At 44.5% G+C, this 144,179-nt stretch overlaps 2 protein-coding genes across 3 annotated transcripts in view; one reads left to right on the top strand and one right to left on the bottom strand.

The window, feature by feature from the left end:
• Positions 1 to 47,527, top strand: part of ZDHHC7 (zDHHC palmitoyltransferase 7) — a 49,679-nt gene extending 2,152 nt beyond the window's left edge. The window contains exons 2-8 of the mRNA XM_075939972.2: positions 10,391 to 10,472; positions 17,616 to 17,938; positions 24,420 to 24,544; positions 29,970 to 30,066; positions 35,065 to 35,146; positions 36,386 to 36,516; positions 45,252 to 47,527. Of these exons, the coding sequence (XP_075796087.1) occupies positions 17,633 to 17,938; positions 24,420 to 24,544; positions 29,970 to 30,066; positions 35,065 to 35,146; positions 36,386 to 36,516; positions 45,252 to 45,428 (918 nt within the window). The 5' untranslated portion in view covers positions 10,391 to 10,472; positions 17,616 to 17,632 and the 3' untranslated portion in view covers positions 45,429 to 47,527. The remainder of the gene's footprint in view (positions 1 to 10,390; positions 10,473 to 17,615; positions 17,939 to 24,419; positions 24,545 to 29,969; positions 30,067 to 35,064; positions 35,147 to 36,385; positions 36,517 to 45,251) is intronic.
• Positions 47,528 to 55,293: 7,766 nt separating this feature from the next.
• LOC102453378 (hepatocyte nuclear factor 4-beta-like) lies at positions 55,294 to 108,372 on the bottom strand. Of its 2 annotated transcripts, XM_089781524.1 has the most exons (11): positions 108,127 to 108,253; positions 101,743 to 101,827; positions 95,159 to 95,333; positions 91,809 to 91,903; positions 71,427 to 71,533; positions 69,166 to 69,321; positions 68,311 to 68,398; positions 66,375 to 66,527; positions 62,409 to 62,645; positions 61,013 to 61,126; positions 55,294 to 57,613 (listed from the first exon to the last, which is right to left on the bottom strand). In XM_089781524.1, exons 1-11 carry the CDS (start codon positions 108,196 to 108,198, stop codon positions 57,477 to 57,479), a joined length of 1,419 nt encoding a protein of 472 aa, XP_089637650.1. In that variant the 5' UTR covers positions 108,199 to 108,253; the 3' UTR covers positions 55,294 to 57,476. The 2 variants fall into 2 exon arrangements, with proteins under 2 accessions (XP_089637650.1, XP_006137416.1); XM_006137354.5 differs by lacking the exon at positions 101,743 to 101,827 and having other exon boundaries at positions 108,127 to 108,372.
• Between the last annotated feature and the right edge of the window lie 35,807 nt (positions 108,373 to 144,179).

Below are 144,179 nucleotides of genomic sequence, written 5' to 3'. Positions count from 1 at the left end.
CACCTTATTGTCTCAACTTGCTCATTTTGACTTTTATTTCAAATACTTTGTGCTATGTGAATTTGAATCAAATAGTTCTTACGTGTGGTTTATGAAGGCATTAATTCCCAAGGGGAATAAATTAATAGTCTGGCACAGCAGTTGAGATGCAGGTGAAGCATGGAAAAGAACCAACAGATTTTGCTTGTCTGGTGTGTTCTGAAAACAGAATGCTTGATGTTTTTTAATGAGTAATAATGACACTTGCTGCTATTACTACTACTAATAGATTAATACTGAAAATGGAGTAATTTGACATGCTTGTGAAAATAGTTCAACTTTTTGATCTTTGTTGTCTTGTTGAATCTTGAAAGGAAAGATCACTGATGGGTTAATAGACAGAAAAATGTGTTGCCAGCTTAGTGTTCCAAAGTACAGTCAGTCAATATGACAAACCACATTCAAATGATAAGCCCTTAGCTTATACGGGTAAACTTGTAAAAGATTTGGTATGTTAAAATTTGTAATTTAGGATTTTGACACACCAACTCAGTAGTAGTAAGTGGAATTTTTTTTTTCCTGGCCATTGCTGCAGAATTTAAGCTGCTGCCTTTTTAAAAATAGTTTCTAGCCCCCTGGAATGTGAATTGAGGAAGTCAAGTCTACCTGAATCTGATTTAAAAAAAAAGGTTTCTGAACAATCTTAAGACCTAAAGTCAACCACCAGTTTACAGCCCAGAGATGTAGCCTGCACTATGTTCTTTTGGGGGTAAATGCCTCTCTCTGTCTGCTCTGTACATTCTAATGTAACCCAATGACTTGAATCTAGGTTGGTGGATCTATGCAGAAGCAGATCTGCTATCCCCTCTGCCACATCCCTGCTGTGATTGAGGTCTTATGGAGGAAGTCTTATGCGTGGGGTTTCCAACTGTTCTGTCCCACCTATGGAAGAGTGGAGTAAAATTTTGTTACAAATGTGAACTGCCTTGTTTCAGTGAGTTATCAACTCTGGGTTTGTTTCTCAGATGCCGTACACCTTGGCTAGTACTTGTATCAAATGCTACCAAATCAGAAAGGTAACATACTACAGGTGTAAATGCTCTATAATAGGTGAAAGGTAGTGCAGAATTAAGCCCTGTGTCATAATCCTAGACTGCAATAAGTCTGGAATTTCAAGAGTTTCAGTCAATCCAAAGCCCTTGTTGATTGTGTGTACAGGCAGCGTGAGTACATCAGGTCTTCTGGTTAATATCTATTAGAGGATTTGACAATAGCATATCTAAACTCTGAAAAGATGTGGAAGGAGATAGACTCAATGAAACAATATTTTTAGGATTATGATGATTGCATCTCAATTATAGTAATGTAACTTGAAGATATATTTATAGAGATGCATTCTAAAACCCTGCATAAAAACAAGTAATCTCAGAGCTGTAATGTATATAATGAGGGCTGACAACTTTTTGAACATTTATTGGTAATTTTAGAAAAATTGTTTTAATAGAAGAAATTCTAGATAATTGTGTTAGTAAATAATATGCTTCCTTGGTAGTGAATTATATAGTTTAGTATTCTTTGTAAGGATGGACTGTTTCAGGTCCAGAAGCAGAAGGGAGAACATCATGGTGAGAAGGATACTGCTGTCAGTGGGTTTTTGTCATTTCTAAATTGAAAAAAATTCCATTAGTAGTACATTGTCTTTTTCTCTGTTGGACTGATAACTTCACAGCACAATCCCACTTAACTCTTTCTCTTACTTTTGTGGATACAGCTTCAAGATTTAAAAATAAGTTAAAGATGTAATGCTGTGAGATGCCGAACTACCTCAACTTTCATTGATTTCAGTAGCAGTTGAAATGTTTTGTGCACTACTGTGCAGAGCTGATGACCTAGCACAGAAGGACACAAAACCCTTCTGCTGGCCCAGCTAGCTCAACTGGTTAGTGCATGGTGCTAATAACACCAAAGTCGTGAGTCTAAACCCCCTGCTGGACTACACAGTGGGCTCAAGAAGGGGCTTGTCTTCCTTATAAATTTATGACTGGCGTGGAGAAAGTAAATAAGGAAAAGTTATGTACTTGTTCCCATAACTCAAGAATGTTATGTACTTGTTCCCATAACACAAGAGGCACCAAATGAGATTAATAGGTAACAGGCTTAAAACAAAAGTAAGTTTTTCTTCACACAATGCACAGTCAACCTGTGGAGCTACTTGCCAGAGGATATTGTAAAGACCAGGACTTGAACAGGATTCAAAAAAAAAATAGATACATTAATGGAGGATTAGTCAGGATGGGTAGGAATAGTGTCCCTAGCCTCTGTTTGTCAGAAGCTGGAAATGGGTGACTTGATTACCTGTTCTTTTTGTTCCCTCTGGGTGGGTATTGGCCACGGTTGGGGGGCAGGATAGATGGCCCTTTGGTCTGACCCAGCATGCCTCATTTTATGTTCGTTTTTTAACACTTTCATTTAGTACTTTATGTAAATGAAGATACGCTCCTTTGTTCTACATATGTTAAATAAGACAAGGAAAATTCAGTATGCCAGGAAAAATATTAGTGTAGAAAACAACTTAGTGGAGAAAATATTGATAAGGATAGGGAGAGATTTCCTGAAGTGGTTTAAATCACATGGGATTAAGAGGAGAGGGAGTACAAGACTAGATTAGGGGACAACAGGGAGGAAGGTATGTACCAGAGAGGTGGGAATGGACTCTAAATACACCAAAGGAATTGAGACCCAGATTCACAAGGGTATTTGGGATCCTAACTTCTAATGAAATAATTAAAAATGAGGAACCTAAACACTTTTTATGGCTACGGGCCTTAGAGAAGATTGGGAGGGAAAAAAAGTGTAGGGAAAAGAGAAGCAGAGAGAGAACTGAAAGATTTGTATAGGATGCTTTGCTGTGGGGAGTGGATAAAAAGGCAGGTGAGGGACTGAAAAAGTGGCGGGAAGCCAGAAAAGAGATTAAAGTAATTGGTGTTTCTAGCAATGTGCAAGCTGGGTGATACTTAGCTGTTGACAGGAACTTGGCCAAGGCTTTGCATATGGAATGAGAATAGGAAATAGATGGAGATGAGATGTCCATAGATTTAAAATTACATCTTAAACTTATCAAGGTAAATATAGACCTGTGAAAACTCAGCTTGGGGCTCTGTGTTTTACCTGTACATTTAGCAATACAAGCACACAATGAATTTTCCTATTGTTGGTTAAGAGGAAGAAACACTGAATTTTTATAGCTGTCTGGGGCAGGGACGCTGTCAGGACTCTGATTTTTAAGCTAATGGCAATTTGGCACTTTCTCTCTTTTTGCCCAGGCCAGTGCGTACTAGGGATATTAGTGTGTAATTGAATAGTTGTGTAACCGCATGAGATTTTAGTGGTTACACGGCTATTGAATAGTCGCTGGGTGTGGGGGTGGCAGCCAGTGCAGTCCAACTCCACTCCCAGGGAACCCCTAGCATCGGTTCCTGCCTGCTCCCCCCAACCCGCTACCTGTGTAGGAGGCAGCACGGGGTGGGGGAAAGCAGGTCCATGGAGCTGGCACGTGTGGAGAGCGTGCTTGAAAGCCAGCTCCCTGTGCATATTGGCTCCAACCTACCCCCTTCATACTGTATCAGAAGCAGTGGAGCAGGGATGGGGATTAGGCGGATCCTATGATAGAGGCAGCAAGGGGGTGCCTGTGATAGAGTTAGCAAGAGTGGGGGAATGTGTGTAGTAAGGACGTTAAAATTGGGTTATTTTAGTAATTGAGTTGTTGATAAAAATGTTATCAACTGCTCGATTACTTGATAAGGGAAGACAGCCCGGCTCAGTACCAGCTCATGCCGAGACCAAACTCTGCTACGGCTCTGCAATTTAAAACGCAGTAGGAGCAGGGGGGCAAGCTGCTGACAGGCAGCAGTGGAGGGTGGAGACGGTGCTGAGGGGGAACCAGCTTTTAAGAGGTTCCCGCTTCCTCCCCCTTGCTGCCTCTTGTATAGAGGCAGCAAAGGGGGGTGAGATGTGAGTAGTCAACTCAACTAGCTTATAGGGTAGTCAACTGATCGACTGCTCTCTTACGTCCATAGTGTGTAGTCAACAAGATTAACCAATAACATTGATGTCCCTAGTGTATACAGAACATCCCCAGTATAAGTTGGCCCAGTATACATCTGTTCCACACTAAAGTTGTTGATGCTTATAGGAACTGATGTGTTATAAGTACTCCCATTTCCTGCTTTTAAGTCGCGCGAAAAAACCCAACCAATTTGCGCAAATGGAAGTCTGCCACAGGAAGAAAATTCCCTGCTTTAAGTTGTTTCTCTATAAGTCCAAGATTTTTTGGAATGTATCTTGGATTTATAGCGAGGAAGGCCTGTACCTGAATCTTTGTTGTTTGTGAAAACAGACTGGGGACTAAAACATAAGAACGGCCATACTGGTTTAGACCAAAGGTTCATCTAGCCCAGTATCCTGTCTGCTGACAGTGGCCAATACTAGATGTCCCAGAGGGAGTGAACTCAACAGGTAATTGTCATGTGATCCCTCTCTGGTCATCCAGACAAACAGAGGCTAGGGACACCAATCCTACCCATCCTGGCTGGGGGAGGGATAGCTCAGTGGTTTGAGCATTGGCCTGCTAAAAACAGGGTTGTGAGTTTAATCCTTGAGGGGGGCCCACTTAGGGATCTGGGACAAATCTGTCAGGGATGGTCCTTGGTCCTGCAGTGAGGAAAGGGGACTGGACTTGATGACCTCTCAAGGTCCCTTCCAGTTCTATGAGATAGGTATATCTCCATTTATTTATTTGCCATTGATTACCATGGACCTAACCTCCATGAATGTATCTTGCTCTTTTTTGAGCCTTGTCAAAGTTCTAGTCTTCACGACATCCTACTACCCTACCTTCTATGTATTATAACTTGGGTTGTTTTTGCTGTTTGTTGTATTTTGTAGAATCAGTGTCAGTGTACTCAGTAGAAACCCCACATCCCTGCTGGTCAGATCCCTTTTACTACAGTTTCAGGTTGCAGTGTGGCATGTCTATGCGATGCCTTCATGTGCACCAGGAGAGACGCAAATTCTAATGCACACTCACCTGTCATGCATTAACTGTCCTTTGTGGGCCCTGCTGACATTCAGTAAAAGTTCCCTGGTGTATCTTAATGTAGTAGTGTTTTGAAATTGGACTACATTGCTTATACACAGTAAAAGTTCCTTAGTACATGTCAGAGTCCACGTAGGACAGGTAGTATGTGACACACTAGTGTACATTAGAATTTACACTTTTGCTTGTACAGACTAATGCACCATGGTAGACTAGTCCTCTGTCAAGGTCTTAACAGACTTCACTGAATCATTTCAGGGACAAAATATGATGTAGGAATTTACATTAAATGTAAGGCTAATTTTGTATTCTAAAGTTGTCAGGTTTGTTGGTGATAGGTGACATTTATAAATACCTTAAAATTGCGACAGTAAAAGGTCTGCTATTGGGAACATTTGGGGAATGGAGTGTGCTGTTAATCGAATACAATAAAATCAATTAAGTATAAAATAGTAAGCCCGTATTCACCACATCAGTAGTAGTAGAGTGCTGCAGAGTGGTTGATTTCTCGAAACACTTAGGTGTGTAAAGTAAAAACTTTCTGTACAGTAGGTTATCTTATGAGACTACATTCACTGTGAGCAGCACACAGTGTACAACCAGATCACTAAAAATACAATTAATGATAAAACTATGCTAATATAATTTAATCTTTGATTCAAAAGGCACTTCAGGATCGTTATCTACATCAATTATCATTATAGATGTAGAAGATTGGCTAAACTCTGTAATGACATGCGTCAACTGCTCTTTTGAACAAGCCCCTGATTTCAGTTTCCTTACTTGTCTTCTGCATAAAGCTAGGGTTCAGAATGTGCAATTGCATAACCTGTTGGGCAGTAACCTAGTCCCAGTTACTAGATTTGTATTGGGAGATATCAGAAATGCTGGTTAATTGAGCTTTCTTGTTGAGTGAGTGCTGGATAACCAGGCTTTTACTGTATATGTTTTGATAATTCTAGCTTCGTTTTGTGTAATTGTTCAGAGTTTTTGATGTTTCGGTGGCAATTTTAATGGGTTGCCAACATAAAAGCACGTGCAGTCATGTGATGAAGTTTTTAATGTTCTTGGTACAGCTGATATAGCCATTTTTAAAATCAGATAGTTGTAAAAGTGACATATAGCTGTTGCTTTTTTGGAAAGTTGGGGAGTGGGCAAGCATTCCTATTTTTAAAGATAAAAGGGAAAACTTCTAATGTTTCCTTACTTAAATGTATGTACCTGCTGTAGAATGAAACAATACAAAGTGGTGATAAGAGACTGGCAAAAGGGACTTTAGAATAGTTCTCTAAATTTTACCATAAAAGTGTACAGTCTCTTATCAAAATTCACCTCTTGGTCTCAGAGATGAGCATTTATATAAGGGTTACATGGGGAGTGGGAGAGTCCTTTTTGAAATTCAGTTATAGAAAACCAAGTTATTCTGTTATTGCTTATTCTGTTACCCAATATTCAAGGTCACACTGTATGTGGCGTAAATACTCAATAATAGGTGAGTCAAGTGCAGAACAGTATCTAGAGCAAGCCAGAGCTGACTTTGTTAATAAAGGGTCTTTCCTGGATCTTAGAGAGGCATAATGAAAAGTGACTTTTCCTTTTACTAAAGTAGACACTGATTCTGTCTCGGTAACTTAATCTCTCTGCACAGAGATTTTTATATGATTCTTTGAGCTTTGTCTCAGCCTGAGGATCAGGATCACATGTCTGCCATTGTGAAGGTGAATTTTTATCAGTGTCAGACAGTTGCTGTCTACTGTCCATACCTCCACTGGAATTATATGCAGTGCCGCGTTCCTTCAGGTATGAAATACTGCAGCACTTTGCCTTTGAAAGGTCAAAGTTTAATCTGTTACTTTCCGTTAACTAGAAGTCTGTTACTCCAGTCCTGTGCTTTGCAGGTAGCTTTGTTTTAAGACTCGGGTAGGCTTTACGTAAATCACTTTACAGCTTTACAGAATGACCTGCCAGAGCATTACTGTTGTGTTCGAATAGTGCTGCAGTCTTGTGGATTGCAGAGTGTGAGGGAGTAAAGGAGCTTTCCAGCAACTGCTTATATGTAAGGAAAGTGGAGACATGGCTCAATGCTGTTGGAAAGTCTTAAGCTTTTCAAGTAATTGGAATAGTCATTTGTGTAATAACACTTTTTTTGTAATTATTAATTTTAAATTAATCAGCAATATCTTTTTTTAAAGTAGCTTTTATTTTGTAATCCCTATTTAAGCAGCCTAGAAGTCACGTGACTTAATGTCACTGTTATTCCTGTGATCTGTCTGCAATTGGATTTGCAGAATTTCACTGAACAGTGGGATACAAATTATGTTGGGGGGGTATATTCCCAGTGGAAACAAGACTGCTAACCAAACTGGAATCAGGTGTTGATTCATTATTTGTGCAAATGGTTATGCATGGATCATACTGTGTATCTGTGGTGTTTTCTTGCACAAAACAAAGGTTTTTGAGGATTTTGGAGAAAACATTGATTGGACTAAAACTTAATTTTAGTGTAAGAGAACACAATTTCTTGAGCTGAAACAAAATACAGGACTATGTAGCACTTTAAAGACTAACAAGATGGTTTATTAGATGATGAGCTTTCGTGGGCCAGACCCACTTCCTCAGATCAAATAGTGGAAGAAAATAGTCACAGCCATATATACCGAAGGATACAATTAAAAAAAATGAACATATATGAAAAGGACAAATCACATTTCAGAACAGGAGGAGGATGCAGGGGGGGGGAGGGGAAGGAAGGTAAATGTCTGTGAGTTAATGATATTAGAGGTGGGGAAAGGTAGATGTCTGTGAGCTAATGGTATTAGAGGTGATAATTGGGGAAGCTATCTTTGTAATGGGTAAGGTAGTTGGGGTCTTTGTTCAGCCCCCCGCGGAGAGTGTCGAATTTTAGCCTGAATGACAGTTCAGGGGATTCCCTTTCTTGAGCTGTGTACTTCGAATGTGTAAATCTGTAGTCTTGGGCAAAGCTATGAGAACACTTAGCACTTTAGAAGATATTAAGTGCTTTCCAAACACTTATATTCCTCTTCCAATGACAGTATGCCAGGGGAGCAAGGGACCAAATTCTGGGATAGCAGAACAGATAGGCCAGGGAGATAATCTTTCTGCCCCCCTCCCCTTCCCCAGAAAGGACAAAATATTTTACAGTAGGGATGTTAACGGCTACCCAGTTAACCGCAACATCATCTCCCCCCTTCCCTGGCAGTTGTGAGGAGTAAGGAAAGCTGACAGGAGCACTTGCTGCTGTAGTGTGGACAGTGCCAAGCTCGACTTAAGGTAAACCAACTCCAGCTATGTAGAATACATATGTAGAATACATAGCTGGAGTTGAGGACCTTAAGCCGACCTTTCAGGTCTAGGGCAGACCTGACCTCAGACACATTACCTTACCTGTCTTCTCACCTTCACATTAATGAATATAAATATAAATTGTGAGAATTAATATAATAAAGATAAGAATAAGTACAGGTTGGACCTCCCAGATCTGGCACCTTTGGTACCTAACTGGTCCTGGATGAGGGATTTTGCCAAACTAAGGGAGGTCATTTTTGTACCCCTGCCACCGGCACTTCTGGCCGCTTGCCTCCCAGCTGGCTCCCCACCTCCTGCTGGCCCCGCTGCCCTGCCAATCTGCTGGGTAGCCATCACTGCCATGGCTTTGCTGGGCAGCCTGGTGCTGGGGCTCCAGGCACTGTGCGCACTGTGCTCTGGGACTCTGGACAGCCGCATGTGCTGGGGCTCCTTGGGCAACCACACGCCATGTCTTCCAGCCCTGCTGGGCAGCCCAGCTGCCTGTGCTGGGCGACTCCGCCATCAGCTTTCTGCAGGCAGTCCACTCTCCTGCCGGCCCCTCATGGATCCTCACTGCTGGCCCTCTGCCAAGACTCTCTGGTCCTGAAACATCCATGCCGGACCATGGATTTTACCAAAGCAGAGAGTCCTGATGAAGAGTTCAACCTGTATATAGGCACGACAAAAAAAATCCAGTAATCCCATATAGTTAGGCATCTGCTTACATTTCCGATTTTTAAAGAGATACACACATTTGTTAAGAAACCTGTCATTTCCTGTTTCTCTTGGAAATCCATCTGGCTCGTGTTTTCATTTTTAGGAGTACTAGGGGGTGGTGCCCCTTGTCTCTGGGGATAGGCAGGCCCAGCTCTCCCCTTTGGCCGCTGGAGAGGGCTTGGGTTGCGTCAGCCCCAGCTTCTCTCACCACTGGCCGCTGGGGAGGGGAGTGCTAGGGCTGCACCAGCCCTGGCATCTCAACTTCCCCCCGGCCTCTCTTTTTCCTTCTCCCCCCAGCCTCTCGGGATCTGAGCTACTCGAGGCTGTGGTGCGTCTCTGCCCAGGGCTCGATCCTGTGGTTCTACCCTGGCTCACTGAGAGAGGAGCAGAGGCCTTGCCTCCCATTGCTCTTCTCAAGCAGCTCCCAGCTGCATCACGAGGTGCCCAGGACCAAATGGGCAGAGGGAGGCTGTGAAGCAGCTGCCACACACGGAGTCAGGCTACCCTGCTTCCTGGCCTTCTGCTTCCCAGCCCCGCTGCTGCCCGCTCCAAAGCAGCCCAAGGCACCTCTGGACAGACAGCTCCCTACCTTTGCTCCGCAGCCTTGCTTCTCCACTGTGCCCAGGGGAGGCCACATGGCTCTTAGTACCATTGAGCATGGGGGAAGGCTGAGGGAGGGGACGTAGAATATTCATATTTCTACCGAGACTTATGAATCTGACGGCTCCAAATTAAATGATATAACTGCTATATCAGGAATCTTATAGTGGGTACTGTGGAGTAATCCTTGTTGTTGTAAGTCATGTTCAAACAAGACACATTCTCCTTTCTTTTCATGGCATGCTAAATGTGCTTACCTATAAGCCATAAATATGATGATTGGTACTTGGACCCAGTAGAGCTGAGTTAAGGATGCTATAGATATTTTTACTCAGCATCTCAGTTTTTTATTGTAAAGATTAACTATAAAAAGAACTATATTAAGGAAAGTGTGTCTCAAACTGGGCCAGTGGTGATCTGTAGTAGGGATATAAAATCCCATGTAATTAGTTAACTGGCTAAACATGGTTAAACATTGTTTAACCAGTTAACTGATTAAATGGAGGTTGGTGGGGTTTTCTATATATTGATTCCATGACCAATCAGTCCTAAAATTACTTAATAAATGATAGAGGTTTACATTCTATTCTAATTGTACTTCCAAAGTCCTTCGGTTATGGTAGATTATGCATACTTAAAACTGTTTCCCTGAAGCAACAGCTCAGTACTAACCAGTTCTTACTGTCTTTTCAGATTACATCAAATATGACCACGTGCATTTTAGAAGCCTGAAGGAAGGGCATGATGTCAGAATAACACACACAACATTTGTGAGGTATGTGGGTTTTTTGTGTTATGCTCAAACCTTATCTCAAGCTACATTTGTCTTTAATGCTGTGTTTTATTTGAGTTTTACAACTGTAACTTGAAAATGGAAGCTGAAGTAATTAAATTGATTCTTTGTAAGCTTTTATTCTCATTTTTCTTGAGGTGCAATGGGCTGGGCGAATCCTGCATTTGAATTCTTTTTTTGTATGTCTCTTTTTCTTTGATGTGTTTGGTTTTTATGCTGCTAAAGTCTTTGTTCCAGCCAAAAGATCTGTTTAAATTACATCTCATTTCTGCTGAGTCATCATGGCCATTTACATGTCCTTTGGAGTCTTTGAAGTTTGGTACTTAAATTTGTGTTCAACAAGTTCCAAAGTAGGATGCGTCTCTAAGTCATTTTTGATGGGTAAACTTCCTGACAGAATATATTATATTATCATTCTGCTGACATCTCACAAAGTTTGCTTTGATTTTAGTTCTTCCTACCATGTTTAGATTCAACTTCAAATCAGAAAGCTTTGCTCCTTGTAAATTACATGTTGTTTGCTTTGTAATATATTTCTTTGTAAAGATGCTTGAAAGGTGTATTTCCTTAAATAAACCTTGTACAGGTTGGATCTCCCTGGTCCGACACCTTCGGGACTGACCAGTCCCAGATAAGGGATTTTGGCATACCAGCGGCGGTCATATCTTGCCGCCCCGCTACCAGCTCCCTCCCTGGCTGGCTCTCCCCCCTCAGCTTCCTGCCATGCCATTCCCTGACCCCTTCGCCTGCCACTCTGGCCCTGCTGGACCACGGATGTTGCCAGACCAGCGCCTCTCAGTTTACAGAGGCTTCAATCTGTATAATCTTCTTGTTTTCCCAGGAAGTTGTTTTCTTAAATAACTTAAATCCCAGTTATCAGTCACATAGTCTACTTATGACTTCACTAGAACACCTGCCCAGTGTTGCCTTGGCTTTTCAGGGTAAGGGGCTGGCGGTGTGGGGGGCTCAGGATTCAGAGCAGGGCCTTGGAGATAGGGGGGCAGGACTGAGGGTGTGGGTGGGAGCAAGAGTGAGGATTGGGGGACAAGGGAAACAGGGATTCCTATCTGGCGAGGCTTTCTCTCCCCAGCCCCTTCTGTCTGCCAGGGGTCTTCTCTCTTCTCCCAGCCTTCCCCCTGGTGCTGCATCTGCTCTCTGTGTAATTCCTTTTCGTGTCTCTCCTCTCTCAGCCCCACTCTCTTACCATGTTATGGGAAACAGTCGCATTCTTGGCACAACCAAACCCTGACCTTTCTTTAAGTTAGGATAAGATGAAGCCGCATACCTCTTACCATTTAGGAGGAGTTCTTGAACAGACAGACTCAATAACAGATAGATGTGCACATTTCTAAAATATATAGGTAAATATTACGGCTGCCAAAGAGAGCTAAAAACTTGTTCTTGAGAAGTAATTTAGAGTTATCAAATAACTGATGCTAGTGGGCATACTTGTATGGAGCTGCATTATTAACTGCGTTTAAAAAATGGTTTCGTCTGGTAGCCAAAGGTGAAGTCATTTGGAATTGTCATTGAATATTAAATACTAGAAGGAAAAACCTTTCCTAACCAGATTAATTTAACTACGTATGATATGGGAGAAGTGAAGTTTGTTTTCCCAAGACTTTTTCTAGAATGCAGCTATCTTTACTGTCATTTGTAACTAGGAGGATTTTTAATGTATTGCATTCAAAGGAGAAGACTTTACAAAAGAGAATTTACTTGGCCAATAGTTTCTTGATTTACTACTGCTCTGATCTAAGAACACTTACCTTGATAGGATAAATTTAATTTAGACATTCCAATTTATAATCACTATGTTAATAGTGTCTGTCCTTGGACCAAGTGAGTCAAAGATCATTGAGCAGTCTGACACTAGGGTCAGAGAGGAAGTAGATAGAACACTTTAATTAGGATAGCTAAGAGTTAGTGATGTGTAGGCATCCTTCGATCCCGAGTTAGTGATAAAGACTAGAAAAATGAAGAGCATGTGAAAAATGCATATAGTTGTGTAACTTTCTCTGATAGCAACCCCAAGTGTGAATCTTTCATAAATTAATTGGTAAGTGTAGACAATGTAGAGTATCGTTTTGGATTAACAAAGCAGTAAATGTATTCAAGATTTTGAGGTATGACCTAAGTTGCAATAAAACCCAGAGGTCATAGGGAGGCTACCATTAGCACAGAAAAAATACTAGACATCTGCTCAGCTGTCTCAAATCAATATTGTGCTTTCAAATTTCTCTCCGGCATGGCCTTTCCTAGTTCAGAATCAATAGCAATTTTAGGACTGAGTGTACTTCTAGGGTTGCATGCTATTTTTGGAACTTTGTGTTCAGACTATAATCTGTCTCCTGTGTGTTGATAATACTTTGATTTTACCATTCCACCCAGCTAGTTACAGGTGACAGAGGAAAAAAAATTGTTTAAGAACTTTTAAGTTTTTGAATTTTTGTTTTCATTCTAAATTGGAATGAAAACAAACATTTCCAAAGGTTTTCACAAAACAGAGCTGTATCAAAGCATCCCTTTTCAGGTTGAAAAGGTCAGGTTGTTGGTATTTCTCTCCAGAAAGTTCACAATGGACTTGAGAAACCATCCTGTCACATTTCATCAGCAATATGACGAAGCAGGTTGTTGTAGCCTGATAGTTCATCAGAGACAACAGCCGTAGTCCATATAGATCAGGACTGAAAACAGGAAGCAACATTTTAATGGAAGGAGAAAAATCTTGTTTGGAAAATCAACAAGTCAAAAATACAGCCCATATAAAATCCTCATGTTTACCGTTAAGATTATGATGCAACCAGCAACTGAGGAAAATTAAAGTTGGTTTGCTATCCATCCTTGCTGTATGGTGTGAAAATATTCTAGTTTACAAAACAGTGTTTTGAAAGACAAAAATAGGAAATGTGAACAGCAGGCAGAATGTGTGTCTGCAAGATTAAATTGCTACTTAAATTGCTGAGCGTAATTTCCTACAGGGGTTTTTATTTGCCTGTTTATATCTCTTCATATGACTTGAATAGCCACTGGCCTGCTTGCTAACTTACCACCTGAACTGATCTGAATTACTACTGCGTGTCCTTACAGCAATTTTTTCTTGGAAACACTTTTTATACTGTGAGACTAAATCATCCCCTTCCCTGTTTCTTTCCTTCTTTACTAAGATAGCTGCTAAGATTTTTTTACACCAGAGTCCTATAGGTTTAACTAAATCAGTGCAACATTACATCTTTATTTATACTGGTGCCACGTGCATTTAGACAAGCTTCAACACGGAATCTGTCCCTGCTCCTATGTCAACAGTAATGGCTAAAATACTGTCGTCAGATGAAAACACTGTAGCCCTTCACATTCTGGAGCAGTCCATGCTCCCTCTGTAAATAATTTATCAGTACAGACTTAATCATTAATTTCTTTAGACTAAGAGCCTCTCCAAAGCACAAGCTAGAGGACTTGAAATAGCTTTCCTGAACTAGAAAATTGCAGAAAATAACTTGGAGGTCTTACAGGTCATTTAAATTTATTTTATTTCCCTTGGAATAACATTAAGCATACATGTAACTTCAATATTGCAGTCTCCTCTCCTGTTTCAGAAACTTGGTGTATTTCAAGGCATCAAGAAGGTAGCAATAAATGCACCTGTTTGACTGCTTATGGTAAACGACTATTCATTCCTAATGCCAATATGTCATAAAAGATCATGATGATCTATGCACAGGAAATAAATGAATAGAATTTGTTGTACTGCCACAGTTTTAACTATGTGCCTTATTTTATTTTATTCCATGAATAAGCAATGAAAACCTATTGGGTTCTAAAGTGATAGAAATGTAGCCGTGTTAGTCTGGTGTAGCTGAAACAAAAAACAGGACTGTGTAGCACTTTAAAGACTAACAAGATGGTTTAATAGGTGATGAGCTTTCGTGGGCCAGACCCACTTCCTCAGATCAGATAGTGGAAGAAAATTGTCACAACCATATATACCAAAGGATACAATTAAAAAAAATGAACACATATGAAAAGGACAAATCAAATTTCAGAACAGAGGGGGAGATGGGAGGAGGTAAATGTCTGTGAGCTAATGATATTAGAGGTAATAATTGGGGAAGCTATCGTTGTAATGGGTAAGATAATTAGCATTGTTATTCAAATTTGAGTGTAAAGTGTCGAATTTAAGCATGAATGACAGTTCAGAGGATTCTCTTTCAAGTGAAGTCTTAAAAGGTCTTTGAAACAGGATGCAGGTAATCAAGTCGTTGAGACAATGTCCTTTCTGGTTGAAATGGCAAGAAACTGTTTTTTCTTTGTGATCCTGTCTGATATCTGTTTCGTGGGCATTGATCCTTTGGCGAAGTGTCTGAGACGCTTATCCAATGTACATAGCAGATGGACACTTTCGGCACATGACTGCATAAATTATATTTCTGAATGCGCAGGAATACGTGTTCTTGATCTTATAACTCACTTGGTTGGGTCCAATAATGGTATCAGCAGAGTGAATATGTGGACAAAGCTGGCAACGGGATTTGTTGCAAGGGAAGGTACCAACAACCACAGGACATACCATACTAATACCAACCCTGGTACCTTCCCTTGCAACAAACCTCGTTGCCATATGTGTTCATTTTTTTAAAATTGTATCCTTTGGTATATATGGTTGTGACAATTTTCTTCCACTATTTGATCTGAGGAAGTGGGTCTGGCCCACGGAAGCTCATCACCTATTAAACCATCTTGTTAGTCCTTTAAAGTGCTACACAGTCCTGTTTATTGGGTTCTAAGGTCTTATCCTCTGCTTAGGAGATTGGCCTTTTCTGCTAGTCTGCAGTCACTTGGTTATGACTAAAAATAAATAGTTACTTAAAACTGCAAATCATTTTAAGTACAACACAAGATTGTAGGAGAATGTTGTCTTTTCTGTACTCCAAAGCAGGAGAATATGTATACCCAGGCTCAAACCATGAGACCTCACTTATGTTCCTGTAAGTTAACAATTGGGAAAGGAATGTGAAATTGACCAGAGACTCGTACAGCATCAGAGTAAAAAGGATATTCATATGAATTACCATCTGGATCAGAACAATGGTCTATTTAATCAACTATACTATTTAATCAGCAGTGGTCAGGAAGATATGAGGAAACCCTGAAATAGGAGATTTTGGAATTATCTGCTTATGGAGGAAATTTCTTCCTAATCACTTCAGTAAATCAGGTTTATACCCTGAAGTATGAGGGTTGATGTTCCTTTCAAGTTTTAGGGGTTTTACAGCTTAGTAATGTGCCACTAGGTACATTGTATATGTACATGAACGAGTTCATACTTCATTTACATTTGTAAGTTTTCTATATTGTGGTAAGTGCATCTCTCCCCAACCTGTTTCTCACTATTGGCACAGGATGGGAGGCAGCATTCTCTTCATGTTTAAAACCCTTATGAAAATTGTGGATTAAAGATTTCTCCTCTGTGACGGAGTGGGGATTTTGTCCATTTTTGCAGTCCACTGTGTTCACTCTGATTTTGTATTCACTGGTTCCTTTGTTGTTGCTTGATGTGATTCCTACTGTCCTGTGCTGCTCTGCAGTGACTCTGTGTATGCGTGGGCACTGCAGCTCTATCTGCATGGGGGGAGGGGGGAAGAGGGGAGGCTGGACATGACTCACTGTGGAAGTATGTCAGTCTCTCATGTCCTGAGGACCAGGTGACCGCAAATAACACCTTGGGCCTGGAAGCAGGACAAAGCAGGAGGCGGGGCTATGGCCCCCCCCCCCCCCCCCCCCCCCCCTTTCCCCATGGTGGATTGTACTGACTGCTCCTGGTTCCTGTAACAAGAAATCTGGGCTATGCTGTGTCCCTGTGAACCAATAAAACTGTTCTGCCTGCTGGCTGAGGGTCATATGCGGCTGCGAACGGCGGTGTAGGGCCCAGTGACTTCCCCACACTCCATGACACCCTCATCTCAAAGTTGCAATGATTCCAGAAAAATGAAATTGAAGTCAATATATTTGCCTTCCTTTTAAAATGTGTCAGATAAGGGAATTGGTATGTAAATTACTGGTACATGTTGAACCTCTCTAGTCTGGCACACTCTAGTCCAGCAGGATCCGTGGTCTGGCATGATTTTAGCTAGCCTGATATCTTACTTATCGTGGGTGTAGCCAAGTTTCTCATGGTCCCATAAAGTTTGTTTACAGACACCAGTCCTTGATCTCAGTGTTTTTGGCTGTTACTTAGCTCTAATCTACCCCTAAATGTCTTCTAAGATATTTGGTAATGCTGCTAGACAACATTGACCTCCCATGGTCCTGCAAATTCTCTGGTTCAGCACCTGTCAGGTCCCAAGGAGGTCAGAGTAGAGAGGTTACACCTGTATTTTTAAATGAAGGAAAAATACCTCACAGAAAACCAGCCTCTCAATTTTACACACACAACTGGTTTACAGACAGATTTTGCCACCAGAAAGTGAGACACATTTGGACATAAATATTCATTCTCAGTATTTCCCCTAATTTTCCATGCACTGTGTATTGTTTTAAAATAGATATCGTTTTTGATCTTGGGCCAGCATACTAAAATCAGCTCGTCCTCTTACTGTCCTTGTAGCATTCAAAATCTCAACTGCGGTCAGTTTTACTTGCAATTTAAAGGAATATTAAAGCTTTTTTTTATATTCATGTGAATTCAGAGGCTTCTGCCTGAATTTTTTTTCTCGAGTAGTGTGTGACTCATGCTGATTATACAAATCCCCTTATTCTTTTGTAAATTACATAAATAGCTGATTGAATAGACCAGAAGTGTGTATATTCTGTCTGCAGTATTGACTGTGAATGAGGAGTAATGGGACTTGCAAAATTACAGTACAGAAGTCTTACAGTCAGTGTAAATATTTTTAGAAATAGTAAGTTTTCAATAAACAGTTTTCAGAATTGCAGATAAGCACTTGTAAATCGTCCTCAATTACTTACAGAAACATTCCAGCTTGAAACAGTCATAGAAAGTTCATTATTTGTAATGAAAACCCCACGTAAGCCTTTGATTCTCTTTTCATATCATAACAATAAAAGTTGACAGCTATTTTTCATGGTTTGTTTGTACATAAACATAGTTTCTCCATCTTTCTTCAGGGCAAGTCCAGAAAACCATGCAGTCATCAGGGCACAGATTCCGTGACGTTGAGCACCATCCTCTCCTTGCTGAAAATGACAGCTATGATTCTTCTTCATCAGAAGCCGATATGGCAGACAGAGTATGGTTCATCCGTGATGGCTGCGGCATGGTCTGTGCTGTTATGACGTGGCTTCTAGTTGTCTATGCAGATTTCGTAGTGACTTTTGTCATGTTGCTGCCTTCCAAAGACTTTTGGTACTCTGTGATCAATGGTGTTCTTTTTAACTGTTTGGCAGTGCTAGCTCTGTCATCTCATCTGAGAACTATGCTAACTGATCCTGTAAGTATGATTATTTTCTTGAAACTGGGTCATTCTTTCATGTTTAGTCAGTTGCAGAGAATAAAGTGAGCAACTCTGAGTTCCCTTTTATAGATAGTCCATATTCTGCTGCTAGGATAATTTTTAGTTGCAAATTGGTGAAAATAGATTGAAGCAGAGGTTGGTCTCAGTCTTCAGCATTTTACTCTTTTATGGTGTCATAAACAAGTCTAGAACTAAGTGGAAAGCAGAGGAGAAACGGTTAAAAAGTGAAAAGGAAAGGAAGACAAATGGGAAATGTAGGGTCACTTAGTCAATATTCGCTATTCGAGTTCATTATAGAAGATCATTAAAATGCCTGTTTTGTTTTGCAACTTTTTACTGGTTCCTGAGCTATATTATCAAATCTAGATAATTTTATTAAAGTTGTTTTATTCCAGGTGATATGGTAAGAAAATTTTCTGCTTCATGAATAAAAAAGTGAAAGTTTTCAGAAGTATCTATGGAACTTTTGAAAACCTCACTCATCCTTAAGACTTGTTGCTAAAACTGATAGGTCAAACCCTGGTAAATTTTATTGTGTGTCAGTTAAAATGTGGAATAAATTGACCGCTGTAGAGGGGATATTTAAGTAGGACTAGGGCTCATTTGGCATTATAGTATTTTTCTCTCAATAAATCTGAGATTAAAATGTTATGAATATTTTTCTTGAGTAAATTAATTTAATCTGTCTGCTGATCTAATTATTAATGGTTTTAATAAGACTCAGCATAGCTTTACTTAATTTTTAATAGGAAACCTAGATAATATTTCTAAATGTATTGCTTCCTGGAAATCTGTAAATAGTATAATTTAGCTAAACAAAGTCAAGTCTCTAACAGCTTTACAATATAGAGAGTATATAAAGAGTACATAGCAAAATTGTAAAGTGACTTTGAGTATCTTGATATGAAAACTAAATTAAGCAGTTACATCTTCACAATTTTAAAATGGCATTTGATGTAGTTAAGTGGAATTTACTGGTAAATAAATCTGTTCCTTGCTACCTGAATGGTTCTGTAGGGTAAAAATTACAAATTGCCAGTTTTACTGCCATGCAAAATTTGAATTTGCATATGTGAATATATTTTAGAATACAATTCTGTCAACATGCACAGTAATAGCTTCTGACAGCCTAAATGGTGTATTTTCAGATATTGTTATAACAATATACCTATTTGCAATTCAATAATAGTTGTGCTCATGAATAGTTGTCTAAAATTATATTCCTCAATTTCTGGATTAACTCTTGTGTAGTGGGATAGGTTGTAAACTAGCATTTAAAATGTCATCCTTAGAAATAGTAGTGACAATCTTGCTATGAAAGCATTGATGCGTCTCAAAGGTGAGCTTGGTGGTGTCTCAGCTCCAGACTGAAGCCGGTGGGATTTTCAGTGTGTTCGGAAAAATCTCGCTGCTTAAATGCTAGAGTGTGTTGGATGAGTGGACTTAATCCAGAAGTGTTTAAATTGAGACTGTAATCTCCTCACTACTTCAGGTTTTTGCACCTTTTTGTCATTCATTATACAGTAAAACTCTGATGGTCCAGCATCTGATGGTCCGGCACTCCTGATGGTCCGGCACCAGCAGGAACCCGGAAGTGATCTGGGCAGCTGGACCATTGGATCTGCTCTGCCCCCAGCTTCCACGATTCAGCCGCTGCTAAAACTGGCCAGCGGCTGAATCGGGGAAGCCGGAGGCAGAGCAGCTGGAGTGCTGCCGGTAGGTCCCGTAGCGCTGCCCCTCGGTACTGCGGGACCAACCCGGCAGCACCCCAGCTATCCCCGATTCAGCTGCTGCTGATACTGATCAGTGGCTGACTTCAGGAAGTCAGCCAACCCGGCAGCCCCTCAGCTGCTCTACCCCAGGTGTCCTGATTCAGCCACTGCTGAAACTGACCAGCGGCTGACTCCAGGAAGCCGGGGGCAGAGCAGCTCTGCCCCGGGCTTCTTGGAGTCAGCCGCTGATCAGTATCAGTAGCAGCTGACTTGGGGACACCTGGGGCAGAGCAACTGGGGTGCTACCAGGTTAGTCCAGTAGCGCCGAGGAGCGGCGTTGTTGGACCAACCTGGCAGCACCCCAGCTGCTCTGCTGCAGGCGTCCGGGATTCAGCTACTGCTGAAACTGACCAGCAGCGGCTGAATCGGGGATGCCTGGGGCAGAGCTGGACTATCGGAAGGGGGTGCTATGAGGGGTCTGGGATGGCATCCCCCTCACCCCAGGCCCCTCATAGTCTCCCCTTCTGATAGTCTGGCATATTTGATAATCCGGCACCTCCTAGGTCCTAAAGGTGCCGGATTATCGGAAGTTTACTGTAGCAAGTATTCACTGCTTAGTTTTAAAATACATTTAATTTCCAAAATTCTGTTGCTAAGCATACTCAGTCTACAGTGGGGGGAGAAGAGGAGCCACTCCTAAGATGCTTCAAAAAGTGTTTTTTGAAGTTCATTAAAAGCTGATATTGCCTGAGTAGTTCTGAGTCTACACCATGAGTGGGGAACCTCAGGCCTGGGGGCCGGATGCAGCCTCTGGCTTGCCTGGATCTGACCCCTGAGGTTCATCTTTTCCCCCCAGCACTGGGGAGCCTATGCAGGAACTCCAGTTCCCTGCTGCCTCACTGGAGCACACAAAATCAACTAGGGAAATGTGGGGAATGTCTTTCTCCTTCTCAGTCGGAGGCCACGTCAGTGAGTTTTTTGGTTTGGGGTTTGTGGACTTTTTTCATTTGTGTGTGGCCCCCAATTGATTTTTTTCTGTGGGTCAGCCATTCCTGGCCTAGAAAAGGTTCCCCACCCCTGTTCTATGCCCAGTGATGAAAGATTCTTCCTCGAAGGCAATGACATGCATTAAACAAGGCCTTCTTGAAGAACCAGTTTTTGTGTTTGGTGGGTATTAAGCACTGATTACTAAAAACACCTCGAGATCAATATATTGTTTATAGACAGAGCATAGTATGTTTAACTTAATGAACTTTCCATATTACCAAAGAAAAGCTATGTAGTAGAAACTGTTGACTGTTAAATAAGAGTAAAGGAAATTAGAAAGTCTCTAAATTCATAAGTATGACATTGTATTTGAAGACAATGTATTTATTATTTTATAGCCACATGAATTTCATCAGAAGTAAACTGGTTACAGTTTTGGGATTATAAAAGTCATAATCTCAATGTTTGTAACTGGAATCAAGTATCATGCATGGTCTTTATTTGTGATTACTTGTTAATTTTGTAAAATGACAAAGACATAAGATCAAGGGCATTTTGATAATTACACTTATGAATGAATTAAATTAGTGGAAAAATGAAAAGATTTTATTGGTTTTTACAAATTTTAATCCCTCTAGAACTAAGAGCAGGGATAGGGTCCAGAGTGACCTAGATAGATTAGAGGCTTGGGCCAAAAGAAATCTGATGAGGTTCAACAAGGACAAGTGTAGAGTCCTGCACTTGGGACGGAAGACTCACAAGCATTGTTGCAGGCTGGGGACCGACTGCCTAAGTAGCAGTTCTGCAGAAAAGGATCTGGGGATTACAGTGGATGAGAAGCTGGATAGGAGTCAACAGTGTGACCTGGTAGCCAAGAAGGCTAATGGCATATTAGGTTGCATTAGGAAGAGCATTGCCAGGAGATCTAGAGAAGTGATTATTCCCCTTTATTTTGCTCTGGTGAGGCCACATCTGGAGTATTGTGTCCAGTTCTGGGCCCTCCCACTATAGAAAGGATGTGGACGAATTGGAGAGGGTCCAGCAGAAGGTGACCAAAATGATTAGTGGCCTGGAGCACATGACCTATGAGGAGAGACTGAGGGATTTGGGTCTGTTTAGTCTGCAGAAGTGAAGAGTGAAGGGGGATTTGATAGCAGCCTTCAACTTCCTGAAGGAAGGTTCCAAAGAGGATGGAGAAAGGCTGTTCACAGTAGTGACAGATGGCAGAACAAGGAGCAATGGTCTCAAGTTACAGTGGGGGAGGTCTAGGCTGGACATTAGGAAAAACTGTTTCCCTAGGAGGGTGTGAAGTGCTGGAATGAGTTACCTAGGGAGGGGGTGGAATCTCCATCCCTAGAGGTTTTTAAGTCTCGGCTTGACAAAGTCCTGGCTGGGTTGATTTAGTTGTGATTGGTCCTGCCTTGGGCAGGGGGGCTGGACTTGATGATGTCCTGAGGTCTCTTCCAGCTCTGTGATTCTATGATCATCGTTTAGGGTTTGTCTCCAACGTAGTGTTGGTTCTAGTTTGTCTAATTTTGAGCATGACCATCCTCATTCAACAATGCTTGAGCAGCAGATAGCTTTAGAGCCCCCTCTTCGTTACTATCTCTAGCATCAACGTTGCTGTGATGGGCCAGTTAAATCAAGGGTACAGAATCACTTAACTCAAGCTAGAGCTTTTGTTTGTAACATGGGTGGGTTAGGAGCAACACTAAATATACCCCGAGTTAATATTTCAGTGAAGATAAGCTGTAGAATGTGAAACACTGGGTTGTAGACATAGGTTGTCAAAATGTTCTGCTTCCGTGTTAATTCTCTCCAAGCGTATAGGAGGAAAATACCCATTCCTATGTTAAGATCTGGCAGAGCTCCTTGAATCATTTTAGTAATTCAAGGTCCTTTAGCTAGTTTGTGTAAGTGAGAATCACAAACGTTGCAAAGGCTGACGATAACACTCTACAAATACAACTACTTTTCTCGTGGTGCCCCTCCACCATCACCCAGAAAATCAGCTTTGCATTAGTGTTCTGAGTGCATTAAAAATAAGCAGATTTCCCATTTTTAGAATTTGGGGGAGGTGAGGAAGATATGCATGAGTGAATTTTTACCATGTAATGCCTTTCCCCTTGTCTCATTCAATGCCCATTTCCTTCATACAAATCCTTTTGATGGCATTCTAGCAATTTGACTACACCCTTAAAGGCAGGATAATTCAAAATAAAAGCTTTCAGACTGTTCCTGGTTTACTCTGGGCCTCCTTGTAACATCGATAGCTGATTGCCCTAGTTCTTGAGCTTCAGAATAGTTAACCTACTATATATACTCACAAGAAATCTTTTCAACTTTCAGCAGAGATTCTGACTGTAGTTTTGACATATGTAGGTAAAGATCATGGAGTCTATCCATGTTTGTGGTGGTTCAGTTGAAACTGAGCTTGGAGTAATGATGGTGGTTTGTCTGGAAGGCGTTCAGCCTTACGTTAGGCTTGTTTTGAGCAAACTGATTTTGGATATTGTGATGTGTGCCGGTGTATCTGTATATTTAAAAAAAAAAAAACACCTCTTTTCCTGTGGGACAACAGAGTGACGTCATCAAGTCACTCTGTCCCGCCTGCCTCCTCCCGCTCTCCTACCTTGCGCCCGACCTCGCTGCTTCTCCTCACCATTTGGAATTGCTCTTTTAAACCAAGCCCCAACTCCCCTTCCTTTCCCCCCTCCCCCCATGCCACAGCGCTTTCAATGCCAAGTAACGTGGCACAGTAGCCAGCAGATCCCGCATCGCAGTCGTGACAGGCTGGGGGGGAGGGTATGGTTCTCGGGACAGCAGCCCGGGGACAGGCACTAGCAGAGGGCCCTTGTGGGGCTCCCCTTCCAGGCTCGTGGGGAGCCGGAATGCGGAGCCTGACTGCTCGGAGTCCAGCTGCCCCCACGGGAGACTCCTCTCCATCCTAGCAGCTGCACTTACCGCAGCGACCTGTCGGCTCCTTTCCTTCTGCTCTCGATGGGCAGGTGGCCCTAGGTTCTGGGGGCAGAGCTGGGGTGGTGAGCAGCACAGGCAGGACTGCGTGGGGGAGAGGTCAAGATAGCGGCCCCTTGCACTACTACTTTCCCCAACTCAGCGTGCTGCGGTACCCTGGTGCGCCGTATGCAAGCAGCGCTACCTGCACCTCACTGCCCCCCCCATGCAGGGAGGACAGCATCCCTGTCCCTCCCCATCCGGGAGAGGGGAGTGTAAGGTTTGGGGGAGGAGAGAAAGGGTTTGTGGGGGTAGTGTAGACAGACAGACAGGTAGGGAGGGAGGGATCCTGGCACACGGAGAGAGGGAGAAAGGGTCCAGGCTGGTGAGGCAGGAGGAGGAGAAAGGAGGAGGACCTGGGCTGGTATGGTGGGGGAGAGAAGGGGCCAGGTTGGCGGTGGGGGGGAGGGGGAAAAATGCCTGGATTGGTGGGGGGGGAAGGAGGGAAGGAAAACCGGCCGGGGTGACTGCAGCCTCAGCCTGGTCCTCCCTGGTGGGAGGGGAGTTGGCGAGCACAGCAAGCAGAGGGGCACAGCCCCGTTGTGTATATGTGTGCGCGCGTGTGTGTGGGGGGGGGGTTAAATAAGGTCTTTATTAAAATGGGCTTAGTGCACAAAACATTTTACATTTAGTACACTCTGCATTAATGTTGAATAGTCAAATCTGTTCAGATCTGCTCCTAAAAAGTGCTCCCTTTCCCAATGTAAGATGTTTTCTTTTCTCCGTCCATTTTAAAAATTTAGGGGGCTGTACCCAAAGGAAATGCCACTAAAGAATACATGGAGAGTTTGCAACTGAAACCAGGGGAAGTGATCTACAAATGTCCAAAGTGCTGTAGTATCAAACCAGAACGTGCACATCATTGCAGGTATAGCATTATTTTCTGTAAAGGTTTGTTGAAAATGCAATTTAAAAAAATGTACAAAGGTGTTCATGAACATGGTCTGCAGGTAACTTGCTATAATAAAAGTTTTGTAGACTTTGTACTACAGAACAGTGTGTATTAGAGATGTAACCGTGCAACCATGTAAATAGGTAACTGATAAGCATGAGCTTATTTGTTACCCAAACTGCTACATGACCACACATGGCTCCCAGAGAGATGCCTGGCCTGGCCTGCCCCTCCCACCCCCCATGAGTAACTGTATAACCACTGACATTTTCAGTGGTTACAGTAACTTACACACATTTTTACATCCCTATTTTAGATGCAGTTGTCATGTTCAACCACTGAAAAGCTGAGCTTAAATATCTGTCTCTATGTAGCAGAGACTTGCAAATGTTTGTATACAGTGTGTGTGTTTATATACACAACTGCATAGGGGTAGTGTTTTTAATAGTTCCTCTCTATATAGAATAATGCATATCCAGCTGTGTAAGATATTAGCAGTTTCTGCTTAGCTGAAGGATGAAAATGAATTTTTGGAGCTCTAAAATGCAAATCATATGGAATTGACTGAAAAAAATCATCAGTTGATTTAAATTGTCTGTTTTGTCTCTCTAGCTGTCCTAAGGCTATGGTTGAGAAGGCACTGTTTGTTAGCAGTTTTCCATGGGGCTGAAATCTTGTTCTTACTTTAGATGTAAATTTTGATTTTGTGTATGGAGTAGGGAGGAAAAACTCCAAGTAAATATGTAGTCAGTGTTAAATTATCTAACCACAAGAGGAAAAGGATCTATTTATTTGAGACTTCACACACCTTCTTTACATGAAGTAGTCAGATGCCTTTTATTTTTAAACTTAACAAGGATGTGTCCTATTAGGAATGGTACTTGCGAGGAACAGGGCCTTTGATGCTTTCAATTTAAAATGGTTTTACTTTCCTGCACTTTGGCAAGCTCATGTCAGATGTTTCAGATAAACACAGGATTGTCTAGTCATTACATAGTAGAACAGGAGCCGAAGCATACATCTCCTAACTTTATTCCTAGAAATTTATGTCTCATGTTCATCTGTAACTGGCTTTTTATTAGACTTAATTTCTGCCTTTGCCTACCTCTTAAATAGACTAGCCAATTAGCCATTCATAAGACGGGATTTTCAGGTCTTTCCTCCACGTTGGTCTTCTCTCCTGAGCCTCCGGTCTCTCCTCAGTCTCTCTCTCTCCTCCTCCTACTGCCTTTCCCCCTCCCCCCCCCCCAGCTCTCTTCCGCCTCCTGCCTCTCTCTCTGTCTCTTTCTCTTCTTCCCCCCCACCCTCCCCCGCTTCTCACTTGGGGGAACCGTGGAGCCCAAACGGCCACTTGGGCTCCGCGCTCAGCGTGCTGCATGAGGAGCACGGAGCCCAAACAGTTGTTTGGGCTCCCCCGTGGTGACCCGGCTGAGTGGTGCAGAAGTCAGCCGAGTGTCGTGGAGGTAGGTGAAGGGGGGTGGGGCGACATACACGGCCGGGCCCTGCCCCCTGGCTGTGTACATCACCACCCCGCGCCCCTTCGCCTCCCGCCGTGGCGCTCAGCTGACTTCTGCGTCGCTCAGCCGGGCCGCCATGAGGGTGCAAGCGGTCGTTTGGGCCCTGCGCTCCCCATGCAGCACAGGGAGCGCGGGGCCCAAACAGCCGCTTGCACCGCTTGCTCCCCTGCGGTGGCCCAGCTGAGTGACACAGAAGTCAGCCGAGTGCCACAGAGGGAGGCGAAGGATGTGACTCAGGCAACAGCGCCACCCAAAGGGAACAGCCAGCATTTCAGCATTAGTCACAGACATTGGGCTATATTAAATAGATTGTAATGGTGAAGCACTTTTTAAACTTTTGATTGAAAGATACTGGTTCAGTCAGTATCTTGAGTATTCTGATGTCTGTTGGGACAAGATTTGAGTGTTTATATCCCAAAAATGCTATGGAAATATTGTGTAACGTTAAGGTTGAAAATTGAATTGCACAGATGAGGAAAACTAAACTTTCACAGTATCTGTAACTTTGGGTGGGTTATGTATGCATAGCTTTAACACTATAGAAGAATGAAAAGGCCCTTGTTACAAAGGCCCACCAATCTTACTTTGGGAATAACAACTGAGATTGTAATCACAAAATATAGAAAAGTTTCTAATGTTGCATTATTTTTCTAAATTTGGGTCTTTACTGAGTGTTTTCTACTTGGATTGCTTCCTTAGGATAGTTTTAAAATAAACATATCATAAGCATCTTTTGTTTTTACTAATCTCTGAATATATTTATTCATGATAGACCAGAACTATTCATTTAATACTGTTCAAGTTGAAGGGATGTTTTTTTCATATTCTACAAGAAAATCTGTAACTCTACAACTCACTTCAGAATAAATTAAAAAAAAGTAAGATATATATTACTTAAGTGGTCCATTTGGGGAAAGATAATGACAAATGTAGCAACTGTTTTATTTTTCACTGTAGAACGTAGAGATTATAGTTGGATTCTTCTGCAACCAACTTTGAGACATGTTGGTTGATAGCCTTTAAGTCAGCAGGGGGGCAATAACCAGCCCATGCAGTTCACCAAGGTTAGCCCCTGGTGGGCTGCCAGCAGTTTACCTGAACCTCCACATGTACAGCCGCTTAAAGCTCCCATTCACCACGGATTGCTGTTCCTGACCAATGGGAGCTACAGAAAGTGGTGCAGTTTGGGACATCACTTCCTGCAGTTCCCATTGGCCGGGAATGGTGATCCGCGGCAAATGTGAGCTTCAAACAACCATACCTGTGGAGGCGTAGGTAAATAAAGCACCAGGGGCTAACCCTAGTGAACTGCATCCAGCTTATTGCCCACCCTGCCTTTGGTGTTTTATAGTTTAACAAAGAGAGATGGTGTGAGATTTCTGGAATTGTTTCCAGAAAAGTCCAATAGCTGTAGACAAAGCCACACACAAAAAGCAGATTCAAATGACTGCTGAATATCCTGTTGATGCTGCTCCACCAGTGGTGAAAGATACTATGTGTGAATGTGTTGTATATCACGTCTCTCCTGATCAAATCTTTTGTAATTTAATGATATGGTTAGATTGTATTTCTGAGAAATGAGAGGGAATTGACAACTTTTAAATAAAGTTTAGACTGTTCTTTGAAACATTTTGATTGTGCACACACATTCACTATATTATTATGGAGCTGTGTGGGTTGTAAAACAGCTGTGAACATTTCTGGAGAGATGTGTGTCTTCTTGCAAATATTACGTCAACTTTTCTATATTCTGAACCAGACTTACAGTTTGGCTATCTGTAAACTGATCTAGGTACTCTCTGCCAAATATTCCTTTTGACTGGCTTTTACCTTGAATTTCGAAAAGATTGAAGCTCTACTTACATGATATACTCATATAGCTACAGGGTTAATATAAAATAATACACATGATTGGATGTACACTTTTATTCGTTTTGGAGCATGTCAATATTCATTTCAGTGGATATGAACCCAGCATAGTGGATAAAAATCCAGCCTTTACACTGTTAGAACATAAGAATGGCCATGCTGGGTCAGACCAAAGGTCCGTCTAGCCCAGTATCCTGTCTGCCAACAGTGGCCAGTGCCAGATGCCCCATAGGGAGTGAACGCAACACGTAATCATCATGTGATCCCTCTCCTGTCATTCATTTCCAGACAAACAGAGGCTAGGAACACCATTCCTACCCATCCTGGCTAATAGACATTGATGGACCTAGCCTACATGAATTTATCTAGCTCTTTTTTTTTAACCCTGTTAAAGTCCTAGCCTTCACCACGTCCTCTAGCAATGAGTTCTATGGTTGACTCTGAGTTGCATGAAGAAATACTTTCTTTTATTTGTTTTAAATCTGCTTACCTATTAATTTCATTTGGTGACCCCCTAGAACATGTGTTATGGAAAGATGTAAATAACTTGTCTTTACTTAATCTTTCCACACCAATCATGATTTTCTAGGCCTCTATCATATCCCCCCCCAGACTCCTGTTTGCTAAGCTGAAAAGTCCCAGTTTTGTTAATCTTTCCTTACATGGCAGCCATTCCAAACCCCATATCATTTTTGTAGCCCTTTTCTGAACTTTTCCCAATGCCAAGATACCTTTTTGAGATGAGGTGACCACATCTGCATGCAGTATTCAAGATTTAGGCATACCATGAATTTATTTAGAGCAGTGGTTCTCAGTGTGGTCCGTGACCATCCTGCTGGTGGGCCGTGGTCCCAGGGCTCGCCTTGCCCTCTACCCCCTGCAGCATGTGCTTCAGCTGTGGCCCCCCTCTACTGTGTATGGGAGGTTGTGCCTCATGGACAAAATTTAGCTTTCAGGGGAAAGAAGTGGCTCCGCATGCTATTGTTCCCCCTGCCCCTGGCTGGGGGAACGGCAGCACGGGAAACCATTCACCTGGAGGCTTTCCTTGCTGTTTCCATTGGCTGGAATCACAGCCAGTGGAAGCAGTGGGTGGCAGTGCCTGGCAGTAATCGGAAGCATGGAGCCAGGTAAGCGCACACCATCCCCTCATGCCCCAAACCCTGCACACCCATCCCCCTCACATGCTCCCTTCCACCCTGCTCTTGCATCCTCACCCCAGCTTACTCTTACAACCTACCTCCCACTTTCCAGCCTACTCCTTCACCCTACCTCACATCCAGAACCCCAACCCTCAGCTCACTTCTGCACCCTACCTCCCAGTCAGACCGTGCATGCCAAACCTCTCCTGCACCCATTTTGTCATTATGGGTGGTTGGCTGGTGGTCCATGGAAAGGTCTGCATTGAGCAGGGTGGGTGGCGGGCCAGAAAGTTTGAGCACCACTGGTATAGAGGCAATAAGATATTCTGTGTATTATTTTTATCCCTTTTTAAATGATTCCTAACATTCTGTTTGCTTTTTTGACTGCACATTGAGTGGATGTTTTCAGAGAACTATCTACAATGACTCCAAGATTTCTCTGTTGAGTGGTAATAGCTGATTTAGTGCCCATCATTTTGTATGTATCGTTTGGATTATGTTTCCCAATATGCATTATTTTACATTTATCAACATTAAAATTCATCTGCCATTTTGTGGCTCAGTCACCTAGTTTTGTGAGATACTTTTGAAGCTCTTCACAGTCTGCTTTGGATTTAACTATCTTGGGCAGTTCAGTATCCTCTGCAAATTTTGCCACATCACTGTTTATCCTATTCTCCGGATCATTTGCTCTTAAATGGTAAACCACATCTGACAAAACTAGTTAAGAGCTCTGCTTTTTCCCCTTCAGCTTTCATTAAACTCTGCATATTAATTTTTGGCTGAGACACACTACTTGTTCTTTCCTGCAGTGAAATTTTATTTTAGAAAAATAAAGTAAAAAGTGTCCATTTCTGTCTTCTTCCCTCCCCCAAGTATTTGCAAGCGATGTATTCGAAAGATGGATCATCACTGCCCCTGGGTGAATAATTGTGTAGGAGAGAAAAATCAGAGATTTTTCGTGCTGTTTACGGTGAGTACAAAGTACCAACAAATTCATATTGGCTAAATATGAAAATTATATTCATTATAGGTAGCAATTTTTCACATACCCCAGGATTAAATTATTTGCTGTTTAGCTAGACCCTTACTCCAAGGGGTATTCTGTGTCGTCCCCTCTCCTCATACCCTCTCCAAAAATCTGCACACAGTATTTTAAAATTCTGCATATTTGTCAAAATAATAAAATAATCTACCTGGTTTTGATTGTTTTGGTAATTTATTTTAAAATACTTGTTAACAAATATCACTCTAACAATATAGACAGCCAAAAAGAGTTAGGAAATAGATTCCTTACTAGGCATATTAAAACAGAATTTTGTATAATTATTAATTTAAACTACAATACAGAAACTTATTTCTAGCAAACTCAGAAGCAATGACAGAGGCCTGGGGGAATCCTGGGTAACAGAGGACCTGAGGGAGAGGGAAGTAATTGTTGGGAAGAGGTCTGGGAGTGAGCCTGGAGGTTTGTTGGGTGTGAGTCGGAGAAGTGTATAGAACAGGTTGGTCTTGTGTTTTGCTGGGGAGGAGTTAGGGAGCCTCCCCTGTATAGACTTTGGCTGACCCCTAGCCTCTCCCAGTCAGGCACATCTGCCTGCTCATGTTCCCCTGCTACCCCACTCCCATTCAACACCTGTTCCAATCTACCTCCTACCTCTTCTGAATCCCAGTTTGTGATTCCCCCAGTAGCCCCAGGTGCTCCATTCTGTCTGTATCCACCCACGTATCTCTTGCCACCTCATCTGTTCCTGCAGGCAGGGCAGTGCCCGCTATGAGAACCAAAGCTTCTGCTCTCTCGCTGTCAGCTGCTAACCGCTACACTGGGGAATAGATGAGCTGACTGTCTCTGTTTTGGTGCCAGAGAGGCCCCTGGCGTAACTGCAGAATCTCTCCAGCAGAATGTATTTTCTGCGAAGAAAAAGAAAATCTGAGACATATGTATTCTGTGCATTGTAGTGCAGAATTCCCTCAGGAGTACATACCCTGGATGTGAAGCATTGTACCATTTCACTGTTTGCAGTGTATTGTTTTATTACACAAAAAAGCATGTTACTGTTTTTTAAAGTGTGCAATTAAAAATATTCTGGGGGGAGAAGACTTGGATCAGGCCAATATAATATGCTGGTACCTGGCTCAAGCTGCAGTCTCATTCTGCAGCATCTCAATTTTCATTTTAAAAAAAGTCTGTGTAGTGGTAAAGAAAACCCATATGTGAACTGATTGTGATAGCTACATGAATCTGCAGTAAACCTTGAACAAGGAGAGGGTGTGTACCTTAGTCTTCAGAATTTACCAGGCGTGACTTCTGCTTTTGGTGCCAAGAGTGAGTGGTGTTTAGGAGGATGCACTTCTTTCCTTCCCTCAAGGAGGAGCCTGGGAGAACCCAATAGAGAATCTGAGCCCCACTGATGGGGAACGAAGTCCAAGGAACTAAAGAATTGTGATCAGAATGCACCTGAATTTGTGCATCTGTATACCAGGTTGAATAACAGCTCACATGGGCTGACCTTAGAAGAGTACCACTGCCTTTCTCCTAATTTCTCCCCTGCCTTCGAGAAGCTATTACAGATTGAACCTCTCTAGTCTGGGACTCTCTGGTCCAGCAACATCTGTGATCCAGCTGATTTTTAGCTAGCCCGATGTCCACTTATCCTGGTGTGGTCAGGTTTTCTCAAGTCACGTAAAGTTTTACAGCCACCTAGCTCTCAGCGTTCTGTGCTATTATTTAGCTCTAATTTACCCATAAATGTCTTCTAAGAGCCTAGTCAGCAGCGGAAGAGTTGGTAATCCTGCTAGACAATATTGACCTCCCATGGTTTGGCAAATTCTCTGGTTTAGCACTGGTGTGGTCCCGAGGGTGGCGGACTAGAGAGGTTCAACCTGTAGCAGGTATTAACCATGCTTATTTTAATCATGTTTGAGTCCAATGTTTCAATGACTTAAAATCCATTAGTTCTTTGAGTGCTTGCTCGTGTCCATTCCATGTTAGGTGTGCATGCATCACGTGCATCGTTGGCGGAGGCTTTCCCCTCAGTGGTGTGTGTTGGTCCCGATCTAGCACCCTCTGGAACTATGCAGTTGTGTGCCCATATAGGGATGCCACTGGCCCCACACTCTTCTGAGGTTCCTGTTTACTGCCTGAGATGGTTGCTGGAACAACTCCTATTCCTTCAGCATGATGTTCTTCTCAGTGGTTTCTTATTCTTCCATAGTTTGTCTAAAGTATAGTTGTAATGTATATATTGTAAATCGTGTTAGTGTAGGTAGTTAGAAGCCTAGTCTCCTTATGATTAAATGGCCCTCTGTGCCCTGGGCAGAGGCATGGGTACTCCCTAGGTTTCAAACCTCCTGTAGTAAGCCTGTGCCCATGAGCGCCTCACATTCCAGTTGTCTGAAGTGTTTAGAGAGACTTTCTAGACCCTTGGCACTTAACCATGGTCACTTCAAGAGGGTTCTTCATCAGTCTTAGGCTATATCTAGACTACAGGCTTCTTTCAGAAGAAGCTTTTCCAGAAGAGATCTTATGAAAAAACTTCCGAAAGAGAGCATCTACACAGCAAAAACTTTTTCTAAAGATAGCATCCATTCAGTCTGGATGCTATCTCACATTTAAGCTGTGATTACTATGGACAGAGTGGGCACCAGGGGATCTGTGCTTTTTCCTCTTTCCTCTTCTTTTGAAAGAACTCCCTTTTCTCTGTCCACGCATGTCTTTTTCTGAAAGAACTCTTTAGGGAAAAGGCATTCTTCCTTGTAGAAAGAGGTTTACCAATGTCAGAAAAACCCCTCTGTTCTTTCGATTTTTTTTTTTGAAAGAATGTGATTGCAGTGTGGACATAAGTGACGTTTTTTGTAGACCTACCCTGAGGTGGAGGACCTTCAGTACCCGTTCTATGTACCACCCATTCTCAGTACAGGTCCCCCCGATGACACTTAACCAAGATAACTTGATAGCATCTAGCCTACTGGTATCCTTGTGCACTTCTCTCCTTCCCACTAACGCTACTCATTTGCTTCTGAGAGGCGAGCTGCTGCTCCCACCCTGCTCTGCAGTGAACCCCAACTTTGGTACTACTGTCAGTGTAGACATTCAGGATGTGGCCCCCTTGGATGATGATGAGACTGAGGAAGAAAAGAATCTTCCCCACTCTCTTACAAGCCTTTTCCTCTTCCTCAGACGAGGCTGCCTTGGGACTGAATGTCTTGCTTGCACAGGGTGACTTCTGGGCCCATAAGCGTCTAAAGTGGATGGCAGCTATCCTGGGGCTGGAGATTGAGGAACTCCAGATATCATCCCACATCCTTGGTAACATGCTGGATGCAGGAGCACTTTCCAAGGTGGCTATGTCCATTAATAAGGCTGTAGTTGCTCCAGTGAGGACCCTGTGGAAAACCCCTTCTCTGTCCCCCCCCACCTCAAAGAGGGCTGAGAAGAAATATTATGCCAGCCAAGAGTATGAATATGTATACTCCTACCCTCTTCCGGTGTCCCTTATTGTATTAGCAGCAGACAAGGAAGGCATATGGGTGCTGTCTCCAAACAGAAGAATGCAAAGAAACTCGACACATTTGGGAAAAAGCTAATTTGACTGCTAGTCTCTGGCTACATATCTCAAACCCGCAAGCCCTGCTGGGGAGATACAACTACAACCTGTGGGACTTCTTGTCTAAGTTCAGAGACTCCGTACCTCAGGACTCAAGGCAGGAATTCTCTGCCCTCTTAGAGAAGGGTAAGAATGTTGCCAGGGCAACCTCTGTCCTGGAAGATTTCCTTCCTGGTAGCCATCACCTCAGTCAGAAGGTCTTTGAAATCAAGGGCCTCACATCAGAGCCTCACATCAGAGCCTCTGTATTCGGTGTTCTTCAAAGGCAAAATCCAACTGTGTCCCTACCTAGCCTTCTTGCCAAAGATGGTTTCACAGTCGCATAGCAACCAGGCTATTTTTCTGATGCTCTTCTTCAAAAGCTTCTCCAGAATTCAGAAGAGCAGCAATTTCACTGGTTGGCTGTTTTGTGCCCTCACTTTCTGTATCAGGAGAACGAAATTCTTTCATAAATCCATACATCTCTTTGTAGCAGAAAGGATGAAAGAACTTCCAGTGTCAGCCCAGAGGATTTCATCCTGGATAACCCTCTGTATTTGGGCACTCCAGTTAGGTGGATGTCCCACCTCTGGCTATGTTAATCAGGCTTCTTCAGCAGCATTCCATATGCAGCTTCCAGCCCAAGACATCTGAAGGGCCGCAACTTTGCTTATCGGTTCATGCCTTCACATCCCCCATCGCCATCACCTGACTAGCCTGGAGATGACACCAGGCTTGGAAGAGTAGTGTTGCAGTCAGCATGTCCCTGAACTCTGAGCCCTCATGCTGCTTGAGTCCTCTAACGTGGCATGGACATGATGAGCAAGCACTCACAGAAAAAAGTTACTAAACTTTCTGTAACTGTTCTTTGAGCTGTTTCTCACATGTCTGTTCAATAACCCTCCCTTGTACCTCTCTATCCAAGTTAATCAGTAAGAAAGAACTGAAAAGATGTGGGATTGCTGACACTTCTTGTACCCAGCTCAAGTGTGCAGCTCCAAAGGGTGCTAGATCCAGCTCAACTGATACCATTGGGGGACAAATCTCGTGCAACAGTGCACAGATTGCATGCACATATTTCACATAGAACGGATATGAGCAGGGCATCTCAAAGAACTTTTACAGCAAGGAAGTTAGTAACCATTTTTTTACATTTGTAATTGTAATGCCATCCAAAGAACGAATATATTTGTGTATGTTGTTGTACTTGCTGAGTGTCTCTGATTTGAACCTTGCTGGAGTTGGTTTTACTCCATTTTATCCAACCTTAAAATGATATTGCCCTCAAGCAGGTCATTTCCTAACATATAAACTGGTCGCAAGGAATGTCTGCTTTACTGACTGAATAAATGATCAAGATTAAGCACATTTCTGTTTATTTCCAGATGTATATAGCCCTAATATCAGCTCATGCACTCATTCTGTGTGGGTTTCAGTTTTTCTCTTGTGTCCGAGGACAGTGGACTGGTAAGCATGTGTTTTACTTCTACCACTCTAACCAAGCAGTGTTTATAAATAAATAAAAAAATCATAGAATTTGCACATTTCAATTGTTTAACATGAAGCTGCCATAAATATTCTCTTTCCTGCTCATGGCAGCCTATTTTCTTGCATGGTGCCCGGTATCTGAAAGATGAAACAACATAGAAATGAAGCATACAGTTTTAGTAGGCTAATTAACTGGGATGAGATGTGTTTATTTAAAGATTGGATTTTTTTTTAAAGATCTTTAGCTCAATTTGTTTTGGGTTTGCAGAAATTGCTGATCCTGGCCTCTGTTGGATTCTATGCTCATTGTCCCTTTTATCCTTAAAATTATGAATTGACGGACACTTGTCTTTCTGGCTGTTGCTTTGCCTTTCACTCCTTGCTCTCCCACATCCAACTGTTGCATCTTTTAACTACTGCAATGAAACGAGTGTGGAGAACACGATTTTTTCCTGCCCAGCAAATATATTTTGCTGAACACATGGTTGAATGTGCAAAGGCAGGGTGGTGGAATTTAGAGTATCTTTACTAATAGATTTTTTTTTTCACATGAAAATACTTTTCCTCTCAGCATCCCACTCCATTTCAGTGTAAAATCCCACACTGTGTCACACACTGCCCAAATCCTTCCTTGCGTAATCAGTGGGTGAGTGGGAGGATAAGACTTTGAGCAGCTCCAGATTTCAAGATACAGCTTAATTTTCTTTACACTATACAAGGCAAGCCAACCACATCTGCAAGGATGAAAAATCAGGTAGCTAGAACAGCCAACCAGGAGCAGAATGTGCTTCTGCATTTTTTTGTCATGTGCTGACTTCATGTCTAGCTGCCCCTTTCTTTGTCTGGTATTATGTGCAACCTGAGCTAAGGTTTTACAATGTGTCTCGCTCAGATGCTTAATGGCTCTCCTATTGGTGTCACCTTGTGGTCACTGCAGGGCAAGACATAACAGTGCAGTTGCAGTGTGGCATATGACAAGGCAGAACTGTAATCGCTTTCAAATTAGCATTTAATTCAACAATAAACTGAATTGTCTAGAGCTGTACAGCATCAGTGATGGAAAGGAAAATCTGGAGTTCAGCTTGATTCAGCAGCTGTAAAATACAAACATTTTATCCCTTTGCATTGAAGAGGAGTCAAGCTGTTCTGCAGTTGCTATTTTGCATGTGTTCTTTGGTGTGATTTTTTTTTTCATAACTAAGTTCATTCTTTTCACAGAATGCAGCGACTTCTCCCCGCCTGTAACTGTGATCCTGATGGTCTTTTTGTGCCTTGAGGGTTTTCTGTTTCTCACGTTCACTGCTGTTATGTTTGGCACCCAAATCCACTCAATATGCAATGATGAAACGGTAAATCCTACTCTGTACTTGGTGTAATAACTTTGAGACTTGACTACATATAATTTTAACTGATTATGATAGAGGGACTTTTATGAGGATGAAAATGCTCAAATCTTAAACACATTTATCTCTTACTTCCTTGCTACTGGGAAAATTAGAAATAATTGTTTTTGCTAACAAGCAGATGTTTTTAGTATTGACTTCCCTTACATGATGCAGTATAGCGAGACTTTCAGAAACTTTTAAAAAAAGTTGCATTATCTTTCAGTTGTATTAATGCTCCTAAATTACTTGGACACTTATGAAAATCCCACCCATAATTCTTAGATTGTCAACAAAAGTGCCTTGTTTCATTATAATGAAATACATTTAATCTGGTATTAGAAGTGTGTGGTCTTCTGCACTTTTTTACTGCACTAAAATAAGATATTGGTTAATATGTACTGTTAATCCATTTTCCTCATCAAATCCCAGTGTACACTAGGGATGTTAAAGGACTAGTCAACTAGTTGACTATCTGATAAGCAAATAAGGATAGTCAACTAGTCGCTTCCCCCCCTTTATCAGGGAAGAAGGAGGTACTTCAAAGCAGCAGCACCACACAGAGCTGCTGCGTGGAGCCTGGGGTCAGCTGTGGAGTCTCCAGCTGATCCCGGGCTCCCAAGTGGTGCTGCAACTTTGAAATGCCGCTGAGAGCCTGGGATCAGCTGGGGACTCCCAGCTGACCCCAGGCTCCGTTCGCATGCCAGCTTTGAAATGTACAAGAGTCCCCAGCATGGAAGCACCCGCATGGAGCCCGGAGTTAGTGAAACTTCCCACTGGGCCTGGGCTCCATGTGCCATTCCAACTTTGAAATGCACAAGAATGCATTTCAGAGGCAGAAACGCGGAGGTGCCTATTGAGTAGTCGATGGAAATTCCATAGACTACTTGACTAATACATTAATCGCTTGTTAACGTCCTTTGTGTAAACATTGGATGAATGTCATCCAATGTGAGTAATTGACTGAAGATATTAAGGGAGTTGAGTTCACAGTTCCAATCTGAATATTCTCTGTCGCTTTGCAAAGTTCACATTTAGAAATTGAATAGCTGTATAAAGGGAAAGCAAATGGTAAGTGTCAGTGGAAAGTGAGTCCTGTAAATGATCATTTAAAATGCATTTTGAAAGGTAGTCTGATTTGAGTTGAGATTCTTACTGTATCATTTTTGCCTAGATTCAAGTCTTTCATTAATTGCAATTAACAGGTTCTGATTAGCACAGATCCCTGGCATGCAGTGCAGCTAGTGTTCACTTAGCTTTTTGTGGTACTGAGTATTTTACTTCTCATCAAATATGGTTTCAGAAATGTATATTATATAAATATGCAATATATTCAGCAAGCTTTAAATTCTTTCATTGTGCTACATTCTCCACAGTTCAATGAGTCAATCTGATCTCTTCCTTAGACAGAAATGCTAATTTATTTCATACACACTGGTTTGGTGCCTGACTGTACTGCTGCACAGGGTCTGTCAATATCTTCTAGTTTAGACCCTACACACATTTCTCTGTTTGAAGGGGAACAGGAAACAGCCCTGTGGGATCCGTAGTGGAGAGGGCTGGATAGAGATTTCTTCAGATGATGTTGCTTGTCTTCCATTCATCATTAGAGATTTACTAGAGAGAAATGCAAGACATTTAATCCTTGCTGGTCTTGGCTAACAGCATCTTCGCTTGTACCCCTTAATGTTGAAGTGCTCTGTACTGCTATTAGACTCTCGGATGTAACCTTTTGACTGCCAGAATTTGAGTTGTTTATACTAATATTAGATTCATAGTATCGTAACTGTCCCCTTTTAAATCCAATTTTTTTTATCGGGATACTAGAAGATTTACTCAGTATTGCTTGGGTCCTTAACTCGAATAAGTTTTGTTTTTCTTATTGAAATCGTTCTGGTGTGGAGTTGGATATGAGGGGTTCAGTATGTAGGCTGCCCTGAGGGAGGCCAACCCCAGCCCTCTCTTACCTCAGCAGCTTGGGGCCAGTTGAGAAGCACCTGTCCATCCATGGCTGCTGCAGCTCCAGTGGACACAGCCAAAGGGAAGGGATCCATGGCCCCTGTCTAGACGGACGGACAGACAGGCTCTCTGAAATATATAGTAGATAGCTATCCCTTTCTTCTTTAAGAGATGTCCCCATGGGTGTTCCACATTAGGACGGTGCGCTGCCGCCGAGCCTTAGAGCGGAGATTTAAGAGCAGTGTCCCTGGGGTCACGCATGTGCAGGTATCATACATGTGTGAACCCTCCTCCCCTGCATCCCAACGCCCCTCAGTTCCTTCTCTACCACCTCTGGCAACAGATGGATTCAGCAGTGCTCCCTAGCTTCTTCGCGTCTTCATGATTAGCTCTATTTTAAAACCAGTTCAGTTATATTGTAGTAATTAGTTAGTTTAAAAAAAAAAAAACCTAGATGAGTATAAGGTTCTTTTCTCCCAGTTAACCCCTTCCTGACTGCTTTCATAGACATGCCTCGCTCCCAGGGGTTTAAGCGCTGCACCTCATGTAAAGAGCCTATCCCGATATCAGATGGACATTCACAGTGCGTCCGCTGCCTTGGAGACCAGCATATCTCCTAAAAAATGTCCTCATTGTGCAAAGTTAAAATTATGCGTGGGGAGAGACAGAGACCTCTGCCTTACTTGAAAACTCTCTCAGACCAGCTGCTGACCCGGGCCAACAGCCTGAGGAACATAAACAGCGGGGAACCAAAAAGCCTGCCAAAAAGCAAGCCTCCTCACTACCTCAGGGGGCTACAGCACCGAAACTGCCGTTTCCCTCATGACCGGTGGCAAGAGCGGCGGCGGCACTGCACCTCAGCACATATGATGCTCCAAGCGTCTCGAGAGCCATCAGCGCAGACAACAAGCGAGCGTGCACTAAATCATGCTCTGAGGCGTCAGGTGTCAAGTTACCGTCCTCATGAGCTGCAGCACCATCCGGCACTGATACAGTCTTGCCAGCGCAGCATAAGAGCACAGTGCCGACCATGTTAACAGTCCCTTCAGTCTCCACTGCAGAGATGCCTAATGTGGCGCTAGTTTCCTCAGCACCAAGACATGATTCAGTGTCTCGGATGGCTTCCATGCCTCCCACGACGGCACCGACAGTGCCAGCTGGGCATTACACCCAACACAGGGACTTATTAGTCTCCTTGACTTTTAACTCACTGTTTTTAGACCCTGAGCACTCTCCTGCTATGTTAGCATCACAGAGCTCATTGTCTCAGGAAAGATTTTCATCTGAAACTGACGAGGAATTCTCTAGAGAATTCTCCTTACACAGACCAGACTATTTACTCTTCCAGATTTGGGAATATACCTTCATATTATGGCAATCCCTGGGAACTGCCATCTGAGCCATATCCCCACTGGCAATACTGGGACAAATGGCAATATTATCAGAAACACCAGCAAGGCTGAAAACAGCAGAGTGCAATATTGCCCTGCTAAACAAATACAAGAAGGGGACCCACCCACAAAAGAGGGGGCAGCGTCTCTGGACCAAAAATGACCCTCTCCTTTCCCCCCCGCCCCCACAGTGGAGGGAGGGTCTCTGGCCTCAGATGATGCTGCACATTTCCAAGACCTTTTTAAACATGTAGCTGCTGAATTAAACATTCCTCTTCAGGAGGTTGTGGAAAATCAGCATGAGTTAACTGATCTATTTCACTCAGTAACACCGTCAAAAATAATACTGCCAATTAATCCAGCAATAATGGAACTGGTAAAGACGGCGTGGCAAACTCCAGCATCAATCTCTTCTACGACTAAGAGAACAGATAAGGAATATTATGTCCCACCCAAGGGATCTGAATTTCTTTTTACTCACAGAGTCCCTAATTCCCTTATAGTGGAGGCTGCACAACAAAAATCTAAGCAGCAACGGTATTGGTCCAGTCCATCAGACTGATAGCAAAAGGCTTGACGCATTTGGGTGCAAGATGTATACATCTTCTACTTTACAATTTTGCATTTCAAACTATGCAGCTTTATTAAGCAAATATGACTACAGAAATTACACCAAACTTAACAACTTCACCACAGATATTCCCAAGGCTGAGACAACAGTACAAAGCACTGGTATTGGAGGGTCACACGATTGCTAGAACAGCATTGCAAGCTGCATTAGATGCTTCTGATACGGCTGCATGATCTACAGCAACAGCAGTAGTAATGAGAAGGGCGTCATGGTTTAGCTCCACTCCGTTCCCCAGAGATTCAGTCTACAGTAGAAGATCTGCCTTTCAATGGTCAAAAGTTGTTTGCAGCTAAAACCAATGAAATTCTCCACTTCATGAAAGACTCCAGAGTAACGCTTCAGTCCTTTGAGATCCACAACCAGGCACCTAGAAGAAGGTAATATAGGTTTCAGCCCTACTTGAGACCTCGATATCCTCCATATGCACAACATTACAATAGACAAGACCAACAGAATAGAGACCGAGGCAGAACCCAACGACGATGTCCTTCCTCTGCCAACTCCCAACAGTCGCAGCAGTCCAATAAGCAAATTTGAACATCAGGTCGAGGGTCAGGAGAGCCTCTCTTCTATTCCAATGCCATTGATGCAAGCAAGCCTGTTCCATCCTCAACTGCTACCCTTCCTTAACAGCTGGCAATATATAACCTCTGACAGATGGATCCTACAGATAATTGAAAAAGGCTACTTTATTCCCTTTGTGTCCATACTCCCTTCCTGTTCCCTTTTCAGGGACCACTCTTGTGAGATTCTACTTCAACAAGAGGTAGAGGACCTTTTGCACATGGGGGCGATTGAGCCCAGTCCCCACACAATTTAGGGGGGGTTCTACTCATTACTTCTTGACAGAGAAAAGATTGAGAGGTTGGAGACCTCTCCTAGACCTTTGGGCCTTCAATAAACTTGTTCAAAAACAAAAATTCAAGATTGTAACGCTTGCCACACTCTTACCAGTGTTGGAACAGGATGATTGGTTCTCGTTCCTCGACTTGCAAGATGCATATTTTCACGTTGCCATCCACCCTGCTTTCAGATGTTTGTTTCATTTCATTGTAGATTCTCAACACTACCAATAGAAGGTGCTTCCATTTGGATTCTATGGCCCTGAGGCTCTTTTCAAAGGTTCTAGCGGTTGTCACAGCATATCTGAGAAAACAAAAGAGTTATCCTATTTCCTTACCTGGATGACTGCCTCTTCAAGTCGCTCTCACACAAAGATTCCTGCCGTACTGACAGTCACAAGACACCTACTCCGACACTTCAGCCTCCAGGTGAATGAAACCAAATCCATGCTCTCTCCTACACAAAATATACAATTTATAGGAGCATGCCTCGACTCAACAGTGACCCCTGCGTCCCTTACTATGGACCGCTTCTTAAAAAATGGTGGCCTTGGTAAACACCTTACAATCTAGCCGCCACACAACAGCACTTGAATGCCTTCGGTTGTTGGGACACATGGCAGCATGCAATTTCATCATCAGCAATGTGTGCCTGCACATGAGATGCTTACAGGGTTGGCTGGGACAGGTGTACAAATCCAGTGTCCGTCTGCTATCCAAATCCCTGTCCCTTCCAGGGATAGTAAAGGAATCCTTACACTGGTGTTTAAGTCCATGGAATCTTGTTCCAAAGTCCCCTTCCACCCACCAAACTTTGTTTCCATGACAACAGAAGCATCTCGTACAGGGTTCAGTGCCCACTTACAACATCATACATATCAGGGCCTGTGGTTCAAGAGCGACAAGGACTTGCACATAAATGTTCTGGAACTTCATGCAGTCAGGAATGCATGTGTCAAATTCCTCCCATTCATTGCCAACAGTCAGACTATATATAGACCATGTCGCAGCAATGTTTTATATAAACTGTCGGGGTGGAGCCCGATCTCGAGCTCTTTGCACAGAGGCCATAGCACTTTGTAACTGGTGCCTGAAATACAACATGGTTATTACTGAGTGCTCCTTCTGGGCATCCTGAATACAACAGCATGTACACTCATCAGAGCCCTCCCAACCGAACACAAGTGGCAAATGAACCCGCGCATGTTGGCGGGCATCATCCGCTTGTGAGGTCACCACACCATAGATCTGTTTGTTACGCAATACAACAAGAAATGTCCCCTATTCTGTTCCAGGGTGGGCATAGGCAAGGGATCAATGGGAGATGCATTCCTTAGTAGCTGGACATCCCACCTAATGTATGCATTTCCTCCCATACCCCTATTGAACAGGGTAGTCCAAAAGACAAGGAGGGACAAGGCCCATCTGATACTTATAGCTCCAACATGGCCATCCCAAACATGGTTCCCCTTTGTATGGCAATTATTTGCGCCTCACCAATCCACCTACCTTACAGCGATGATCTCCTTCATCCGGGACGCCGCACCACCCATCTGAACCTCCACTTGCTACACCTGAAGGCATGGCTCCTGTATGGTTCTCTGAACTAGAGCTGACTTGCTCACAAGTACAAATGGTCCTTCTATGCAGTAGGGCACAGAACACCCGTAAGACTTACCTTCAGAAATGGAAAAGATTCTCGATGTGTGTACGCCACCGGGTGGCTCCTTCAACATCCTCCTTGCCTACCATCCTCGACTACCTTCTGCACCTTAAACAAATGGGCCTCTCAATAAGTTCCATTAAAGTTTACCTTGCTGCTATTACTACCTTCCACTCTAAGATAGATGACTCATCCGTATTTGCTCATCCATTGACAAGAGGTTTCTTACGGGTCTGCAGACATCACTCTACCAACACAATCATGACCTGCATTTAGTATTGAATGTTCTAACGCGGCCGCCTTTCAAACCAATGGCTACCACCTCATTATTACACTTGTCTATGAAAACTGTTTTCCTTGTAGCCATTACCTCGACACAATGGGTGGGAGAGATCGCAGCCCTAATGGCAGATCCCCCTTACACCATCTTTATTATAGACAAGGTCACTTTACATACCCATCCCAAATTTCTCCCCAAGGTTCACTCCTCCTTCCGCCTCAGTCAGACAGTGCACCTTCCCATCTTCCCCAAACCACATGCCAATTTTTTCAAGATGAAAATGAACACATGACCTGTGCAGGGCACTCTCCTTTTACCTGCAATGAACTAAACCTTGTTGAACGTCTCCGAGACTATTTGTCTCAATAGCAAACCATAGTAAAGGCCAGGCTGCCCCATCACAGAGCCTCTCCTGCTGGATTTTGGATTGTATCAAGCAGTCAGAAGTGCTGCCTTCAGATAGCATAAGGGCACAGTCAGCCAGAGCTGTGGCTACCTCAATAGCATTCCTGTGCAAAGTACCCATAAGAGACATTCGCGCAGCTGTTACATGGTCCTCCAACCACACATTTGCAAAGCACTATGTGCTTACACAGGGACCTCTCTCCAACCTAAAACTAGCTAAAGTGGTTCTCTCCACTGCTTTTTTGCCAGATTCAAAGTCCCTACCTCCCTAAACAGAAATAGCTTTGTAGTCACCTAATGTGGAGCACCCACGGGGACACCTGTCTTAAAGAGAAGGTTACTCACATCAGTAGTAACTGATGATTTTCGAGATGTGTCCCCATGGATGCTCCACAACCCTCCCTTCTACTTTGGGATCCTGGCCTTCTCACAGCATCGTTCCGGGGTAGAAAAAGAACTGAGGAGCGGGCGGGGGGGGGGCGGAGAGAGGGATCGTGCATACATGATGCCTGCAACCTAAGATCACACGGCTGCCGGTGTGTGCATGCATAGCCCCAGGGGCACTGCTCTCAAATCTGCACTCTAAGGCTCGGTGGTGGCACACTGTCCTAATGTGGAGCACCCACGATGACACTCATCTCGAAGGATGTCAGTTACTATTGAGGTGAATAACCACCTCTTCTCCTCCCCTGCACCTTTCTCCACCCCTACCCCCGATGTCATTCTGTAGTATAGCTCTCCTACCTACCAGACCCTGTCTTTCCATTTTATGAGAAACAGTTGCATTCCAGGCACATCCCATTGTCCTGACACAACCAAACCCTTATCTTCCTTTAAGTTATTATAAGAGGAGGCTGCAGATCAAATTTGGTGGTTCTAGGTCTTACTGTTTAGGAGGAGTTCTTGGACTGATGGACAGACAGCCGCACATTCTTAAAATAGAGTTTTCTGTGTTAACCGGCATTGCCCCCAACCACAATACTGTCACATCTTCAGGTACACAGGCTTACCTGTGGTTTACCATGATTGACTTAATTTTTTTATTGAAGAAGTACTAATCATCTTTAATGCAAAATAGAAATGTGAGACCAACTGCCTCATGCTACAAAACTACCAATATTAAAAACTTGAGTTTTACTATTATTGTCCATTGGTTGATGGGACCCTCAGATAACGGGAATTTTTAAATAACCGGAACACCCTAATCCCCAACCATGCCAGATAATACAGGTTTTACTGTATATAATAAGATTCCATGTACCACTCAATTTGGCAAAGATTTGTAATCTTCTGTAACGACTATACGAGTGGATGTATCAAGTTTGTTTGTGTGTATATCATAATGCATATATAATTGAAGATCTTCGTAGTCTGAGTTATACTAATTAGAATTAACATTTCTTCAGCAAAATAATGTATGAGAGCGAAGTAGTATTAAAATTGGTGAAATCAAGGTTTCCTACTTATCCATTTAAATCAATCCACCCTGTTGGTTGTTAGGTGAATAACTATTTTTTAAATTTATGTGCAGGAGATTGAGAGGCTGAAAAGTGAAAAGCCAACATGGGAGAGGAGACTACGTTGGGAAGGGATGAAATCCGTCTTTGGGGGCCAACCTTCAGTCCTGTGGATCAATCCATTTGCAGGATTTCGAATCAGGCAACTTTTGCTGAGAGCAAAGAAAGGGGGACCTGAGTTTTCCGTGTGAGCCTAATTATACTTGAACTTGCAAGAATACTATATAAATATTTATTTGGGGCCAGAAATGGCAGTCTCTATATAATCTGTGACCAACTGAAACAAACAAGACATTTGCTTGTAGCAAGCAGAGTTTAATTGTCACAGACATCTCATTAACTTTCGGAAACATCAAACTGGATGCTGTAATGATTTTTCAGCAGGATAACAAAAGACAGGTGTGTAGCCACACTAAAGAAGCCAAAATGTTGTCATACTACTGTAACTTATTGTTTAATGGGATTAATTTTGCATTTTTGTTGAACCATTTATTTGATAAATGTTTTGGGAATTACTTGTGTGTTTTATAAAATTAGGAGCAGAGGTGCAGTTGTCAATCATGAGATCAAATAGCTATGTTGGAAGCCAATTTTAAATGCCACCAAGCCATTAGTAAATCCATTAGTTTTCAGGGAATAATGACTTATTCAGTCCTTTAATTTTATTAATATTTTCATTTGTCATGATAGTCAAAATTATACTGTTACGTCCCAAATCAGACATTCAACCCTTCCCTACTAATAATTAGACACTTGTGCATGTGGTCCCATAAACATGTCAGATGCACTCCTCCAGCCCTGCCAAATGTCTTCCGTGATTCATAATAGCATGTCTTGTATTTGGCAGTATTAATCTTAAATGGCATTTAGGTAAGTTCTAAATGTGCCGCAATCAAATATTTTTAGCTATGGGTCAAATTCTGCCCTGCAATACTTGTCTTCAATTCTCAGTGGACTTTAAAGGAACTCATGTAGGTATCTGAGGGACCAGTGACTAGATCCTCTTGTGGGGTTAAAAGGAATGTACTACAGATTGGTATAACTATGATCCAAAGAACAATCATTCTTGTAAGGTCCTGGGGCCCTTTTCCTCCCCCCCCCCCTTTTATAGATTTACACACATTCAGAAACTGGTAAACAGTTCACCCGTCACTTCAATAGGGCCATCACTGAAAGGCAGGAGACTTCCGTCTGAGTGAGAGAGACTTCCGTCTGAGTTAGGGAATGTAATCCCGAGCCTCCTTTGTGCAAGTACAAGAAATCTGAGTGTAAGATGGAAACTGTGTATTCAGCAATGGGAAAAGTTTGCCATTTCACCATTTTCCAACCAAAACTGCTTTAAAACTAAAGGAATGAGCAGGTAGAAATGTAATTGCTTTTTGTGGGCTGACAAATAACAGTAGTTCTAAGATGTGTTCATAGATCTGCAATTAATGAAACACAGTCTGCACATAATGAAACTGCTGAAAACCGCTATCTAAACACTACAGATAGAATTTTTGTATTTATTGTTACTTTATTCCCTTTGAATTATCCACAGCACAAAGGATAAAACAGGAGCCTTGACGCATAGCTTGAAACTGTGCCTGAAAAGTAAACAGCTCCCTGTTCTGGGACTTGCCTTAAACGTGTCCAGTTTTTGTTTTCACTTTGCCATTAGCATCAACCTTATTCCACCTCAAGTAGTGTGAGATGCTCCAGGGTCTCCCATTTAGTAAGTTTACACTCAGACTGAAAATATTCTTTCTAATTGTTTCTCCATTTCTGTGCATCTTTGTGGAATGTTAGTTCTTAATCATTACAGATGCTTCATCACGTTTATGTCCTAGTATGTCAGTTTATTAAGGGATCCATTGATATACCATGGTCCAATGAACACAAATGTGCAATACTACAGAAGATGTAGGCAGTGCTTAGGGAGTAGGTATGTAATATGGAGAATTGTCAGACGGACACATCCAATAAAGCCTCAGACAGATGAACAAAAATACATGTATCATGTAAGTGAGGGGTAAGTTGGGAGTTTGACAAGAATCTTTGAATATTCAGTTCAAAATCCTCCATAAATATTGGAGAAAAATGTGTCTGGCTTTTTCATGAGGCTTTTAGTACGTATATTGTTTAATAAAATATACTGATGGAAATCAGAAAATATCATTTAAAGCAGTTCAAACCTGTGACACTGTGTGTGCGCGTGTGTGTGAAATCAAGTTTACTTGGCTTTTCAAACCCTTGTTACGTTGTAACTTTTTAATGTAAAAATAAAGTAATGAATAAGTCTTAAAGTTAATTAACTTCCATTCCCAATCTCTGTCATTATCTTCACCTGTGCTTATTTAGACTGTAAGCTGCTTAAGTCAAGGACCATGTCTCCTTGCCTTTAGATTCAGAAATACACTTACTCAATTTCTTGGTGCATGAGCAAAATTTCATAGATTACAATTTACAAAACCAGAAGGGACCTGCTGTGATAATCCAGACTGTTCTCAGATGCACATTAAATAGCAACCCTTTGTCAATGCTGAAGGACATAATACATTTTAAGGGCATTCAATAAAATGACCAAACTTATTGCTCAGCTTCATGGCCACTCTCTGTTGGCAATCAATGAGAGAAGCTACTGCAGCTGGATGCTTTGGATTAATTAGTGTGTGTTGGGTATCAGCCACCTATTAAACAGTGGTTGTGCATGAATAGAGAATGAACTTCCCCCACCCCACCATGTCAGATGATCCTAAATGAATTCTTCCCTTCAGGAGATTTCATTTCCATAAAACATCACATCTTTTTGTTTTAAATGTTTAGATGTAAAAGATCACATAGTTGTGGTAATCCATACTTCTTGATAAAAATGTAGCCTTCCCTCTTCCTAGTCATGCACGATACAGAAGTAATGATGTAAGGTAAGTAATGGATGTGGGGGAGAGGGTTGTGTGAACTGGTCTTGGGGTACTTACGGAATGATACTTTGTGCATTTTTGTAAATTGTAAATCTGAGTCAAGATTGGTGCATATTCTCTTCTCACTTCAAAGTAAATGGGGTTGAAAAAGATGCTCACTGCTTATTCACTAGTGCTTTGTAACCTGTTTTAAAACCTCCTCTGGGATTAAAAATCCCATTGTTAATGACTTTCACACATTGGCATGTTGAAATACTGCTCATCTTAGCATACTTCCTTTCCACCAATCAGGCCGGGAAAGTAGGGAACCAAACTGCAGTTGACTTAACAGGCTAAAAACTAACTTTTCCCTTTCAGATGTTGCCAATTTTTTAGATTTCCCCCGAACAGAGAGTGAGGATTAGCTGTATCCTGGAATAGCAGGTGCCTGGGTTTCATCATTTCAGGCAGTAGCTGTAATTCTGAAATTGCCAAGAAGCTGTCTATAAGATGTTCTAGATGACCATCTGAAAACACCAGCATTAGAAGTAGGAATCTGTCTTATCCAAAGGAAGGGTAGAGGAAGAGGAGGGCAAGCCACTTGAAGGAAAAGAGATCAGGGTGCCTTTTGGTGGGCCTGGGAGGAACCAAATTGTTCTCTGCTGAGAGCCCCAATATATCTAGTGTCAGCTCTTTGCTTCTAGTGTATACAGGTTTTTACCTCTTTGTCTTCACTGGTAGTTGAATAACAAAGCTTTTGTCTTCAGGATCTTAACCCCCCTCCCCCAATGGCAAAAGCTTTGCCAGGGAATAAAGTATTAGTGTAAATAGTGTGTTGTGGGCCAGAGTCCACTCGGGCCAACAAAGCAAACACCATTCTTGGAAGGGTGGAATGTTCTTTGTCAGCAAAAGTACCCACAGTGTCTTAACTGACTTATAGGGTGTCTAGACTACAGGGTTTTGTCGACAAAAGTGGACTTTTGTCAACAAAACTATTCCTGCGTCCACACTGCCTTTGAGTTATGTCGACATAACGTCGACAAAACTCAGCAGTTTTGTTGACGTATGTAAACCTCATTCTACGAGTGTCAGCCGACGGTCAGGGCAGTGTGTGCGTGTGTGTTACACCCAAGTCTTCAACTGCTGAGACACAAAGTCTCGTTGCAGTGGGCAGCCTAGGAGGCTGGAGGGCACCCCGAAAAATAGTTTAATGTCTGTGACTTTACTGCTAGGACCGGGGTCCTGTCGCAGAGGGCAGCCAACAGGCTCTCAGAGGCCCCGAGTTATAAGAAGAGCTTATTACACCTTAGATTTCAGCTGCTAGAATTGGTAATTCCTTCGCAGCGGGCAGCCTTGGGGAAAGACTGAAAGGTGCCCCAGTGGATTTTTCCACCTGGGTGTGACACAAATCCAAACGCCCAACCTCTCCCTATATCTGTCCCTAATGACCGGCTGAAGTTCTTTTAAATTGTGCTTGGTTCTGTTACAGCAACTGAAGGAGTCAGGTTAAAGCTTAAACAGTTACTATTTTATTGTTACAGGGTAAACTTAGTTGTTAAATGCTACTGCTGTGTAACAGATAACACAGACACTACAAAGGACAGGACAGAAATTACACTAATAAGTCACTTACAGGTACCATGAAACCCTTTTGGTTCTCTGAGCTCTTATTAAATGCACGCAAAATAGACACATAGCAGGTATATATTCTCACCCCTGCGTTCCAGACTTGGCGTGGCCAGCGTCTTTCTCTCAATCCCTCGGGAAGAAGTAGGGCAAGGTTGGGCGTCCCACAGACCTCGGGAGACAATACCTGCCAGCAGGTATAGATGATTGGAGCTCAAATGGGGTGGGCTGCTGAACCTCTTTTTATACCCCTTGAGTCATGTAGGCTTCTTCCTGGTCTCAAGTGGCCAATTAGGAAAAATGGCTTTGAACACCAAGTTTCCCACGAAGGGTGCAAAGCATAATTCACACCTGGGAAAATGCAGACCATGGGCACCTCTGGTATGTGATGGGCGAAGATTCCTCTCCTGGGACAGTGCAGGCGTGTCAATTACTGGTACTAGCCATCAGGGACACGGGAGGCCCCGGGTCGTCAGCTAGCCCATTTACTGTCTGGTTTCTGTTTATGGTAGAGTCAGGGACAGGCAGCACACCTGCGTTCCCAGGGCATCAAAGGCTGACTGCCTTTCTCTTGCTCTCTGGGGGGGAGGAACAAGATGGGGTTCATGGAAAAACAAGATGGGGTTTGTGTCTGGCTACAACGAGGAATAACGCCTTTTGTTGACAGAGTTCTGTCGATAGAAGGCATTATTGCATCTACACTGTCCTTTGCGTCCACCCTGTTATGTTGACAAAGCGGCTTGCTTTGTTGACAGAACTGGATGTAGTCTAGACGCTCTTTGTCGACAGAAGTTTTGTCGACAGTATCTGACAAAACTTCTGTTGACAAAACCCTGTAGTATAGACGTACCCATAGTGACATAGCTATGTTGACGCAGACCAGAAGCTAAAAGCTGTGTAATGTAGACATACCCTTAACTAAAGAATACTTCAAACTTATCTTTTCAGTTTATACTGGAGGCCATTATTAAGGGAAGAATAAAAGTTGGAGGGTGAGGAGGCAAAAGTTAAGAGTGCAGGGAAGGGACTCTTACCTCCAGGTGTAAACCAAGCTACCATTTGATATTTTATCTCTAGGAAGAAGGCTGTAAAACCAGTACTAGTTAATACTTTAACTGGCTCCTTGAAGCATCACAAAATAGCCTTGTGCAAAACAAATTTTGAAAACCGTGGAGTGGCTTTAATGTGGCTATTCTAAAGGTTCCTTTTGATAGGTGGGCTATTTCAGTAAACTCTTGAAAAAAAGGAGCTATAGAAACCGCTTGCAAGGATTCTGCTTGGCATGCTTTTGTGTGGTTTTCAAAAGGACTTCTGCACCTCGACTGAGATAAACACCTGCTCTGCTAATCAGTAATAAAACCTTATTCAAAACAATGCAGCCTCTTTATACTAGCAGATTTAAGATTTGGTTTATTTGCAAAGCTGCAAAGACTCCCATCGCTCGATGCTTTCTTCTTTCATGGCAGCTTGTTTTAAAAAAAACCCAAAACCTACCTTAAATGCATTCATATAAACTTGGGCTAATGCTTTTTAGTGGGATTTTGCAGCACATTTTAATAATTTCTGATTTTTAGACCTTCATACACTTCAGCAGTTGAGGTGTGCTCACTTTTGTGTTCAGAGGAATGTCTACACTACAGCTGGGTGTGAGTCTCCTACTTCATTTAAACAGATTTGAGCTGGTGCACCAAAAATAGCAATGTAGGTGTTCTGGCTCGGACTTTCAAGCCTTGGAGGCTGGACTTGGGAGCTTGGGTTTAAATACTGACAATGCTATTTGTGATTCTCTGGCTCAAGCCCTCTAACATGCTTACAGAAGCTAGAAGGCTTGTTCCCAGCTGTAGTGTAGGTGTACCTAAGTCACCTCTCATCCTTCAGTTGAAATAGAAACTCGGTGTAGATCAAGGGTCACCAACCAGTAGATAAGGATCTACCAGTAGATCTTGGAGCCTCTAACAGGTGATCCTGACTGGTTTGGCCAGGAAGCCATCAAGCGCTGACACTTCAATTTCCCCTCCACCCACTGTCATGCTGCTCCTGCCCTCTGCCTTGGAGTTTCCCCTGGGAGCCTCCTGCTTGCTGGGCAGGATGTGGGAGGGAGAAGATTGTGGGGAGGGGTGCTGATGTCAGGGTGTCCCTTCCCCCACTCCTATACCCTATCTGCACACAGAGAGAAGGATGGAGAGAGATTGGCAATGCAAACCTCTGTCTCACACACACTGTGTGTATGTCTGTCATTCTCACACACACACTGTCCTTCCCTCTCAGCTCCCGACCCAACAGTACATGGGGGATTGTTACTACTTTTACTGCTTACAAAGTGGGTTATTTTTGGTGTTTGACTGGTCTGTGCATTTCATCATTTTCATTTACACTTAAATTTAATCCTTTGAGCAGTGAGTTCTAAAATGTTAAACCTGTCCTGGCTGAAGTACCGTATATACTCGAGTATAAGCCGACCCGAATATAAGCCGAGGCACCTAATTTTACCCCAAAGAACTGGCAAAAAATATTGACTCGAGTATAAGCCTAGGGTAGGAAATGAGGCAGCTACTGGTAAATGTAAAAAATGAAGATAGATACCAATAAAATTACATGAATATTTATTTCAAAGAAAAACAATAACCTAGCTCTGTAAGGGGGTCAACAAAAACAATATGGTTCTGCAGGCACGGCCACAGCTCAGCCCCTGCCCCGCAGCCCCCGCGTTCCGGCCCCCTCGCCTGCCAACGAGCCCCCTCTAAACGAGCCAGCGGGGGGGGGGAGAGGCTGTGAGAGACCAGAGCCGGGTGTCGATGGGCCAATGAGCCAGCGGGGCGGGGAGGCTGTGCGAGACCCGGGCCGGGCGTCGATGGGCCAATGAGCCAGCGGGGGGGGGGAGGCTGTGCGAGACCCGGGCCGGGCGTCGATGGGCCAGTGAGCCAGCGGGGGAGCGGGTGCTGGTGCTGGCTGGATTTTACGAGGGGAGGGGAGGGGAAGGGGAGCAGGGAGCGGCGGCTGGTCCTTGTGCACCTGCCCCAGAATCGGGCCCAAGCTCGTGATCAGGGCTCCCGGGCGCTTCCAGAACAGATGCCCACGGTGCCGAGTCGGCTCCTGGCCCAGCTGTTCCCGAGCTCAGCGCTGCACCTGAGCGTCATGGTGAACGGCCCCAAACGCCCTTCCTCCCATGCGGCAAGGGCCCATGGTGCCGGGCAGGCAGGGGCTGGGGGGCCAGGAGAGCCAGGAGGGCAGGGGCTGGGGGGCCGAGGGGGCAGGGACTGGGTGGGCCGGGAGGGCAGGGGCTCGGGGGGACAGGGGGGCTGAGAGGGTCAGGGGGGCAGGGGCCGGAAGGGCCAGGGGGCAGGGGCTGGGGGGCCGGAGCTCCGGGCTCACGCGTTTAGACCCGGCCGGCGGCAGAGACGCGCTGAGCCCGCCCGCGAGCAGGAGGCTGACTCGAGTATAAGCCGAGGGGGGCATTTTTCAGCACAAAAACTGTGCTGAAAAACTCAGCTTATACTCGAGTATATACGGTAATTATCTCTGTGGTAATTGCTGCTCCTGGAAGTGGCTGGCATGTCCCTGCAGCTACTGAAAGAGGCAGAGCAGGGGGTCCCCACATGCTGTCTTTGCCTCCAGACACCACTCCTGCAGCTCCCATTGATCAGTAATGGCCAGAAGAAGCTGTGGGCTCAGTGCCTGTAGATGAGGGGCAGTACATAGCACCATTGCTGTCCGTGCCAGCTGCTTTCAGGAGTGGGGCAATGCCCAGGCAGGAGTATGTCTGCCTTACCCCCACTGCTCCACTATCCCGAAGCCGTCTGTTCAACAGTGCCCAGCCAGAGCCTGCTTCCTGAATCCCTGTCCCAACCTTGAACCTCCTCTTGCACCCAACCTCCTGCCCCAGACGTTAGTCCCCCTGCACCCAAACTCCTTCCAGAGCTTGCACCCTGAAACTCCACCTGGACCCCTACCCTGGGCCAAGCTTGGAGCCCCTCCCACATTCCCAATCTCTTGGCCCAAGACCGGAGCCTGCATCCCAACCTCCTACCCCAGCCTGGTGAATGTGAGTGAGGATGGGGGAGAAAGGAGGATGGAGTGAGCAGGGTGAGGCCTTGGAGACGGGGTGGAGCGGGGGCAGGGCCAGGAAGGGGCAAGGGTATTTGGATTTGAGGCAGATCTTAGGTTGCACTTACATTGCAAAAGTGATCTTGTGGTTAAAAAGATTGGAGACCACTGCTGTAGATGGAGCTAGTCAATTTATGTCTCCTTTGCTGGTTTTGATATTTCGTATTCCTTTTCTGCAGCCTTGAACTACAGGTAAGGTGGATGATCGTTTGTACAAAGGCATCGTACTGTATCCTACGTGAAGTTGTCATGTATTCACTTAAGCACCTTCTCCATTTTGTGCCTAGGTGCCATCCTAGTTAGTGTCTCTATTCAAGGGCTGACAATTACCTCAGCAAAGAAGAATGTTCTAGAACTCTGCTCACTCAGAATATTCTTAATACATTTCCCGAATGCGGCCAATTTTGAAAGATAGGGCAGAAATTAAACACTGTAGATGGCGTCTCTCTAAGTGAACCCATGTACATATTCGTGGCTGTTTAGTCTGCATTCACATTTTTTCATTCTGTTGCCATGTGACTCAAGTGGCAATTCAACTTGCAAATTGAATATGGTGAATGAAAAGCTTTTTATTCTGAAGATGTCTTGGGCTGAAATTACTCTGTTCAGGGATGGCTTTCTGGTTAAGTTCTGCATTTCTTATAGAAATTAGTGCTTTTAGGAGCAGTCCTTTTAGCATCTTAGTACCAAAATAACAAAACATGGGTGGTCCTCACCACAGAGAGATGCACTGTCTAGCCATTAATATAAGGGAAAACTTACCATGTATAGATTTCAGTATTTTCCTTGGTTCTATAATACAGTATGAAATTAAAGTGTACTCAAACCTATACTTGGCATTTTCCACGTGCTTTGATCTATTCTGTAAAATACATAAATAAAACATTAAAGAGGTAACACTTTGCTTTCTAGTATATCTGTTTGATAAAGCAAGAGGCATAACGGCAGTCCCCGGGTAACATGGATCCGACTTACATCAGATCCCTACTTACAAACGGGGTGAGGCAACCCCGCTGCTTCCCCTCAGCAGACCAGGGAGACGCGAAGCTAGCGCTCCCCCCAGCAGACCAGGGAGAGGCGGAGCAGCTTTTCTCAGCGGACACCTCAGCTTGAGAATGAAGGACTGAGGGAAGTGAGGTGTGGGAGAATAAAACTGAGCTCTGGAGAAATGTTTGGCTAGAGTTTCCTCTACAATATGTACCAGTTCCGACTTACATACAAATTCAACTTAAGAACAAACCTACAGTCCCTATCTTGTACATAACCCGGGGACTGCCTGTACTGTCAACCTACTGAAAGGTCTCAAAATACACATTCTTGCATCTTTATTTAAAAAAGAAAATCCAGAAATCTAATACAGCAAATACTAGAACAACTTCCAGCAATATATTTTAATACACCTTAACAAATACATTCGTGATTTTCTTTGTCAGGGCTGCATCTGTGGGGGGCAGGAAAGATCAAAGAGTATTTCCTTTTGAAAAATAATTACAACCTTGAGTAGTGGGTGTTTCTGGCTGGTTTTTTGTTTTTTTTTACAAATAACACACTCTTAGTTATGAGTTGCTAACAGATTTAATGTGATACCTTGTTTAAATGTATTTACAAGATCAAAAATCAATATGTTGCTGTAGCAAAATATTCTTTTCACATAAAGTGCTAACTACACAATACTTAAAAGCGATAGCCTGGCTGTGTGGCTTTGTCCAGTTAAACAGGTTGGGATATATTACACAAATATCAGTTTGTTTTTCTAACCTTTATATGTTTAGGATGAAAATCTTCAGAAAAAGCATATGCTCAGGAAAATCAATGTAGAAACTTGAGCATCATGACATTAAAACGATTCACGAAAACAAAGCAAATCAGAATGTGGATCCTTTCCAGCTGAATTTTGTTTACTATGGTAATGTATAATCTTCAAAGAATGGAATTTACTCACTTGATAGATTTATATTTAGCTGCGTTGTTTGTGCAAATCCAGGTAGAGTACATGGGCACTAAGGAGAATGGAAGTATATAATGCTATGTTTGCACCCAATGCATCTTTCATATTGAAAGGTTGGTTGGTTAGGCTTGTTTGCTAGATTGGGGCTGTTAAAATCAAAATATTCTTCTAGTTTATTGGCATGTGCGCCAATTTCACAGTTTATGTTTGTGGAACAAAATGGTCACAACTGATATATTACAAATTAGGTTTGGAGCTGAAATTCAACCCTTAAGTGTGTCCCCTCTTTGGGCAGCACTAGGAAAGACACAAATCACAGAAGTGGGAGAAACAGCTGCTGTTGGAAGACAGCAATACTAATAATTTCATTCTTTCCAACTGAGGGCCCATTCCTTCAAAGGCATGTTAAAAGTTCAGGGAACTCTTGTCTGTGTAAAAACCAAAAGTGTTTGGGTTAGTTGTATTTAGTGTTCTGTTGATCAATTTAGGCAGCCAACTAAGGTGGTGTTTGGCTGCTATTCAAGAATGCTTATTGTATAATTTTATTCAGAGTACTTGAAGCTTGGCTAATTTAGGAATGACAAATTAAGTGCAGCAATGCCCAATGATGTAAAACATAGTTTGTTTTTTTTCAAAACACATAGTTCATTGACAGATCCAAGTGACAATCTTAAAACGTCACGAGACTTTCCATATCATGTAGATGAAGTTCTGCTGCAGCTTCATGTAGCAAAGATGCTTGCAGGTGCATAGTACAAGAACATATTTTGACAAGCTGATTTTGTTAATTCACTCTTCTAAGATGGTTCTTTATTAGCAGTTGCATCATTCTCAAGAATTACCTACAATATCAATATGATCAAATCTCCTGCCTATAGTTTCACAGCAACACATCAGATTTATAAAAGAAGTAATAGAAGTACAGCAATGCAATAGCTGGGTTCCAGATATATAAACACGTACTGGCTCCTGCATAGTACACAATGCTTACATTCGAATAAAGAACACTTTTACCCTTGATGTTTATCAACTATTGAGCTGTAACACCATTCTTGAAATGGTGACATTCCTAAGCATGGGTGAGTCTAAATTTAAGGTCTGGGACTGCAGCTTTCTGTGTTTGTACATAACAGCATCATAATCTTGTACAATACCAAGTCTGTGTGGCATAAGGAGGGTGTAGTCTCATAGATTATGAAGAGCACCTCCAATCTATGCTTCGGACAGGCTTTCTAGATTAAGCTTGAAGGACAGCAGGAGGGATGGGAGTGGACTACAACTTTTAAGAGAAACAGCCCACATGTTGCCAGTTTGAGGTCATTAGCTTGCCCATTAGCCATCAACAGTCGCTAATGAGATACTTATTTATATTTCTGTCGTCAAGGCCCCTCTGTGCTGGGTGGTATACAAACATGAAGTAAGGAGCTTGTAGTCTTGGTTCTTTTAAAATGAATAACAGCTTCAAGTCCAAGCTGTTCCAGTAAAGAGGATGATGACAGAGAACAGTGGTGCATCAGAGTCTAATGACGGTGCTATTTTAATCACTGACAAGTAAGAGGGTGTCATCATGCAATATCATTATAAGCAGTGCCAATTGCTGGGCATTGCCATGGTAGAAAGCAGGGCTGGTTAACTTTACACAGGGATGCTGGATATGGCTGTTGCCTTCTTTTGCTTGCCCCTTATAAAATCTCTTGCTTGGGTACGATGGTCTGGGGCAGTATTTTCACAATGGCCTCTGGCCCTGGTGTTGGGCCTAGTTTATAGTCTTCGCTTCCTGTGCTGGTGGAAGGAGAAGGAAGGGATGTGTCCGGAGATGCTGCAAGGGAGGAAAAATATAAACAAGGAATCAAAACTTATTGGGAGACCACTTTTTCTAATAGGCTATGTCTACCCTTGTGGCTTCTTGCACCAGAAATATGCAAATGAGGCTAAGTGTGGAATATCACTGAGCCTCATTTGCATACCTAATGAGCCGCCATTTTGCAGAAGAGGCTCTTGCTCCAGAAGGAGCTGTCTACACTGCCCCTTCTTACGCAAGAAAAACCCTCTTGCACAATGTCGTTACGCTGATTATTTTCAGGAATAATGGCATTGCACAAGAGGCGTTTTCTTGCACAATGTAGACAGCTCCTGCTGGCACAAGAGCCTCTTCTGCAAAAATGGCCGCTCATTAAGTATGCAAATGAGGCTCGGCAATATTCCACGCTTAGCCTCATTTGCATATTTCTGGCGCAAGAAGCCACGAGTGTAGAAATAGCCATAGTGTGGTGTCTGGTTAAAGGCACCAAAGTAGAGTCTCGAGAATCAAGCAGGTGGTATAGCTGCAAGTTCACAAACAGCCCTAAGTGCACATTAGTAGTGCAATTTCTTGCTGTCTTGCGCTATTTCTGAAATAACTAATAATGTGCTAGCTTGAAAAAACAACCCTCAACCGTTAAGGTGAATCCCTTTTTTCACAAAATGTTCCGTTTATTTATAAAATGTTCTGGTTTTGATCACTTTATTTAGGAAATGACTCTGTGGGTTTATCTACACTCTGGAGAAGATTGACCCTCCAAAGATCAATCTTCTAGCAGTTGATTTAGCAGGTCTAGTGTAGACCCTCCAAATGGAACACTGAGGGCAGCCCCTGCCAGCGTCCTGTACTCCTCATTCTGCAAGGAGTCAGGGAAGCCGATGGAAGCATGTGCTCCCGTCAGCCTCCCACAGTGTAGACGCTCCAACGGCTTGGTTTAAGGTAAGTCGACTCCAGCTGCAAATTTTGCATACCTTAAGCCAACCTGCCTGGTTTAGAGTAGTGTAAGGTAGTGGGGACTACGTAAATCCCTAAGTATCTGAGTCCCTCAGTCTTTAACATACCTCTGTAAGGTAGAGAAGTGCTAATAGTCTCCTTCGTAATCACCTGTTCTTTGGCAACCAACCTAAACAGGCTGCACAAGGGCGGTAAGGCCCATCATCCCCATTGCACAGATGGGGGAACTGAGGCCCTGAGAGACTTAAATGAGTTGTCCAGGGCTCCAGACACGATCTGAAGTTCTGAACCCAGCAAAACACTTAGAGGGCAGCAGCTGGTACAAAAAAATAGGCGTGAAGCCTGTTCTGCATACAAGTAGCTTCTTCCTCCTTCCACTTGGGGACTTGGTGGTGGTAGTGGGGTGGGCAACGTTATTAGGAGTTTCACTAAGCAGTGCACTACATTGTCTTCTAAATAATACTTGGGGAAAAATACATTCCTTCTTCCAAGTGCTGATCTCTTAGAGCAACGGTATCCACATTGTGTCTGTTGAACCATGGATAGGTTGCAGGGTGCTGACCGGTCATATGCTGCTGGCTCTCCTAGTTGTGCCCAGCTGTTAAATTGCATTGAAAATTGAGCTTAAACTACCTTAGGGACATTATTGCTAATTACTTTCTGTGCACCCATTTGCTGTAGTTGCTAAGAGACGGGATATGAGTGGAAGCGGTAGTTCATGTGAATGGGGAGAGCTGGTAGGCCACAATGTTTCTATTATGTTGCAGTCCATGCTATGGGAAAGAAATGTAAGGGGGCAGAATGAGAGCCATCAACAGCTACAGTGAATACCAACCTCAAGCAATTGTGAAAGGATTCATAAAATCAGTTGCCTAAGAATAGAGGGCTTTAAAAAAAAAAACACCAACCACAGTCAACAAAGGTTTACTGGAAGCTTTAAAGAGTCTACACCTGATGGAATTGTCTTTCCATGTAGATCTAATGGGATAATCTCTATTTTGTTGACAATTTTAATGTATGTGTAATAAAACAGCACTGGTTGCTGTATGCCCCACTTTCTGAATTTTTGCACTTCTAGCTTTGCGCATATAAAATAGTATTGCCAATGTGCTTGCTTTTTAGTAAGTGTTGTGTGTGTGTGTGTGTGTGTGTGTGTGTGTGTGTGTGTGTGTGTGTGTGTGTGTGTGTGTGTGTGTGTGTGTGGTTTTTTAAGTCCCTGTTCCTGGATTCAGCTTTTATTTATAAAAAGTAAGGTTTTTGCCCTATGATTGTGGAAGAAACCTGAGAATTGGGTGATGTAAAGGTGCAAATATAAAGAGTTTAGAATGTATTTATAAAGCACCATGATTTGGAGGGCAGGGCAAGAGGGGACTCCTGATTTTTGAATGCTTGGGGTTATTGGTTGTCGAGATGTGAAGAAATTCAGGAAAGCTTTGGAGAAGGTCTAGAGAAAGGCAATAAAAATGATGAAAGGTCTAGAAAACATGAGCTATGTGGGAAGATTGAAAGAATTGGGTTTGCTTAGTTTGGAAAAGAGAAGACTCAGAGGGAAGATGATAGCAGCTTTCAAGTACCTAAAAGAGTATTATAAAGAGGAGGGAGAAAAATTGTTCTTGATGACAGGGCAAGAAGCAATGGGTTTAAATTGCAGCATGGGAGGTCAGGGTAGCACTCAGTGCACAGTCAACCTGTGGAACTCCTTGCCAAAGGAAGTTGTGAAGACTAGGACTTTAATAGGGTTCAAAAAAGAGCTAGTTAAATTCATGGAGGTTAGATCCATCAATGCCTATTAGCCAGGATGGGTAGGAATGGTGTCCCTATCCTTTGTTTGGAAATGGATGACAGGAGAGGGATCACATGATGATTACCTGTTGTGTTCACTCCCTCTAGGGTATCTGGCATTGGCCACTGTCAGCAGACAGGATACTGAGCTAGATGGATCTTTAGTCTGACTCACTATGGCCATTTTTATGTTCTTATTTATTTATTTATTTTTGTATTGACTGGAATAAATTGCCTACTGGGGTTGTGGAATCTCTATCCCTGGAGAAAATTAAGAGCAGGTCAGACAGACGTCTGTTAGGGATGATCTAGATGGTGCTTGGTCCTGGCAGGGGACTGGACTTGTCCTCTCAAGGTCTCTTCCAATTCTGATATTCTATGATTCTTTTAAATAGGTGGACTTTCATAATAGAGGGCAGTGAGATGTAATACCCAATGCACCTTGGGCTTATTTCTGAAGTTCTCTTAAGTGGTAATTTTGCCTGGCTAAAAACAAAGGAAGGATACTGAGATTTGGACCAGCCTTTTGTTTCCTCTTGCAGGATCTGAGATACGTCGGGTCCCATTTAGCCCCCGAAAGTTGAAGTGCGATGGTTAAACAAAAACTAAGCATAGAGCCACAGCAGTTTCTTCCCTAATCCCCCCACACTGCCTGCCAGAAGGATAAGGATGGACACTTACGGTCTGGGACTGCGTGAATCACAGAACTCATGTTGGGTAAAACCATGTGTCCCGACAGAGGTTCCAGGCCGAGGTTAGAAGGCCCTGATTGGTACTGTACATCCAGAGAGGTTCCTGTGTAGGCAAGTGGAAAAGAAGTCACTCTTCTCATTGTTTTTCAACTAAAAACCAGCAGAAGCATTGCTGTGACCAGAGGTGTGTCCTATATTGTTACTGGGCATGGATGAATTGCTTGTAGGTGGAGTGAACGGAAGGATCACTGATTTCCTCCATCCCTGCACCCCTTCCTCCTGCTCTCCTCTCTCCTGCAGCACCCCAGCATTTCCAACTTTGCCTCTGCCTTATTCGCTACTTTAAAAGAACTTGATTTCTGCTGCTCCCAGCTCCAGCAGTTTGGCCATGCTGTTTGCAGCTGTTCTCAGTTCAACCCTGACGCTGTGTCTAGACTGCACCCCTTTTGCAGAAAAGGGATGCAGATTAGACACAGCACAATTGCAAATGAAGCGGGGATTTAAATCTTCCCCGCTTTATTTGCATAAACATGGCTGCCGCTTTTTTCCAGCTTGGGGCGTTGCCAGCAAAAAGCTTGGGGCGTTGCCGGCAAAAAGTGCCAGTCTAGACAGGGATCTTTCGGAAAATAAAGCCATTTCCGAAAGATCCCTTATTCCTCTTTAAAAAAAAAAAAAAAAAAGGAATAAGGGATCTTTCGGAAAAGGCTTTATTTTCCAAAAGATCCCCGTCTAGACCGGCGCTTTTTTTCTGGCAAAGCCCCGAGCCGGAAAAAAGCGGCAGCCATGTTCATACAAGTGAAACGGGGGAGATTTAAATCCCTGCTTCATTTGCAATTGTGATGTGTCTAAACTGCATCCCTTTTACAGAAAAGGGATGCAGTCTAGACACAGCCTGAATGTATTGTTCTCACATGGTTACAATTTACTTTTTGTATTAATACCCCGGGGGGTACCCTGGGAGGTGTGAGGGTCAGTCCATGCACTAAGGAATATCCATAGCTTAGTGTTTCTTAAGCAACAGAATTCAAAATGGCCACCTTAAAGGGGCAGGTGACCTTTTTTCTGAATAACTTCCCCTAGCCCTTTTTCCCTTGACTTTTTTTTTCCTCTTAACAAAAAATCCTTGGTGGTGTTCATAAAAAAAAAATTGTTTGGTGTTACTCGGTCTTAAGTTTAAGAAGCACTGCCGTAGCTCCATCCATGTCAGTGCACCCACGCCAATTTCCATCACCTGCTGCTCTGGCACCAAAGTGTCCTTGCTTCGATCCATCTGAACAGTGCCATCACTAAATGGCACGGACACTAGAGCTGTTGTTAAGGCTTTGAAATACCCACACTTTTCAAGGCATGCTGGTAAGAAAAAGATGGGCTGGATGGGTTTGTACCTCCCAGAAGCATTTCTTGCAGCAAGCTGTCAATCCTTGCCACTCCAAAAAGTTTCATGAACTGGACCTGCTCTATCATTTGCCAGGTGATGCTCTGGAGAGGCGGCAGGAGGAGGAGGATGTCGCTGAAGCGGCCCCGGGAGTCGTACTGCCGGTCATTGATGTAATCCTCCAGGTTGACCTGCACTTGGAATCGCATGTTCTTCACCTTCCCTGGCTCGTTCAGGCCTTTACAATCTGGGGGAGAGAGAGGGACAAACAATTGACACCCACCCACGCTCACACACTAGAACAGCTCTGCCAGTCAGCCAGGGCGAAGTGTGTCTCTAGTCTCCTTTAGACCTGAAGTTGGAATGTCTCCAGAGTAAGGTGATGAGTCCCCATTAACGTGTTTACATCCCACTGCCCAGAACAATGTCAAAAGGGAAGGGTAGGAGAATAGGAGTTTCTGAAGGCAGGATAATTAACAAGCAGGGGAGGGAGGAGGAGGATAACAAGCCGGAGGAGGCTAAGCCCATCCTACCTCAGGTCCTAGCTCGGAGCACACTCCGCCCCTGAGGCCCTGCTGTCACTCCCACTCTCCCCTGAAGCTCTCCGGGACTCAGCTCCCGCTAGGCCTACCATGAGCCAGGGCTGCCAGGGTCGGCCCGAGGGCGTTGGGCCCATACCTTAGGATGGCTGGTGGCCCAGTGCTGGGGCTGGCCAGGAGGTTGGGTGGCCAAGCAGCTGGGGCATCTCCAGGCATGGGGGAAGGGATGCTCAGGCAGACGGGGGCAGGACAAGTAGGGGTAGCTTCCCTGACACAGGGATTCACCCACCACCCCTATGAACAAGCAAAGGAAAAGGGGACAAATAGGAGCTTAACATTCTTTATGCCCCCAAAAGAAGGGGCTGGGTTTTTCAGGTGGGCTGAGGACCCATCCAGTGCCACTGTGAATACTCAGCCCTTTTGCAAAACCAGGCCACTGCTTCTGGGGCATGAATGTGGATGTCATTTGTCAAAATCCTGGCCAGGATTGTGAGGGCGGACCAAAGGACATTCCTTGGCATGTAAAGGCTTGTGGGGAAGTTGTTTGTGAAGGTGGAGCTGAGAAATTCCTGTTGCTTGACTGCATCGAATAAATATAGACTCCCCCACCAAATTTCCTCAGTTTGGTTCAGACTCTTGCTCCCATTCCCAAAACACTCCATGGCCCAGGCATGGGAAGTTTGCTGAAAGATTGCTTTAAAGCGCCAGGAAGAAGACTGCAGTTGGCATCTCCCCTCCTTTGGCACGATGGAACTCTCCACAATAAGCGTAATGCTCACCTGTGTGGGCAACACCACTCCGGGGTGGGGGGAGGGTGCACTGAGATTGTGGAATGACCTCCCACAGTAACTAAAGACCTTCCCACACTGCACCGCTGTCCATGTCAGCTGCAAGGCACATTGCTTTGACCTGCCTTGGCTCACATCAGAACAAAGCAGCAATTATATACATATATAAATATTTTTTAAAAGCGCTACCCTAAGACACCCCACTGTACGAGCTTCTTGCTCGGGCAAGACTGAGGGAACAAACGATGTGTGGTCAAACCGCTTCATGCAATGCTCAAAAGCACTTGGATCGTAGTGATGAGCTCCATCTAAAAACCTTTTCAGAGCCATAAAGGGAAATCGAGATTAGAAGTCTATACAAAGCAGTAGAAATAATTCTGAATGGATTTGGTGCGTGCTTCATGAGAGACCATCCTCTTCTCCTTGGGGAGTTTAGCTGTGAAAATTTCTATCATGCAAGGAGAAGATGCTCAGGGCACCTCAAACCACATACTGCCCTGCTGGACCAGGAAAGAGGCTTTGTATACTGTCAGTCATGAAGATGGTGCTTCTGCCTTAGCTTTTGCAGCGTACAGGTCTAGCTGTGATATGCTGCGTATTTCTATTATTTTAAATGGATTTTCTGTTCTGTTCCTAACGACCCTTTTCTTAGTCCGGATGGTTTTAAGCTGTTTGGAAATTTCACACGCAGTCTCAAAGAATTGAAGCAACATTGAGTGTTTAAGGAGAGGTAGGTAAGTCTGAGTGCCTGCACTTTATTTGGGAAATTCATGAAGAGTATAGACAATGAGTTTCCAAACTGGGGGGTGTGAAGAGATTCCGTGGGGCGGGGGGGGGGCTTGCTCAACAAATTTTGCTGTTGGGGAAGGAGGGAGGGGGGCCTGAGGGTTTTTCAAAAATCAAAAAGGGGGCGTGATGCCGAAAAGTTTGGGAACCACTGGTATAGACTAAGGAGTCCTCTCCCACTAGGGATGTTGCTTCGAAGCTGCAGCCCTCCACAGACCCAGGAAGTGGCAAAGGGCCGTGATGAGAAATGAGTTGAAGATACAGGTGAGGGCTAGCAGAAGAATGTGTCATTTGGCATTGGCCTCAGTTCAGTTTTCTTTAAAATGGGGATAAAAGCAGTTCTCGGACTCGTTTTGTTGTGAAGGGCTCAGGCAGGTCCATCAACAGGTGGAGCAAAAAAAGCAAGTGAGCTGGGGTGATTGAAAAAGGGTTTGGGGATCTGGCCAGTAACACAGTAGAGCTGGCTGGGGTGGGGGTACGTGGCACAGGGCTAAGATTTGACTGCCCCAGCCTTGCCCCTTCAACCTGAGGTGCCCCACCCCTTCTGGGAGGGAAGGCCTGATCTGAAGCCTGTCAAAATGAATAGGAGCCTGGCTTTGGATTAGGCGTCAAGCGAGGAAAATGAAAGCACCTTCCAGGGTCTGAGCGCGCATTACAAATGGCAGGCTCTTAAAAAAAAACCCCACATCACGCACTTTCTGGGCCACATTCTTCTGCTAGCCCTCACCTGTATCTTCATCCCCCCCTCACCTTGCCCAGGGGCCAAGCAAGTCTGACGACTCCTTTGGGTTCAGATACGATGGTAATGTGAGTAAAAACATGGGAGGAGGGGACAGAAAGAGCAAGGGATGGACAGTGCATAGCAGGGCGTTATAGTAAATGCACAGCTGTTCAGGACGGTGTAGACTAGGAAAGCAGCAAGTCTCTAAAATTTGAGGGCAAGCCATGCCTTTGATTTGCACACCTCTTCTCTTGTATGCTAGGGGGCCCCCTGTTATCCACTTCATTCATGCCCTTGCCCTGCATTCAGCAACTTTTGGTCAAATTGCTCAGCTCTAACAAGTGGTAAGACACTGGCCCAGAAAGTGCGTGATGTGGGTTTTTTTTAAGAGCCTGCCATTTGTAATGCGCGCTCAGACCCTGGAAGGTGCTTTCATTTTCCTCACTTGACGCCTAATCCAAAGCCAGGCTCCTATTCATTTTGACAGGCTTCAGATCAGGCCTTCCCTTCCCATTTCTTCCCCCCCCCCAAATCTTCTCTTTATTCCGTCCTTTTGTGCTCTCCAGCCAGGATCATGAGATGTTTGCAAGACCCATTGACGGACATCCTTTCTGAGGTCAAAAGAAGCTGGCAGGCAGTGAGCCATTTGTGTATTTAATGCTCCCTCCTGGCCCCTGGTTTGATCCCAATTCTGTGGCTTTGGTTAATTCACTGCAAAATTAAATCTAGGCAATGGATATCTGCCTCTTTTACCTGTCCTTCAGTGCATGGCTAAGCATCAGCCCTTTACAGCTGGGAACCAACTGAAAAACATAACTGCTGTCTGTGTGCTGTCAGTAGCTGAAATATCAGGGCTTGCAGGACTCCTAAACTTTGACCTAATTATAAAAACTATTGTATTTTCATTAATATTTACAAGCCTTGCAGTTATGCCTCTTAGGGAGATGACGGAGTAGAGCACCACAAAATGGCGGAGGATCAGCAGTCCTGACATTTTCAAGAAATGCCATTTTCAAGAAATGCATTTGTTCCCCAGACCAGACACCGCACTTCACCCACTCAGGTGCCCTTTTATTTCCATCAGGATTCTTCTCTTGGAATCCCATGATCTGCCACAGGCTTGGTAAATCTCAGAGGCTCACCTGGGTCAAAGAATATGATCGCTTTAAGGCAGGCATACTCGTTGTCATCGACTTGAATGTCACGTAAGGGTTTTACCAACTCATCCAGGATTCGCATAGCTACCCGAGCAATTTCCAGTTCTGGGCAGTGCATGGGAATGATGAAATCATTTCCTGAGGAGATGAAAAAAAATCCCTATTAGTCATTTATACCAGCTCTTCAGACATGGTACGTTCCCAAGTCACCCATTACACCAGCTCTTCAGACATGGTGCGTTCCCAAGTCACACATTACACCAGCTCTTCAGACATGGTACGTTCCCAAATCACCCATTTCTTCAGACACTGCCAGCCATCTTTTCAGCATGCAGCACATGATGGTGTGCACAATTTGCACGAGCAATTTCATGTTCAAATTGAGAATCTACCCAGGCAGATAGCAACTAGATGCATTTGTGTGTGTCATGACCCAACTTGCGCATATGGTTGCAGAAATTGTTCATGCAAATCAGGGTCTACCCTGGGTGTGCTGAATAACATCCTATTATACCTCTCAGCACCTGGCCACAAGAACGTTGTAATTGGTGTATAAATTTTTTGTAGACAGATTTCACCAATGTTTGGTCAACATGTTGGGTGTGTCTAAACTACATGGCTCCATCGATGGAGCCATGTAGATTAGGCTGATCGGCAAAGGGAAATGAAGCAGCGATTTAAATAATCACGGCTTCATTTGAATTTAAATGGCTGCCGCGCTGAGCCGACAAACAGCTGATCAGCTGTTTGTCGGCTCAGCGCGCTAGTCTGGACACTCCCGCACTGACCTGAAAGCCCTTTATCGACCTCCCCATTATGCCTTTGCCGAACAAACAAATCTACATGGCTCCGTCAATGGCGCTATGTAGTTTAGACATACCCGTTGAGTCCAACTTTCTACTTCCATCTACAGTGAATAATTCTGTGGGGTTTTTAGATGGTAGAAGGAAACAATGAAAAGGAAATATCTATTTAATATTAATTTGACCTAATTTCTTTTGAGTGTGTCTAACCGACTTGTCACCTTATTTTCTAGGCATCAGTATCTCAGAGGATGGTTGTCTACATTGCACAGTGACAGGGTGATGAGTAGACATACTTGTGTTGGCTGTAACTTAGCTAGCACGGGTAACAATAGCAGTTTGCATGTGGTGACACCTGTTAGCAAGCAAAGTACATGTCCAGGGCCCTTAGAGGGCTTGGAGTCTGGTTGCTAGCCTGTGCTGAAATGGGTACCACTTTGTCTATGCGACAGGTTGAACTTCTGTACTCCAGCACTCTCTGGTCCAGCAACCTCCGTGGTCTGGCATGATTTTAGTTAGCCATATGTCCACTTATCATGGGTGTGGCCAAGTTGTCTCATAAAGTTTGTTTACAGCCACCAGTTCTGGCTCTCATGGAGGTTTGATCACCCTTAATCCCATGGATTTTCCCTTGGGATGCAGAGATGAGGCCCTGAATTTAAGATGTGACCATTAGTCTTTAAGTGCCTAGATGGAGGACTAAATACTTAAAAATGGGCTCTTCGGTCTAGATGAGAAAGGTATATCATGATGCAATGACTAGACACTGAATTCAGATGGAAAATAAGGCACACATTTTTGAACAATGACAGGGATTAGCCATATATATATACAGTGTGACCATCAGAAAGTTTCCTAAGCTCTTTGGTCCACAAACAGATGTACAGGTGCTATGGAGAGAGGACTTTATATGTTTTTTAATTTTTTTGTATCCACCATGGCAGTGCAGCCACCTCAGGAGAAAAGTAGCAGCAATGTAACAGCATAAAGCCGAAGAGGTGAAATGTACTTTAGCTAGCTGAATGCAAGGGGAATTGCTGGTGGGCAAGGTACACAATCATTATCCAGCATGTAAATCTGCGCAAACTTCAAAGCCAGAACAAACTGTATTATTTTACCTAATAGAAGAAAATCTGTAAAGGGTAGTGACCGTTTAGCAACTCCCAGGAGTAGGTGTTCTCCTGCATGGGCTCTTAGCAAGGCAACCTGCAAAGTACATGGAAGAAACAGTGTTTTACGTTTCAACAGCAGATAGAGGAACAGTCAGATGAGTAACATTCTGCTCTCAGTAAAAGTCTGCAATGGCTCCACTGTAGTCGGTGAGATTACTGCTAGGGTAATTGAGAGCAAAATCGGACACTAACTTGACTATATCTTTTACTCTTTTGCTGTTGTAAGCATTACGTTTGCAAACATTAAAGCAAAACTCCTTTTGCAAAGCAAGAACAAAGGAGAACATGTGTATGTGATATTGCCCTGGAAACAGTGGCTATTGTATCCTACCAGCAAAGGGTGGTAGAAAAAAATACAACCTCTCTTCTGACCTGTCATTCCCCCTGCTGGCTTAGCTGATGGTATGCAATATTCTTCTTGGTTTTCAGGGGGTAGCAGTCATTTCAAATTAATTAGTAAGGACAAAAGTCTGGCCCTTTAAAATTCTCTCTCTCGTTCAAGGAATTTCTTTCTCTAATGATGAATTCTATTGAATAGCACCTGGTTGGATGTTAAAGGGCAGGAACAATGTGTTTATACGATCATAGAATCCTAGAACTAAACGGGACATCGAGAGGCCCTCAAGTCCAGTCCCCTGCCCTCATGGCAGGACCAAGCACCTTCTAGACCCTGTTAGGTGTTTATCTCACCCACTCTTAAAAATCTCCACTGATGGAAATCCCACGATCTCCCTAGGCAATTCGTTCTAGTGCTTAAATACGATAACTGGAAGGAGAGAGAGACACAAAGCCCCGTTTCACCTGGTCATCCAGTGGAAGCTCACAGAATGCTGGGATATATTTCGCCCATTCGACAAGGGCTAAAAGCTGCTGTTTCATGGACTCACACACATCGTTGATGGTTGCAACCTTTTTCATCGCAATATCAGCACTATGCACTGGACTTAGAGCCGAGTACTAAAAGAAAAACAAAGCAAAATGTGCGTGTGAAACAGGCTCAAGTGTTGCTTTGTTGAACAAAATGCCCAGTCAAATATAGTAGCATATAAGAACGGCCGTACTGGGTCAGACTAAAGGTCCATCTAGCCCAGTAGCCTGTCTACCGACAGCGGCCAGCACCAGGTGCCCCAGAGAGGGTGGACCAAAGACTAAGATCAAGTGATTTGTCTCCTGCCATCCATCTCCAACCTCTGACAAACAGAGGCCAGGGACACCATTTCTATCCCCTAACTTATAGCTTTTTATGGACCTAACCTCCATGAAATTATTTAGCTTCTCTTTAAAATCTGTTATAGTCCTAGCCTTCACAGCCTCCTCTGGCAAGGAGTTCCACAGGTTGACTACACGCTGTGTGAAGAACTTCTTTTTATTAGTTTTAAAACTGCTACCCATTGATGAGTGCTCCTCTGTCACCTTAGAAACAAACCACAATATATAGAATAATGAGCTTTCATGGGCAAAACCCACTTCCTCAGATTAATTGGAGTGGAAATAACAGAAATCAAGATCTATCCATCTATCAATAAACAGCAGAAGTTCCTGTCAATTGTAGGACCTGTATTAATGAGGCTAATTAAGTGGCCTGATACATAGCTTTTGATGTGGAAATGCAGATGTCAATGGCAAAATACATTGCTTAGATATCACTATGGGTTTATTGTTAACATGGGGTTTCTTTAAAGCCATGCTTGCAGTCTCCACCAGGTGGTGCCATGTCACAACAAAGGCATGGTAACTTGGACAGTTCATTGTCCCTGTGAGTTTTCAACCGACTCATCTGACTTTACAAACGGTTTTTCTTTCTGTTGATCAAAAAAGTGCAGGACGGGAGCAGCCTGCCAGTTATTTAAAATGGCAGAACCAAAGAAGCTGCTCACCCGGTCTCCCAAGCAGCAGCTTGTTATGAAATAACACCGTCCTCTCCCCCGCCCATGCACCAATCTCCCTACATCTTTCCAAAGCCCCATGGTTCAGGTGTGAATCTGCAAGCCAGGGTATGAATCTGTTGACCGTTTCGATAGCTTGCCACCCTGTAATGTCTCTTGAGTGTTGCACCACTGCTCACTAAATGTTCCATGGTGCCCTTGGATGAGCATGTGACCTCATTTTGTTCCCATACCCTAAAGTTCCAGGCACGCAAGCCCTAAAAGGCAATGCTTTCTGGTGTATGTTACAAATGCAGCCATTATTGAAGGAGAGAAAACATTTTTGTATCTAAAGAAAACCCATACCATACATCCAGATGTCAAGGACCATTTACATTGGAAATTAAAAGGATTCCCTAAGTCTTTTTGGTTTTTAAATCCAACTGCACTTTGGAGTGCCGGGTAAGGGAAGAGGAATGGATGATAATAGGAGCATTTGGTTGAAATCCCAGTTGATTACCTCTTTGCTCCTCAACAATGGTGACCCTAATAACGTTCTTACATTTGTAGATCTTGCATTTATGATGAGGGAGCCCTGCATTTTTTCCAAGTAATATACTGTGCCCACAGGAATTTCTTCATGCACCATCAAAATGCAGCCACCTCTTGGGTGCAACAAAGCAAATGAAGTGGACAACATGGCCATGCAGCAATTGGGAATAAGAAGCGAAGCAGGCTACCACATCCAACTGGCCCACCGGTGGGTAGAATTTAATTGCTCAGACCGAACTGTAGCCAGAACATGAATATTGCAATTCTCAAAGCAATTTAGGGGCTTCCCAATTTCAATGGACGTTAGGAGCATTTGTGGATCTGGCCCTACTTGCCCAATTCTTGCAAGAGGTGCTATGGGATCTTTATAAAGACTTCAGGTTACCAGGAATTCAGTTTTGTGTCTCATTTGAAAGATAGCTTCTACGTTAGCATGATACCCTGTAAAAGTAAGCTTGGGCACTACTCCATCTTGGACCCCAATAGAACATGAGCAAATCATTCCTATTGCTTCCTGTTGCAATGCGTTGTTCTATCCAAGTGCCATCTAAGGACGGAGTAGACCCTTCCCTGCTTAGTTGGACGCATTCACACCCCGAAGCAGTCATCCAACCTGCTAATGAGGGTTGTCGACGTGTTTCATACCTGCTGTGCCATTGCCTCTGCCTGGGTCAGTACCGTGATGGACAGGGAGCCATTGTCCTCATAGCTGCTCCTGCGAATGCTAATCCTGTCCCGTTCGTTCTGCACAGCTTGAGAGAGAGAAGAAAGGCCACATGATGAGTTGGAGATGCCTTTCCTGCCATCGCTGCTCCCCGTTATTTGCTCTCACAGGGAAGGCTGCAACTTGGTAGTCATTTTATGAATATAATTGTTGACCCTTTCAATGGCTTGTATTAATGAAGTAGAGAAAGAAGGTGGGTGAGCAAATTTTATTGGACCACTTTCCCACCCATAAATATTACCTCCCTTGCCTTGTGTGTCTAATATCCTGGGATCAACATGGCTGTCATAACACCGCCTGCAACATTTGAAATAGTTATTTTGATGTAGCAATTTTCTGATTACATAGCATAGAGGGGGAAGATTACTGGTCACAAGGGCTTCTCTGACTGCTCCAGTGTATCCTACCTGCAGGACATGACCAGCACAACGGGTCCTTCCATTTCAGGGCCTAATTCAGCAACTAAATCCACATAGGCAGAGACCCTTGTGATCATGTGGAGTAGTTCCAGTGGTTTGTAGTATTTGTGCTATGGTAGAACCTAGCAGCCCTGAGGTTGGATTCCCATTGAGCTAGGTGACCTATAGACACCGAGTAAGAGACAATCCCTGCCTTGAAGAGCTCTCACTCCAAATCGATGCTAGAAAATAGTTGAGGATGGGAGGGAAAATAGGGGAAATTGTGTCACCTCTTATATCTCAAGAACCAGGAATAGACTCTTGTAAACTGGGGCTCCATATTGTCTCCAAACTATCCCCAAAGTGTTTCACAAAGTCAGCTGTTTGTCTCTTTCACCAGCAGAAGCTGGTCCGAGAGAGGATATGACCTAACTCACCTTGTGTCTCTCGAACTGGAGCGGAAGCAGGCAGGAAATCAGAGCCAAGGAGAAAAGGTGAGGCTGAGAGTCAGCGACATGGAGAAATGCAGGCAAGCAGATGCCAACAGCTGTAGAAGAAGGTGCTTTTGATGTAAGAGTGATGAGACTATGGTGGGTTAGCAGAGCAGAGCAAGAGCAAGCTGGCAACGGTGCAGAGAGAGAGAAAGACTCATCCAATCCCTGGAAAGTCAATGGGAATTTTTTCATTGACTTCAGTGGTCTGTAGGGTCAGGATTTACATCCATCCGATGGGATGCAGCAACATCATAGAAAGTTTGACCCTCTGCGAAGAGAATTGTGAATGGGACCCTGAATTGAATAGGAAGCTGTTTGGGGGTTGTGTGATGTGGTCACGTGTCTCTGTGGCATCACCCTATTACCCCCCACACACCAGTGAGAGAAATGTTGTGTGGTGTTACTCTTGGTTCTGTTCTGTTCTACGCACACTGTCATCTACACTCTTTCCCTAAAACATCTGGGCTCCTTCCTGCCACGCATTAAGACATGTGACTACCTCTCTGCAACGTGCGTGAAGTGGAGTGTCTTGTTTTGGTAGCTGTTTCGTTGTTGTTGTAATACATGGTATTGTGTGTTTTGGTAGAGAAGGCAAGGGACAAAAACAGGTGCCTTGCACTTGAAGCAAAAAGCAGGGAGATCTGTGGTGGTCCTTAAAGAGTAGGAGGCCCAGGGCACCATTTCAGGAGGGTGTGTATGTGGGGGGGGGGGAGTACTTGCATTCTGTGCATGTCAGGTGTAAGAGGCATGCACAGAATACAAGGACTTTTGCCCTCACTCCCTGTTAATCCGGGGAATGGGATAAAAAACTCCCCACATGCTGGAGTGCCCGACTGCTGCTCCTCACTCTCTCGAAATAGCGCCCTTGACCTTGGCCATGTACCTCTAGTTGCAGAGGCAACAACAGCAGCAAGGTGTCTGTGTGTGTGTATGCTGGGGGAGTGCGGCGTCATGCTCCCAGAAGGTGAGAGGCTGGAGGCAGTCAGCCTGCCAACCCACCATCTGTACCACCTGGAGTGTGGTCCCTCCCTCCCCACCATGTGCAAGCACATGGCACAGTGCTCCAGCAGCAATTTAAAGGGCCCAGTAGCAACAGCAGTGATGGCCAGGAGCCCCTTTGAACCACTGGGCCCCGAGGCATCTGCCCCCTTTGCTCCTCCCCCCATCGGTGGGCCTGCTCATTGCACATGTGAACTGGAAAAGCCAGAAACTGTGCATCTGTATCAGGAGAGCACAGCAGCAACTGTACTGCATTTCCTGGTACTGGTGCTGGGTCTCTGGGATTTCCCAGTGATGGGGGCTGGGTCTGCGGAAAAGCAACAATCACTCCGCTAAAGTAACCCTGGACAGCAGACTTGTTCCTGATGCTAATCAGTCATTAGAAGAGATCCCTCCTAATCAGTGGACAACCTACCCCAAAAAGGATGCTGGCGCCCCGCTAAGGAAATCCATAAAGACGAGCTTCAAAATGTTGTTTGAAGGACACACGTGATTGTTGCAAAACCATTTCAAAGTGTCCCATTAATAACACCACCAGAACTCCCCTTTGGAAACATTCTTCCTCCTGCCCACTAGGGAAAAGAATTCCCAGGTCCCACATCCTCAGACGCTCCAGGAATTTGTTCAGACCCCTGAGAAAGTTTCTCAACTGAAAAACTCTCTCACCCTCTTTCTGGATATTCAAACAAGCCTGCTTTCCGCTGCTGGCTAAAATTGCACTGACCGTTCAGTTCGGGCTCTACCGCTCAGTCTGCTGCAAAAGAAAATGAAAGGAATGATACCCGGCTTTACAATCGAAAGCAGAAAGAAAATCCCACGTCCTGGCATGGGATTCTCTGGTTCATAGAGTTGTCTGCTAGCAGGAATGCCCCAGGTGGAATGCGCGAGCGGCGCCCCTGCCTCCACAGCCCTCAATGGCGTGACGTCATCATCGGGCACCCCCTTTAACGCGGCACCCTAAAGGACGGCCGAGTTGGCCTATACGCACAGGCTGCCCCTGTCTGCTAGTGTAGCCCACGCACCTTCTGGGTGTGGCGCATTGTCTCATCTGGTGGCACAGAGAAAATGAGTCTTCTCTACAGCCTTAGCTGAGAGTCAGCTGACTTTTAGCTCCTGCAGTAGAGGCTCTTGCACTAAGCTCCAGGGGTCCCAGGTTCGATTCCCCACTAGCAAGGTCTTGCAGCTTTGAGTCCCCACTGTTTAGCAGTAACCAAGCATCAAATTCTCTGAGGAGAGCACTTGACTACAGTGACAGCAGCCAAACACCACAGATGAATCTTGTCTGTGGATCCAAGAGCCATGCTCAGCGCACAGAGAAAGCCAAGTGTGTGCATGCGGGGTTGACATTTTGTCATCCCAGGTGAGTGCTCTAACTCACCACTGGCCTAGAGTCCGTGTCCTTTGCTCTGGCCTAGTGGATATGTAATTATTTATACAAAGAGAAATCGCTCCAATGGGAAAGCTTAAGTGACCTTGATGCTGTCACCCAATGGTTAGGATTCGTTTGGGGGATATAGAAGACCCCAGTTCAAGTCCTTGCAGATGAGAAACTTGGATTTAGGGCTCCCCTTTGCCATGTGACTTGGCAATTGTGGGGGTATTATGGTTTTTTCAAGAAAAATCTCAAAAGGGCTCTGTTTTGTTCCAGTGAGGAAGGAAACCAAATTCTAGAACCCCAGCATCTTTCATGTAATAAAATTCTTTCGGCCAGCCCTAGATCCAGTTTGCAAATTGCTATTCTTGTTTTCAAAGTTGATTCCAAAGGATAATTTGAGATCGTTTGCCCAACCAGGGGAAGCATCATTGAAATAAATGATTTGCAAATGCATTCTTTTTCCCACTGCTCAACTAGATTTAGCAACTCTTGACCCTGTAGCTTTGTCAAGCACCTCTGGGTGCAATTTCTTTGCAAGATACTCTGCAAAATACAGTGCTCCAATTGTATGGAGTTTGACTAGTGAATAAAAACCCAGCAAGTAAAAAAAAAAAAAAATTCTCCCCCTTCTTTGCAAACTGAAACTATGACAAAGGTCTGCTGTGAGCACAGAAAGCAGGTAAAGTGATAACAGAGCAACAAGTGGCTTTGCTGAGAATTACAGCCACCTTTAATTCTGGCATCAGCTTATCCTGCTGAACTCTGTTCACACACTGTGGATCTGATGCAACATCAATTGATCGGCACAATAATCATATTCAAGAAAGGATCCAGATCACCGCCTCTGCTAAAAGGTATGAACTGTCAGGACACTGCTAAGTCCAGTTCAGACCGTCAATCCATGGCTTATTAAAGCCCAACAAGCAGCAGGATTTAGCATGTAACAATAGTACAGTATATCTCTACCTCCGCCTACGTACATGTTTAAAATCAAAATTCCTTTTGGTTACATACAGGGGTGACTCAGATGGGCAGACTGGATTTGACTCTAGGTAGCAAGGGTTCTGCTGCAGTTCTTATTATAATACGCTAACACCCTCGGATGTGGCAAGTTGAAATCGTATATAGCTACATGTAAATATTTTGGGACAGGCTCTTTTTATCATATGTATTTACTGTGGCTAGCACAATACGGATCGTCTTAGAACTCCCAGAGGCTAGTGCAATGCACATATTAAATACAGGTTGAACCTCTCTCGTCCAGCGCCCTCGGGACCTAACTGATGCTGAGCCAAGAATTTGCCGAACCATGGGAGGTCAATACTCTCTAGCAGCATTGCCAACACTCCCACTGCTTACTGGGCTCTTAGAAGACATATAGGGATAAATTAGAGCTAAATAACAGCACAGAACACTGAGAGCCAGGGCTGGTGGCTGTAAACAAACTTTATGGGACTGTGGGGAAACTTGGCCATACACATGATAAATGGACATGCTAGCTAAAATCATGTTGGACTGCAGGTATTGCCGAACCACAGATTAGAGATTTAACCTGTACAGGCAGTCCCCGGGTTACGTACAAGATAAGGACTGTAGGTTTGTTCTTAAGTTGAATTTGTATGTAAGTCGGAACTCGTACATATTGTAGGGGAAACTCTAGCCAAACATTTCTCCAGAGCTCAGTTATATTCTCCCACACCTCACTTCCCTCAGTCATTTATTCTCAAGCTGAGGTGTCTGCTGAGAAAAGCCGCTCCGTGTCTCTCTGGTCTGCTGGGGGGGGGGGGAGTGCTAGCTTTGCGTCTCCCTGGTCTGCTGGGGGGAAGCAGCTAGTGCGGGGTTGCCTCACCCCGTTTGTAAGTAGGGATCCGATGTAAGTCGGATCCATGTAACCCGGGGACTGCCTGTAATAATATTGTATGCAGACATGGCCTCCTAATCATCCATTTAACCATCACCATGACAGAGACCAGTATTCTAAGGATAAGCACATGAATAAAAAGGCAGAAGACAGGAAGATGTTTCTTCAGACTGGGGGGAGACTTGTACTCTTCTATTTATTTTATTTGCTTTTTTTGTTTGTTTTTTATTTTTTTTAATGTTTCCAATGATTTTGCTTCAAAACCCCTCGTGGCCTTGAAGCACCAGATGGTGTTGGAACAGTTAACTGTAACTAAAATGCTATCTGGCTGGGAGGGTAGGACTGAACTACAACACCTTTCAAATCTATTTAGGGGCCTACCTCTCATTGGCCCCTTTGATGGTCTGGGCCATAGCAACCAAACATTATTACCCTCCGATGACTGTTGAGCATCCTGAGAGAAATGAATGTCGGGGGAAGGGTTTCTTCTTTTTAGGCAGATGAAAAATTGGAGCCCTTGCCAAGGAACTCAATGAAGTGACCAAAAGCTGAATAACCCTGGAGACTCGGCATCCTTGGAGGTGGCAAGGTCCATTTCAGGCCTAAAGTATCCGGCTGCCCATGATGTGCCAGGGCTGTAGAGAAGCCTTCAGTCTCCAGAGCACATTTCACTGACCGTAAATTCATTGTAAGGAAAATATCAGACTATGAAAAGAAACAGTAGCTGCTTCCAAACCCTTCTGGATGTGGAAGAGAGCAGAACTGACTGCCGTTAACTGTCATTTTCCTGCCGTGTCATGAGAACGGAGGTTCCAGCTCTCACCATCTTCTGACTGACAAGTAAAAGCTTGGGTACGTCTCGAAGGCTTAGACACAGGCCTTAAATTCAGCTGGAACCAGCCTGAGCCCTGGTAAATATTTTCAAACACGCAGGCACCTTGACATGTCCCATGGAACTAAGGCTATGAGCCCTGGTGCACCTAGCAGGGCTAAAATCCCAAGGGTTCAGGAGATACCTGGGGAGAATTTAAGCCATGTCCTGCATCATTTGTCATGGCCAAGAGAAGACTGGATACTAGGGAAGGCTGTAGATAGAACCACTGGCCTACCCTCCTGACCCAGCTGTATTAAGAGCTAACAAGGTGAAAAGGCCCAACCAGTGGCAAGATACAAATCTACTGTTCTCTTCTCTCTTCAGATAGACAGTATTTGGCTCTAGAGAATTTGGGTTTGGCACCATGCAGCTCGCTATGGATTCCAATGGGTGACACTACCGTGTCTGAGGTGTGGGGTACTCCTCGTCAGAGGGGAGGGGGCAATATAATTCACTGCATGATTTGCACATAAGAGGCACAGGACTATTGTGTAATGCTGAGGTACGATGCGTACACCTCCCTTCTCAGACCTGGGCCCCACAGTAACATGGACAGCACCTGACCTTTAAAAAGTAGTAATGCCAGTTTCTTTGATACAGATTGGACCTCCCTGGTCTGGCACCCTCAGGACCGGACCAGTCCCGGATGTGGGATTTTGCTGGACCAAGGGAGGTGATTTCTGGCCTTAATGCTACCATCCCCTGCAGTCCTGGACCAGCCACCGGCTTCCCAGATGGCTCCCCCCACTACCAGTTTCCCCTCTCCCCTCCCCCGCCCTGCTTAGCTGGGCAGCCCAGCTACCAGCGCACTGGGCTCCTGGCCCCACCAAGCAGCCCTGCTGCTGTGCGCTAGTCTACAGTCCTGCCAGGCAGCCCAGCTGCAGAGGATCCAGATTCCAGCCTCCACTAGGACTCTCTGGTCCTGGAACATCCATGGTCCTTCTGGACCACAGATGTTGCTCCATGCCCCTTCTGGACCACAGATGTTGCTCCATGCCCCTTCTGGACCACAGATGTTGCTAGACCAGAGAGTCCTGGTTTACAAAAGGTCAATCTATAGAGCTTTTTATCAGCGCTCTTTGCCATCTTTATCCTCACAGCTGCATGGGAAAGGCAGGAGACATTATTATCCCCATCTTACAGATGAGAGAGTTGCATGCCCCATGCTCACACAGGACACCCATGGGAGAGCCGAGGAATGATCCCAAGTCTCCCACATCCTATGCCAATGCCCAACTGCTGGGCCATCTTTGCCCCTTAAAAAGCAACTCTATTCCACCACGGAAGCTTGGAGCCCTTTCTGCACCGCCCTGGGCTGTTCTTATCTGAAGGCAGATCTGAGAAGATCAGATGCTTCAAAGCATGACTGGTGGCGGCACCTAGGACCTTTAGCAATGGAGCAGACTGGCTTTCTGCTAGGTGCTGTGCAAACGGAGCCTCAGGATAGCCCCCACCCCAGAGAGCTTGCAATCTAAGTAGTCAGTAAAATCTACCCTGCTCTTGTTACCTGCAAGTTAGCAGAGTGAGCAGTGTTTAAGGCTTGATCTTTCAATAGAATGGCTTGAATGGCAGTGTTTGCAGGATTGTTCCCTTAGTTTACCACCCAGGGAAGCTGGTACCATAGTTCTAATTTTATTGTAGCTGTTAGAGCCCTACACTTAGGTTATATACTACATGTTATTTCCCTTTCACAGGTGTAGCAGGAAAGGTCATGACTAATTGCAGCGTGCATAGGGGGAAATTTGCCATCCACAGCCTTGGAAAGCCAGTCACGAAATCAGCTAGACTCAAACCTTGCTGAGTTTTACACAATAGGTAAGGAATTTTGTGCAGAAATCAAACCTGGGTCTTGATCCTGGAACTCAGAGCTGCCTGGGTGAGTCAGTTATGTTGAATGGGCTGTTTCACGTGAGTACGGGTTTCACAAGTCGAGGAATAGGCTGTGTTACCAAACCCCACCCCTCCATTTTATAAGGGTCTCATAAAGCAAAATAAAGTCATTAATAATCCCATGATGATCCAATCCCTTTAAAAGAATTGAATTGTTCTTTATCTCACACAAGTTTCTAATATAGCTTTTATGGCACATATTTCAGTACTTCCCTCGTGCCCTGATAAGGTGTCTCTTGTATTGTAAGTGGATGGTACTGAATGACTTTCTCAAGGTAATTTTGGTGTTATCACTAAAAGTACCTAAGCAGCCGTAGCATTACACAGCTAAAGTAGTTAATATTTTACATACTATGAAATCAAACTATTGCTATGTGATTAACTGTATTGCAAGATTTATTATGCTTGCAGAAATAGAGAACAGGTCAATCTGAAATGCTGCATAGTCTGTGATATCAGAAAGGTTGATACTCCCCAAAAATGGATGGCCCAAGCAACCCAACCATCATGCTTGGAATTTGCATTGGAATGGACAAACTTATTATAAGGGTCAAATCCGATCCAGTATCCCACAATCATCTGTGGTCTACTGTCTCTAGGAGAATTTTGTTAACTGTTAGCCTTGCCGTAAGGCACTCTAAGACCACAAATTTACTTGGTCCTTGAATAGTTGCTCAAGCCACGTTTCAAGTATGGGCCAAACCTGAAATTGGATGTTCTTTCTGGGGGTATGTCTACACTGCAGAGCTACTTTGGGATACTAGAAGTATCCTGAAGTAGCTATTGTGCTTCTATTGAGGCAACCTGTTGTTTCGAAATAGATTTTGCAGTAATGGGTGGCTTATTCTAATATCCCGGTAACCCTCATTCCAGGAGGGTTAAAGGGCAATTCAGAAAAATGAGTTATTTTGAAATTGGCCAGTCTAGGCACAGCCTACGGGTGCACACTATTACCTAGCATGGAAATCACCGCTACAGGCACAGCAGAAAGAAAATCCACCATCGTAATGGCAGCAGTGGCCAAGTGATGAAAGGAAAGGTAGGCCCAGAACTTTTCAGTAACAAGGAGGGAGGGAATTACTAATTATTCCTGAAGACTATGTCCCTGAGGAGACTAACAAGGGATTCGTTAGCACTATGTCTAACATGCCCTGGCATGTTCGAGCTCCCCTGAGTATGGAAAGCATGAACCAAAATAAAGATGTTCTGTACCTGACCCGGAAGAGAGAGCTGGAGAGCTTAATTGTTAGAGCCGGCATGGGCCGTTCTTCCCTCAGAAACACTTTGACAATGCTGGCCAATGAGAATCCAAGTAGATTGCAATGCATGGCATGAGCTGGGCTACTGAATAAATAGATCTGTGTTTGTCATTCAATTAGTGGAAATGCAACAACCAGCTCTTATTTCCCAAACCTGGCTGTCCCTGTTCCATTGCCACACAGGCTCGAGCTGGGAACAAAACACATGAGTCACGCCTGCTCCAACCTGAAATCCAATCAATAAAAGTGTCAACGTTGATTCAACCTCAGCAGCAGCAAGCTCATATATTTTTCTAGTTGTTTACGCAAAAACTCCTTTTTAAGACGCTCTCTTCTAAGTTATTTGTTCCACAACAGTCAATGTCCTCGTTTAGCTTTGCCAGTTTTGGAATGATTTCAATAAGCCAATTGGAGGCACAGAGAAAGAGTGTATACACGTGGAGAAAAAGAAATGACTGGCAATGTATGTGTTACACAATAATTTATCTGGCAAGGCGATCTGGTGACATCTGGTGAGCAGAGCTTTCACAATCTTCTGAGCCTCAAAGACAAATTGACCCTTTCTGTTGCCCGGAGTCTGATTTTTTTTTTTTTAAAAGGCCTGAACCCAAACTCCGTTGTAGGTCTGATTTTTTTCCCCTGCCATAAAACTGCACGGGCACATGACAGCACATGTCCATGTAACTGCCTGCATTGTGAGTACAACGTGCTAGAAAAGACGTGTGTGTAACCCACACACCTGCTGAGTGTGGTGCACTGTCCTATGTAGTGACACTTCGATCACTTACAGAGAGAGAATGAGTTTGCGCTACAGCTTGAGCTGAGAGCTTTTAGCTCAAGTGGTAGAGGCTCATGCACTGAGATCCCAGGCTCAGTTCCTCCTGTTGGCATTAAAAATGCATTCATCGGTGTCTGCAAGAACTTGTGGAAGCCAAATTATGGCCATAGAATCTGAGCCCGCAGCTTCAAAAAGAAGGCAAAAAAGCTGTGAAAATGACAGTGAAGATCCATGTTATGAATGCTTTGAACCATTCATCAAAAAAGCCCTGGGTACCTGTCTAGTGAAAGAAAATGGAAGTGAACAATATTGTAATCCTTTCTACTTCTGCATCTGCCCTTTATCAGACAAAACCAAGGACATTTACAAACATGAATACTTTACCTCAAAGAGGCATTGGGGCTCAAATATAAACTCTATTCACTGATTGGCAAACTGAGTCCCACAACGTTTTTAAAGTTGGGATTTTCAAAGTTGGTACTCGGCAAGATATGGGCACTTACTTTCTTAGCTGTGCTCGCCAGTAGAATTTAAATTGACCTAGCTCCATCACAATTGAACCTGGGAACTCTTAGGCTTCGTGAATGTGTGTCTACCACTTGAGTTAAAAGCCAGCTGGCTCTCAGCTAAGGCTGTAGAGCAGACTCATTCTTTCTCTCTGGAAGTGGTCTCGGTGCCACTCCATGGGACAATGAATCACGCCCAGAAGGTGTGTGGGTTACACAGACATGGAAAGATCAATGGAACAATTCTTCCATTGATTTGGCTACTGTCACTTGATGAGGTGGAGGTCCTATAGTGACAGAAACCCCCCATCTATCCAGGCAGGAAGCGTCTCTTCTATGGTGTTGCTGTAATGCCCATCATGTAGACATGTCCTCAGGCTCCTTTGAAAATCCCAGTCTATATAATTGATGTGAGGCTGCACATCAAGTCAGTGCCAGAGCTAGAAACAGCCCCCGGGGTCCTCGTTCCTAAGCAATTAGACACACTTCTTCTGCATAAGGCCAAGTATACAATGGGAGAAAAATGACATGGCTACGTTGTGAAAGAAAGCAGGAATCAAAACTTTGCCTACCCCAAGCTATTGAATCAGGAATGAAAATGAATGTGAAAAATACAATCGGGTGTATTCATTTGCTCTCAACACCTAATCACATCCCATGCTCCAGGGCCAAACCCACCAGTGATCTAAGAATACCTCCTGTCAGCAACCTAAGAGCAATTCTCCACATGCTGCTAGTGTCCTGAACCTTTAAGCATTCCCCAGTCTTCTCTCTGCTCATTGGTAGAATTGGTAGGAACTAGCAGAATCTGAGTAGACGTTTTCAGGCTGCAGTACAACCAGCCACCTGAGAAAGTCTAGTCACAGTCTATCCTCCCACACTAGTTCCTCGAACAACATGAAACTTGTAAATCTCCCAAACTGCTCAGTAACACGTTCACAGCCTCCAATGCACAGGAATCAAAATTAACATGAGAAGTAGACTCTTGCCTTCAGGAGGAAATGCCCTTTACGTAAGTGAAATTTTAGGCAACAATGGAAGGACAGTTAGTGGTAAGGAGAAATGGTTATAGTCTGGTGCCTTTGTCCCACAATTTCAGCTGTTGCTTCCTTTATAGTCCTTAAAGTGTGTTATTAAAATGTATTTAATACTATACAGATTTTTAAAATAGTGTTATCAGAGAATCTACGGTAGGATTTTCAGAAGTGCCCAACTTTGGCCTAACTTTGCTCTGTTTGAAGTTAATTAGATGTTTACTATTTACTAATTCCTTAAACCAAGTTCTTTTGATTTGCATTTACAATTCGTTTTGGGTGTTTTTCAGATGAGATGTAAACCCAAGGTCATGATCAGATGGGCATCAGAAATCCAATGACACTTTCCACAAAAAACAGATAGTGTAAGGTCCTAGCCAAAGCCAGTTTGGATAACAACATCCTGGTTTCCCAGATCCCAACATGTGAATTTGTCAAAACAAAATCTGCTTGGGAAACAGGACTGGATTCAATGAAGTTCCCACTTTGCAAAAATGTCAAGAAATTTAGTTTTGAAAGCTTCAGAATATTTCATGTTGACATTTTTGAAATGTCAAATTCCAATTTTTGAGGTTTGAAAGGACTTTTCACTTAAAAATGTAACCGAATTAGGCCATAACAAATGTAAAGAAAATTAAAATCAAGCACTTATTACATTTTACAAACAAACAAACATTTTGAAAGCAGGGAAATGAAACATTTCAATTGACCTAAACCAACATTTTTTTACTTTTCTGCCTGATTTTAGACAGGGAAAAATATCTAAATTCTCAAAAACATTTGGGCTGCGTCTAGATTGGCATGATTTTCCGGAAATGCTTTTAACGGAAAAGTTTTCTTTAAAAGCATTTTCGGAACAGAGCGTCTAAATTGGCACGGACGCTTTTCCGCAAAAGCACTTTTTGTGGAAAAGCGTCCGTGACAATCTAGACGTGCTTTTCCTCAAAAAAGCCCTAATCACCATTTTCGCGATCGGGGCTTTTTTGCGGAAAACAAATCTGAGCTGTCTACACTGGCCCTTTTGCGCAAAAGTGACTTTTGCCTGAATGGGAGCAGAATAGTATTTCCGCAAGAAGCATTGATTTGTTACAGTAGGAAGTCAGTGCTTTTGAGGAAATTCAAGCGGCCAGTGTAGACAACTGGCAAGTTTTTCTGGAAAAGCGGCTGATTTTCCGGAAAAACTGGCCAGTTTAGTCACAGCCTTGCAGTATTGAAAAGCCAGTTCCCAGGCAGCTCTATTGTACCCCAGGTTCAATATTCCAAGTTCTTGGTGCATTTTGTCAGGGAGAAAACATTTTAGAAACACAAAGTTCCCTGGATTGCTCCTGAACATATTTCACAGACGGTCACTTTGTGCCGGGGCAGTCGGGATCATATTCTGTAGTGAGGATACTGCCACATTATGCAACTTCCAAGGCACGTTCTGAGTCTGAGTAATAAGTATCTGACATCTTTTGAATGTACCATAAAAAGACAGTGATTGATATTGCCACATCCTGGAAAGCCTGGTTGTTATTACAGGGAAGCTTGCTAAAATATAGTCATGAACAACATGCCAAATCACACTCAGACACAATTCTGGGTGTTATGATGATACAGTGAATGACCAGAGGGCAAAGCACAAATGTTTCTTCCAGTCTCTTCATAACTATCTAGCAAGCACAAGATTTCTTCAGGCTTTCATAAAATGTAACATCACCTAGAATTATTCAGTGTGTAGAATTGAAGTCTAATTTTTGTGCACACAGTTGTGCACTTTTTTTCACTCAGGATGTGTGTAGTCAGTCAAGAAACTGCTATAAGTGCATTAAAATATTTCCTACTGGTTTGCCAAGAAAAATAATAAAATTAGCCATGTAAGCATCAGTTTAACTTTAGAGAATTTGACAGTGTGGAACTCAGAGATATCACCAAGCTACTGTCAATATTAAATGAGTGAGGCAAAGTTTTACAGGTGTTGTTGTAAAATGTATTTTTCACAATGCAATTAAAAAGCAAGCAATGGTATTGATCAACTTAATTTAATATTTCCAGGCCATGAAACATGCCAAAGTTTGTAACCACTCCAGCCTCCAAATGCTAATATTTAAGTTAGTTTTTATTGCAGAAATCTTTTTTTCAAACATTACACCCTTCTCTAAAACCTTTTAGCATTCCTGCAGCTTCCTATCAAAAACAATTCCTATGCCAAATTTTAGCATGCCATTTTGTCCAGGTAAGTCAGAGTCAAAAGTCTGGTAAGAGATTTGATCTCAGTGGGTAAAGTCCTGGCTCTATTGAAGTATTGGCATATGTTATTCGCCCTTAAGATATCTGATAAAGAACATATTTTCCTTCAGCTGCCAAACAAACAGCCTAAGATTTCATGTGTTCAGTCTGTGGGTGGGCAAAGAACCCAGTCAACCTAAAAGTGGAATCAATCAAAAAGTTTGTCCTAATTGTCAGTTTTGGTTAAACTATGCTCTGTACAGGGCCAGAGGCTTAAGGATGGGGCAAAGATGGTTTTACGTCATTTCTCAGGCCAGGTCTATACCAGGGGAGAAAGTCAACCTAGATACTCAACTCCAGCAATGTGAATAGCATTGCTGGAGTCAACATACCTTAGGCTGAATTTCTGTGGCATCCCCACTGCTGGAGGTCAAGGGGAGAAACTCTCCCATCGACTTCCCTTACTCCACAAGACCCAGTGGAGTAGGGGGGTTGATGGGGTATCATCGGTGGTTGATTTAGTGCAGGCATGTCCAAAGTCCGTCCCGCGGGCCAATTGCGGCTGGTGTTCCGGTTTAATACGGCCCCACAGGTAATTTGGCAATATCTATCTTTTATGGCCCCCAACGAATCCATATGTATTGAGATGAATACATTGTAAAATCTCAGTTAATGTCAGTTGATCTAAATCAGTTATAAATATATTTGGACACAACATATATACTTGGTGTTATGTTCCTGTTCATATTTTTTGAACTTAAAAGTTGACAGACAACCTTTATTACCAATAATATGTAATGTACTTTACAATGTTCCTGACATATATTTCAGCTTCCTGGATTTTTTTTTCATCTGGCCTTCAGATATGAAAGGCAGAGTGATTTAACACCTGTTTAGATTTGTCATCCATGTGACGAAATGAAAAGTATGCCGTTTGCAATAAACTTTGCATAAAATAGTTAATTTGCATTTAATTTTAATGGTTCAAAGAATGTCAGGCAAAATGGTCGGCCCTCACACATGTTTACTTCATCAAATCTGGCCCTCTTTGAAAAAAGTTTGGGCACCCCTGATTGAGTGGGTCCTTACTAGACCCACTAAATCAAACCCCAGTAGATTGATCTCTGTAGCGTTGATCTCCCGGTAACTGAAGACAAGTCCTCAGTTTCCTTGATTCCTTGGAGTTTGTTTGGACTCCAGCCTAAGTTAGAGCAGCAGCAGGGATGATTTAACATACACCAAGCTCCAGCTGGTACCAACGGACTGTTCTAGTAGTCAGGAATAGCTGGCACACAGAGGCATTCAGGGAGTATTGCCCGTTTTCCAGTTCCTGACAGAAGGGGTAAGAGCAGCAATGAGTAGTCCAGGCTAGTGAATGGGCCCCTTGCGTGGCCCTCTTTCATCTCTATGGGCCACAAGCTTGTTGGAACAAAGATGATCTCTCGGGATAGGGCAGTTTTGCTAACTGCGCTTGCGTACCTAGAATTTGTAGAGGGAGCCAACTGAACTATAGCGGTGCTTTGATTGGATGCAGAGGGAGCACACGACTCTGACAGCCAATAGTGTGTGCACTCAGCCTACACCTCACTTCACGTGGCCTTGCTTTGTGTGCGTGGCACTTTAGTAACACGGGTAGGAAAAAAACGATGTGAACAGAAACCAGTAGAATCCGGCAACCCTGCATGTGGACAACAGTAAACAAAATGTCTCATGGGCCACATGCAAAACCCTGGCTGGACACCACTGGGTTATAGCTATCCCTCTACCATTTTCTGAGCGTCTATCAGTTTTTTAGACAACTTTAACCCCCTCCCTGCCATCCTGAGAGAGAAAATGGAAGTAAAAGGCTGCATGTTTGCATCTAGCTTCTTGCATGTAGTTCACCATGCAAGAAGCTAGAACGACAGGCAAGAAGTGAGTGACATTTTAGCCCGGTATTGCTGTTTCATATTATTTCTATCATGGCAACCTCTGGGATCCCTGCTCAAAGGCCCGACCCCCACAGTGCTAGGCACTCTACAAACACAGAACCAAAACGCAGCTGCAGGGAGCCGCGGAGCTCAGATCGGCAGAGCAGCAGGGCAGGAGGGGGGCCCGGAGCTCTCTGCCACTTTAAGCCCCCTGTTCAGATCAACAGAATGGCAATGGCAGCATGTGGGGGGCTGAGGGAGCTTCAAGCCACGCTCACATCAGCAGAGTGAGGGTGGTGGCAGCACAGCAGGGGGCGGGGAGGGCGGGAGCTCCTTGTTGCTTTGAACCCCCATCAGGGCCATGGAGTATTAGGGGCAAGAGGAGGGAGCAGGGTGAGCAGAGAAGGAAGAGCGAGGCTGGGAAGAGAAGGAGGGAGCCAAGCTTGGGGGGACTGCAGGGAGCGAGGGCTGGGAAGGCAGAAAAGCGGAAGGATGCCCAGGACATAGGCATGGATGGATGGGAGAAAGAAGCTGAGGGCAGGGGCACACGACTGCTGGAGGGGCAAAGCTGGGCTGGAGGGGGCAGAGAGGGGAAGGAGGGTGACCTCCAGGCAGGTGGGGGATGGGGCAACAACTGACCATGGGGTCTCTGATTGAGGGGAGATGCTTGGCATTTCTCTGGGTTGGGGGGTGGGTTATGGCTCCCTACAAGGAGGATCGGGCCCATTGATGTGTTGACCTGGGATGTGGAATTCCTGTTGGCAGGCCTGATCATAATGCTCCAGTTATCTCTTCCCTTGAGAGCCAGTGTTGAATCATAGAATCATAGAATTATAGGACTGGAAGGGACCTCGAGAGGTCATCGAGTCCAGCCCCCCGCCCTCAAGGCAGGACCAAGCTCCGTCTACACCATCCCTGACAGATGTCTATCTAACCTGTTCTTAAATATCTCCAGAGAGGGAGATTCCACCACCTCCCTTGGCAATTTATTCCAATATTTGACCACCCTGACAGTTAGGAATTTTTTCCTAATGTCCAATCTAAACTTCCCTTGCTGCACTTTAAGCCCATTACTCCTTGTCCTGTCCTCAGAAACCAAGAGGAACAAATTTTCTCCTTCCTCCTTGTGACACCCTTTTAGATATTTGAAAACCGCTATCATGTCCCCCCTTAATCTTCTTTTTTCCAAACTAAACAAGCCCAGTTCATGAAGCCTGGCTTCATAGGTTGTGTTCTCTAGACCTTTAATCATTCTTGTCGCTCTTCTCTGTACCCTTTCCAATTTCTCCACATCTTTCTTGAAATGTGGTGCCCAGAACTGGACACAGTACTCCAGCTGAGGCCTAACTAGTGCAGAGTAGAGCGGCAGAATGATTTCACGAGTTTTGCTTACAACACACCTGTTGATACAACCTAGAATCATATTTGCTTTTTTTGCAACAGCATCACACTGTTGACTCATATTCAACTTGTGGTCCACTATGACCCCTAGATCCCTTTCCGCCATGCTCCTTCTTAGGCAGTCGCTTCCCATCTTGTATGTATGGAACTGATTGATCCTTCCTAAGTGGAGCACTTTGCATTTCTCTTTATTAAACTTCATCCTGTTTACCTCTGACCATTTCTCTAACTTGCTAAGGTCATTTTGAATTATGTCCCTATCCTCCAAAGAAGTTGCAACCCCACCCAGTTTGGTATCATCTGCAAACTTAATGGCTACGTCTACACTGGCCCCTTTTCCGGAAGGGGCATGTTAATTTCACCTATCGTAGTAGGGAAATCCGCGGGGGATTTAAATATCCCCCGCGGCATTTAAATAAAAATGTCCGCCGCTTTTTTCCGGCTTTTGAAGTAGGAATAAGAGCCTCCGGAAAAGGGCGCTTTTTCCGGAGGATCGGGGCCAGTGTAGACGCTCTTTTCCGGCTTTTTTAAAAGCCGGAAAAAAGCGGCGGACATTTTTATTTAAATGCCGCGGGGGATATTTAAATCCCCCGCGGATTTCCCTACTACGATAGGTGAAATTAACATGCCCCTTCCAGAAAAGGGGCCAGTGTAGACGTAGCCATTAAGTTTGCAGATGATACCAAACTGGGTGGGGTTGCAACTTCAAAGTAGGAATAAGAGCCTCTGGAAAAGGGCGCTTTTTCCGGAGGATCGGGGCCAGTGTAGACGCTCTTTTCCGGCTTTTTTAAAAGCCGGAAAAAAGCGGCGGACATTTTTATTTAAATGCCGCGGGGGATATTTAAATCCCCCGCGGATTTCCCTACTACGATAGGTGAAATTAACATGCCCCTTCCGGAAAAGGGGCCAGTGTAGACGAGCCCAATAAGCGTACTCTCTATCCCAATATCTACTTAAATAATATATTAAATAATATATTTAAGTGCACCAGATATTTGATAGAACAAGCTGGAGTCAAATGGTCCACCTCCAAGTAGATGCCAAGTATGATCGCAATACTAACGAGTACGATAGAAATACTAACGAGGGCCTTCAACTTGTTCCAGTAAAGCCAATAGCTGTTTCACCATCTATTTCAATGGGAGCATGATCAAGACCTACTTGTCTTTCGTAGCGCTCGCGTCATGTTGGTGTGGCACACAAACCAGAGCAGCCCTGGACTGCTATGAAATAACCAAGTTTACGCTTCTGCAGCACCCCTGAGTCCAGTAGTAACCCATTCATAGAGGCATCGGCATAGACCACCAGCTCATCCACTGAGCCCTGCAACTCCACGGCTATTCACTTTATGTCCACGGATCGCTTTGCAGATATAAATTTATTATCTAGAACCCTGCAAAGGTGCAGATATCCACTTCCTAGCTGAGGTTATCCACATCTGCGGGCGTGGATACAGATATCCACATATCATTTGTTTAGACGTGGATGCCGATATAAATTTTGCATCCACCCAGGGCTCTGTGAGTCAGTCAAATATCAACACCCTGCTCTGAAGCAAGCACATGTTGTTATGTGTATTAGGGTCAGGAATCTTCTGACAGAACGACTTCTCGGAAGATATGATTCATGGAAAGCAGAACACTTCATGAAGCAACATCAGGTTGGTTGACACACCAGAGCCAAGGCTATTTTGGTTGAGATGGTTTTGCAAATGTTGAAACATCCCATGTGGACAGTCTTGAGCTAGGGGGCAAGGTGGCAGTGTTGAACTAGAGAGGCAAGAAACAACTTCAGGAGGGGAAAGAGACAAGCTTTTGAGCTGCACAGAACTCTTTCCCCTGCTGAGAGAAGTGCTCAGAGGGCCACAGAAAAGCCAAGATGGAACAGAGTGTTTAGTTCAGGACTGCTGATAGAGAGCTGGAAGGAGAGGAACAACGGAAACAGTGGTGGCTGGGGTTCCTGGCCCTTTAAATCACTGCCAGAGCCCTCTCCAGGCAGCACTTAGGGTCGGCTAGGTTTCTTTGCTGAGGACAGAGGTTGTATATAAAGTGATTGTTTTATGAAGTGTTGCCCTGTGAGTTGTATGGTGTCATCTGCCCTACCCCTCCAATATGCTAGGACCAAAACAGCTCAAACAGCACTGAAACTAATATTGAACCAGGACTTTTGTTTTAAGTCTACATTGCTTTTTGCTTCTAGACCTTTTGTAAAGTAACCTGAACAAGCTTTTTTTTTTTTTTTAAGGGTGTGTCTAGACTACTGAGTTTTGTCGACAAAAGTGGACTTTTGTCAACAAAACTATACCAGCGTCTACACTACCGCTGAGTTCTGTCGACATAACATCGACAGAACTCAGCAGTTTTGTCGACGCTGGTAAACCTCATTTTACGAGGCATAACGCCTTCTGTCGACAGAGTTCTGTCGACAGAAGGTGTTATTGCCTGTAGTGTTGCGTCTAGACTACGGGGTTCTGTCGACAAAGCAGCTTGCTTTGTCGACAGAACTCAATGTGTCTGGACGCTCTTTGTCGACAGAAGTTTTGTCGACAGTATCTGTCGACAAAACTTCCGTTGACAAAACCCAGTAGTCTAGACGTACCCTAAAGGAAACATGGTTGAAATCAAAATGAAGCATTTCAAAATTATCATTTTGATCCACCCAAACTGATTCCCTCCTCCCCCCTCCCCCCCCCCCCCAGATTTTTGGTTCACAAATGTTTTCAAGAGTCTGTCTCTCTAACCCAATTCAGGATGTGCAATTTTTTGAAATGTCTAGCATTTCCAGTCCAAAACAGAGGAGTAAGAGAATGTCTGCCCATGGGAACCTGCAGTCTCTATAAATAAGACAAAAAGTGGGATGGAAAATAGAAGTTTTTGGGGGAAATTCCTTGCTAAAGCCATCTAGTACAGCTAGATATAGAATCCAAACACCCATTGCTACACCGGTTCTTACTTTGATGACAAGCCTACACTCGCACTGTAGCATGTGATGGAGGATATCCTACCATGTTCATATTATTATGTACCGTAGAGTGAATTAACTCTACAGAGGCAAAGCAATTTCTATACACTCCTTTAGAAAAATAAATGCTAAACAGTCTTTTTGCTTCAAGGGGAAAAAAAAGCCCCCGCACTCCCAGCGGCTGAAATAAATAATGGTCTTTCTGTAGGGAGATAGCAATAAATGTCTCATTGGGGGGAGCTGCCTGTTTCTGCTCTGTCACAGTTGTGATATCTGCTGCTGTGGGGGAGGGTGAGAGAGAGAGAGAGCACATCCCTTTGAAATGCAAGAGGACACACAACCTTACAGCGCCTACCTTCTTTCTTCATCCCGGCCCTGAAGCACTTCTTCAGCCGGCAGTACCTGCACTGGTTTCTCTTGTCCTTGTCTATCACGCACTGTCGGCTGAACCTGAAGAAAGGAGGGCAAATACTGAGGAAAAGCCCTGTCCGTTATTAGTAGGTGTATTACCGTAGCAAGGTCAGAAGCTCATTGTGCTTTAGGTGGTAGTGAAATATAGCCCCTGCCCTGGAGAGCGTACAAGCTAAGGCAGGGGTGGGCAAAAGGGCCTCCGTAGGCTGGATTTGGACCACCAAGCGAGTTGATTCAGCCTGCGAAGGCCCTGGTGCTCCCCCGCCCCAGGCCAATTAGGGTCTGGGGGTGGGGGGAAGCCCACAAAGTTTCCTCCGACCTGCCTCTTCCCCGCCCCCAGCAGGAAGCACACAGCACTTCCAAGTGCCACATGCTCCTGGCAAGATGGGAGGAGACTTTGCATGCTCCCCTGCCGCCAAGCTCTGATTGGCCTGGGGACAGAAGGGGGCGCACGCACAGTCTTCTCCCACCACCAGGGGTGCCTATGGGGAACTTCTGGGGGAGGGGGAAAGCCTTGTGCTGTCCACACTGGTGTTATTTGTGTCGCTTGCGGGGGGAAGAGGGGATGGGACTTTTTATGCCCTTGAATGACATAAATTACATTAACTTAAGATGTAGCATAGACAAAATAAATGGACAATGAGTGGGAGGGGAAAGAGGACAGTAACTAGGTTTCTGATGGACATGGGTTCTAATCCCAGGCCTACTAGGCCTGGTCTACACTAGACCAGGAAGGTCACCTAAAGTTATGCAACCTCAGTTACGAAAAATGTGTAACTGGAGTTGGCTTACCTTAAACTGAGCCATGGTGCATCCACACTGTGGCAGGCCAACAGGAGCAAATGCCTCTGTCAACTTCCCTTATTCCTCTCAAAAGGAGGAGTACTGGACGCTGGCAGAAGCTACCCTCAGCATTTGATTTACGGGTCTGTACTAAATCAAACACCAGAAGATCGACCTCCGGAGCGTCGATCTTCCGGTAACTAGAGATGTGCCCCTGGTGCCCCTGGGCAAACTGCTTCCCCTCAGGTTGCTAATAGATCTGGGATTAGAACCCAGGTCTGTCAGAAACCTAGCAACTGTCCTAGCTACTGGGCATGAGTGAAGAGGGCACCAGGTAGAAAATTTCAGGATTTGGGAAATACTGATGCATCGGTAGTGAAATGTTTGGTGGGATTGTGCTGATTCTAACATTTCACCCTGACAATACGTGGAGCTGAACTTTCTGATGAGGCTGAGCTGTTTGATTTTGACATGTTTGGAATTGAATATTTCCCTTTTCCCTTTTGAGATGACTCTGGTTCACAGTTTTTAGATGATGTAATACAGAAGGTTTTTCTTCTGCTGAAGATTTTGGCAAAAACAAAAGATCTGGAGGCTGGAGCCTGGTTTTTACCATGTCCCTTGCCCTGGCTTGTTTGTTTTAGAAGATGATCTTGGTGACGGGAGCTGACAGCCTCTATTGGCCCCACGCAGCAATAAGAGTGTGGTGGGGGGGCGTGCCGCAGTCTGGGCATCTCTGTGAGCTGACTGCCTGAGGTCCCGCCCCTTCTGCCCAAGGCTCCGCCCCTTTTTGGTGTGCACAGCCACCACCATACACATCTTGCCCCAGGACCACTTGGTCCCGTCTGGCCAGAAAACATTCCTTGTAAAAGCAGGGGAGATTTCACAGAATGGCACAGAGCCTGATTCACAACCCAAGAACTCTCTGAGGACGTGGCAACAATGTTTCTCCCAGCTCAGCTAATGACAGAATGGCCCAACTAGCCGTTCACAGGATGCGTGGAGGGTGCTTGTCATTGAACTGGATTTGAGTCAAAGGCTCTTCCCTATGATGCTAAGTATCACACTGTGATTCATAGATTCCAAAGGGATAAAATAATACAGCAACATGGTATGTGGCTCTTGGGAAGACGTGAGCAGCAGATTCTGAGAAATCCAACAAGATTTCCATTTTCCTGCTAGGATTAATGATGATTGATGGGGGACAGTACACTCCACCAAACCCACTGACTTCTGAGGCTGGAAGATCGGGCAGTGACAAATGCCTTATAAGCAGGTTCTCCTACAACAAAACAGGGGGGCAAGTGTTTTTACAGGTCTGGGACTCCCTTACCTGAAGAATATCGCTGCAGCAGAATGAAACTTCCCAAGCGCCAGTTCTCTATGAATAATCCCCTATACTGTTGTTCCTTCTTGTAAGTAAACATCATCTTTCTAAGGTCAACTAAGATAACTGCTGTATAGTTTATGACCCCTTTCTGGTAAATAATCCTCTTGCATATACTCCTGCCTGCCAGAATGTGGGTGAATCATAGCTGCCCCATTTTTGTCACATGGGGGGCTGTAAAATAATTGATGTATGGCCCTATGCAAGCTTTTGTGTGTTAAAAAAAAATAAAACAAGACAAGGGGCAGGCTTCGGAGGTGACTGGGTTAGGGGGTTAATTTTAATTAACACTAAGAAAATTTAATATTCACCCTGTTTAGAAACCAGGTTGCAGAACGTTGACTCGCGACTGCTGTGGCACTGCCTAAGATTATTGGGTCAAAACTACCCGTAAGAACCCGATAATAATATTTAATGCTCAACACAAATTAACCAGTCCTCACGTGTTCTCTGGGGATATAATTGTCTCCCACTTTACCGGTGGGGAAAGTGAGGGGAAAAAACCACCCAGGACTATTTCAGGGAACAGAAGGTATCAAATGCAGAGAGGGATCTAGAATTCAGGAATTCCCTGCTCCCAATCCTGTGCTCAGAAAACCAGATTTCATTATGCAGGTTGGACCTCCCTGGCTGGGCACCCTTGAGACCTGGCAGGTCCTGGATGAGGGATTTTGCCAAACCAGGGGAGGTCATTTATGGCCAACCTGCTGCCGGCCCCAGCCTCTGCCCTGCCCCCCCACTGAGTTTTCTTCCCCCCTCTTCAGCCCACCTAAGCCGCACGCCAGGCTTCTTGGATCCCTCCCCATGCCTCCCTCTGGCAGTGTGGCAACTTCCTGACCCCCCAAGCAGCCCAGCTGGGCTGCACGCCATGCTCCTGCCCCCTCTGCAGGACACTGGGCTCCTAGCCCCCCTGCCCCCACTCCCAGCAGCGCACCAGGAGTCTCTGATCCTGAGAGAGTCCAGGTTTACAGAGGTGCAACCTGCATTTTTGTTCATATTATTCCCTGCCTGTGGCCCAAACTGAGGCAGAGACCACATTGCACCAGGCACAGCACAGAGATGCAGGAAGAGATGGTTCCTGCCCCCAGGCGCTTACAGTGGCAAAGCCCCGCCGTGTTCAATACCTGCACGAATAGACGTGATTCTTGCGGACGCTTCTTCGGAAGAACCCTTTGCAGCCATCGCAGCTGGAAGCCCCGTAATGTTTCCCGGTGGCGCGGTCCCCGCAGATGGAGCACAAGGAGCTGATGCTGTTGCCGCCTTGCAGGCTGGCGTTCGTCGACTCTGCGGCGATGGCTTCTGCAGACCGGACATAGAGTCGGTTAGGTCTTTTCAGCAGGCACCAAGGTGAAAAGAAAGCATTGAAATATGCTCCTAATTGTACACACCCACCCGCCACCCTACACAGGTGGACACACCCCACCTCTCCATCATTGCTTCTACCTAGAGGTGATCCTGTACCATTTTCAGGACCTTCAGTATACTACAGCTTGGACCTCCCTGGGCCAGCACTCTTGGGACCTGACTAGTCCCAAATGAGGGGATTTGCCAGACCAGAGGAGGTCCCTTGCTACCAGCTCCCTAATCCCCTAACCTGCCACAGGCCAGTCCTCCAGTCCCAGCTGGTCACCTGCCACTGGTCCTGGCCAGGATGCCTGCTGCTGGTCCCAGCTTGGCTGCCTGCTGAGTTGCTACTGCTTCCGTGCCACGCTGTCATGTGGCTCTGGCTATGGCTTCCCTGCCGGGCTGCTGCCAGCCCCACCAGACAGAGCTCCCACCTGCTGACAGTTCTGCTGTCTGAGTCCCGGCCTCGGGGGCTCTCTGGCCTGGAACATCTGTGATCCCGGACCGTGGATGTTGCTGAACCAGAGTTTAGGGAGGTGCAATAAGGATGTGCATAGGGCCATTTTGTTGAAAACAATGTCTACATTTCTTCCCAGAAGCCACATCTAACAGCCTAACCTCCCAGAAAGCTCCCCTGAAGGTCCACGGAAAGACTCATTAACCTTGACAGGAGACCGATCGTTGCCACCGTTTCCACTCGTTAAACTCACAGGCACAAGTTTCAGAGAGTGAACTGACATCGCTGTGAAAATTTGGCCCTGACATGTATTTTCTGAAAATTCTTCATGGACTTTGACCACACAACCAGCCTTCCACTTAATCTTGGTAATTTAGGGTCCGGTCTGGAAATGAGACACTTTGGAAAAGACCCAGATGATGAAGATTTCTTCCACAGGGGTAGCCAGGTGGAATGTTGCTGTTAGCATGAGTCAGAACAGTGTTTCTAGGTCTATCGCAGTGGTTCCCAACCTTTTTCATCCCACGGACCAACAAATCCATTCACCACCTATTGGCGGACCAGTATCATGTTATTTGCATATTCATTATGTAAACAATGGATATGCAAATATGCAAGTAAAATGTCCAACAAAAGCCCCAGCCCCAGATCCGCTGAGAACAGCCTGCTTCAGCTCTGGCAGTCTCCACATGGCAGGTGGCTGCTGCAGATGACGCTGGCTGTTCGTGGCAGCTCTGGGGGCCAGGGCTAGGGTACGCCCCAACCCTCTAAGCCCCCCAGCACAAGACCTAATCCCTAGAGTCTCCAACCCCTCCAATAATCTCCAGTACCAGGCACTGACCCAGAGTCCCCCGCACCAAAACCCCCCAATGCCAGCCTCCTGCGCTCAGAGCCCCTCAGTGCCAGCCTCCCATCCCAAATGCCTCAGTGGCTGCCCCCCACCCTGTAGAGCTCCACTACCACCAGACCCCCAGTGCCAGCCTCCTGTTTCCAGAACCCCACTGCACCCAACCTCCCAGAACCCCACCCCAGTTCCAGCTCCCAGTTCCCAGTATTAGCCCCATCCACAGAGCCCCCCAGTGCCAGCCCTGCTCACATAGCCCATACGACTAGCCCCACCCCCGAAGTGCCCAATGCCAGCTCCCCTCCCGAGATGTCCCAGTGCCCCCCAGTGTCAGCCCCTCACCTTTTAGAGCCCCTCCCTCCTTAGAGCTCCCCAAGTACTTGCCCCCCGCTTCTTAGAGCCCTCCAACCCCAGAGTCCTTCAGCACTATCCCCGCCCCATAATCCTCAATGCCTGCCCCACCCCCCTCACCTAGTCCTGTGCTGCCTCCCAGCTGCCAGCTGAGCGCTCCTGCCCGGGTTGCGCCTGCTCTAAGGCTGTTGTGCCAGGCTCCACGCGACCCTTCCAGCACACAGCAAACCACTCTTCTGCATCCAGGAGGAACTCTGCTGCTGTCCGGAGCTGAGAGGCAGGGCAGGACACACCACTCCTGAGAGCTGCGGCGGAAGGGGTGGCGCTGGGCCGTGTCCCCCAGCTTCCCAGAGCTGCCGTGGCCCGGCAACCAGCGGTTCGTGGCCCAGCAGTGTCTGCTGCCTGACTCCATTATGTGGTGAGATCATCAAAATGTACAGGATGTGAGGACATTCAGCACCTCCCAGGATCAAATCAGTGTGGGGTGGGGAGAACCTCAGTTTATAGTATGCTGAAGAGGGAGAAAACCCTAGAGAGGAAAGCAGACCTGAACAGGAAGAGGTAACATGGGTCGCTGAAGAAAAGAATCATAGAATGCTGGAACTGGAAGGGACCTCAAGAGATCTCATGGCTGAACCATGCACCATCTACCATCCCTGACACATGCTTCTCTTACCTGCTCTTAAAATTTTCCAGTGATGGATTTTCTACAACCTCCCTAGGCAATTTATTCCAGTGCGTAACTGCCGTTCCAGAAAGTTTTTCCTAATGTCCAACCTAAACCTCCCTTGCTGCAGTTTAAGCCAATTGCTTCTTGTCCTATCTTCAGAGGCTGAGCGGAACAATTTTTCTCCCTCCTCCTTGTGACAACCCTTTTAAGTACTTAAAAGCTGCTATCATGCCCCCCTCAGTCTTCTTTCTAAACTAAAAACCCCCAATTCTTTCAGTCTTCCCTCATAGGTCATGTTTTCTAGACCTTTAATCATTCCTGTTGCTCTTCTCTGCACCTTCTCCAATTTCTCCACATCTTTCCTCTGGTACCCAGAGCTAGACACACTACTCCATCTGAGGCCTAATCCTTCATAAATCATGTTTTCTGGATCTTCAGTCTTAATCTTCAATTAAAACTTGGAATACTTGCAAATCTGTAATGCATACAATTAGGATCTGGTTCTTCCCAGTTATACTGGATGACTATCAGTGCTAGTCAGAAAATTCCAGATTGTTTTATAAGTGATATTTTAAAAAGAAATGTACTTCATTGTCATCAAAATATCACATGAAAAAAATTTTGTCCCGTAAAAATCTAAAAGCCTTTAGTTTTCAAAAACTGAACATTTTTACCAAAAATCCAAACATTTTTATTGCAAATTGAATTTTTTTTTACCAAAAATTCCAACATGACATTTGTTTTTGATGAAAAGCTATATATTTTTATCAAAATTCCTTTTTCACCCAATACATTTCTACCAGCTTTAATGACTTAATTGCTATTTATTATGTGGTAATACTTAGTGATCAAATAGGTCCGTGCCCCAATATGCTAGATATTGTATAAACATAATAAATAACAGCACTGGCCCCAAAATATTTATCAGCTAAGAGACAAGGTATAACAGATGGATGAGGCAAACAAGTAAGCCATAGAATGGGATGTGGGATAAAAGATAGCATAATACAGATTGAATCTCTGTAGTCCAGATGTCTGCAACTTCTGTGGTCCAGCATAGTTTTAGTTATCTGGGTATCCATTTATTAGGGGTGGAGCCAAGTTTCCCGTGGTCTCATAAAGTTTGTTTACAGCCACCAGTCTTGGCTCTCAGTGTTCTGTGCTGTTATTTAGCTCTAATTTACCCCTAAATGTCTTCTCAGAGCACAGTAAGCAGAAGAAATGTTGGTCATGCTGATAGACATTACTGTCCTCCTGTGGTCCAGGACTAGAGAGGTTCCACCTGTATCTGTTTATTTTACCCCTGGATACAATGAGAAAAATTAATTTTCTGCAATAAGAATTGCCCAGTTTTTGAGTGGAGTACATAGTTTGTGGTCAGGTCCTAAGGATGCCAGACTAGAGAAGTTCAGCCTGTAATAATAACAATATGTATGTGCATAATCCTTAGCCAATAGTATGTGCAGAAATAGCAATTCACTACTTTTCAAATTCTATGAGGTGCAGTGCCCTCAGTTTTCACTGATGTCTATAGGTGGTGAATGGTCAGCATTTTGGAGAAGGTGCTCATTTTCTCTCAAGGGAAAGCCCTTAGGCAGCAGATAACCCAAGTTTGTATTCATCTTGCCAGTCTTACATTTGTGAGTGTTCAACATAGAATGAACTCCATTGGAACAATATCTCCAGTATGCTGTATGTTGTCAATATTAGCTAAATGTCAATACAGCTTCACAATCCACCTACTTCTTTGCTGGGAAAGCATATGGTTACCCTGGCTGCAATAAACAGTCTCATTGGCTATTTGATTTTGAGTTCCAGTAAAAAAAACAATTGCACGACAAAAATTATAATTAAGGAGGCCATTTCTCTTCGTTACACCCATGCAGCCTACATTGACTTCAGAGGAGTTGGAGCAAGGCAACTCAGGACAGAATTTGGATCCAGAGGGCTTTTTGGTTTTCAGTAGAGCCCAGTTCTTAAAAGCTAATATCCCATCAAAAGGCTAGACTGTGAAACCCCAGAGAGCTTTTACGCCCAAGAGTAATTGTGTGGCAGTCACTAGGTGAGAAACTGTTCACAATGTGAGTAAGGGTTTCACTGCTTGACCCTGAGTTAATGAGTGCATGTCTACACTACACCGAAGATCGATGCTACAGTGGTTGAGCTTCCATGGTTCGATTTACTGGATATAGTATAGACCCACTAGATTGAACTCAAAGGGCATCCATGTCAGCACCAGTACTCCTGCTCCTCATGAGGAGTAAGGGAAGCCAATGGAAACATTTACTCCTGTTGGCCTCCTGCTGTGTGGACAGCACAGAAATGCGATGTAAGATACACTGTCTCCAGCTACATAATTTACATTGCTAGATTTGCATATCTTACTTTGACCTTCACATGTAATGTAGACCAGGCCTCAGAGTTTTGCTCAGGCTAAGGCTGCAGTGCTTGGTTTTAGATATTTTTTTGGCCCAGTTCTTCTAGCGTTACTCACCTCAACAGCAGTTCCAGTGATTTTCACTGAACAAGGCTTTACTTAAAGTGAGTAAGTATAGCAGAATCTGGCCCTTTAAAAAACAATAGTCGTTCTCTGTATATAAATATAGCCAGACTGTTCATGATCATTAGAACCAAAAAAATTGTTAAAGGAACAATTCTCATTGGAAGAGGAGGTTTCATCAAAATCAAACGTTTCCATGAGACAAGTTAGAAGAATGTTCCATTGGGAAAATGAAAATTAAACATTTTGTTTTGTTTCAAGTTGACATTAATCTCTACCTCGTGAGGGTTGTAGTTCTGGAGGCCCTGTCCTCACAGTTCTGGACAGATTATACCTCCCATGATTCATCACAGCGTCTCCCTCTGGCTGAAACACCCATAGGTCATCTCAGAAGTTTCATGATTCAATTTATTTGAAGTTAATGGATCAAATTCTGCCCTAATTTACACCCAGAAAAACACCACTGACTTGAATAGAATTACGGAGCTGTAACTTAGGCTGGGATTCATTAACCCAATGCAGTGTAACTCAGTCCAAAGTCCAGGTCACCGTGTGCAATGACGTGTCCTATTCAGAAGATAATAGTGATCTGGTTGTCAGTAGTTAGCAGTTCAGCCAGGGTAAGTACAGATGTCAAAACACTATTTATACCTCTGTCACAAACTACCGACTGACTCTGAATACGGAGGAGAAAATGAACAGCAAAAAAGTCCTGTTTTCATGAAAACATTACCAGACAACGTGCTCACGTTGCAAACATTGGACCTGATCTGGATTTCCAACCTACATCTATGTGGGGTTGCTTGGGGTTGGACTGAAAGAAAGGCAGAGATACGTCGTCACTAGAGGACCTATATCAAGTACAAAATCACAGCATTGTGTAAAAGTTATAGTTGCTTGTCTCCATCATATCACTGTATTGTCTTTAAACAAAACTTGTCATACACTTTTCCTGTGAGACATCTGTTGGGCTTTGAAAAAACTCCATTAGCTACATTCTTCTTGCTAAACAAAGACTAATCATTAGATACAGTCTGAAAAGCTGATCCTAGTTCTGGATGGTTTCTGGGCAGAACAAAAGGGTCATTGCATCAAAACATCAGTCTACTCTCAGGGAGCATCACTGAAATGTATTCACTGCCAAAATTGTCTGGCAGAAAAATTACTCTCAAAGTCCAAGACTTGCCTGAGATTCAGATGGCATGTATCATCAACATAAAATCTGGAAATTTATTGCCTAGCCTAATATCTGAAAAATTGTCTGAAACCCTCAGTCAGGAAAGTGCAGGTCTAGATGGGAGACTAGAAATGAGCACTGGTATATTCGGTGTATAAGTCAGTAAGTCAATTCTGTGTAAAAGTCAATAGTAAAGCATGGCTGAAAGGAAGACATTAAATTACGCAGTTATAGCAAAGGAGAGGAAGGGTGGTCTTGTGGTTGAGACTGAAGATCACAGCTTGCCTTAAATGGCTTTTCTCTCTGATATGATTCAACAGGTCTGTTCCCACAACCAACAATACGCAAGGGAGCGATGCACCTACCATCACGTCTAACCATCTGTGACTTCCCAAGCCTTAGGGATCTGGTACCCATTCTGCAGGGGGGTGAGCAGGATTCAGTATGAGTCTGAGCAAGAAACAAATCCATGACTTTTGTGATTGCAGTCGAGGGCCTTAATTACTTAGCTACTGCTCCTTGTAAGACTTATGCTACCTAGATTTAATTTCTCATCTTGTCTAGTGACCTGCCACTTGACCTTGGATAGTCACATTCCCCCCTTCCCCCCCCCCCCCCCCCACAACCTTTTAGTTTTGTTTATTTAGTTTGGGGCTCAGATGGTGGTGAAGACCATTAAAACCAATGAGTGGTCCTGTGGCACCTTAGGCCATGTCTACACTAGGAAACTATTTTGAAATTAGTAAATTCGACTTAACTCCTGATTTAACAAAAGCGAACTAGCATTTTCGCACTAGGGGGAAACCTCAAAATTAGTGTGAATCAGGTTCCGTTAATGAGGACACACTACCTAGGACTTAGAATGCCAGGAAGCTCTGGGGAATAATTAGTTTGAATTTCTCTGAGGAGGAGTTATTTCAAAATAGGGGCACTGGCATATCCACACTACTGTTACTTCACTATAACTATTTCAGAATTAGCGTTATTCCCGATGAAAAGCAGGAGTACAGATTTCAAATTCCATGGCCCGTTATTTCAAAGTAACGGGCTTAGCAATGTGGATGCTCCACTTATAAATTTGACCTAGGGTGACGAGTTATTTCAAAATAAAGCCCCTGTGTAGACCAAGCTTTGAGACTAACAAAAGTAGAAAGCACCATGTCATCCGATGAGTTGGAGGGGAGGCCATTGCATACTACTGGAATACAAACAATACATAAAAAGGAAAATGAGCCTTTATCAACATCCAAGGTTTGAATGCCCCAAAATTTGTACTTGGGCTCAGAATTCACTTGAGATCCAAATTTTGCTTTAAAGATCTACTTCCACTAATGATAAAGTGGATACCTAAAGAAGGTTAATAGGTAAAGTCTTCCTTCCAGGCCCCATGCAGGACTTAGATCACTGCAAAGACATAATAGGTCACCTTTTTAAAAACTGTATATGCACCTAAAGTGATGTATGAAAAGATGCATATTCCAAAGGGGTGCATTGTGTTTAGTTGCCAATTTTGTACACACTAAAACTGATGTAAAATGTGCCAGATTTGCAGTTTCCATTTGTAAATCTAAATTTGGGGGCACACAAAAATGTGAGTACTATTGTCAGCTCCAAAATGGTGACATGCAAATTCAGATTTTGCAATGTAATGTTGCTCTGATGCAATTCACATAGGTTATAAATCAGCTTTGCAACCTCCAAGAAGCTGAAGGATTTTAAAGATCAAAATCAATTTAGATTAATTGTTCCTAAATCCACACAGTATCTGACCTAGCAGAGACCTATGAGCATGAGTAAATCTTCTTACAAGCAGATGGATAGACTGTGGAACATGCAGACATACACACCCTCTGACTGGCAAAATGTTTCTTATTGCTTTATAGTTATCTTCACTAGCTGGACTTGGCCTTAACGATGACTACACAAGGGTCAGACTGCTGCTTGGCTGAGAGTGAGATTTTAATAGGGGCAAGTTGAACTCTTCAAGGGGTGGGGAACCTTACACCCAGGGGCCAGATGGGGCCCCTGCCTTGCCTGGATCCAGCCTCCGGCATCAAGGAACCCACTGCTGGTGCTACAGTCCTCCCCTGCCGCATCCCAGGGCTGGAACACACAAAATCTACTAGTGTGGACCCCCATAGGCTCTGGAGTGGGGAACGTGGGGAGTTTCCTTTTCCTCCTCAGTCAGGGGCCACATCAATGAGGGTTTGGTTTGGTTTGTTTTGGGGTTCCCCACCCCTGCTTTAAGAGTAAGACAATTTGGTGGCTGAATGCTACGATAGATAAAAGAACATCACCACAGATGGGAGCCTTATTTATAGTGCAATTGGCAAAGTGATTAGTATAAATTTACAAGAAAAATTGTAACTGTATTGAAATCTCTGATGTGCTGGAGTGTTACACTGACGGGTGGAATAGAACCTGCGACCGCTGGAGGTTAGTGCATTGAGCCTCTACAGTTTAAGCTAAAAGCCAGCTGCTTCTCAGCTCAGGCTGTAGAGCAGACCTATTCTTTCTCTCTGGACGTGGCGTGAGTGCCACTACATGGGACAGTGAACCACACCCAGAAAGTGCGTGGGTAAAAATAGCACCACATAAAGGACTACGAGGAAAAAAATAGACGCAATTGTAGCCAAGGTAAAGTAAACAGGATTGTACCAAGCAGGAATATTTCTCCAGTTAAAAGTAATCAACACACCTACTGGGTGTGGTACTGCCCTATAGAGTGGCACTTAGACCACTTACAGAGAGAAAGAATGAGTCTGCTCTGCAGCCTTAGCTGAGCGGCAGCCGGATTTTAGTTCAGGCTGTAGACGCTCATGCACTAAGCTCCAGAGGTCCTAGGTTCAGTGTTTCCTGTTGGCACTAAAAGAACAGGTAGTTTATAAAGAAAAGAAAAAGCGAACATTGATTTTTCCTCTCCCCGCCTCCTTTTTTTTTTTTTTTTTTGTGTGATATTCTTTCTATCTGAAGTGGACAAAATGTTAATGCTCTCTTCTACTCCTGCAACATATTCCTTTCTTCATTTCTGAACTAAGCATTGCTACGTTCATCACATTTCTCAGGTATATATAAAAGTACAAAGAAAACTGAAAATTGGGTATGTCCACACTGTGGCGCTATTTCAGGATTCTTCCAGTATCACGAAATAGCTATTCCGTGTCTTTTAAAGAAGCCCATTTTTTCGAAATAGATTTCGAAATAATGGGCTTGCTATTTCGCTAAACTTTGTTCCACGAAGATTAAGGGACATTTTGGAACAGCGGTTTATTTCGAAATGCCACATTTTAAAATAAGCTTTTTCAAAACTCACTTGAAATAAGCTATGCAATTTATGTTGCTCAAATTGCGTAGTTTATTTTGAGCTATGGGTGCAATGTAGATGCACCCTTTCAGAATTAATTCATGGGCTTCTCTTACGTAAACGGAAATTATCATAGCTAAGTAAGTAGGGTTAACCTAAGAGTTGGTTAAAATTGATCAATGGCAGATTTTAATGACAAATCAAACTTTTTTGCACAATAAAAGCTAGTTTCTTTGAAATTTCCCATTTTCGACAAATATTTAATTCTCATTGGGAAAAATTCTCTCTCTTGCTTTTCTGCTTCTCCTCCTGTTTCCCAAAGAGATAGAAAAGCAAGACAAGATCGTTTTTTCCATAGGAAAATTAAAAATACAATTTTTTAAAATTCTAATATTTTATTTCGAAATAGCTCATTAAAATCACATAACTATTTGAAATAAATGAAAAATGTTCATTTGTTTTAGAGTTTGTCATGATATATACACATGTTTTGGTTAACTAACTCCACTTAACTTATTGCCCACTTATTAGCTCATGGGTACAATTTATATTTGATAAGCTGTATAAAGAAAATACTGATTTTACAGGCAAGCCAAATTTCAAGAGGTGCTTCTGATATTGCTACAGTATTTGACAAGTATCCAATTCCACCAGCTTAACACAGAAGAACAGACAACTACAGTCAGCTACCTTGAACATAACCTTTTACCCATAGCTACTGTAAACATACAAACACAAAACTAGGATGATTTTAACCATTAAGAAACACTTTCTACCACTGCCATACTGGAACAGACCAATGTTCCTGCTCGTCTGGTATCCTCTCTCCCTTATGACAGGTCTACACTGGGAAGGCCAAGTCAAAATATGCAATTCCAGCTACATTAATTACGTAGCTGGAGTTGATGTACTTTTTTTCGTGTCCCCCTCACCCATCCTCACAGTGGGATGCCAATGGGACCAAATATTCCTATTGGCTTCCCTTACTCCTTGGAGTAGTAGGAGTATGGACCCTCAGCAGGGGAGCCCTCTGAGTTGATTTAATAAGTCTTAACTAGACTCACCAAATCAAACTCCAGAAGATGGATCACAGCAGCATCCATCTTCCATTTAGTAAAGACATGGCCTGAGAATCACTAACATTATATGTTTCAAAGAACTATTCCACCCAAATATAGTATATTAATTTATTTCACAAAGGAAATAAGTACCTTTTCTTAATTCTTGATCATTTTTTGCTTTGAAATATGGGGACTGGGAACCTTTATTTTTTTAATTTTATTTTTTTTCTTTTTAATTTAAGTATAGATTACCCATTTTATTTTTAAATATATCTTTATATTTTATATTTAAAAAAAACATAATCACTTAAGGCTTCTATAATATCTTGCAGTAGTGAGTTCCACAGGTTAGTTATAAATTGCAAAAGGACCCAGTATTTCCTGTTCTCCATTTTCAACTTGCTGCCATTAAATTTCATTAAGTGATTTGTAGATTTTAGAAAGAAGATTAAGAGCCTGATTCTGCTCTCATTTACCCCAGGTCAAATTAGGAGTGACTCCACTGAAGTCATTGTATTTATACCACTGTAAAGAAGATCAGAATCTTGCAAGCTCTCTCTCTATATATATATGTTGAAGACACGATCCTATTCTATCCTATTTCCGCTGAAATTGAGGGCCCAATTTCCATTTGTTTCAGGGGACAAACTAGGCTCCTAAATAAATTAATATATATTTAATTTGAACTCATTCCCTGTTTTTTTAAGCATTATCTAAAGTGAGACTATTTTGCTATTTTAATACCTCATAAAAACATTGCTAAAATTGTCTGATGAGGAAGCTATGCATCCTAAACACTGTAGGTTTGGGAACATTTTCATGGGTAGAGATTTTACCTCTCTTTTTGAAATTATTCTTACAAATTGTAGAAAAGGCTACTTACCAAAGACAAACAAGCTAATTTCAAAACAGCTAGTTCCCGGGAGAGCCAGTTATTCATTAACAATAAGGCAAATAGCCCAATATCAAACTAGATAGCCTTTGGAAAAAAAACAAGCCTGTAATTTTCACATAATGAAAAAAACTCAAAAGTTCAGGGGCTTATGTCACAGTTACATTGGATTTGGGGACATTTTGTGCAATGGATAAAAACAATGTATCTTGTTCAAGAGTAAAATGACAGGGCAAAATGTCTCTATCGAATAACGCACGGTAGCAAATAGAATCCGTTCAGTGACAATAACATGAAGTCCGATAGACTCAGCTTTGAGCTGCCAAACTTTTCAAAAGTCCTTTTCCAAGGGATGTGCATAGAACTTTCCTTGAGAACAGTTTACAGTTCTCATTTTCTTTTGGGCCTTTTCATTTTCTTTTGGACAGAGGATCTGAAATCCTTTGTGTCTCACGTAAGCCTGCATAATAACTTTGAGTTCTTGGCAAAACACACTCTGAAACGCTATTATTCCTGATTTCCTTTTGATGAAACCACTAATGAGTAAGTAGAAGTGATGCAGTAAGAAATTAATCTTAACTAAAATAAGCCTCTTGACATTTTACTTACTTAGCCTATCCACGCAGGCTGGACTAATTGTTTTAACCACTTTTATTTATGAGGTTGGCCTTATGCTGCATAATCTACAATGTCCATCCTCACATTCCAGGAAATAGACGACTAATGTTTGTAGAGAGTGTTTACTATTAAAACAACATCAAACAAACTTCTGAATGCTGTAGTCCTATATACCGCGATGCATGTTTCTTGGAGTTCTATGAACAAGGCAGATGGTGGCTGGGGTCAAGAACATATTACAGCCAAGTGCCTTTGTGTGTTGAAAAGATTTGGATCAAGCTTAGTAAAGTTAAAAATGAACTGCAATTCCCAGGTAGGTGATCCGGCCATTTGTCTAGTTATTTTACTAGCTAAGTACCTTTGAATAAGCAGCCCCAGTTCACAGCATATTTTATGAGTAACAACAAAGATGGTGGTTATAAGGATGAAATTGCTCCAACTACGTATACAGACATTTTTTCCCACCATACGTTTGTCAGAGAACATACGTCATTGTCAGAGAACAATTTTTCTTGGTGTGTGAAGTAATTTTCCTCCTCCTTAGAAATAAGACAGAATTCATATTACAGAACACCACAGATATTGAAATTGTTCACAACCGGTTGCAAACTCTTCTGGGCAGGGTCTTTATTTGCACTATACCTAGACAACTGGGATGCGGAATAAGCCATTCAAAGCACCACCATCGCATGTCAGCCTTTCAGAGAAAGATCATACTCTGGCTTGAACACAACCACAGCCGCAACAAAGGTTCATCGGCTTCAAGATTGCCCCTTCCACCCTTTGCCCTGCACCGCCTATCTATCTTTCCTAGGAGTCCAACTTTTCTGCAAAGGTGACGGGCTATGTAAGAGGAATTGAGCAGAAATCTCACCAGTGTTTGGTGGCAGCACCCGCAGGTTTTCAAACTCCAGCATGGTGTAAGAGGAGTCCAGGGATTCCACATAATCTGGCATATCCATATCCATTATGGCTTGACAAAGCTTCATTATTATTTGTCAACAGCAACGGAACAGGTCCAAACAGCCCCGCTGTCAATCATGGCCAAGGTTTCCTCTGCAAAGAGAGACAACCCCAGGACCTTGATGTGACAAATGATTACCTAACTCCCCCACAGTCCCCTCCCAGTGTCAAGAGAAGGCTGGAAGGGAAACGGTCTTTACCTCTCTCTCTCTCTCTCTCTCCTGTCGCACTACCTGCGTGTCTGTATCCTGTACCATGATTATATGGTGCAGATAAGGCCTGGGCTACATCAGCTTGGATTGCATCCTCAGTTCAATACAGTGTGGTTTATGGCAATCCCTGTGTAAACATTTTGAAACGTGTTAGCTGTGAGGTATTCACACATTGAACCATTCTTCCAGCTCTGGGTCATGTCACTTAGCTTTTGGGTCACTTCAATGACCCCTTTCTCTGCCATTTGCCACGTGCCCTTGCAAAAATACCAGGTGGTGTCACTTGAGCCAGTGGGGGGAGGAGGGAGAGTCATTCCCACAGAATGTCAGAACATATGAGGCTTCACATTTGTGTAGTACTTCAGCCTAATCCAAACCGGGGTGGGGTCAGTATAAAGGTTTCCATCGGCTTCAGTGAGTTTTCAAAGCTATCAAGCCATGGTAGGCAAGCTGCAGCCCTCGGACCATCGGGGTCCTATGTGTGGCCTGCAAGAAGTTTTGTTTCCCATTGCTCACATGCAGGGTTGCTAGTTTCTGCTGCTTTCAAGCCACATACTTTTTTTCCCGACCGGTATTGCTGAAGTGCCACGCACGTAAAGCCAGGGCCCATGACATGAGGTGTGTGCTGATTTTACACCACATTGACCGTGAGCTTCATGTACTCTCTCTGCATCTGATCAAAGCGCTGCTACGGTTCAATCGGCACTTCCGTGGACGGTGGGTATCAGAGGCAAGGGAAGGCGTTGCCTTCTCAAACTGCCCGGTGTGGCCCCGCCCACATACCGCTCCCAAACCTCCACCCCACCCTGCTTCAGCATGGCTCCCTCCAGTCTTCTGCCATGCCCACGCTGGGGCTGTTCATGCTCCAGGGCTGGCAAGGCTGATGGTACCCATCCTCCCTGTGCTCTGGGGCCATGCACTGCCCACGTGGGGCCTGCCCCATAGTGGTGGGGTTTAGCTTCCATGGCTGGACTCTGGAGGCAGGGGCAGGGCTGGGAGGCTTCTCTCCCCCGGCCCTAGGTTCACTTACCACCCATGGGCACGCCCCACAAATTCAAGGTACGCAAGTGCAATTAGCACAACTGCTCTATCCCGGGAGACCACCTTCGTTACGACAATCTTGTGGCCCATGGAGATGAAGGAGGGCCACTCGTGCGGCCCATTCACTCGCCTCGGTTGCCCATTGTTGCTATAGAGACAGGAGAGTACTGCACAATAAATAAATATATAAACGGGACTCTCAGACTTCCTTTCTAGCCCTCCGTCCTCCCCTCACGTCTGGCTGATTCACAACCTGTTTTATGTGTTTGCTGCGAGCAGTCTCGTTACGGTGTTTATGTAGCTCTCGTAATCACGGCATCTGAGCAGTCTAATGTATCTATACTCACGTCTAGCCTGTGAGGTAGGAAGGAGCCTTTTATAGGTGCTACATTTGACAAATGTGGAACTGGCACAGAGACACTAAGGCCCAGATCCACAAAAGTGGCCCAGTGATTTCAATGTGAGTTAGACATTTAAATGGTTTCGAGGATTTGGACCTGTGTGACTTATCCAAAGTCTCACAGGAAATCCATGGCAGCAGCAACGTGAATGTAGGTCTTCCCAGTACCAGGTCGGTGACTTAACCATTATTCCACCCTTCCTTCCCATTCGTGAATATTCACAAAGGTCATTTATACTTGTTTGGAAGGATGTTTGCGGAAAATGAAGACTTGCAAATGCTCCTGCAAATATGTGTTTGCATGAAGACTCTCGTTAGAAGTAATCACACAGCGATCCTGAACCCACCTTCATTTTCCTCTTCTGCTTGATTAAGAGTTTCATATATCCAATTAGGGATTACAAACTATACCATGTGAGATTTAGCTGACCAATCACACACCAAGAATAACAAAGCGCAAACCGTGAAAAGGTGTAGTGGATGCAAATAGTTTGCAAATGAACCTCAAACTGAGAGAGCTGCTTACATAAAACATTTGAACAATGAGCAAATTCATAATAAGATAAGTCTGTTCATGGATAACGTGCAAACAGAAGACAGGACTAACTTAATGGAACACATTGTGGCCTTGTCTACACTAAAAGGAAGATTGTTGCTGCTGCGTTCGATCTTCTGGAGTTTGATTTAGCCAGTCTAGCTAAGACTCACTACATTGAATGCAGAGGGCTCCCCCGCCAGCATCTGGTACTCCTCCCTTCGTGATGAGTAAGGGAAGGCAATGGGAGTGTTAAAGGGAACCTCCCATTGTGGGGATGCCACCAAACTCATCTTGAGATTAGCTAATTGCAGCTACATATTCTACATAGCTGCAGTTGCATACTTTAAGCCGAGCTGCCAGATCTAGGGTAAGCCTGTCCTATGTGTTTTGTCCATTTCTAGTTGCCACTTAGAGCTATAATTTGCAGAATAGCATGTAAGCATCTGGATATCTGGATCTAACCCTGCCCTCCTTTAGCAAGAGAAATACTGCTAATATAAAAAGAGTAGGATCAGGAATGTATTTTGCACAGTTGTGTCGATGGAACCTGACCCACCGCTGAAGTGCTGCCATCTCCGTGGTAACCATGGCACTTTTCAAAAGTAGACTGCTCAGTTTAGAATGGGCATGAAGATGAGCCAGCTGGAACGACAGAGGACAGGCGAGTAGGCAGATGTAATTAACCAACCCAGATTTTGGGCACGACACTGGAGTGGATATCCCTAGTTTTGAGCCAGGGGACAATTAATGTCCACAGGCCCCTCGAGAAATGAAGCCCATGATTGAAAAATGAACAACAACAGACAGTCATCAAGACCTGAGTTTGGATTCTCATCCAACACTTCTGTCAGCAATACTTCCCCAGCCAACACCCGCTACCTACAGCCTTGCTGTTTTCCTCCGTTCTATGGGCTGTCCAGGCTCAGTCTTCCAGAAATCATGGATGTTGGTCAATCCCAGGGTGGACAATAAGCAGCTTGAGGGCCAGACACAGTTCATCAGCATTAGCCCTTGGCGGGCCGCCGGACGCTTCATTCACCTGCTCCTCTGCAATTCCCATTGGCCACAGTTCTCCGTTCCCAGCTAATGGGAGCTGCAGGAAGTGGTGACCTAAGTCTGTGGCACTTCCTGCATCTCCCATTGGCTGGGAACGGTGAACTATGGTCAATGTGAATTGGCCATACCTGCAGACACATAGGTGAATGAAGAGTCGGGTGACTCTCCTGGGGCTAAGCCTGGTGAACGGTGTCTGGCCCACAAGCCATTTATTTCCCACCCCTGGTCTAAGCTCTTGTTGATAAAGATCCTTGTCGGGGAAGGTACCAGTCAAAGTGAAGTGTTGAAACTATTAAAATCGTTGTAAGCTGCATGTGGTGTTTGGTTAGGGGTAGTACAGGATCAGTCCAGTAAAAACATTTGTTTCTCAAGAACTGCCTTTGTTTCAAAGTCTCGGGCAATATTCCAGTTTCTCCTGTGGAGTTCCAAGTGCTCCATGTTTTCTTTTCTTTTGATGTCAGAGGTCTGCATAGACTCTTTTCGATGTTAAGACTGAGCAGTTGGGAGCCAGAAGAAGGGGAATGTAACACTGACGTGCAGTGCTGTCTGTTACTACTGCGAGGTACCTTTGCGTGTTTGCGATGGGGGGAATTAACGCCGTCCCGGTGTCTTGCCACCGTCCCCTGTTTTATAACTCCATCCTCAATGACATTGCTTGTGGTGCAGAGACACCTTCCTACACAGGTGATACAATCTGAAATCCTCTTGAATTTGGAAGAGAGAAGGATCTTGAATAACAGAGGCTTTTCCAAAAGAAAGACTCTTGGTCATGGTGAGAGGGTTGCCTAATTTATTAAACCAGATTGCCTGTACTTAGGGTTGCCAGATACTTTCACAAAACATCCCAAACATGGCAGGGAAAAAAATTGGTTGAGCAAAAATAAAAGGCTGGGGGGACTAAAGTTGTTGAGCAAAAAAAAAAAAGAAGTCACTGCACCTTGGGCCCACGCTCCCCCGCCCCCTCCACACACGGTAGGGGAAAAATGTCCCCATCAGCCTTCCATCCGAGAAAAACAGAAAATACCGGACATTTTACACGTGGGGCTCGTCTACACTGGCCCCTTTTCCGGAAAGGGCATGTTAATTTCAGAGATCGTAATAGGGAAATCCGCGGGGGATTTAAATATCCCCCGCGGCATTTAAATAAAAATGTCCGCCGCTTTTTTCCGGCTTTTAGAAAAGTAGGACTTTAAAGTAGGAATAAGATCCTCCGGAAAAGGGCGCTTTTTCCGGAGGATCAGGGCCAGTGTAGACGCTCTTTTCCGGCTTTCCTAAAAGCCGGAAAAAAGCGGCGGACATTTTTATTTAAATGCCTCGGAGGATATTTAAATCCCCCGTGGATTTCCCTATTACGATCTCTGAAATTAACATGCCCCTTCTGGAAAAGGGGCCAGTGTAGACGTAGCCACACAGTATTTTCTTTCTTTTTTTTTTTTTTTTGGATAGGGGCCATAAGTACCAGACTGTCTGGGTGAGAACTGGACACCTGGCAACCCTACCTACACTCTGAATGAACCATTATGAGTGAGGCCCAATGTAACCTAGCAAAACCTTTAAGATTTTTCAAACCCTGATTTCTGGCACCTTTCTATCTGTGGCATTAGATTCACTCTCTTTACCTCATTTCCTCAAGCTGAATTTGCCTTCCAGGCTGGGTGCATTCTCCCATGTTTCTGAGAGGTTCTGTAGGCTTTGCAGTGTTACCCATTGGTGGGATTTTCTTCGATTTTTAGTACTCTCCCTCTCAATCTTTTTTTTTTAAGAATACGTTATAACTAATCCTGCAGAGATTACTCCCTGCTTAGATAAGATTTATTTTTTTATCCTTGGACTGTGCCCCAAGGCACAAAGTAATGCCAGCATCAGCTAAATTAGCATCTGATTAGTCATTCTCGCAACTTTACTCAAAACCAGCCTTGACTAGTTCTATTAATTTGGCACCTCTTTGTAAGATGCACACCGGGCCCAATCCTGCAAGGTTCTGAGCACCCCTTTGGCGCCAATGAGACCCAAACATGCGAAGTATTTCTCTGGGGTGCTCAGCACCTAGCAGGATCCGGCTCTCTTAGATGGTCAATAACAGAAGATTAGCCTGGCGCTGAAAAGCATTCAGGGAAGGAAATGAATCGTACTAATCTCATTTTATTTGCTTCATAAAAGCTCCTCTTGCAGATACAGGAGGGGACTGTGGGGCTGTTCTGCTGATGACCCATTTTTATATGATTTTATGAGGAAAAAAAAAGCATGGTAAACAGACAGGTTCTCAGAGCAGAACCAAGCTTCCCCCACTTCCCAGGACATTACCGTCGTATTTATTACTAGACGATTTCAATGAAGCATGGACATTTTCCATTTTATTTTCCAAAAAACAAAAATTAATTAAAGAACCAAGCAACGCCAGGTAACCTAGAAGATTTGCCTGGTGTTGCTTGTTTCCTTAACGCCATTTATTTTTGGGTTTTTTTGGCAAATACAATGAAAATGTCCAGGCTTCATTTAAATCATTGCTCTGGGGTGGGGGTGGGGTTGAGGGGTTCAGGTCGCAGGCTGCCCCAGAGAGAGCGGCCTACCCCAGCCCTCCCTCACCACAGCAGCTTGGGGGCCAGATGAGTTGTTCATGTCCCTGGCTGGGGTGCTGGGGTGGGTTCAGGTTTGTCTGCCCCCTGTGCTCCTCAGAGAGAACAAGGAATGCAGCAAACTGTGCACTTTCCCCTCACTCCCTGATGAAGGGGAATGGCCAGCAATGTTCCCATAAGAATTGGATGTGGAGAGAGCTTCAGCACCTCTACACCCTCCCTAAAGGACACCTTGAGGTGGGAAGCTTGAGGCTGGGGCAATCCCAGATGGAGAAGGGCATCCCCCCCCCCCCCGCACTCCTGAGCTAGCCACATAAGTGTAGCCGTATGAAATCCAGGAAGAGGAGTCAATTATGCTGAGGGACACTGGCAAGGAAGGAAAATGTAAGGGGAGAGAGCTGGGTAATATTTGGATTGCTTCCGTTCTATTATCTCAGAGAGAGAGAGAATTTATTTTGTGTATAGGAGAATATATAAAGGAAAAGTCTCTCAGGTGAGCCCTGTGGTTTGAACTTTGGGCTGAAAGGCGAACAATGTTATGATAACCTGTCTAGGAAAACATTGTTTGCCCCTCTCTTCTACTAAAGAAACAGAATTCTGGCACCTGCCTCCACCTCTACATACGCTGTGATCAGTGTTTCCTGTAAGCTGTGCGCTTGTGCAGTTGCTCAGAAAAGATTTGAATGCCGCCCAGCTGATTAGTAGCGCGCCCACAGCTAGGGTTTGTGTTTCTTTTGGTGGTGCACATCCACCCATGCCTCGGTTCACATAAAAATTTATTCTGCACATGGATGGGAAAGATTAGAGGGATCATTGATTGTGATTCCCATCCCTCTCTGCCCAGAGAAGGGCCTTTTTAAAATCCTTAAACAGAATGGGCTCGTGTCCCCAGGGGGAAATTCACCCCTGTGCAGAGGACTAACTCGAGGTCTAGCCACCCTTAAATTCTACCTACGCCCTCTTTTTTTAAGATCTATGTGAGCCTTAAGCGATATCAAGACCATTATTGGCCCTCTGAGTGGGTGATTTTTCCCTTGAAAAGCTAAGAACAGAAATAACCCACAGGAGCAGGTCTCACGGCTACGTCTACACGACAAGGTTTTTGCGCAAAAACAGTGGTTTTTGCGACAAACCCAGCAGAGCGTCCACACCTGAAGTGCGTTTTTGTGCAAAACAAAATACAGTCAATCGACAGAACAGAGGGCTTTTGCCAGTAGAGTTATTCTTCTCCTCACGAGGAATAACTCCTTTTTGCGCTACAGCTCCTGCGCAAGAAGGCAGGTGTGGACACTCCACAGGGGTTTCTTGCGCAAAAAGAGCCTATCAGAAAAAGCACAGGTGCCCTGGTGGCCATTCTGTTAATGGCCATCAGAGCTTTCTTGTGAAAGCGTGTCCATGCAGTGTAGACACTCTCTTGCACAAAAGCACATTGCTTTTGTGATGCGCTTTTGAGGTGTGGACGTGCTTTTGGGCAAGAAGTTTTTGCAGAAGATCTCTTCCACTAAAAGCTTCTTGTGCAGAAACCCTGCAATGTAGACAAAGCCAAGGTGAGAGCCAGCAGCCTACTCCGAGATGACAATGCATCTTCTGTCAGGGCTTTTACACTGTACCTGTGCAGTGCACCACGGCCCAAAATCCCAGGTTCCAGCCTCTCACAGTGTCGGGAAGGCCAATACAAGACCCCCTCCAGTTACCTGGAATTATCTGTCTCAGTGACATTATCTTTAGCTCTGGATTTGATTTAGACTGTGTAGGAATGAAATGTTTTCACCATCATGCAACAGAACTATTTCCAGGGTCGTGAGCTGCCAACATGGGGCAGCAGGCGGCTCGTGAGTTTCTTTATGCTCCCGCCAAAGTCAAGTGTCAGAGAAAGGGAGCCAAATGTTTCAAGGGGACCCATGCATGAAATCAGGCTGCATCAAGTGGATATTATCACTCCCTGCTGGTGTGTAAATATCATAAACCTTTACTTGACACCGATTATAAAGATGAATTGTTAATAGATACTGGGGCAGGAGGTAGCATTTCCAAAGAGGAAAACACCCTTAATCTAACTTTTATTATTTCTTTTGTTTCATTTGAATTGTTCCCTGAAACGGCAGAATCCACCCATGCAAGTTCTTCCTTCCACATGTTTAGCGTGAAGTGGAGGAAAAAGGTCTTCCCAAGGGCTTTCTGATTTATCTTACCATGGGAAATCCAGTGGAGCGTAGTGCTCACGATCTCTGGTCTAATTAGTTCTAGTGAGGGAACACCCATGTGTGGGTTTTGTGTTTATATACTAAAAGTAAAGTTATGTATGTTTTGTGTAGTATAGTAAAAAGAGAAATGTAAAGTAATAAATTACAGAGGTCTCAAAGGGGGCGTAGTATTAGCCTGTAACTTTAAAAATAATGAGTAGCCCTGTGGCACCTTAAAGATGAAGAAAAATATATAGTATCATGAGCTTTCGTGGGTGTCAATCATTCCATCTTAGGCCTCAGCAGATGCATGCAAGTGGTCAGACTAGATTGTTACAATGATCTTTCTGTCCAGAGATTTATAGGTCAAAGGGATCGTTGAGATGATCCTGCATAAATAAAATTTCACCCAATATTTCCCACTCCACATCTTGTGGCTGAGCTGGAGTGCATTTTTTAGAAAGACATCCTTGTTTAAATGGTTTAGAAAGGCAATCCTTGTTTAAATGTTTGAGTCATGGAGAATCCACATCCCACCCCTCCCCTAGGCCTCCCGACCATCACCCTTGGATTAGCTGTGAACTAGATAGATGACTGTCAAACCTGCCCTCCTGCATATGTCAGAGAATTTTAACAAGTGATTCCTGCTTCAAGCCCATATCTTCTGGCTGAGTGGCAGCGCATCCTTTAGTAAGATGTCTGATCTTAATTTAAAGATGGCACATGATGAAGAATACAAGAGATCTGTTAGCCAATTGTTTGGTAGTTAATTACCCTCATAGTTAAACATTTGAATCTTATTTATAGTTTGAATTTGTCTAGACTCAGCTTCCAGCCCTTGGCTCTTGTTATGCCTCTATCTGCTCATTTAAAGAGCCGCTATTATCAGAAATCTTCTCCTTATCTAGGTACCTATCTAAACCATCACCAAGACACATCTTAACTTTCTCTTGAAATACATGGCAAGGCAGGTTTTGCAGACCTCAGATCATATGTTTAGCTCTTTTTCAGAACCCTTTTCCATGCTCCTTTTTCAAGTGCAGCCCCCAGAAATGTACAATGTCACAGATTAGTGTTTCCCAACCAGGGTTCTGCGGAACCCTGGGGTTCCACAAACCACCGCCAGGGGTTCGGCGAGAAAGCGTGGAATAAATAAATAAATAAAAAGTGCACACCATTTTTTTTCTTACAATGTAAGCTGACATATATATGTAGAGTGCCATATAGACACTCTTACCAACTAATGAATGGTGTTAGGTGCTTTGTACAGTGGTCGCGCATGAAATCGGCTGGCATAATATTGGCACACAAATTTTCAAACTGATATCAGGACTCTATAATATAAAGTTAAATAAAAACAGAGTGGAATATAATTATTTTCCTAATACTGCCCATGTGTAGTATTGAAGGATTGAGAAGGAAATGATAGGACATGCTTGTGTCTAGAAACAAAGAGAATGGTTGAGATAAAGTAAAATATCTTTGATGAATTAAGTCAGGTGACTGACTTCAGAGAGATCTTAGTTTGATACAAAGCTCAAATGTTTATAGCTAGGAGAAAATGTTTTCAGATTGCAGTGTTTCTTTATTGATCAGTGGGATCTATGTTTAAATAAAGATGAGGCTGTACTGTGTGTACAGGTAGATAGATCACTGACATGGTTATTGACTCACATATTTAAGTAATTATTGGGGGAAAAAACAAAAAGATGCTAAAATATTAACAGAGATGATGCTATACATTTTCCAACACTTATAAACCCCAGTGCAGATCTCTGCACAGTTGAGTGAATTTAATAATATCACAGAACATGACATAAGGAAGGAAATTCAAATAGAAAGCCGGACTTACATCCTGAGCTAGAACTGTATATAAAGCATAGGGCAGAATCAGGCTTCAACTCAACTTTTTCCTCCAATCATCAGTTAATATGTCAGTATCACAGTAATATAGCCTAATACTGCATAGTACTTCACATCCCTAGAACTACACATGCTTCAACAAAATGGGATTTCCCATTTTATAGATGGGAAAACTGAAACTCAGAAAGGTTAAGTGACATGACCAAGTCTCTTTGATTCCAATCCTCAAAAGTGTTTTGAGTACAATGGAAATTAGAAGCCTAAATACCAGATATAGGCCTTCATGTTTGTGCCTCATCTCCCCATCTATAAAAGAGCAATAGCATTGTCCTGCGTCACAGAGATGTTGAGAGGATAAAAACTAGGGAGGTGCTCAGATACTATGGTGACCTAAAATAGATAAATTTAGTTATCTCAATATAGATTTCAGACTCTAAATATAACTTTTTCTACTTTTACTTTTACTTCTTTTATTTTTACTTTACTTTTAGTTTTTAACTTTTTTTAGCTTCTTAAATATAGAATGAAAAGCCTAATGTTAGGCATGTAGGATTGAATATTTTGGCCAGATTATCAGTCCTAGTGTCTCCCAGCCCTCCCTCTGCAAAGTGGGACTAACAAACTTTCCCTGCCTAAGAAGGGTTTTGTGAGGGTACATTCAGAGGTTCTCCAACACCGCAAGTGATGAGAGCCATATAATTACCTACTTAGAGAGGTGGTCTCTGGGTGAGCTCCATCGCCAAGACACAGAAACCAGTAAGCCATTTATTTGTGAGTAATGTATAATTAGGAACAGCGCCCTGCTGAAATAATAAGCAGTGTAAAATCAAATCATCAGCGGATAATTTTATGGCTGCAGACATAAATGTACCAAGACCAGATGGCTATAAAATCAGACTCCTTGTTTCTACAGTGTAATTTTTTACTGCTTGAGTTGTATTTAATGTTGACTAGATTCCTAGGGCATAGTTAGCAGCCAAATTCTGTCGCTCTTCTAAGGTATTTCCCATCACTATAAAAGTTGTTATTCTGCTTAAACTGTGCTGTGCCATTTATTGTATAGTAAGTAGGGATGTGAAAGGTTAACTGGTTAACTGGTAAGTATCACCCTTAATGGGTGATGCTTACCAGTTCTGATTGGGTGGGGGTTGGAGCAGCTCCCCACCAGCTGTGGGCAGGGGGCTGCTCCAGCCCCATGGAGCCTGCCACGGACAGGGGATGCTTTGGGCACTTGGAGCAGCCCCTGTTCATGGTGGCCTGGATGTGTCACAGGTAGAGGCTGCTCCAGATGTCCAGAGCAGCCCCGGTCTGCAGCAGGCCGTGGGGCAGGAGGGGAGTGGGTGTACAGGCGGGGGCTGCTCTGGCCGGGCTCAGCCCAGCCACAGTAGGGGGGCACTCAAGATCAGCTGGGCTGAAGCACCCCGCTCTTAATTGTTAACTAGTGAGACATCATGCTTAACGGGTTAGCCAATTAAATGGGACTTTATATTCCTAATCGTAAGTGACCTTTTGATCTTTTGTTTATTTCTATTAATGCACGTGCTGTCTGTCTGTATTTGGCTGGATCAGATAAACATAACAAAAAAGCATTAAAACTATCTGATGGTTAATAGTCTCGGAGGGTAGCCGTGTTAGTCTGGATCTGCAAAAACCATGAAGAGTCTTAGGGAACCTTAACGACTAAGGGCACATGTACACAGCAAGGCTACACTGCAGATCAGCTACGCAACCTGAGCTATGCTAATTGCGTAGCTTACGTCAGAATACCTTATTTCGACTTCTGGTGCCATCTACACAGCAGTTATTTTGAGATAGAGCACTCTTCCCCAACTTCCCTTACTCCTCATACAATGAGGGTACAGGAGTCGGACTAAGCCATTCTCCAGCTTGACAGTATTTCGCTTTATGTCGAAATACCGCTTGCACGTAGACAAGGACTCTGTTTTTTCGGAATAATGTCAGTAATTCTGAAATAACGCTGCGGTGTACACATAACATAACAGATTTATTTGGACATCAGTTTTCATGGGTAAAAAACAGCATCTGAAGTGGTTTTTACCCACAAAAGCCGATGCCCAAATAAATTTGTTAGTCATTAAAGTGCCACAGGACTCCCCGAAATCCTATCGTTAATGTTATTCTGCCATCCTAAAAGGTACTAAGATTTTCTCTGTAGTATTTAAATGTGGGCTCTTTGGTGCAACCCTTGAGCATTTATAAACACTTACACAAGCAGGAACAAGAAAAATTTAATTAGCATATGCACCAAAGGTTAATTTTTTAGGGGAAGAACTAATCTTTATTATATACTGTAACTATGGTGTAACAATTGCATAATATACTGAATGCAGGTCAGTATCCATCATTAAGTCAAAGGAAGCAAAGTCTTGCACTTTCTGGCCCTTAAATAATATCTAACTAGCTCATTTACCCGGTGTTGCTCAGGTCCTTAACTCGGTTAGGTTTGGGAAAACAAAAAGAAAAATGTACATGCTTTGTTTATACGATTGTATTTTCCAAAAATACAGTGTTGTTTTTATGAAGTTAATTTTATTTTGGATTTGGGTGGGGGAGGTGGGAAGACTGCCCCCTTCTTGGAGATTCGTACCAGGACTGCTGGCTCTTCCTCTTCCTGACCCTATCAGGAAGTGAGAACAAAGTGCACACTCATCTGCCCCCTGCGCTCCTCAGCCAGAAAGAGGAATGCAGCAAACTGTGAACTTTCCCCTTGCTCCCTAATGAAGGGGAACAGCCAGCAATGTTCCCATAAAAATTGAGGGAGAGGAGCTTCAGTCCCCGCCATCCTCCCTAATAAAGGATGCCCAGAAGGGAAGGCTCGGGGCAGGGGCAGTTCCCGCGAGAAGGGTGGGGAGCACGCCCTCAGCCAGCTCCTGTCCAGTGATTCTGTCTCTTTTCTGAATGGTTTTCTGAGAAGCAATCCCATTCCAGGCACTTCTTATTTTCCTGGCTCAACCAAACTCTTACCTTGCTTTAAGTTATGATAAGAGGAAGCTGCCTACCCAATTTGGCGGTCCTAGCTCTTCGCATTTAGGAGGAGTTCTTGAACAAACAGACGGATACGCAAACTCTCTCAAATATATAGTAGATGGAAATATTTGGATTTATTTTTAAACTAACATGCATTCAGAAAATGTTGCAATGTCACAAAATCTGGCGTTTTTTCCCAACATCCCACCCACCAAAAAAATGTTATGGAATGAAAAATTTTGCCGAGCTCTATCCAAATTCCATGCACAGTTTTTGAAAACTTCGGCCCAAAGTTCAAACCTGCAGCTCTTGTTCTGCACTGTCAGAAATGAGGCTAAGGGCAGAGATGTTATTTTTTGACATATTTCTTTCTCCGGGGCTTTAGCCTCTTCTTGTTGAAATCCATTCAAATTTTCCATTGATTTCAAAGGGAACAGGGTCTCTATTCTGCAGCTAGCTATCAATGAGCTGCTGTAACTGGCATTAAAAGGCCATGTGTAGCAGAAGCAAGGTGCACATTTCCAGATCATTAGTGTTATTTTGGTTTCTAAGAGACAGGGAAAGTTATTCAAGATGAAACATTTCTCTTTACCCAGTATGTCTCTGATGGTAATCACTGCATAGTAAGCTGCTCGCTAGTCAGGATTCATTATTTTCAAATCAAAAAGTCCTTACCTATACTGATCGGATGTAGCTTTTAATTTCGGCAGATCTGAATGACGGGTGAATCTCACATAGTCCTTTGGACAACCATGCAGAATATTAAATAAACACCTAAGACTTCTGTGAACTTCCTTGGTATTGAAACTGAACTGGAAATCATGGGAGGTCATTTCCTGGCCTGAAATTTTCTGCATGTCCTGATTGCCACTAATCCAATGAGGAAACAGTATTTTCTATGGTTTCCTGGTGTTGCTGCTTCCAGGCCTGGCCAGAACTCGTATATCCTATGAAGAGGACATTCAAACAAAAGGCTAAATCCCCTAGTTCCAATACAGCAAAATTCCCATTGGTTTCAATAGAAGGCTTGCTTAACTGAAGACTTCAGAATTTCATCCAAGCAGAGAGCAAAATCCAGCAGCTTTTATTCGGTCCCCATTCAAATGTTGACTGCCCCATTTGAGCACATATCAGAGGAAAGAACAGCAATCTCCAGAGAGAGCCCTGGGAGACAATACTGTCTTTGAAGGGTGAAAATGCCCCTTGGAGCTCCTGTATGGATGGAAGTGGCCTCCTTTGCGGGTCTAGTTGATCTGCTTAGCAGGCCGGATCACAGTGTGGCAGAGTCATGTTGTTCCTTTTCCTTGCGCTTTTTGGGGCACCAGATTCCTCTGGGATGAAGAGAAGCAGCCGCTCTTCCCAAACACAGGGACTGTGATTGCACTTTCTCAGTTTATGGACCACTAAAATGGGGATACCCCCTTTGCTCTTCACGTTGTATACAAGAGCCCATCAGAAGCCATCCTGAGATAACAACATTCACATTGAAGGCAGTGGCCATTTTTGACTAAAGACTCACCCTACGGAATAGCTAGTCAAAACTTTTTCCAAACCTCAAATAAATCTCGGTTTCGGTTTGCTGTGAGTTTTGGGTTGGCTCTTGTTTCATCTTGTACCACTAACTCAGAGCAGAAATAGTAGGGCCTTGCTCTCCAAACATTTCCCTACAAACAGGAGATACTTCATAGACTAAATCCACCAGCCATGGGGCTCCTAACAGGGGCTCAGAGTGCTGGGAGAACAGCCCACAATCAGGACTGGGGAGTCACAACCTGACTAAGGGTCCAAATAAAATCTAAGCCCAGCAGGATTTGGTCTAAGAGCTCTCCAATATGATTTGTTGATTCCTTGCCAAAAAATGACCCCACAAGGCTTAGACACAGACCACATACTACACCAGCCAGACCATTGCTACAACTGCACCATGGGTTTTCTCTCTGACCTACAGTGGTGATGGCATTAATCATTAATCATAATTTCCACATCCCAGTTAGTATATCAAAGTATCTCCTATTCTAAATGTAACCTCCTCTTTCCTCCCTGGGTTACTCGGGAGCAGGCTATGCTCACCTGTGTACCTGAACACCTGATGTTTTTAAACACAAAAGGAGATCCTGAGCACCCCAGTGGTGATGTTGGATAGTTGGGGATCCCCTGTCTAGCCCCTATGCTTCTAAAGAAATATACAATGGCAGTGCCTCCATCTGACTGGTCCTGTACACACTTAGGGTATGTCTAAACTACATCCCTCTTTTGAAAGAGGGATGTAAATTAGACATATTGAAATGGCAAATGAAGCTGGGATTTGAATTTCCTGCACTTCATTTGCATAATTGCATCATGGCGGTCTTTTGAAAAAGGGTATTTCAAAAGTGAAACCACGGCCTAGACGCGGTTCTTTCAAAAAGGGAAGGCTTTTTCGAAAGATCCCGTAAACATAAAAAAATGAGGTTTACAGGATCTTTTGAAAAAGCCTTCCCCTTTCGAAATAACCACATCTAGACCATGGTTTTACTTTTGAAATAGTGTATTTTTCGAAAGAGCACCATTATGCAAATGAAGTGCAGGAAATTCAAATCCCGGCTTCTTTTGCAATTTCAAAGTGCCTAATTTATATCCCCCTGTTGAAAGAGGGATGTAATCTAGATGTACCCTTCATGGTGTGCCTTGGGAGGCTCCAGGAATAATTTATTCCAGTAATAATCTGGATCTAACTCCAAACCAACAATTGTAAATAATAGACATCCAATTGAATAAATTAGAATGAACACACCTTTACTTAACAACCTAAAGAAACAGGGTTTAACGGACTAAAATTGAATAAAATCAATTAACAAAGTACACAGAAATAAATGAAACTTGTCTAAATGGCATTTACACAGCCAGACTACGTCTACACTGGCCCCTTCTTCGGAAGGGGAATGCTAATTTTGAAAGTGGGAATAGGGAAATCCGCGGGGGATTTAAATATCCCCCGCGGGATTTAAATAAACATGTCCGCCGCTTTTTTTCCGGCTTGGGGAAAAGCCGGAAAAAAGCGTCTAGACTGGCCCGATCCTCCGGAATAAAGTCCTATTCCGGAGGATCTCTTATTCCTACTTCAAAGTGGATCTCTTATTCCTACTTCACTCTGGCTCTCTTCAGTCCATCTGTCTTTGGTGCTCCATCCCAGACAGCGCTTTCCCAAAAAGCCACAGTTACCCACAGTTACCTCTATGCAGGCTCTTCCCAGCCATAGCCACAGCCAGGGTCTCTCCTCTGCAGGGACAACCACCAACAGCTCCTGAAGCAGTCTGCTCGATCCAAGCCCCAGCAGGCTCTCAGCAGCAGGCTCTAGCTTCTGGCAACAGCTCCTGGACTGGAAAAGGCTCTACACCAGCAATCTGGCTCCTCTCACCAACTTGGAGCCACTCAACTCTCTCCCTGCACTGCCTGGAAGAGAGCAACAGTTTTCCTCCTTTTTCCCAAGGTCTCATGGGAGATGTAGTCTCTAGGGCTAGATTGCAGCACAAAGGATCCTCCCAGTAAAAGTCAGAGGCTCCTATAGTAAAGGGAGCCAACACATTACCTGGAAATACAAGGGTTGATGAAGTTGGTGTATTTAGTAGTATGTGCTCTAGAGGGGGGGATGGAGAACCCAATAAACAGGGAAAGCTATTTAAATTCACATGAAAAACTTCAATTCACACCGGAAGTTAACGCCCAGGTATTTCTTTTCTTCCACTGATACTGCTACCTTTCCTCCGTGTCGAAAATAAATGAAATCAACACATTCTATTCCAGTGAAACATCAGCCAGAGTTTGAAATGTTCACGGTTAGGGCACTACTACTACTGCATGCAAATATGTTCTGGGTTTCTATGCTTGCGTCATTTTGATGCACTGTCAGCCACATGAGGGTATTTTTTTAGTTTAACTGATTTCTTTTGATGGACATGTTTGGAAGTTTGTGCTGGAGAGATTATTCTTATGGGTGAAATTCACTACTTTGGGGTATGTCTACACTACAAAGTTAGTTCGAACTAACGGACGTTAGTTCGAACTAACTTTCATAGGCGCTACACTAGCACTCCGTTAATTCGAATTTAATTCGAACTAACGGAGTGCTTAGTTTGAACTAGGTAATCCTCATTCCACGAGGATTAAGCCTAGTTTGAATTTACTAGTTCGAATTAAGGGGTGTGTAGCCCCTTAATTCGAACTAGTGGGAGGCTAGCCCTCCCCAGGTTTCTCTGGTGGCCACTCTGGCCAACACCAGGGAAACTCGTCTGCCCCCCTCCCGGCCCCGGACCCCTTAAAGGGGCACGGGCTGGCTACGGTGCCCGTGCCAGGTGCAAGCCTGCCAGCACCCAGCCAGCAGACCCTGCACCTGGCACGGATCGAGCCACCCACCCGATGCCCCCCAGCCCTCCCCCTCTTCCCGGGACCAGGCTGGCGGCTCCCGGGAGCTTGCCTGGGACCGCAAGAGGCAGGCACCCGCCTGGGCTAGTGCGGACATCGTGGACCTCATCCACGATCTCCACACTAGGCACAGGAAAGTGGCCGGCTAGGGCAGGAGAGCTGCCAGCCTGGCCACCCAAGAGCAGGTGTGCAAGAGAATCAAGGGGGTCCACTGAGACCCCCCGACCCTGAGCCCTGAGCTTACAATGGCCGTCCTGGGTCAGACCAAAGGTCCATCTAGCCCAGTAGCCTGTCTGCCGACAGCGGTCAACCCTAGGGACCCTGGAGGGGATGGACCAAAGACAGTGACCCAGCCATTTGTCTCGTGCCATCCCTCTCCAGCCTTCCACAAACCTTGGGCAGGGACACCATTCCTACCCCCTGGCTAATACCACTCCATGGACCCAACCTCCATGACTTGATCTCACTTCCCTTTAAACTCTGTTCCAGTTCTAGCCTTCACAGCCTCCTGCAGCAAGGAGTTCCACAGGTTGACTCTTTGCTTTGTGAAGAACAACTTTCTGTTACTAGTTTGAAGCCTGTTACCCATTCCTTTCCTTTGGTGTCCTCTAGTTATTCTTTATGGAAACTAATGAAGAACTTTTCTTGATGCACCGTCTCCACCCAACTCCTGCTTTTAGAGACCTCTATCCTGTCCCCCCTCCGTCTCCTCTTTTCTAAGCTGAAAAGTCCCAGTCTCTTTAGCCTCTCTTCATATGGGACCTGTTCCCAACCCCTGATCATTTTAGTTGCCCTCCCCTCTCCCAGCCTCTCTCTTCCCCTCTCCCACTTCCTTTTCCCAGTCTCCCCCAGTTTTGTTCAATAAAGACAAATTCCATTTTGGAAGACACGTTATCTTTATTTTGTACATCAAGAAGAGGGGCTAGGGAAGGGTAACTGGAAGGAGGTGAGGGAGGAACGGGGCACGAGCCCCCGATGGGGAGGACTGGGCTGGCTCTGAGGGTTTCTGGGGGTGGAAGCTCTCCTGCAGCCCCCCAATTGTCCCCTCTCCCCAGATGGCAGCCTGCGGCAAGTGCAGCCGGGCTGATGGCCGAGTGCTGTGATGTGCCCAGTGTGGGTAGTCCGGGCACTCCAAGCCAGGACTGCTTTGCAAGTGGGGCACCCCTGAGAACTGTCTGTCCGGGGTGGGGGTCGGGACCCTTTAAGCACAGCCCTCGGCTAGCCTGAGACAGCATCTCCACGCTCTAAGTCCTCCTCTGATGCCCTGCCGGCACTGCTTCCGGCCATCCTTAACCCCGCTTATTCGAACTAGTTTTTTAATCTGGATCCGTTAGTTCGAATTAGCTTAGTTCGAATTAACTAATTCGAACTAAGTTAGTTCAAATTAACGTTGTAGTGTAGACGTACCCTTAGAGAGGGAACACACAAGGATTAGATACTGTCTAAACATACTTAAGTGGAAATTATTAACGGTGCCTAATCCTTATTCTCTGCACTGACATTAATTTTGCCCAGAATATTGTGTGTGCATCCAATCACAGAGGATAGAACAATTCACAGACAACTTAATTGAGTAGTACTGCTAGTGTCAAGCATTACTCAGGATGAGTAAGGACACAAAGCTAAGTGGCTGTTTTCTCTGCGCAGTTCACTTTATTTCAGTTGTACACCAAACCATAGTTCAATTGCCCCAACTCAGATCCTGTTCACACACAAAAAAGCTTAACTCAAAGGGTGGCAATGCTTTTAAATCAAGTTGGCAGGCCTATTGGGACTAAAAGCTACTGCTAGCATGAGCATAGCTCCTCGGCAGAGAATACACTTACTCTAGTATGGATGCAGGCTAGCTTCACTTGAGTGTTATCAGTCCTTCAGTGCCTTTGCACAATTCCTCCCTTGGGCCCAGAAGACACAGACACGTTTTCCCAGAATTCACTGGGAAACTGCCTAAAACAGCTCCTTTTACTGCAGGGTAAAGAATGGGTGTGCTCCAGACGTTTTAGTGACACACTGAGTGGCTACGTCTAGACTGGCATGATTTTCCGGAAATGCTTTTAACGGAAAAGTTTTCCGTTAAAAGCATTTTCGGAAAAGCGCGTCTAGATTGGCAGGATACTTTTCCTCAAAAGCACTTTTTGTGGAAAAGCGTCCATGCCAATCTAGACACGCTTTTGCGCAAAGAAGCCCCGATCGCTATTTTTGCGATCGGGGCTTTTTTGCGCAAAACAAATCTGAGCTGTCTACACTGGCCCTTTTGTGCAAAAGTTTTGCACAAAAGGGACTTTTGCCCGAATGGGAGCAGCATAGTATTTCCGCAAAAAGCACTGATTTCTTACAGTAGGAAGTCAGTGCTTTTGCAGAAATTCAAGCAGCCAGTGTAGACAGCTGGCAAGTTTTTCCGGAAAAGTGGCTGATTTTCTGGAAAAACTGGCCAGTCTAGACACAGCCCAGATGTTTTAGTGACACACTGAGTGAGTCTAGGACCAGTGTGAATATTACTTCACAGGGTGGCCGCTGTCACTTGAACTAGGCTAGCTCACGTTTAAATAACGAGAATTAACTCTGAAGCAAGACCATACTCTCAAAACCTGAATTTCCAGGATCTTTAAAGCTACGTAATATAAAGCTGACTGACGTTGGTTGTCAGCAGACGGGATTGAACCTGCAACTTTGGGGGCTAAAGCCATGTACCACCACCACACAAATTCAAAGCCAATTGACTCTTAGCTAAGGCTAGAGACCAAACTTCACTCTCCCTTATCAATGAGCTCAGTGCCACCATGTCAACTAAAATAAGACTAGCAGGTCACTTGCTTCATTTTCTATTTCAAAAGCTTATTTTGCTTTGTTGCAGTCAGATTCACTTAATTAATTCTTTTGCTTGTAAATCAATTCAAAGTTGCAGCTTCAACTCTAGTCTCCAGTGGGAAACAGAGACAGCAAGGCACAATCTGGCCACTGAGCAAATTCCACTAGCATGAAAATTATTTTGCTAACTTCTTTTTGCCTTTGAGTGCTTCTGCCATGAGGCTTCAATGATGGATTCTAGCACTTTCAAGTAGCCCAGCACAGCTCACACAAGCGCCCTGGTGTCTGCCAAGATTTAAAATTAATGAATTCAGTTGTTCAAATTCCCAGTAATTTCTGCACAGTTCAGATTGCTCAGCTGAGGAGAAACAACATGGGTTGTATTCTGGGAATGAAATTGAGAGGGTTTGCATTCCTCCAGTGGCCTGCTGGTCACCTGAAGATTTGCCCTTTGTGAGTTCTTTTAACGTGCATTCCTTGATTAGGGTGCTAGAATTACAATGTATTGTTTCAGGGCCCGATTTCCAAAATAGCTCAGCTCCCATTTAGACATCCCGATGGAATGGTCTGATTTCCGAAATGCTGAGGCCACCGAGCAGATTTTTCAAAAGGGTCTTCAATGGCAGTTCAGGTCTTGAAAATATGTCCTCTAAAGCCCTGCAACCCAGCCCAAACCTGATAGGACCTGCCTTTCAGCATCATTCAGACTGGAAAGCAACCCGACCTGATCACTGCTCAGTTCAGGACGGTTTTTGGTGACCTTTTCCTGCCCAGGGCGTCAGCACATCTGTCGGAATCTGGGAATGGGTGACAGAGATGATTGACTGCACCTGGCATTGGCCATAGTTGGAGGACAAGATACTGGGCTAGATGGACCTTTGGTCTGATCCATATGGCTGTTCTTCTGATGGTGGTGTGTCCTGCGCCTACCAGCCACTGCCACCTCACCATGCTGTGTGTGTTCAGCCACTCTGCTTCCACAGGACACTTAGGCTGTGTCTACACACTGGCACCCTTTTCCGTAAAAGGGATGCTAATGAGACACTTCGGAATTGCAAATTCCGCGGGGGATTTAAATATCCCCCGCGGCATTTGCATGAACATGGCTGCTGCTTTTTTCTGGCTCGGGGTTTTGCCGGAGAAAAGCGCCAGTCTAGACGGGATCTTGCGGAAAATAAGCCCTTTTCCGGAAGATCCCTTATTCCTACTTTCAAGTAGGGATGGGACCTACTTTCAAGTAGGAATAAGGGATCGTCCAGAAAAGGGCTTATTTTCCGCAAGATCCCGTCTAGACTGGCGCTTTTCTCCGGCAAAACCCCGAGCTGGAAAAAAGCGGCAGCCATGTTCATGCAAATGCCGCGGGGGATATTTAAATCCCCCGCGGAATTTGCAATTCCAAAGTGTCTCATTAGCATCCCTTTTATGGAAAAGGGTGCCAGTGTAGATACAGCCTTAGGGTGCATTTACACAGCAGCACTAGCTCGAAATAAGCTACGCAATTTGAACTTTGCAAATGGTGTAGCCTATTTCGAGATAGTCTATTTTGAAATTTGGGGCTATCTACACAGTGCCAAATTTTGAAATAGACTGCTTGTCTGACAAGTCCCTTAATCCTCATGGAACGAGGTTTACTGGGATGTCGGAATAGCAAGCCCGTTATTTTGATTGCATTTCAAAATAACAGCCGTGCTGTTAAGACACGGAAAATGCTATTTCAGGACACTAGATGTATTCCAAAATAGCACCACTGTCTAGACATACTGTGACAGGGTCAGGCCAGGGAGCTGCTGCAGAGAGGGGAAAAGGCAGCGCAAAAGGGAAAACCCCCTGTTAGAGAAGCAGAGAACTGCAGCACAATTAGGGTATGTCTACACTAGAAAGTTAGTTCGAACTAACGGACGTTAGTTCGAACTAACTTTCCTATGCGCTACACTAGCGCTTCGCTAGTTCGAATTTGAATCGAACTAGCGGAGCGCTTAGTTCGAACTAGGTAAACCTCATTTTACGAGGACTAACGCCTAGTTCGAACTAGCTAGTTCGAACTAAGGGCTGTGTAGCCCTTTAGTTCGAACTAGTGGGAGGCTAGCCCTCCCCAGGTTTCCCTGGTGGCCACTCTGGCCAACACCAGGGAAACTCTATGCCCCCCTCCCGGCCCCGGACCCCTTAAAGGGGCACGGGCTGGCTACGGTGCCCGTGCCAGGTGCAAGCCTGCCAGCACCCAGCTAGCAGACCCTGCACCTGGCACGGCACAGAGCCACCCACCCGATGCCCCCCAGCCCACCCCCTCTTGCCGGGACCAGGCTGGCGGCTCCCGGGAGCTTGCCCTGGACCGCAAGAGGTGGGCACCTTCCTGGGCTAGTGCGGACATCGTGGACCTCGTCCACGATCTCCGCACTAGGCACAGGAAAGTGGCCGGCTAGGGCAGGAGAGCTGCCAGCCTGGCCACCCAGGACCAGGTGTGCATGAAAATCAAGGGGGTCCACTGAGACCCCCGACACTGAGCCCTGAGCTTACAATGGCCGTCCTGGGTCAGACCAAAGGTCCATCTAGCCCAGTAGCCTGTCTGCCAACAGCGGCCAACCCTAGGGACCCTGGAGGGGATGGACCGAAGACAATGACCAAGCCATTTGTCTCGTGCCATCCCTCTCCAGCCTTCCACAAACTTTGGGCAGGGACACCACTCCTACCCTCTGGCTAATAGGACTCCATGGACCCAACCTCCATCACTTGATCTCACTTCCCTTTCAACTCTGTTCTAGTTGTAGCCTTCACAGCCTCCTGCAGCAAGGAGTTCCACAGGTTAACTATTTGCTTTGTGAAGAACGACAACTTTCTCTTACTAGTTTCAAGCCTGCTACCCAGTCCTTTCCTTTGGTGTCCTCTAGTCCTTCTTTATGGGAACTCAGGAAGAACTTTTCTGAATGCACCCTCTCCACCCAACCCCTGCTTTTAGAGACCTCTATCCTGTCCCCCCTCCGTCTCCTCTTTTCTAAGCTGAACAGTCCCAGTCTCTGTAGCCTCTCTTCATCTGGGACCTGTTCCCAACCCCTGATCATGTTAGTTGCCCTCCCCTCTCCCAGCCTTTCTCTTCCCCTCTCCCACCTCCTTTTCCCAGTCTCCCCCAGTTTTTTTCAATAAAGACAGAGTCAATGTTGGAAGAAACGTTATCTTTATTTTGTACATCAATAAGAAGGAGGGCTAGGGAAGGGCAAGTGGAAGGAGGTGAGGGAGGAATGGGGTACGAGCCCCCGATGGGGAGGACTGGGCTGGCTCTGCAGGCTTCTGGGGGTGGAAGCTCTCCTGCAGCCCCCCAATTACTCCCTCTCCCCAGATGGCAGCCTGCGGCAAGTGCAGCCGGGCTGATGGCCGAGTGGTGTGATGTGCCCAGTGTGGGCACTCAGGGCACTCCAAGCCAGAACTTCTTTGCAAGCGGGGCACCCCTTAGAACTGTGTGTCCGGGGTGGGGGTCGGGACCCTTTAAGCGCAGCCCTCGGCTAGCCTGAGACAGTATCTCCATGCTCTAAGTCCTCCTTTTATGCCCTGCCGGCACTGCTTCCGGCCATCATTAAGCCCTGTTCAGAGTCCACTCAATGTGGACTTACTAGTTCGAACTAGCAAAACGCTAGTTCGAACTAGTTTTTAGTTCTAGATGCGTTAGTTCGAACTAGCTTAGTTCGAATTAACTAATTCGAACTAAGTTAGTTCGAACTAGCGCTGTAGTGTAGACGTACCCTGAGATGCAGCTGTAAGGGAGCTGGCTCAGGCAAATTGGGGCCAGATGACTTCTCTGCTGTCTGTCTGAGGGCCTTTAAAAGCCTCAGCAGTTGAAGGCTGGGGAGGAGAGGGAGAGGATGAAAGGAAGGTGGTGGAGAGGAAGAAACCAGAGAGAACAAGTTTGACCAGCATTAGGTCAAGGCAGCTAAGGAGGAAGCCTGTGGGCACCTGGCCCGGGCTCCCTACCACTGAGACCCACTGCAAAACCCTAACTTGGGGGGCTAAGAGGAGGAGGCCTCCCCAGTAGTGGCTTGAGGAAGTGGGGCCCTTGCCACAATACACATAGGCTGTGTCTAGACTGGCAAGTTTTTCCGCAAAAGCAGGCGCTTTTGCAGAAAAACTTGCCAGCTGTCTACACTGGTCGCTTGAATTTGCGCAAGAACACTGACAATCTCATGTAAGATTGTCAGTGTTCTTGTGCAAATGCTATGCTGCTCCCGCTCGGGAAAAAGCCCTCTTGCGCAAATGTATTTGTGCAAGAGGGCCAGTGTAGACAACTAAAAACTGTTTTGCACAAAAAAAGCCCTGATGGCGAAAATGGCGATCGAGGCTTTCTTGCTCAAAACCGTGGCTAGATTGGCACGGACGCTTTTCCGCAAAACATGCTTTTGTGCAAAAGCATCCGTGCCAATCTAGACGCTCTTTTCTGCAAATGCTTTTAACGGAAAAACTTTTCCGTTAAAAGCATTTGCGGAAAATCATGCCAGTCTAGATGCAGCCATACTGAGCAGCAGGGGGCAGCAGCCAGCAGGTACGGTGCATGTGGGTGCTCCCGTCCTGACTCCTCGGGCAGGCTTAGCCATGGTGGACAGCACAGACTCAGGTTCAGGAGGAAACATTGGGATAGGGTCACAAAATGACTTGACCTTCTTAGATCAGTTGAAATGGGCTTTTGATCTTGCTGAGCTTAACTATTAGGTCTAAGTAAATCTCTAACATCTGTTTATTTTAGGTGCTTAAATGGGACCTGATCTCTTTTGCAATACTGCTACATATTTAATGGCCTATCTGGAGGCTGCTGGGTTTTCAACTCTTCAGCAGATTTGGCTGAATGTCAACCACCTTCTGGAAAACACTTTTTAGCTCAAGCAGAGTGACTTTTGAAAGGAAAAAAAAATACCCACAGACAGTGAATTTGCAGTGAATTTGTTCCCATACCATATTCATCACAAGCTCTTTTATTTGCTCTCTATAAATAACATTTTATTAGCAAGAATAAGTTCTTAGCAGGAGGAAGTATTGCAAATATTCTTGCTCCCATGTGTCATGTCCACACCAGAACCACCATAAATACTTCTGTTAATTCAAGCTGGCTGAGAAGTCCCCTCACAATTCCCCCGCCTACCACCACCACCAAAAAAATGCTGATTCTTGAACATGGAAACTGTTCGGTGAAGCGATGTCAGTTTTGATGAAGTGCCTGACTAGATTTTTTTTTTCTGAAAAAATAGAAAAGATTCAATATGGTAGAAAATAACCCAATATGACATTTTCATAAAACACAAAAAAATGTTTTTCTTTTCTTTTCAAAACACCTTTCATTTAGAAATTTAAATTAATTCACATTAGGAAGGGATTTGAAAGGAGAGCAAAAAGTCAAAACCAGAACAAAGCATTTCAAAATGATTGAAATGGAACCTGCTCGGAACAAATGTTCTGATTTTGGCGTATGAAAATTTTTGAGATACTGACGTTTATTCTCAATTTGGGACATGTTTTTGATAGCTCAAAAAAACCCCAAACAAAACAAGTAGGATACCTGTTTCATATCCTGGTCTGTTATTTATAAAATCATAGAACACTAGAACTGGAAGGGACCTTGAGAGGTCATCGAGTCCAGTCCCCTGCCCTCATGGCAGGACCCAATACCATCTCAACCATCCCTGATAGACATTTATCTGTCCTACTCTTAAATATCTCCAGTGATGGAGATTCCACAACCTCCCTGGGCAATTTATTCCAGTGTTTAACCACCCTGACAGTTAGGAAGTTTTTCCTAATGTCCAACCTAAACCTCCCTTGCTGCAGTTTAAGCCCATTGCTTCTTGTCCTGTTCTCAGAGGCCAAGGAAAACAATTTTTCTCCTTGGGACACCCTTTTAGATACCTGAAAATTTCTATCATGTCCCCTCTTGGTCTTCTCCTTTCCAAACTAAACAAGCTCAATTCTTTCAGTCTTTCTTCACAGGTCATGTTCATGTTTATGTACATTCCCACAAAAAAGTGAGTTCTTCAAGCCTTCTTCCTGTTTATAAAACGTTCCATTAAATGATCAGGGATCTTATGACCTGGTAAATAATAGTACAAATAATGGCAGAATGAGAGACTCAAAAAGCTTTGCTCAGCTTTCAACTGCCTCTGATTAGACCAGGGGCTGGCAAAATACAGCCTAGGGGCTGGATTCAGCCCACCATCATCCCATGGCCCAGCGAGACCCTGGGCAGGCTCCCTGGCTGCCACACCCCCGCACGCTACTCAAAGTGGCCAGCTGTGGGGACATGTTTTCTGTGCATCACACATCCAGGAGTGGGGAGGCTTGGCCTGCTGCCCCGCCCTCAGCACAAACTCGCAGCTCCCATTGGCCATAAACCGGCCGCTGTGTGGGCTGTGGTTGTGGTGCAGGGAGTACGCAGAACTCCCCCACTCCAACGGGTGCGTGGTGCAGAGATGCACGTGGCCCCTGCCAGCTGGCTACTTTGAGTGGCATGCAGGGACGTGGCAGGTGGGAAGCCTCCCCGAGGATCCCACCGGGCTGCTGGCCGGGAAACGCCTAAGATAAAAGCCTCTTGACCAGAGCCTGCACTTGGCACCCCCCCTCTTCCACACTCCAGCCTTCTGCAGCCCCAGGTCACAGCCCATTCCACGGGTGGCCAGTGAGTGTAGGGCTGGAAGAGGTAAGCCCCACCCCTTCTGCTAAGGCCCCATCCCGCAATGGAGCCAAGCCACCTCCCCTACCTCCCACCAGGTGGAAGCGGGGCAGCACCCTGTGCATGCCCACCCCCATCATGGGGAGGGCAGGCATGCGCACGCCCCAGCTTCCTTGGCCCTGGAGCAAGGGAAGGGCCAAGGGTGCATGTCCCAGCCTCCCCAGCGAAGAGCACAAGGAAGGCGGGTGCTGGGGGTAGCAACTCTCCACCCACAAAATGCCTGCACTAGGCGTTCTGGGGGCGAAGTGTGGGCGGGGCTGGGCTGGCGGTTTGGGAAGGAAGTGCTTTCCCCTCCCCCAACATACCAGCTGCCCATGACCCCCTAAGCTGTGTGGCAGATGGGGGTATGGGCAGTGTTCCCTCTAAGCTGTGTGGCAGCATGGCTCACAGGCGATTCATCAGCCTCACCCAGTCAGAGGCTCAGACTGCACGGAGCTGACTGACTGGGCGAGGCGGATCAACCCCCTGTGAAGCCGTGCTGCCACGCACAAAGAGAGAACGCTGCCCATAACCCCTTCCTTCACGCAAACTCCTCTCAGACCCCACACTCTCTCCTGCACCCCAGTCTCCTACCCTGAGCTCCCTTCTGCACCCAACCTCCACCCCAGGCCCTGCACCTCTTCCATTCAGTCCTTGCCACTTACCGAATTCTTGGAGCGGCCCATCATTCACATTCATTGCCCACCCCTGGATTAGACACCGCGGAGAATCAAGCCCAATTGAATTGCCACAAATGGCTAAAAACCAGAGTCCTTGGCTATGTCTAGACTACATCCATTTTCGGAAAAGGGATGTAAATTAGACGTATCGCAATTGCTAGTGAAGCGGGGATTTAATTCTCCCGCGCTTCATTAGCATAAAAATGGCTCTTGAAATAAGGGATAAGGGATCTTCTGGAAAAGGCTTTATTTTTCGAAAGATCAGTGTCTAGACTGGTGCTTTTCTCCGGCAAAGCCCCAAGCTGGAAAAAAGCGGCAGCCATGTTCATGCAAATGCCGCAGGGGATATTTAAATCCCCCTCGGCATTTGCAATTCCGACTGGTCTCATTAGAATCCCTTTTCTGGAAAAGGGTGCCAATGTAGACACAGCCCTTGTGTTTACAGCTGGAGATTAAAGGGTTCTAGCCCATATCTGAGTTTGGGTTCTTAACATGGGGTTCATAACCAGCCTGCCCTTCCTTCTGCTAGAGGGGAAGGGGATCCTGGCTCAGTCCCTGCTACATGGGAGGGGAATGCTGAGCAGAAAATGCTCTGGCACTGCAGGTGATTTGAAGGGGACTATAATTTAGAAGTCAGTGAGATGTCAGCATGGCACGCGGTGAAGAATGTGAAGTGACAGAGAAGTGACCGTCAGAACACAAGGGGACTGTCACTCTGTCAGCGGCTGCTATAATGCAGTGAGACAGGCAAACGGCAGAAGGACGCACTGCGACTGCAAGTCAACGACAGTCTCAGGGATTCACTCTTAGCAAATGTGAAGGAGGGGTCACCCTGCAATGTCAGTAGGGAATTGCTGTCGAGGTCCAAGCCAGGCTCAACAACAGATGACAGTCCCATAGTCAGGCGGCAGCTAAATATCAGGGCTGTGATGTTCTCCTGAAAGGATTTATTCACTGGCTACGGTGGTGTGGCCCCTCGCCGCTGGAGAAGAGAACTATGGCCTAGACGAGCATCCTTCAGATATTTTAGGCTGAGTACCCCTTTCCACATAATGAAATCTACCACTTACCCCTATCTGAGGTAGGGCCATTATAGACCTATGATTTGACTGCCACACATCTTACTACATAAAAGGCATTGTCCGCCATTGTCAGATTTTTCTCATCTATCCCCTCATGTACCCTGGTTTGAAAACCACTGGCCTAGACACATTCTTGTGACATAATGATGAGCTGTGAGCAGTGTAGGATATATGACAAACCGCTGAGCAGTCTTGCTGCCATCCAGGAGATGGCAAACACACAAACACACACCCCCTTAGCTCATTACCACATTAAAATCATTAGCTTTGCTAAACCCCAGCTCATTCACCCACAGTAACCTGTAGATATTTCAGCTGATGACATTTTTGCTTTCCCCTCCAGCCTCAGTTCATAGCTGCTTTCAGCCTTTAGGGATGAAATATTCCTTTTCTACTAACATGCCGCCTTATTGGTTTCCATGGGCTTGTCAACCCAGCAGCGTTATTTCGAAATAACTACACAGCAAGCCCGTTATTTCGAGATCATTTCAAAATAACAGGCTTCTTATTCTGACTTCTGCAACCTTCATTTCATGAGGGCTGTGTCTACACTGGCCCCTTTTCCGAAAGGGGCATGCTAATTTTAAACTTCATAATAGGGAAATCCGCGGGGGATTTAAATATCCCCCGTGGGATTTAAATAAAGATGTCCGCCGCTTTTTTCCGGCTTGTAGAAAAGCCGGAAAAGAGCGTCTAGACTGGCCCGATCCTCCGGAATAAAGCCCTTTTCCGGAGGATCTCTTATTCCTACCTTCAGATCCTCCGGAAAAGGGCTTTATTCCGGAGGATCAGGCCAGTCTAGACGCTCTTTTCCGGCTTTTCTACAAGCCGGAAAAAAGCGGCGGACATCTTTATTTAAATCCCACGGGGGATATTTAAATCCCCCACGGATTTCCCTATTACGAAGTTTAAAATTAGCATGCCCCTTTCGGAAAAGGGGCCAGTGTAGACACAGCCGAGGAGTAAGAGAAGTTGAAGGAGGAAGCGCTCTTCCTTCTACTTCCTGCTGTGTAGACAACACCTAAAGCCGAGTTAAGCTACTTCGACTTCAGCTACACAATTAACATACTGAAGTTGCATAGCTTAATTCAGTTTTAGCCCGCCGTGTAGACATGCCCCATCTGAGCAGGTCTTGCTCTGCGATTTACTGGGGAAACCAGCAAAGAAAGCACTAGAGTTTGGGTTGTACACTGTTCTTTGTTAGAACAATACCCTCCCTAACTCCCCCAAGCGATTCAAATAATCTACAGGCTTTAAAAGGCTTTCACGCTTACGTTACAGCATTGTGAAAAGACAGGGACTTGGCTTGCATTCCTGGAGCACCCAAAGTGACCAATAGGAATTTAGGGCTTGATGCAGCTGTTACTATGGTCTATGTTTTACAGGGAGGCCAGACCAGCTGATCATAATGGTCTGAAAAGCCATGAATGTAGGTGTGCTAGCAGGCAGGATCAGACCCTGAAGAAACACATCTAGGAGGAGAAGATGTGTCAGTTGGAATTTATTCTCCTTTCACTCACTAAAATATACAAACAGCCATTCTGGGTCAGATCAATGGTCCATCTAGCGCTGTCTTCTTACAGCGGCCAGTGTCAGATGTTTCTGAGGGAATGAACAGAACAAGACTGTTATGAGTGATCTATCCCCTGTTGTCCAGTCTTAGTTTCTGGCTGTTAGAAGTTTAGGGATACAAAGAGCGTGGGGGTGCATCCCTGATCATCTTGGACAATTGCTGTTGATGGACTTATCCTCCATGAAATTAGCAAATTCTTTTTTTTTTTAACCCAGCTATACTTTTGGCCTCATCCCCTGGCAAGGAGTTCCACAGGTTATCTGAGCATTGTGTGAAGAAGTACGTCCTTTTGTTTGTTTTAAACCTCTAGCCTACTAATTTCATTGGGTGACCCCTAATCCCTGTGTTATGCAAAGAGGGTCACTTTCTCCACACCATTTGTGATTTTATAGAGCTCTATCACAGCCCCCTGCCCTTGCTGAAGTTAGAGGAAGCCCTGCCACTTATGGTAATGGAACCAGGATTTCACTCTGTAACTACACGTACATCAATGCATTCCGCAGTGTGAGAAGAGCGTCACGTCCTGGCTATCTAGTTTGTGATCAACTTCTTGATCTTTAAAAGGTTTACTGCCGGTAACATCTATTCTTTTTCTCCCAGCCATATCCAGAACTCTGTGAAATTACCCAGGGGATCTATGCTTTATTTTTCCCTCTTAATAACCATAGAAAACCAATTTCCATGCCCCATCAATGCTTAAGATGGCACATCCACCTTCCAGTGTCAAGTAACGCATTGGCCAGCACGTCACAAAAATTAAAATAAATTTCCGCTTAGGCTTAGGCAAACTGTGAGCCAAGGGGTAAAGCTCCAGCCACATTCCCCAGGCTTTTTATAATCCCTCTGAACAATTTGAAAGCAAATATTTGAATATGTAAGATGCAGTTTATTGAAAGAGCGCTTGGGCCAAAAAAATAGTCACTTCTAAGTTAATAAATATAAAAGGCGCTCTGAGAACAAAAAAGCTATAAAATACTTCAATAAACATGATTTCAAAGCTGGCTGTGCTGGCTCATGTTTGTTTGTAATGCTTGTCAGTCTTAATCAGCACATGCAGTTATATATTTAACCAAGTACGCTGCCAAAGGGTGGGGCAAAAAGATCCGAGCTGATTGGGAGACTGCAAGAGGTCATGGACCTACAGAAAATATGTTCCACTTTCTGAAACGCTGCATTATTTCAGCCTGATCAGTTCTGTGCCTGAGGATGGGGGGCAGAAAGGCAAGACAGTGGTGGGTCTGGCACAAAAACACAACTCTGCTCCTGTTGTAGCCCTTGGGCGTTTTGCCATTGAATTCAACAGGAACAAAAGCCGGGCCCTTTAAGAACTTCGGATGAGAATCCAAGCTACATGGCTGGCAGGCCCAGGGCAGAACTGACAGCTGCAGGGGATGGTGAAGAAAGGTGGCATGATACTGCTTTTAGGACAGCCCAGGTCTGGAGAGTTTCAAGGGGAGGGCACCGCCCCTGGGATCATTTAAGCAGAGCGTGTGCAGTTGGGGGGGATGCCCTAAGTCAGGGGTTTTCAAAGTAGGGGTTGCGGCCCAGGAATGGGGGGTGGAATGTCAGGCACTGGGGCTCCTTGCTGCAGGGGGATCAGGTGATCAGTGGGGGTGCTTAGGCAGCTTCCTGCCTGGCCTGCACCCCAGACTATGCTGTGCCCCACAAGCAACCTGCAGCAGGCCCAGCTCCTAGATGAGGAGAAAGGGGAAAGTGCACAGGGCTCCATGCACTGCCCCTGCCCTGAGCACTTGCTCCTCATGTCCATTGCCTGGGAACCTGCTGCTGCTGGCTGTTTCTGGGGCACAGCCTGGTCTGCGGTGCCAGGAGAGGCCTTAGCCCCCCTGCTGCACCGCTGACTGGCAGCTGCTGGAGGGAAGCCCCTCCTGCGCCAGCCCTGACCGCCCCCTCAACGCCACAGCTCTCTCCTACAAGCCAAAGCTCTCCTCCTCAGGCCCACTCCAGAGCCCACACGCCAGTCAAATTATGTTGGCTCACAAGCATCTACACTTTTCTTCAGCCGGGTCATGAGAAAGCAGGCCTGAAAACTGCTGCCCTAAGACACACAGCCGCTACTGCCTCATAGTGCACAGTGTTACAGGTCTGCCCTCTGCTCCCCGCCCTCAGCATGCCTTTAGGCCAGGTCTTGCAGTGAGAGGGTCTTTTGCGGCAGCAAAGAGCTGGCCTATGACTGAGCAGAACAGGAGCGGCCCGAGGCGGGCTACGGCAGCTGGCACCCCAGGCGGAACACGCGCTCGGCACCCCCGCCTGCACGGCCCTCAATGGAGTGACGTCATCATCAGGCGCCCCGGGTGCCCCGTTGAAGGCGGCGCCCGAGGCAACGGCCAAGTTGGGCCGCCCCTGGAGGGGGATCTTCCCTGTCCAATCGCAGGGCTTAAATGGCCCCATCTGATGTTGTAGCTGTGTATAGAGGCTTCACAGGAGGGAAAATCCCTCCACGTTTTCTTGGCCAACTGATACAGAGGCCTGCCCTTCCTTGCTCCCATTACATGAGGAAAAAATCACTTTGTGGGTTAATGAACTGGATAGCTAGCTGGTGTAGCTGGCAGAGCTCCACAGACTCGTCAATACAACTGCTGATCCCTGTCCTGTTACTTCACTTGGGAATTCCCTTCCATTTTGCTAGCACCCTTTTGATGGGCAGATGATCTGTACCATCCCCAACACAACGTCTTTATTTACCATTCCTCATTCTTCCTTGATCTCCTAGAGGTTGTACCAAGGAAATCACTACACTCTGGCGTCAAAGTGTTAAAGGGAGAGACCAGATTATGCGAGTCTCTCTTTCTCAAGGAAAAGGGTCATAAGAATGGCTGTACTGGGTCAGACCAAAGATCCTTCTAGCCCAGTATCCTGTCTGCCGACAGTGGCCAGCACCAGGTGCCCCAGAGAGGGTGGACTGAAGACAACGATCAAGCAATTTGTCTCCTGCCATCTCTCTCCGCCTCTGACAAACAGAGGCCAAGGATACCATTTTATCCCCCAGCTAGTAGCCTTTTATAGACCTAACCTCCATGAAATTATCTAGCTTCTCTTTAAACTCTATTATAGTCCTAGCCTTCACAGCTTCCTCTGGCAAGGAGTTCCACAGGTTGACTACACGCTGTGTGAAGAAGAACTTTCTTTTATTAGTTTTAAACCTGCTACCCATTAAATGGGTCTGTCCCATTCATGTTCATTTAAAAACCAAACCAAAGGAAGGGCCCATCTACACTGTGAAACTATTTCAAAACAACTAAAATTGATTTAATAACTCCCGAAATAACAAAATCAAAATAGTGTGTCCTCACTATGGGAAAGCCTTGGAATTAGTCCAAGACAGGTTCGTTAGTGTGGATGCACTACCTCAAATTAAAGCCCCCAAGACACACACTGGAGTAATGAGTTCGAATTACTCTGGGGAGTTATTTCAAAATAGCAGCACCGGAGCGTCCACACTTCCGCTATTTCATAATAACTATTTCTAATTTAATGGTATTCCCTGAGAAAACCCAGAATACAAATTTCTAAATAAGCTGCCCGTTATTTCAAAATAACCGGCTTGGTAGTATGGATGCTCCACTTATTAATTCAGCCTAAGAGGGGTTATTTTGAAATAAAGCCCTAGTGTAGTTTAGGGATGTTAAATTTTGATTAATCAACTAATCAAGTAGTCGATGGAATTACTCAATGGAACTACTCGATTAGTCGATAAAAGGGGTGCTTGCTATCCCACTGCGCTTCAGCCTTTGAAATGTACAAGGGCCACGGGTGCAGAGGTGCAGTGGGGAACCCACGTGAGTAGGGACCTAAGCAGTCCCATTGTGCCTCTTCCTTTGAAATGTATAAGAGCAGGTGGCTCTTGTACATTTCAAAGGAAGAGGCGCAGCCGTTGGGATGCCTCTGCCTTCCCTGCTCCCTGCAGAAATAGTGCTGGGGGGAACCGGTGTTTAAGCTGGCTCCCCGCAACACTGGCTCCTGCTCCTTGCCCCCCACCACTGCCACTGCCTCTCTCTGCATATGCTTATCGAGTAGTCGACTAGTCGCTTACATCCCTAGTGGAGACCAGGGCGAAGGGAAAAATCTTTGATCATTTGTCTGGTTTTAAGTTGCTTCTAAATTCACCCCGCATCTTGGATGCACACTCTGTTCTTAGCTTCTCTGGAGAAATTTTGCAGCCTAGATTTTTCAATGAACACTGAATGCAGTATTCAGGGAATACAACGTTCCAGCAGACACCTTTAAGAAAACCAGATGGATTTTTTTTAGGAGAATGTATATAATTATGTCGATATATCAACTTAGGCCTGATCCTGAATCCTCACTGAAATCAATGGCAGTTTTGGTTGCACAAAGAATGAAGGACCGGGTCTTAGTTCATAGCTTTTAATTAACCTGTTTGCTTTCTAACAGGTGGCTCACCCTAGAAAACAACTTTTCTATTTTGACAGTATATCCAACACATTATCACTCTGAAGACAATATCAATGTCATTATTATTGCTTCTATATAAAGTTTAAAATGACATGAGTTTAGGAGATGCAGTATATTCTTGAATGGATAAAAGCCAAAGAGAATAAGGAAACCATTAACAGAAGAAAACACAGCATAGGAAAATAGAAACATGTTTTCTATTTTATCTGCTTTTAAAACCAAAGACAAGAAAATACACCTTTCCCTAAGATCCACCGCCTCCTGCTCCCACTCAACCATGCATCCCATAATAGTCTTTATCTTTTAGCCCCCTCAGCCCTGCGTGAAGCAGACAGAGAGGAGTTATTATGTTGGCAATTATTTAATCTGGTAAAAAGTCACCAGAGGGTTTATGCTGCGGGACCGCAGGATATGTCTACGTTTCAATTAAACTCCCGTGGCTGGCCTGTGTCTCCTGGCTCTGATTCACCAAGCTTAGGCACCGTGAAATATGAGCGTAATGAGAATAGGAGTGTGGTTTTTGAGAGGACTGCAGGACTGGGTGCTAGGAGGAACACACAATACTCGTTAGTATGTTGATAATGTCAAACTCATTCTTGGTATGCTGTAGGTTAAATGCAGTTGCTTTTTTAAAAGAAACTACAGTTCACAGATTGATGGAGGTTTATCTCTTACCCTTATTTTTAGCAGACATGTCCACTTTCAAAAAATGCTTTAACAACAATGAAGAAATTGTATAAAACGTAGAGGCCCAATGACTTCTAGGAACCAAGAATTGGTTAATTTATTGAGTGAAAACCAGATGTATTTTCCTGGAATATCAATATTGTTTTATAACGCCATACGTGGATTCTGTGTACATTATTGACTAAGTACTTCTCACACAATCCAGACAATTTTCTTTCTGGAGTATTTTCTTACACAACATTATAAACAAATGTAGTGGAGTGATGAAAGACGCTTTTTCCTTCGACACATTGGCAAGGTTATTGTAAATATCCCTATATTTTCCGGACGTGAGTTGCTTTTAGAAACAGTTTTCACTCTATCTGCCTCTGTTGTTCATAACTGCTGTCCCCCTAGACTACTGAATTTGTAAATAAATAGAAGTGCCTGTTTACTGAGTGGCAAGTCTGTATACATCCAAGTCTGTATACTTCTAGTCTCGCAGATGTTTGCAGAAAATGACAATCCTCAATTACAGACCACTGTGATTAATAATATTTATGGATGTATTTTTAAGGATAGTGAAATAGTGTGGGGTGTGTATGTGGGAGGGGGGGGGGCATTGTGGCTGCTGGCAGCCCTAATTGCACAGGGAAAATGTTTGTTTTCTTATATATATATCCTATAGTCTGATATTGTGTACATGTGGCCTAAATTGGTGTGATTTCCTATCCCAACAAACATATGACATTGAATGAGATACATTGAAATCCAAGGAAACCTT

Source organism: Pelodiscus sinensis, chromosome 12 (genome assembly GCF_052426305.1).
Source record: "Pelodiscus sinensis isolate ZL-2025 chromosome 12, ASM5242630v1, whole genome shotgun sequence".
In the NCBI taxonomy this organism is placed as follows: Eukaryota; Metazoa; Chordata; order Testudines; family Trionychidae; genus Pelodiscus; species Pelodiscus sinensis.
This window is presented reverse-complemented; position numbering and strand designations above follow the sequence as displayed.

Excerpts from the sequence above, each read along its gene's own strand:
- LOC102453378 (XM_089781524.1), bottom strand. The coding sequence starts at position 108,198 with ATGTGGAATCCCTGGACTCCTCTTACACCATGCTGGAGTTTGAAAACC. Across the intron at positions 69,322-71,426 it reads CAGAGGCAATGGCACAGCAG|TACTCGGCTCTAAGTCCAGT; the intron begins GTATGAAACACG and ends TTTTTCTTTTAG. Across the intron at positions 57,614-61,012 it reads GATTCACGCAGTCCCAGACC|CATCTCCGGACACATCCCTT; the intron begins GTAAGTGTCCAT and ends CCTCCCTTGCAG.